Genomic DNA, 144,179 nt, shown 5'->3' with positions numbered 1-144,179 from the left:
ACTATTGACAAGATGGTCCTGTCAATAACGGAAAATTTTGCACTATTGACGGGATGTCCTGTCAATAACAGAAAAAATATACTGTTGACAGGACCATCCCGCCAATGGTGCATTTATTTCTCTGTCAATGGTGCATTTTTTTCTGTTATTGACAGGATGGTCCTGTCGATAGAGTACAATTCTGCACTATTGACAGGAAAAATCATGTCAATAGTGTAAAGAAAAATTCTGGTATTGACAGCAGGATTATTCAAATTTGAAACCAGCCAAATTCTAGGGTTATTACAAACTAACTAACCTCTTCCTAACACCGCATTCGCCCCTAAAATTTTGCAATAATGCTGACCATCTATCTTCAGATTTCGACGCCTGTGTTTTGGACCCCTGTCATCCCCGGGCCACCTGTACAGACAACCCCGCCCCTGCACTGGACGCTAGCTGTACCTGTAAGGCTGGTTATGGAGGAGATGGTCTCCCGACAGGAGCCGGGTGTTGTCCAATGACTACCAGTGGCGCTGGGTCCTCGGACATCACTTGTTTACCTACACTTGCATCGGTGATCATTGTGCTGTTTGCATCTAAACTGCCAATTTTTAAATGATGCACGACGATCAAGGTTTTTTTTTACACAATTAGTACTGTCTTTTACCTAAACGATTCGATCGATGAGTATGGCCCTTTCTCTATTAGGATAGAATTACTCGGATCAATAGATTTCCTTCGATTCAGATTGAAGCCAGATAAAGAAAAACAATCTATTTGGCTAGATCTGGATCATTCTATCCTAGTGGGGAAGGGCTTATTGGACACCTTCCTCAGAGCTTCTGGCTGGAGTTCTGCTTCTCGCCGCTATACATATGCAGCCGGTATGGTGGCGCTTTTGTGTCGAGAACACAATACAAAACGTGGCATAGCTTCAAACTGTAGGGTTAGACACTCAATACTGGTCATGTAAAAGAAAAGCCGAAATATCCCAAGTTCTACAAACCCGATAACATTTTTGTCGGGTGTACTGTTATCCTTCTTTCATTTTTTTGGTTACATCGGTACCAATAGTTTAACGGCATTAACCTTGGTGGCCTTAATACAACAGAAATTGCGAAATAAACTTTTTTTAATTCTAAAGATAGATACCAGCAATGTGATTGGATGTTAATCCTTTAGGAGATTTAAGGGTGTATTAAGCCATATATTTTAATAATCGGCTGGATGTATACGTAATTAATTATGAAAATGTAGGTTTTTTTCTTTGCCCTCACATGTATCTGCTTTCGACTTAAGACCTTTGAGAACAAAAAAAAAACAAACAAACAACAACAACAACAACAACTTGACATTGCTGTCCTAAAATAGGAATTCTTGACATTTTTTATGAACTCACTTTTTGAAGTAATGACATGATTTTCAGCAGTGGCGTCGTTAGGTCACCAACAAAGACGGATGCATTTATTTGCATTGATGTAAGCAAATCAAGCGATGTTGTAGTTTTAGACACATTTAGGACTATACCAAAACACATCTAGTCATGGTCAATAGATCGCTATATAGGATACATGTAAAGGCTTCCATACGGTATTTTAAAAACGACGCGTACGCTTCAGGCATAACGCATACGCTATTGATTATGTTATTATCATTATTATTGGCATTAATATCATTATTATTATTGTGGTTGCGGACGTTTTTTAACGTTACTGTTTACTTTGTATGACTTTATGGTGGATTTCACCATGTCTTGTTTTACCTAGGTCTAGAAAAAATATTGCGTTTCCTGTTACCCGACCGACCCCTGAAATAACTGCCGACCCTAGACTTTAACCCCTGCAAGGGACAAAATTTTTAAGAGCTGATCCGCTATCTAGCTCCACGATCTGACAACTGAATGAAGGAAACAATCAATAATCGTTTTTCATACATTTGCCTTGAAAATGGAAGTGTTATCATGGACGTTTTAATCTGTAGTTTGATCACTAGAGATATCCTACGTTTATTAAAAATAGTAAGAAAAAAGATAATCAATACTTACCGACCAAATTTTCTCAGGACTGAAAAAAGGAAACACAATATTTTTTTCATAGGCCCTACTGCGAGGATATACAAAATATATATAAGATATAATCTTCCCCCTTTCTTTCTACATGTATCTAACTGCAAAATGGAAATCAGAATCCAAAGGAAAATGTGTTTTACTGATGCGTCCTTTCTCGCCTAATTAAAAAGGAGATTGTTAAAATGCTCTACTGGTTAGTGGATGTTTTATCCAGCAACCATACCCTGTATCCAGACCAAAAGAAACACCGTTATCTCTAATACGCAAAGTTTATATTATAGGTGAAGTATTAAAAGGACAAAACTAACATTGTGGTTTTGAGTTTTGAAATTTGGTAATAAAAAATTAACATCATCTGCTTGTCTGTGATTATTTTGCAGGGGGGGGGGGGGTGGTGTGGCTCCAAGAGCCATTTATTCGCAGGTCTAGATATTATAACATTCAAGATGAGAGGTTGTATCAGTATTGTATTGTGATCTGATCTTTTTTTTTTAAAGAGGAAATTAGGTGTGCACACATTTATAACAAAACCAATAGTATCCAATATTCTCCAACACTCAGAATAAACAGCCTGTAACAACAAAACAGGCTAACGGTCAGCATAGCTTTAATTAGTGAGATGTTCAAATTTGCAGCTTTATTATGAAAATCATTATAATCTGGGTCTATTAAGTGCGACATATTAAGCGTTCTTTCATATCGTTACCTCCATGAAATGTCATGGAGGTTATATTTTAAGTTGCGTCTGTCCGTCCGTTTGTCAACAAAATAACTCAAGAACGGCTAGATGGGTTGGTGTCATACTTAGTGCGTTAGTAGGGTGTGACTAAAACTGAAAATGATGGGATTTCGGTCCCCCAGTGGTTTCCCTTGGTACTGCAGACAAATACTAAGAAAAAGAGTATTTGTGGCTTTACCTCACGACAATAATAGTGATGTAGAATGGTAACATTATGCCACGCCTTCTATCACTAAAAGCCATAATCAACTTCCAATGATAGTTTATATCTACAAATAGTGGCTTTTATATCACATTCTACTTGTTGGAGGTGTGCACCAGTCAAACTATATAAAACATTGCGTTTTAAAAGTAAATTTGAGCGAGTAGTAAATGTAACGCTTGTCTCAGCGAATCTGACCTAAGGAAGATCAGAAATTCACTTAGAGATTCAGATAGACATGTTTCTTGTTTTCGACAAAACATAGTTTGAGTTTAGCAAAATTGCGAAACTGATTTAGTGAATGTATAAATAAAATCTTTTTATTCAAATTTGATCATGATAGTTTTCTTATTAGTGTTTATTATATTATGGATATTGTATTGTTAACATAAAGGTAGCCGGGATCTCTAGCCGTAATTCGCCATTTCGACCTCTAATTTCTGATGCCCCTGGTCGAATTTTATGAACAGAATGCACAGCACGCTGATGACAGAAAGTCTGCCAAGTACGAAGGCCTGATTAATTAAATAAACGTACATGGTGGGTACAGAGCTACACTCGTTACAGTTGAAGTTGGAAGTAGAGGATGGATTAACAGTGAGAACACTGCGAAACTGAAGTCACTCTGCCTAGTCAGTCATAAGGACCGTGAAGTCAGACATCTTAAAAGTAGACTGGGGAAGTGCGCACTTTGTGCATCTTATACCATATACTGCGCTAGAAACACACAGGAAAGTACCTCAGGGCTATTCTCTTGTAAAAGATAAAATTGATGCAACAGGCTTGATTCTTTTCTTTTAATCTTTAAGATCTATAAATCATTTTTGTAAGTATACGTATAAATGAAATGTATGTGTAGAAAACAATTTTAATCGAAATTTTAATGTCCGATGCACACAGTTAATTGTTACATTTTACTTACCTTGCGCCCTCCTCTTAATTATAATGAGATAAAGGGTTGGCCTAGGTGTACTTCAACGAGTCATCTTGTATGCTAATGTTATTATTTGTATGTGATTGTTGTACTGTGCTGTGTCATACAGGGCCCCGTTGAAAAGCAGTGCCATCACTGAATTGGGTTACCCTGTATAAAAATGACGGAAATAAATAAATCTTGTATATATTTGTATATTGAAATAAAGATGATTTTAACCCCCCATCTTTGACCGGTATTATTATTCTACCTATCAGTCTTTTATCACCCACGTGTCTGGACAGATGCACAAACCCGGAGCTCAGTGTTTGGAAAAAAATCAATTTACTCATTATATATTCCATCGAAACAAATTCCATTTATTATATGAAAGTTCATCTGAGTTGGTGAAATGCATAATGTAAATTAAACTGTTCATCAGCTTTATGACCCAGCTGACGTCACATGTGGCCAACAGCTTTATGACCCAGGTGACGTCACATGTGGCCAAAAGTCACGTGTCCACAGCATTTGAGTCATATAGCTGATGAAGACTGAGCGATTCTGTCGAAAATTTCCTGGTGAGTTATTTTCGTGTTTTGTGTTGGAGAACAGTTTATTTCCATTATAAATTCCATAATTCAATTTATTCCATCCAAAATAATTTCATTTTTTCTTTAAAATATATATTTCAAATACACTATAACGTGTCGATTTTGTTAAATTATTGCTGTTAACAGTACGGCCTTTTACGAAAGGCGACAGTGGTTGTCTAGCACCATCCTGGAGTCCAAGCCCCATCCCAGTTCTTGGGATTCGACTTGGGGTCGTTCTTGGGCCAGATTGCCGGTACCATGGTCTTCCTGTAGTCCTGTAGTTTAGCCTGCATCTCCCTCAGCTTGTCCGGCATGGTGTCCGCAAGGTTGTTGTGCTCTGTAGGGTCGTCTGAAACAGACACGATTGCTACACCGTTATTGGCTGTTTACAACCACGTGACTGTGACGCTATGTATGGTCCGCCATGTTGGATGGTTAATAAGCCTGCAAGATTCTTGGAAAATCTGTTTTTTTTAGTAATTTGAGTCACATAATTACCATACACGGCGGTCTGTCACTACGGCATTCTTTCCCATTGCTATGCGCGTTCTAAAAGGTATCGGGTTACAACACGCTATTTTGGCCTGTTTTGGACTACCCGTAAAATATTTGAAAATACACAAATAATATTCAGGGGTAAATTTCGTCAAATTAAAATGAAATTATCGTCTTAACATCCTTTAAATGTTAGCTTTTTATGTTAAATCAATGATTTTTTAAAATTTCGCTCAGAAAGACGATTATTTTCGGGTTTCCGAGCACAGGTCATGTCACGTTTTTAGGCAAACATCGTTCAAACCTGGCTACGTATATAACCCCAGATCCCCGATTTTTATATTTTTCGCAGACTAGGAATAAGACAAAAAATCGTCTTTTAGGGATTTTTTAATTTCTGATTTTAAGTCTAGTTTTTGTCGACATATTGGTGAAAAAATGGCATTTTTTTACATTTTTCTCACTAAATTACCCATAATTTAAAATTGAGGCCATTTTTCAAAAATCCCTAAAACACGATTTTCGGGACAACCGTTACAGTCATTTTGAGCCGTAAATGGGGTATGTTTGACTCTCCATGTTTCCAGGTTTGAACGAGTTTTGGAGACATGTCATATCGCCAGAAAGTGTGCATTGTGTTATTCATACTAGCGTAAAGAATCATTACAGTATTCAAGGTCACTCAAGGATACGACAGTAGCTTCGCTACATCTTACATGTCCACCAAAAATAATAGCGGACATGTACTGTCCAGGAAACAGTTTGTATCTATAGAAAAGTGTTGTTTTTTATCTGTTGCAATGCACGGAGGTAGAAAGGCTTGTTTTGCCGCTTTATAGTAAATGACCGCAGGTGACCCCGAAATAGAACGCGGGTTCGATTCGAATTCCCCAGATCGAACACGATCGAACACAGTTCGGGTTCTATGACATGTGGGAACTTTTCAGCCCAGATTTTACCACCGTGATAATGATTATATAGATAAAGTGTCTTTATTGTTATCTATAAAAGCTTTTAGAACTATAAGCTTTTTAGAACTCTTAGAACTGTCACCTCCGTAGAACTGTTACATGTAGTTAAATGCAAATTCCTTTCGCATTAACTTATTTATGTTGGTTGGATTCTTTATGTTACCTTATGATTAATTGCACACTTGTATATAGTGTTTATTTTCTTCTTATTTATTATTGTATTTTATCCTCAGTTACTTTGTATTTTACTATGTTGGGGTTTACCCCCCAGGTATCATTGAAAAACGCCGACAAGGCGATATGTATCATAAATGAAATGAAATGAAATTTAGCAATACCATATATATATACTACCAATATGCTGTATATGCTACCAATTGTTGTTCAATAAAGTTTTATAATCATGAAAATTGCGTCTTTCAAGTACAAGCAACCATACTGGCGACTGTACCATCATATGCAAATGCTCTGTTGAATATCTACTAGAAAACAATTGACGCCGTACCTTTCAGGTTGAAGAGCCATGTTCCCGTGATCGGGTCACCGCTGTTCTGGTGACCGTTAGTCAGGTTATCGGGACGGATCCACCCGTCAGGTTTACCGGCATATCCCTCAATCAACTTATAGTCCCCAACTCTGGGAGACAAGAAAATAAAACTTACTGATGATCCGGTAATGTTAGTCTTATTATTCACCGAATATTCGGTATTGATGTTGAATCCATTGTTAGCAGTAGATTATGCTACTCATAAATTACGCTTCGTATTACCCATACAATGGCTAACCAAATAGGCCACTTCTTTATTAATTTCTTCTACGCCCGGTCCATTTTTTATTATACACCAACCATTAATTGTTTGATAAACCAATTGATTGATTGATATCAATGGCGAAGTGTCAATCTGGGAATGTTATATCAATTTGTAATGTTTCTTAGAACATTCAGGCAAACAGCTCAAGATAGCAGGGCGTCCACCAAATCTGATATTGAGATCTGATCTACAAGTGCAGACTATGTAAGACTATCATAAAGCAGATTAGTCCAACCTGATGGCTCCCTGTTTTGTAGGGAAGGTGTCGTCAATGTTGTAGACGAACTCCGTACGTGGGGAGGGCTTTCCTGACACAAGGGTGTCCAGCTGACTCACGCCATCTATACCGGAGTCTCCAAACAAATAAAACGCAACATAGTCTGGTATTTTCAAAATCAAAATACAGTTCTGTCTTCTGTCATCATTTGCAGCAAGAGGAGAAAATGCAATACGTTCCTGACACAATATTATACATGTACATTTTATTACTAATAATGGAGTTAGATTACTTTAATTAGTACACGTTCATTGTTGTACATTGTATATGAAAGTAGATCCGATTCTTAGAACGGTTAGAAATACCATCTATTAAACGTACATGTATTAAGTACTGTTAGCATCACCTACTATGTATGTATGTATGTATGTGTTTTGCTATACGTTGTACCTGCTACAACTGTTACGCAATAGAGTTCTGTGTAATGAAATACTGCATACTTTTATACAGAATATTAATATACAAGTTTTATATAAGTTTTTATTTAAAGTATGTAAATATTAATTTATCTTCATCATCTTTATGTCATAAAGTATCAGATCTAGAATAGTCAAGTAGAAAGGTAGGGAAAGAGAATGATCTAGAATAAAATATTCAGGTTAAACGCCGTGCAGTCAACCAAAAAGCCATACCTGCAGTTCCGCCGGCGGCCGCCAGGATCGTTGGAAACCAGTCCACTGCATGGATCATCCTGTAATTTAGTGAAACAAATACCTATATTGCTGGGAACTATTGACCACGTTCCCCTGAGAAGTATACTAAAATTCAGACAGAAAAAAAATGTTTTTTTTTATTATCATGAATTACAGCAAAAGTTGTCCTTGGATAGTCTTCTCTCCAGAATTAGGCCATGCTAATTTGATTATATGGATGACATCCGCGCGCGCATGGATTTTCGGCCGTTTCCAAAAAAAACAAGAAGCCATAGGTGACAATTCTCCGTGAAGTATTATATATTGCAACAAAAAGAAGTAGCCATTGGCGACAATTCTCTGTGAAGTGTGATAAATCAAACAAAGAAAAATTGTTTAAACGCGCGTCGGCTCAGTCATCTTAAGACGCAACAACCAATCAGAGATGCGACACGTGACGCGGGATTTGCATATAGTCTAAACAACGGGGAAGGGCGCGCGATGCCCGAAATATTTTTGCGTCAATATTCAGCGCCGTGTTTCAAGAGATTAATACCGGGAAATAACTTCTTTTCTTGTTTTGAACGCATAAACATTCATTTACGCTATTTAAATCTAGTATGATTCAGGGTTACTTCTTTTTTTTTACCTACCATGGCCAGATTATCTAAAGATGTGTGTATTGTGTGTACAATCTACAGAAAGAGAAATGTACATCAGGTCCGATCATCCGATTTTCACGTTTCGGTTTTTTGGACTCGGTTCATGAACGTATTTTGGTTTGGCTCCTGGAATGTGCGAAAAAAATGACTCCCGGGACTGTCTACAGGGAACACTCGCACATTCGCGGTGTATCAGGACAGCGCGACTGGTCGGCATTAGCGTAGTCCCTGCAATTAGTAACAGTTGCACATCAATCCGGCCAAAAGCATGATTGTGTAACACAGGCTACTTCTTCATATACCGGCTCATACTACAAGACGCCTTTACAACTAGCAAATCATAAAATTACCCGATCTACTAGTATGTGCGGTTTACCAGCCCCAGACCACATCCGACCACGAGGCAGAACACATTGAATGGTTGCTCAAAAATATTGTCCATGTTTACAAAGAGCTGCTCCACTAGCACTATGGAGCGGCCCAACCCAAAAATATTGGCCATGTGTACAGAGAAGCGGCCAGCATGCTCGTTGCTAGGACGACAGGCCAGTTGCTACGTGACTAAATATACGCCGCCACTAGGTCGCCAAAGCCGACCAGTTTGAAATCGATAGGATTACGTCATTGGTATTTACATTTCGTAATGTTGACCACTGACCACCCCACATTTCCGTCCCCATCAGCCTGACCGCGACTTACAACTACCGGTCACATAAACGGACGAAAACATTTTGAACGACATGGGGATGTTTCGAAAATAAGCATTTACTCCAATATCAAAACAGCTACGGTAAAAATAAAAAGACGTGCATCATCCCGGACATAATGCCACACCACATGCGAAATTAGACAGAAATGCGACGTACGGAAGAATGCGTTTTGGCTGCGAACATCTTCCAAAAAACTGGCCATCTCTTAACCACGGGCTAAAACATCTGGAACCACTTATCAAAACCACCCCGTATCTGCATGAAGTTCCACCCCCCCCACTGCTATTCCAAACAACGCGTTTTTCTGGACCATTCCAATTCGCCTAGTAATTGTAGGGGTGCGTCTGCAATATTACATTGACCGCGAAAGCAGCAACGGCAAAAATACACATTCGTGCATCAACACGGGCATTCCCGCAGACGGCGTATTAAATTGCGTGCCGATTACACAAAGAGAACCCAGTGTTTTGACTGCGAACATGAAAAATCAGCCGTTCACAACACTCCGTCCGGAGGTCCTGACCTCCTTCACGGAGTAATAAAAGTTTTCAACCATACTGTAAATCGTACAAAACAGTTGCAAAATGAGCAAAAATATACCGAAAGTTACAAAAAATAATAAATAAAAACTATACCAATGTCGTAGAATGCCAAAATCAAACGAAAAAAGACGAAATTGTAAAGAAATGAACTTGAAGACTATATTATTCGCCAAACCATATTCTGTCCCATTTGTTCAACCCTTATGACCGCGTACATTTTAAAATAAAAACAACTTTTTTTTTTGCTTTTCTTTTTTTTATTCGCACGCGCCCATCAATTTTTGGGCTCCCGGAGGATGTCATCCATATCATCAAATCAACATGGCCTAACAGCCCAAATAGCCCAAATAGACGAAACCTTTAGGTTGACATATCCATCCCCCCAACCCACCCACCTTCTCTCTTGCTCTTACAGATCTATGAATATGAACTCACTCGTTGCTGGTGTAGCCTGTTTTCTGCAGCATGTTGCCATGTACGAATGCTGCCGCTCTGGTGCCCCCCTCCCACAGGGTGATTTTCCCACCGCGAAGAGGGAAGTTATTTCCACTGAAAAGTGGCCAACCACCATTCTGTTGGAAAAAAAAAAGTTTAAAACAAAACTTATCTTAAAAAGAAGCAAAGTTGAAAAATAAATGTTATCAAAATGTATTGCTTGTTTGGGTTGAAATATGTCACGAATACACTACCAAAAATGCTTTTTCTTGTTTTTCTTTCTTCTTTCTTGTACAAAGAAAATGTATCCTATAGCAAGAAAATTATTCTTTGAACAAGAAATTTAAGAATCCCCGTAGAAAGAAAATTCTTCTGTAGCAAGAAAACGATTCTGTCCACAAGAAAATATTTCGTGAACTAAGGGCTAACTGTTCTTGAAGCAAGAAAACCATTCTGTACACAAGGAAAGATTTCTTGTAGCAGAAAAAAAGACAGTAAATTTTCTTAAAATTCAAAAAAATTCTTAAGATTCTTGTTGGTGAGCATGATAGTAGAATATTTTCTTTCCTTGAGAAAAACGGAGAATAACATTCTTTGTGTAAGAATCAACATACCAAATCTTTCAAGAATGTTTCTTGAATTTTCTTGAAAATCTCCCTGGCAAGAAAATATTTCTCAACATAAGAAAATAAGAAAAATAAGAAAAAAAAAGAAATTGGTAGTGTATTTCATTTCATAGGCCATTTCAGAGGCGGTCGCACCAATGACATTGCATGACTACACAACCGCCGGCCATTTTGAATATGAAGAAGAAGAACTTTATTGCATGACAATTGCACATGGTACAATGTATGGCAAACTACATAAAGAAAATAAACAATAAAATAAATGTGTTGAATAAGAGATCATATCTCTTATTAATAATAATTGACTGATAAAGATTGTCGAATAAAACCTAACATATCTATATATGTGATGAAACCGTCTTACGTCAGCTGTGAAGATGAGAAGGGTGTTGTCCCATAGCCCCGCCCTTTTCATCGCCATGGTAACGTTACCGATGGCTTCATCCATGGCGCTGACCATACCTGTGGACAAATTACAAAACGAAAGGGCAATTAACTAGCCCTGCGTCGCCCAACAAACATTGTGATGCACATGGTGTTGTGTTACGCCGAAGGGCGGTTATACCAGCTATACCGATACAGATACATGCAGTAGCATCCATATATAGCACCCGTTATTGGTACGATTTGGGGGCTATTTCTAGTGCAACGCATCACACCGCAGCAAAACGCAACGAATGCGGAAGTAAGTATGCCACTGGAGGGAAAAAAGTCAGGGGTCTGTGACCTGATTAAGACATGAAATAATTGGAAAATATTGTGTAAAAATGCCAGAAGGACAAGAGTTAAGACACCCCTATATATTCTACGTCTTTTCGAGTATTTTTCAACTGGGATGACTTTTTAGCTATATATGTATTTATCGTCACTAAGATAAATATATGGTAACATGTGCATGTTCCTAATGTAAATAGGGATTTGTAAATACAGACATACCAAGAAAAATTCTCCTGTTTTCATTTTGAATGTTAGAGTACATGTCTTCAAACCGTTTCGGAACCTGCAAAAGAAGGTGTAAAAAGATTTTAAGTGGATTAAAGTTGTTAAGCAAACACCAAGGGCCACTGAGACATATAGATGTCACACATAAACATGTTGACGAAAATGGCTGTTATTAACCCTCAAACACCCGAACGGGGTCCATTTGGACCCCAGGCGTATATTTTTATGTGCTATTTGACTTTTTTTCATTCGAAAACATCTTCTACAAGTTGTCCTAAATTTTTTTTTGAGATCGGCACAAATTTGTAAAAATAACAACCGAAGTCTGATGTAAGACCGTCCGGGGTCCAAACGGACCCCAGCCATGTATTTGCACTTTCCTACACGCAAAATTGTTCGGATGTCCTTAATATGTCTTCAGGGAAGCATTATTGCTTTAATATTATGCAGTTTGCCAAGTAACCTCAACCTCAGGAATTAGGTCATCAGGTTTTCTTGAGGTTTGACAATTTTACAATCATATGAGGTCAGAGGTCAACTCCATGTTCATGCCTGCAGGCATCATCCTATTTTTGAATAAATGATGATAATGAGCTACAATTTTTAAACACTTAATCATGCCAAAATATACCTCTTACTATGTTTAAGCAATATATGTACAAAGATCATTGAAAGAAAGCAAAAAGGAATATAAATGTGAAAGAAACCAAATGGGGTCCATTTGGACCCCGTTCGGGCATTAGCGTCACAAAAAAAGTTCGGGTGTTTGAGGGTTAACAATGGTGCTTACCTGTAAAGGCTCGTGCACGTTTTGAAAGGGCAGGTACAGGAAAAGTGGCAAGTTCAGGGGATTCTTCTCGATAATGTCAACAATACGTTCTGTAAAGAAATACTGTAAAATAGACAACACATTTCAGTGAGAAACTAAGATTCAAATCATTGAGCAAAACATCAAGTAAGACAGGATAAGAAATATCCAAGTGGTTATTTAATCACATTAATCATCCGCTTTCATCACTGAGGTGCTGGTGCATGCATGTAGACATCTCTCTATACAGCTGTTGCCCATGAACTTGAATCATGTCTATTCACATTCGTTGCAACAACTAAATATAATACGCGGCATCGGGTCCTTCTTACACTGCTTAAGTGAAAATAAAGAGGAAAGTTTTGAGCATTTTCAACTAAAAAATCTTTTTTGCAATATCTATACAATTGATTACGAGAAGCAAGCTGAAGTTATACTACGTGTTCATCATATCATCAGGATCACCATTACATGATCGAAATGAATTATTTCCTAATCTCCCACTAGTACATTGTAGGCCTCCTTCTAAAAAAAACAAGCAATACTATTTAGGAAAGATGACGATGGTGACAAACAGACGTTACTTACGGTGCTGTATTCTCCGTCCTTTGTTTTCACAACTTCTTTGTCGTCCCTGAGGTCCAGACCGCCCTCTATGATGAAATAAAAAGACATACCCAATATTAGTGCTCTACCTCTTCAGTCTTCTGATTCTTCTTCCTAAAAAGTTGGTTGGTCGGTTGGTCACTGAATAAAGACACCCTTCTCCTTTTACACATCCCATTACAGCGATAAATCTGCTATTAAAGATTTACAGGAATCGGCAGAGTTCGCAAATAAAGTACGTAAAACTATGTGCAATGTGGTGTATTTATTGCCTTTAGAGCATCATACTGTGACTTGGCTCATTAGCTAAGTTTGTCATTGATATTTACTTTTTTCCATCCTATCTTGTAAATTATGAAGTTTGCAATATTAGATTTCAAAAAAATTTGGTAATCGTTACGTAGGTATTTAGTAAGTGTAGCCTAGAAAATTGATATTGCGTTGCCGGTTTCATGCTTTCCTAAAGAGAAAATAGGGGGTCTTTATGTACGGGATTTTCTTTTTATAAGTATTTTAAATTTCGCCAAAGATGATCCAACAAATAGAGAACAATGTGTCATGACAATATTTCACAATTCTTTTTACTTTTTTTAAGAAAAAAATGCCTCTGAGAATGCGTTAAATGTGGTCTGAAAGTCAGACATCAAATCGAAAACCTTATAGCGTAACCATCGGTCGATAAAAAAACGTCTAGGATCGGCGCTGTTTTTGTTAGTGTCGGTCGGGGAAACCGGAAGAACAACATTTTTTTTAGGTCGTAGTGGCACTTACGAACAGTATGCTTGTAGTAGTCATCCTGTCCATTGTAAAAGCCATAGAAAGAGTCAAACCCGCGATAGGTTGGAGTGTAGTTCCAGTTGCAGAAACCAAGATGCCACCTGCATTGGAAATAATATATTTACTTTGCTGTGGATTAGTTTTGACAGGGTTGAAAAAAAGTGTAGCTAGAACAACGGGAAGAAAATAAGAATGCCAAGAATTGTGGCAATTGTGTCTACTGACGTCCTTGGGTTTTTTTTTTTCGTCCTGCCATACAATTATTAAACCTTGTGGCGTACTTCTAAGGGCTTGCAAACACTAGATTATGCAAGTCTTCAAAAAGAAGCGTTTAAAATATGAGCACAACTGATGTATTTTTTTTTCTTACCATTTTCACTACATGTCGCTAGATGTCACTATTGACATGTCAACCTGCTGTATACTACGTTTATGTACTTTCTATTGCGGTGCTATACTTCAAGATCATAGTTACATTGGATTACTAGTGAATTCTTTCATCAGTGACAACTTGGAAGGATAAGAATACGAACCTCCAAATTTTCGATGGTTATCAGTCCATCTTGTTCACGGAGTGGCCTAATCTCGCGAGAGCGCGAGACTAGGCCCGAGACTTGCATCGGTTGCGAGACTTGCGAGATTAGGCCACTCCGTGAACAAGATGGACTGATAGCCATCGAAAATTTGGAGGTTAGTATTCTTATCCTTCCAAGTTGTCACTGATGAAAGAATTCACTAGTAACTGTATCAATACGTGACAAATGAATCTGTTACATTATCGTTATATAGCAAATCTGCCAACAAAAGTCTCAAATTGTCTTAACCAAACAATAACTTTATTCAATTACACGCATATATTATGTTGATTTAACATAGCTATATGCTATTTACTCAAAGATCGCAAGATGTAGCTTTTAACACGGCGGTATTCAGCATATAGTTAATGTCCCGGGTGTAGAACGTAATACTGCCAGATAATTATATTCACGCGATACAAAATATCAACAATTAGAGTTCCCCGATCTCATACCTTCGCCAAATGATGTTAGCCTTTATGACTAAGACATTAGAGATTAATCCCCCTGATTGTGCAAATAGGATCCTACATTGCATCAATTATATCTGTTGATCATATTCTACACCAAAATACAGTCTTGTCTTATCAAAGAATGTCATTATAGCATTTCCTCATAAATTATGCAAATGAGTTCCTTGTTTGAATAAGTCATGTTTAATTATGTTCACCTTCACATAACTTTCAAATATCTCAAGTATGAAATACCAGGCAGTTACCACTATGTATTTATAACATTTTCTCATTAATTATGCAAATAAAGTCTTCATTTGCATAGTTGATACATCCCTGTATTTCTGCTATTCTTAATTACATATGTCACAAACTTGAATAGTCCTATCATGGAATGCAGCTGATTTATAGAATTTTCTCATTAATTATGCAAATTACATTATTATTTGCATAATTGTAATATTATTATGTCAAGCATCACTTCAGCTACCTACATGCCAAAAATCACGACGATCCATCAATCGGTTCTTGAGTTATCCGCCTTTAATCATTTTTCAATTAACGCCCCTGCAGTTCCTGAGCAAGCAGCTAGGGGGCCCAAACTCACGTCACTTCTTCCCCAGCACAAGAGCTACCTACCATCCAAATTTCATCACCCTAGCATGTCTAGATCACGAGATATCAAAACCGGAAGTTCAGCTGCAGTACCATAACAAGCCGCTAGGGGGTCCAAAGTCTAATCAGTTCCACGTCTCATGAAGACCTATCCACCTACCAAATATCAAGACAATCCATCTCAGCCTTCTTGAGTTATCGTGCTGACACACACACACACACAGGCACACGAACGCCTACGAAAACATAACCTTCTTGGCGAAGGTAATTAGAAGGGTATTAGACATACAGTCACAGGAAAGCAGTATACCTTAAAAACACTACGGGAAAGGCAATCAATGGATAATTGTGGTTCGGCCGGCTGTTAAACAGATAATCAGACTGAGTAAAAAAAGCGAGAAGAAGTTGACCACTCTGTATTAGCTCAATAACTAGAACACTTTGTATTAAAAGCCTAGTATAGTACCTTTGTATGTTCCTTATGTATGTATGGCTAATTCAAGTAGTGTATCTTCTGTCTTTTCTACATGCGTTTGTTATGTGTCTGTTAAGTCTTGACCTGTAACTAGCCCGTCGTGGCATGAATGTACAATAAAGGTATTTCATTTTATTTCATTTCATTATCTAACAAGCCCACTACATGCAGACCACCGTAGGCTCCAGGTATCCCCACGGTGCTGGGAGCACTGTCCGCCCGCCCAGGTACATACGGACGCGCCGGGGCCTGGGTATTTTACGGATCGGTTTCAATTAGTTCAACTCTGCATTACTGCAAACATCATTAGAGAGGAAATATGAAATGTGTCAGGAAAGGTTTTCCTTTGAAAAACTTAAATTGCCATTTCGGGAGATTCAAATTTTCCCGAACCTCATAGGAATCTCGCAACTTTTGCGCTCGACTCGCGTCTACGGCGCTCGCTGGTCTCTCAGACAGTGGGAATACCCCCCCCTCCTTCAAAACCCGGGCTACGGGCACGAGGATGTAATCTATAGTTTGTTTTTTTAATTTTTTTTTTATTGTCCAAACAGTACCCGTGCAGTCGCAGCCTTTATACGGCCTTTATAATTATATATATTTATTTATAATTACGGTAACATAAAAGTTTGTATACATACTGTGTTTATTGACTTCGTTCCTTTTACATCAAAACAAATGACAGCTTCTTTTCCTAATATGCAAAGAGGCTGAATTGCGAATTTTAAGCATTATCTCTATTGGTCAAATACGTCAGCATGATCTATATTACATGATCTACATAGCAACATAACAAACTTATCGTGGGGTCGTGTGGCGTAGCGGTAGAGTGCGCGACTCGGAACTAAGAGTCCCGGGTTCGAGTCCTGACATGCCACCGATCTTGTGCCCTTGGGAAAGGCACTTTACACGACTTTCCTTACTTAGCTCAGGTGTAAATGAGTATTGTCCTGTAATGTATTTGTCCCCTGTGTTGGTGGCGGCATTAATATAAGTTGAAAAAGCTTGAGTGTGTCGTCACCGCGTGTGGTGATTACATGTTGGAATAGAAAAAAAAACATAACAAACTTACTTGCCCACCACATGAGTAGCATACCCCAACTCCTTCAGCTTCTCCGGTAGGAAGGGGAAATGTGACGGGACGCCAGACGGCTGCGCCGGAAGCATGGCCATGTGCTAACAAACACAACACATAAACCTCACATATTTTCTGCTAGAGTCTAATATGTTTGACAAGAAACTGGGTGGAACATAGAAAAGAATGTTAAGAACAGTGTATAATGTTTAACCCTATCTGGACCGGGGGGGGGGGGGCTAAAAGTACCCGCGCCAACTTTGATGTCAAGTAGCGTCTGAACGGCTAGGGCTTAAACGACCAAACTTGTTGACTTTTCCTAAAATATTGCTGAAAACAATTCTGTATCATTTGAATAATATAATAAATTTTTGTGTTGCCATGACAGCGGGTTTCTGACAGGCATTTTTTGCTAAATTTAGTAATTTTAGTTTCAACAATAGAATTTCATGGGTTTCATGTCAAGTTACACATAATTTCTAATATCAATAACATCCCAGATAATTTTATGTAAATTTTATGATTAACATGCATAATGTATGCTAATTTGATGATGTCATTGTCCAAAATCCAAGATGGCGGACCATATCATAAAACAGGTATATTTTTCTTGAAATTTCATCGATACTTCCATTTCTTTGTACAAAAAAGATTCATATGAACGTCTTTAGTCTGCATTTTAGGCTTTATCCTGAAAAAAAAAAACTATTTTTGAAAATTCAAAATTGATGATCCAAAATGGCGGATAGCTTAAATATGCATGGCGTCATTTTATGACGTCACTGTTGTTGCTATGGGCACGTAGTACACCCCAATATTCTGTCATAAACACTTTTGGTAAAGTTATGTTGTATACCATTTAGTTTCCAGTGAATAACCTATCTAGTCGGTTTTGGCCAATAAAATCACAATAATGACGTCATAATGACGTCATATTACGTCATAATGACATACAAATTGAAGTTATGAAAATTTTGAACTAGTACACCATCCTCTAAAATTTGGTGGTCATACGACATACAGTTCTCGAGTTCTGAGGGGGGATCAAATGATCCCCCCCCCCGGTCCCACCAAGCCAAAAAAAAGCCCGGTCTAGATAGGGTTAATGGAGACAACATCTAACAAACAAACAATTCTATGGCTCACACCCGCCCATCTCATCTGCAGTCCGACGACGTAGACTCGCCCTGGCAGGGCATGTTGTTCGTAGTAACGAACCAGCTGGTAGACTAGTACAGTGGCTTCCTACTGGGAGACGTAGAGTGGGACGGCCTTATACATGTACCACACTTTTGTTAATGTTATAGAGAGAGACACTGGTCTTGCGGGAACTGCATTAGTGTCTGCTATGAGGGACAGGACATACTGGAGTAACTTTATCAGGTGTACCTCACCGGATTAGATAATCCGGAGGCTTGATGATGAATATATTTTACACTTTTTCGTTCGCTATAGCCCCGGTTTATAGCCAAACACACTGGGACAACCATATTCTTCACGATAAGGCCATGTTGATTTGATTATATGGATTATATGACACCCACGCGCGCATTAATTTTCGGCCGTTTCAAATAATGTTTTCAACCGTACTGTACATCGTACGAACCAGTTGCAAAATGAGCAAATATATACCGCAAGGTGCAAAAAATATATCGGAAAATGATACCAATGTCGTAGAATGCCAAAATCAAACGAAAAAGACGAAAATGTACAGAAAAAAAATTAAACAGTAGATTATTCGCCGTACCATACTCTGTGTCATTTGTTCAACCTTCATGACCACGTAGATTTCATGATAAAGGCAATTTTTTGGCCAAACTTTTTTTTTATTATTCGCACTCTCGCATCAGTTTTGTGTCATCCATATAATCAAATCAACATGGTCTAAGTGTGTTGGAATATTTTACGTGCAGTGATTTGACGCACTGAATAAGCTCCTTCTTACAATGGCCACTGGCATAACGTCCTCATCCAAAATAAAGATGCGGCTGTTTCCAGACCATAACCTGAGCGCTGGTCCAACAGAATTTCAGGTTAAAGCATCCAAAATATAGCACCCTCTCGGTCAGACTCGTCGGGCACCCTGGGGGTCAGACTCGTCGGGCGGAGAGTTTACGCGCGCGCTCGGGCCTGGGTTAGCTCCCCCCCCGACACACGCCCTCCCCACGATCCGCCATGCCCCATATGATATTCGGCAACGCCCTAGGCTACTCTGTACCTAGGGAGCTTGTGCAACCACTTACTCTCCAAGGAGAGGTTGATGGCGGAAGATCTTTTGCTTTTTATATAATCTTTATTTGCAAAATCATGCAGCTAATTGCTTTCACGGTCAAAGTCACTATTCGGCACAATAAAATAAGAGTAGACAGACAACTACTAGTCAGAAAAAAAACTTCTACTTCTACTACTACGCTAGCTATTATGGGGGTTGACTTCTTCTTTGAAGGCAGTGGATATATGGCCATTTTTTGTCGCTTTTTATATATCGCCCGTTTTTTGTCGCTACCCCTACCGTGCGTTGGTGGGGGTAGCGACCAAAAAAAGAAAGAAAAAACGGGCCATATATAAAAAGAAAACGATCTTCCCCCATCAACCTCTGCTTGGAGAGTATAACCACTATCACTATCTGGATAATAACCTGGGTGCCAGACGCTGGCGTTCATAAGCGATAGATTTTTTTTTTTTTGGTGGGAAGAAGCCCTAATGTCCGCTACTGTATCCGCCTCCCAAACACAGGCTGCCCCAAAAGATGATTTGAGCCAGGGTGCCAAATCGGGGTTGTCCGACGGGGGCGTATGGCTTCCCTGGCCTAAGGGGTTATCACTCATTCGCGGTAGGGGCGGGTACCCAAGCTATCTGAGTAATAGTGGTTACGCATCTAGGCACGAGACCCAATCCCCCACATCATGGGGCACAGCGGAGCGCGTGTGTCGGGACGACCTAACCAAGACCCGAGCGCGCGTAGCCTCCATAGCATGCCGAAAACTGGGAGTTGGGGGGTCTTCAGGGTCTTTTGGAGCTTTATGTGCTATTTATTTATTGCATATAGACAACATAGCCGACCTGGTTGAATTACCCCGGTAGAACTGGGCTAATCAGAAAACAGCCGAAGACCACCAAACCACAAGTTCTATAAGCCTGCTACGGAGGCTAATCAGAGAATAGCCGAAGACCACCAAACCCCCAGTTCTATAAGCCTGCTAGGGGGCTAATCAGAGAACAGCCGAAGACCACCAAACCACAAGTTCTATAAGCCTGCTACGGAGGCTAATCAGAAAACATCTGAAGACCACCAAACCCCTAGTTCTATAAGCCTGCTACGGAGGCTAATCAGAAAACAGCCGAAGACCACCAAACCCCCAGTTCTATAAGCCTGCTAGGGGGCTATTCAGAGAACAGCCGAAGACCACCAAACCCCCAGTTCTATAAGCCTGCTACGGAGGCTAGACCGCGCGCGTAAACTCTCCTCCCGCCGCCTAACGAGTCTGGCCCCCAGGGTACCAAAATAGCAGAGAATACATACGCAATAAAAATAGTCACTCACGTAAGCGCAAATACTTCCTCACAATATTGTTCGGACTGGTTCTGTCTACGAAACAAATATGATACGATAATGCTTTAATGCTACCCGTATACGAAAATATTACACGACTCACCTGCATACCAACATGGTAAGGAAAGTATCCAGTCATAAAGGCTGTTCTGGACCTGTTAAATACAAAATGATAGTGTGATTATGAAACACACAAAGAGGGGCCCATACCTCCCAGAACCTAACATGAACCGCAAACTAATATAAAACAACACATGCTAAACGAAGGTACCCCAATCACGGAGGTATAACAAATACATTATAATGTATTGACAACATTATAATGTATGTACAACAGAACCTAGAAAACTGCTGTAGCGAAATCTGCTGTGCGCCACCTACCGGCGTGTACAGGTACGGCATTACTGGTCAGATCTAAACTATGTGCGCCACTTACCGGCCGATACAGGTACTACACACTTATCAGACCTTAACTATTACGTTCAACTTGTTACAATTTTGCGTATAGATTTTACCTAATCGTCTTTTTTTAAGTCATATCAGGCTGGTCAAAAAGTGAAATTTGGCTTCCTAACCCTTTCGTAATAAAGAAACGAATGTTGCAAAATCATTAAAATGCTACTGCTATACCAAGGGTTTGTTAAGTATTGTCTCTCGGAAATAAAAACATAAATAATCTGTTTTCTGCTTTATCATTTTCTATAGAACGTATTGTAGGTAAATTCACTTCAGCTTGTATTGTGATAAATAAGGTTAATTTTCACGGCGGTCGGTTGCTAGGCTAAAAGTCGCATTACTAGGGAGGTATCGGGTTACAGAACGCGTTCGAACGTGGCCGCGCGGGAGTCCCAGGCCGGCCCGGGGGCAACGGGTAAAATTTGAAAATAAACAAAAGTAATTGGATAGTAAATACTCGTCAAAATAAAATGTAATAAGTGATTTTGTTTACCTCAAATGTTATTCTTGCACGGCCTTTGCTCCACTTTGTGTACATTTGCTTCCAAATGAGATCAATTTCGGATTTCAAAAAGGGTTCACGAGAACAAAACAACTGATTTCAAGAGGCCCCGAAAATTAAAAATAAGGTTAGATTTTTGGATTTTTAGAAATATTACAGTAAATTTAAACTTTCTGTCTTAGGATTTTTTATTTTTTAACTAAAACTCGACTTACAGTCAGAAGAACAGCTAAAAACGCAGTGTTTTAACTTTAAATACCGATAATTCATAATCGCGGCCATATTTAAAAAATCCCTAAGACAGAAATCTGCGGAAATCGTTGCTCTTCCAAACAAGCCCTCAATGAGGTAATTTGAGCGATTTTTGGGAATGGTTAAAATACCATGTTTGCACGCGTGCTATGACACTTGGATATGGGGACCTGGATTTTATAACAGCGTATACAAGAATTCTGACCTTTAAGGTCACCCACGATGACGGCAGTAGCTTCGTTACATGTTACATATCCACAATAAAATCACGGCATAGATGTAATGTTTTGAAAACGGTTCATATTTGTGGAAAGGTGGATTTTTCCTGTTCCGTGGTTCCCAAGTAAAAAAGGGCTTGAAGTAGCCGGTTGTAGCGGCTTTACTGTAAATGACCGCGGGTAACCCCGGATCGAACGCCCGCTCTATTCGAATGACGTCATATCGAACAAGATTCGCGGGTTCGGGGGATTCGATCTCCATAGTAGCGGATTGGGACTTTTGGGCCCAAATCTGACCATCGTGTTTGTTGTGGTTTAGCTACGAATATGATTCTGTTATTTTTTCCACGGAAAGAAATGACGAAAGGTAAGGTGTTTGGGGTCGGATGGCGTAGCGGTAGCGTATTCGGCTCAGGACCAAGAGGTCCCGGGTTCGAATCTTGACATGCCACCGATCTTGTGCCCTTGGGAAAGGCACTTTACACGACTTTCCTCACTTCGCTCAAGTACAAAATTAGTATTGTACTGCCCCCTGTGTTGGTGGCGGCATTAATATAAGTTGATAAAACTTGAGTGCCGTCACCACGTCTTGTGATTACATGTTGAAATATAAAAAGAACGTACGGTGTGCAGACGTAATTGACGTAAGTCTGGTTGAGGATGACGCCATCATGCGCCAGCTGGTCCAGAACAGGTGTTTTGACGTCAGGGTTGTGCCAGCCTACGTCATTCCAGCCTGAAAGTTTGAAAAAAAAAAAGATTTCTGCAAACAAAATAACGAGATTACATCCTGTTTAAACTGTTTAAAAAAGGGAAATGAAGACGAAATTGTTTACATATAAGCCGAGAGTTTAGCATGATATGAGATTCTATAGATTATTACCCTCACACGCATCCTCATACCAAATTTGAGGTAACTATGTTAGAAAACGAGGGCATAGAGGCCCAAAATGTACATGATTTGGTCAGAAAATCTCCTTAGCAACGGCCTTAGCAACCGCTTTTCAGGCAACATGTGTGTGAGGGTAATAATCTATAGAATCTCATATCTCCTGTTAGAGTGGACGGATTTTCTCCATTTAAAGAACATCATGTTGCCCATACTGTGTCTAATCAGATTTGCATATTAACAAAGGTCCCATACGTACCAGAAAAATTTGCCTGGTGATGAAAAGTAAACCATCCATTTTTTAGGCAAAAATTACTAAAAAAATGGGATTTAAAGGCTCATAATTTTTTCCAGAAGAGCAATATTGAAACAAAATTAACAGATTTGTGTACCTTGTAGTAATTTATGTTGGCATATAAATTTTCAGAAAGAAATATTGATGTTTAATTTTTTGCCCCTCCCCCTTAATTAAGGCACTAGAACGCTTCGCCTATTTTGGGGGTTCTAAATTCAAGATGACGTCACGGCGCTCCTGGGCAGAAATGGAAATGCCTCCATATCCAAATTTGCTTACAATACATTTAGCTACATTTGTGCCAAATTTGGTGCTTTTAGACAAAAGTGCACAATTCAGCTGATTTTGCCAGCTATGCCGCTGGATTATATTGTTTTCTACGTAGGTTAATTTCGTTGTACCCATGTATTTGTCTGTATATCTACATGCAGTTTTAGACCTTACGAAAGTTGCTGTACTTTTCTTGTGTCAATAAAGTTCTGTATAATGGCAGTGGTGGGATCAAATGTAGTTTACACACAATCCAGTCCAATTCAATCATTATTTGCGTTACCTGACCGTTAGGTCATTATAAGCATGGCATGACCGTTAGGTCATTACGTTCACGACACGACCGTAAGGTCATTATTTGCGTTACCTGACCGTTAGGTCATTATAAGCATGGCATGACCGTTAGGTCATTACTTTCACGAGACGACCGAAAGGTCATTATTTGCGTTACATGCCTGCTTAAAATCCAAACACCTCACGGAATTATCCAAAACATACAATTGCACGCAGACTTTGACTGTTTGTTACATGTATACTGTACTATTATGTGAAAGCTCTCAAACCTATACCGAATGTTCGTCCTATACGCTAAACCCAACCGTACGTACTGTTTACGTAGTATTTTAGAATTAACCTTTGTTCAGTATAATACCATACTAGACGAGTACTAAAATGTATTCAGTGCAACATGGACATACTACTACTGGAATCGCTAGAAATTCTCAAAAACAGAGGAGGTATCTTACTGTTTCCAGTATCTACCTTACCTAAGTCGTCCGCCACGATGAAGACGATGTGTGGCTGGGTTGTGTTCTTACTTCCGGGTATGGCAGAGAAAAAAGCCGAGACCACGGACGCAGCAACAAAGAGCAATAAAAAATATTGCATTTTGACAAATACTTTTAAACAACAGAAAGTACACACAACAGAATGTTAGCTTTTGAGACGCTGAATCTCTTCTTCAACCCGGTAAAGATCTCGTCTCGGAGTTCTCTTGTCACGTGAAGTGATAGCCTGACTAAATCTGCGCTCCTAGCGGCCGGCCCGGAATTACACCAGCCGCCCCCAGAAGGTAGCAGGTCACAGTATTAATGGGCGACCCCGGGGACGATGACGCGGGTATAGAAAGTAGTGCAGCGAATATTCTTGAAGGCTGGGTAGAAAGCCTGATAAGAGCGTCAGCCAGATGTAAATTGTGCTGTGTGGTGTAGAAATGTATCGGGTTTGAGACTGTATGATTTGATTTGTGAAGGTTTTGCAGTTCGTGTATAAATGCGCCGTATTGTGCAACTGGCTTTCCGGGTGAGTCGGCTGCAGTTCAGGTCACGTCCGTAGGAGGCGATTTCAAAGTGTACGTTACGAGCAGATACGCCGACAGGATTTTTTGGTTTCTAGAGTAGTTTGTACCTTCTTCTCAAACATGTTCGATTTCCGTATTAGTGAAGTGCACCCTGCTATAATTTTTACCGCGTCGAAGTGAGTCATCTTGGGGTCCTTAACTATAGAAATCCCCATAGGGCGAAAACTGTGTTCTGCTACCTTCAACTTCGGGGGGGGGGGGGGGGGCGCTGGTGTAATTCCGGGCCGGCCGCTAGGAGCGCAGATTTAGTCAGGCTAGTGAAGTGAGTGCAGTGACTTGATGTTGATTATCACGTGACAAGAGATAGTCATAATAAAGGTCGCATAATACAGTATTTCAAAAGTAGTTCGGGCACAAAGTAGTGCAGCACAGTACTTGCGAAAGCTGCAGAGATTCTTTTGTACAGGGCAGCGAGGTGAAAACTGTTCTGAATTTTTAGAGAAATGGATAAGGTTTGAGAATTTGAATTAGGAAGTCATGTTTGTTTGGCCGAGGTCGATTAGTGGATCCTGGTACGGCCTGTACTGTGCGTCGGCTGCAGTTCACATGACACACGCAAAGCGACACATATAAGAGTTTTTATAGGAAAACGAGTATGAAATTCGGGGTGCAGCAGTTACAACTATGGAAATACAGTGCTCACCAACTATTTGCATCACTGACATTGGCATAAACCTGGGATCTGCATAAAATTCTGAAAACCCAAACCATTTCCCATTCACTACATTATAAATTGCATGGCATAAATGCATGAGCTGTTATGACTTTAACCTGATATTGGACTAAAATATTTCCAAGTCAATGGCACACTGACCCAGAAGTACGTGAAAGAAATACATGTAATTTGTTGCGCATCAGCAAATCCGCATGAAGTCCATTGTTATTCATTCATTATCACCCCTGCACCCTCCATTGTCATACACTTTCTCTGTTGTCACTTCCTTCTGGACAGGTGAGAACCCCCAATCACTCAATGATGATTGTGTGAAGAAGTCCTTTGTTCCTTTTTGGTGTCCTTGATTGGGCTGTTGTTTTAGGTTTGGTAAGCTTTTGCCAAACACAGGGGTAGACAGTATGAAGGTGGAATGTGTCTGATCTTCTATCTCCATGTTAGCCCTGTTCATTATGAGTTTCTGAATGCGACTTGAAGATTAGAATATGGTACATGTATGTAGTTGTGGGTGAAAGTGAGTATATAAATACCAATATGCAATAACATCATGTTTGTGGTTGCTTCAATTGGCCCCAGCCCAGTATCATCCATAACCAACTGACCTCCCCTCCCTGTCAGTCGTGTGGACTCTCCTAAGGTTATTGGACTAAACCAGTTATAGGAATAAAATTCCCTGACAAATCGTCCATGCAAATAACAGGAGAGCACTGTATAAGAATTTGCCATAGATTATGCAAATTAGGTCTTCATTTACATAATCTATATCCCCAGATGTTTTTCTCGTTCTCAAGTAGATGTCACAAGTGTTTCATAGTTCTATAATCGAACAAAGCAGATTTATAGAATTTCCTCATTAATTATGCAAATTAGCTCCTGATTTGCATAATTGCCATCCGATCACTTCAACTACCTACATACCAAAAATACGACAATAGGTCAACCGGTTCTTAAGTTATCGTCCTTTCAATTTTTTTCAACAAATGCTCCTGCAGTTCCAGAACAAGGCGCTAGGGGACCCGAACTCATGTCACTTCTTTCCTACCCCAAGAGCTATCTACCAATAAAAATTCGTGACCCTAGCATGTCCAAAACATGAGATATCAAAACCGGAATAAGGTAGGCTTTACATTTCAAAATGTAATTTTATTAATTATATACTGTTAGTGTTTGAAAACACAAACAAAAAAGGAAAATTTATGTTTGAATTTGGAATCAGTGAAAATTACGCACCTTAAAGTAGATGTTGGTGTAGCTTTTAAATGTATAAGTGGAAACGTCTAAAATTTAGGACTTCAGAGATTTTTTTTGTTCTTCATATACTATTAACCAATTTCTATATTTTTGTCTTTAATATATTCTACACCATGATAGTAGTACAATCAGTGTTGTCTATTGACCAGATCTTTAGACGTTAGGAGCATCGGGATCACCTTAATCATATTAATGGAGAAGTATTACGAACTGTGCTAATTAGTATTTATACTACAGAAAATCTAGATCTCTTTCTTTAGGTTGTGTCTGGATTGATACACTCGCTTATGCTTATGTCGAGTCCTGGTGTCCCTTGCCTCGAGACAAAATGGCTGCCCAACACTCTCTGTCTTCCATCACTTGACCCAAGCAGTCCACCTCCAGGCCAGTGTCTCTCCTGAGGCAGTCTATGTAGGTTACAGCCGGTCTGCCGGCCTTCCTCCTCCCATGCTTGGGAGTCCACAGTACCAGCTCGGCCACAATCTCCTCTCTGCTCCTGTGACAGTGTCCTGCAAACCTAAGCCTTCTTGATCTAATTTTGCTAGAGAGTCTTGGTAGGTCGGCGTAAAGATCCCTTTTTGTAACATGTTGTGACCAGTGGATGTTGAGTGCAGTTCTCAGCAACCTCGTATAGCATCCATCCAACTGCTTTTCTATTTGTACACGTATGTACTGGAATTTTAGAAAAAAAACTTCAATTGAATTTATTTCAAATTTAATTTATCTATTAATAACGGTAATTTATCTTTTAATTTTGTAGTATTTGGCAGAGCCTAAGATAAATCCCGAGGTTTTTCGGCCCTTACATGTATGCCAATATATATTTCAATTGTTAGGTTGATCATTTATTTGGTCACGCAGTTAAAACGGACAGTGTTTTCCTTGGGCGTTTTCGTGTATTGATGTATGTATGTTTGTATGTATGTATGTATGTATGTATGTATGTATGTATGTAATGTCTGTACTGTATGCATTGTATGTAATGTATGTATGTATGTAATATATGTATGTATATATGTTTTTATGTATGTATGTATGTATGTATGTATGTATGTATGCATGTGTGTATGTATGTATGTATATGTATGTATGTATGTATGTATGTATGTATGTATGTATGAATGTATGTATGTATGTATGTATGTATGTATGCATGTAATAAATTTAAAATTAAAAAAGAGAAGTATGGCGTTACCCCTGATCTCCTCATCAGAACTGACCTTGTCGTTCCGGTAAGTAAATTGTGGAAAGACGATTGTATTGAGTATGCCAAATCATGAAATAAATCGACAAGTTGCCATAAATTTCCGTATATGTTTGACAATGTGTCTATGCCTTTGTACAAATTTTTTTTTCGTGCATGTATGTTTTATTGTTTTAAGTGAAGAGATACGGTAGACATTTATCATGTATAATAAATAACAGTGAACTTTTCAGGTACAACGCACCAGTTTGGTGAGTTACGTGTATTTCTTGCTCTCATATCATTAAATAAACTGACAATCATCTCCTTGGTCACATTTTTTTTTATTTTTCACACTTCTCGCAACAACAGTTTTCTCTTATTGGTTCCTCATTCAAGACCTTTTCTTATATTTCCATCTAGTCGCGCCCCTCTGGGCGTTACAATTCTCTACTCATGTATGTGAAGTCCGTTATTTAAGTACCATCTACATTTTGTGAAGTGTATACCACTAGCCCGTGGATTCATGATAAAACAGCATTGAAATACAATTATTTACAAATACGTGTTGATTTATGTTCATAAGAATGTGGTCTGTTGGAAAATAATACATCCTTCTGTGTTTCATGTCCTACTTAAGTAGTATTTAAACCATCATCTTTTGTCTACCTTAGGCCACACCGACTTAATTTTATGGATGGCATCCGCGCGCGCATTGATCTTCGCCTGTTCTGAAAAAAAGATCACGTCCTCCGAGGCTCTGCTAGGCCTGGGTAGTCCATGGTAGTTAGGCCATGTTGATTTGATTATATGGATGACATCCTCCGGGAACCCCAAAACTGATGCGCGCGTGCGAATAAAAAAAAGTTTTGCAAAAAAAAAAGGTGTCTTCATTATGAAATCTTCTTTGTCATGAGGGTTGAACAAATGGGACAGAATATGGTTTGACGAATAATCTAGTCTTCAAGTTCATTTCTTCAATTTCGTCTTTTTTCGTTTGATTTTGGCATTCTACGACATTGGTATGGTTTTTATTTATTTATTTTTTGTAACTTACGGTATATTTGTGCTCATTTTGCAACTGTTTTGTACGATTTACAGTATGGTTGAAAACTTTTTTTTTGGAAACGGCCGAAAATTCATGCGCGCGCGGATGTCATCCATATAATCAAATCAACATGGCCTTAGCGACAATACGGAGCCGGTGGTAACTCTGGATGACGGCATCCAGGCTGCCGAAGGTCCACGAGACAAGAACTCAGTACACACGTACAGTGCCGATTCATACATTCCGCAAAAAGCCAGCATGTGCCGGGTTGTCGAATACGCCGGCATGTACTGCCGCAAATTCATAATACCAGCGTTGCATTCCTGTGGTTTAGTAGCATTTCTATTTTTGGCCGGAATTTTTTTTTTATTCCCCCGAGCGCACTAATTTGTGGGTCTTCAGAGGATGTCATCCATAAAATTAAGGTGGCGTGGCCTTATACACTGCAACGTAATCAAAAGCCTCCAGTTTAACTCCGGTCTGTTAATCCTCTAGGGGTCCTTAATGTTTGCATAAATATTTCGTATATTTTAGATTTAGATTCAGATTGGCTTTTTGTTTGTTTGTTTGTTTGTTTATTGGGAATCTCCATTAGTTATACAAGCTGTGTATACTAATCTTCCTGGAGTCCTTTCACATAATAGATTACATACAATTATCAACTTAATAGTTACAAAAGATTCAACAACATTATACATAACAATTGCTTAACAAGAACAATAAAAATTACTAAGTAACAGTAACTACTTATTAAATTTACTTATACTTCTAACAACAGCAAATATACAAGTCGTGGAGAGGTCAGAGGTACACCTGTGCTCCATGTGTCTTACCACCATGTGTCAAGACGCATGTGCTCGTATTTTTTACATAGTTGACTGATATTTACTTTAAATGTGCGTGCGTTTTCGGTGAGCATGTGAGGAGGCAGCGTGTTGTACGTTTTTATACTTCTGTAGACAAATGTTCTTGTTTGAGCTTTGGTCTTAGGTTTGCCTTGAACAAACGCCCCTCTCTGAGACAGTCTTGTGTTGTGATCATGTGTAGATTCAATTCGCTGCAGTTCTTTGAAAATACATTTTGGTTGCTTTGTAGTGACTATTTTGTGAAATGTACACAATGTATTACAGATGTCGCAGTGGAGTACACTGAATTAAGATCAATATTACATAAAGGTACAGTATAATGGTTGGCGATATAGGGTTAAAAGGTAGTGCAATAGCACAATACAGTGTATGATAAAAATGTAGTACAATAATCAATAAAAGAGGAGCGTCATATATACAAAGAGTTGGTCGTGACAGTAAGAGAACATTCGCTTATTGACAATGCATTAAAATAAATTACAGATTAAAAGTCATGCTGGTTCAACAATCGAGTCAGGTAGGGTATTGGTGAGTTTCTGTATCTCTGTGTTTTAGCCTTTGGGATATCAAGTTTTTGACCATTTCTGGTACTTCTGCCTGAGCCACTTGATCTGCGTCTGTATCTGCGTTATATCATTGTTACCTGTGGTTTACGACATTGGACCAGTAGAGGCATGGGAATTAGTCCGGAATTAAATTGGAGGCTGTTAATCTAAACTACCAGTAGTTACAACGCCCCCTGCTGGGACAAAAATGACTTTACTCATAGTTGAATGTCGGATAACTCGGACCATTACTAACCTAAAACTTCGGTCACAACCCGCCGTACGTGCTTCTGCGTGCTGTATATGTGCAAAAACGTTAACGTGAGCAAACGTAGGGCATCCGTGCGTGGTGAGTACCACCTCCGTACGAAATCCTTTTTTGCGTACGGATTTGGGAGCATGCAGACACGCCGTAGAACTTTTAAGTGCATTATTGACATATAAAACCACCCTGACTTAATTTTATGGAAGAAATCCTCAGAAGACCCCAAAACAGACAAGTGAATAAAAAAAAAATGCTGCTAAGCCACAAGAATGGAAAGCTGGCGTTGCGAATTTGTGTTTATACATAGCGACATTTACAACAAGCCGGCATATGCTGGCCTTTTGTGGCATGTATCAGTCTGCATAGTTCTGTGAAGCCTCGGCAGCCAGGTTGTCATCCTAGGTAGTTACCATGAACTACCGTAACGGAAGATGGCACCGAGGCTTTAGCGACAGATTTTCAAAATTAATACCGCGCGGATTTTATCCATAACATTGAATCATGTGCATAACCCCTGATACAGGCTGGCAGAGATCATTATTAGAAATGATAAACCATCTGCATCATCCATAATAAAAGTCACAAGAATAAGAATGTCGGCCAGTTCATATTTGTAATAGTTTTCTAGACAACATAAGTAAACTGACATATTTCAAGTAATATAAATATAGACGTCTGACAAGGTGACCTCGCGGGATAAAACTGATAATTCAGATTATTACCATGACTAGTTGCAAAAGTGGATATATATTATATTGCTAAAATTGTTGATTTCGATTTAGCGACAAAAAATTGAAATTTGAACAAAAGTTTTGAAAATCATGTCCAGAAAACGTTTCCCTCATCCACGTCGCAGTGAAAGAATCTTTAGTTAAGGCAGTACCTAAAAAACAAGGCAAAATCAGACAGAATACTAAGTCTTCTAGATTTCGTTATTCAGCTGTACGTATGCTGTAAAACGTTCTTCTACAGAACATTAACAAAAATCTGCTTCCATCACAACACGACCTCCGTCCAGACGGTCAATGGACCTATACCATTATTACGTCACAGTTTGTTTACCTATTCTAAATAACATTCTAGAACGGTCAGTTAAAGAATAAAGATCATTTCAAAGTTTTCAAAGTAAGGTATGTCTGATTTTTGCTGCGTCTAGTTGTGTTGACAGAGCATTACATGCCGCATGGGTGATTTAGTTGTGACATTAGACGAAAGTAGTACTGTATTAAGAGTCATTGCATGAGAAAACCAGGCAGTGGCCGGAAGATGGGGGTCGGCCAAATCCGCTCATATTTTGTATATAGGATAGGTATGGGGAACTATCACCAGCCATATGATTAAAACCCTCCAGCTCTTTTTTGTTATGGAGTTATGGACCCCCCCATGGAGACCCTCAATAATTGGGGAATTTTTGCCTGGAAATTCCCGATATTCGGAGCGCTCTCTCCGTAGTTCTACAAAAGATATTGACATATGCTTTTAATTTATAGATTTCCTCATCTTTCTAGTCTCAGGAGACGAAATGTAAAGATCTGGCATTGAACTTCAAAGGGTATGCATGGGGGTTATCAGAACCATAGAAAGCACAATTTGAATTTCTTTAAATATTGGGGATTTTCAAAGGGTCATTTGTCACACTATCTGCATTTGTTTGGATCGGTTTGCTTTTTCTAAACAGAGGAACATCTATATATCAAGAAACAATTGTCGTTTATTTGGGATCTAAATATTGGAAGTCATGAGAAGGGGCTAATTATGGGGTATTTTCATTTCTGAAAAAACACTGAATCAAGCATTTTTGCTACCCTAATGCAAAAACCATTGACTACATCGGTGTCTTTCCGAATCAGAATTATGACGGGACATGACGACTGCTAAAAAGATTGTCAAAAAGGTCATATGGGCTCTGTATGGGGGTTCTGGGTATACTTGAAATTGAATTTACTGACTAATACCACGTGAATGATGCATATTGTCCCACTTTACATTAGCGGATTATTACTAACTTACAGTTTGTGTATAGACAAAATAGATAACGATAATCTGGGGTCTGTATGGGGGTTCTGTGAATACTTGAAATTGAATTTACTGACTAATACCACGTGAATGATGCCTATTGCCCCACTTTACATTCGCGGATTATTACTAACTTAAAGTTTGAGCATAGACAAAATATATACCGATAATCTGGGGTCTGTATGGGGGTTAATAGGACACCGTGCACATATTTTGTTTCCTTTTAAGTGTATAATTACATTATATACACATTATGACAGACATAAATGCGGCAAGTGGAACACCATAACAAGTTGCCAACGCCATCTTTAGCCATTGCAATAAATGTTCTCCATTATAAATGTCCTGCGTGTGCTATAATAGTGGAAACAGAATTACTTTGTAAAGGCAGCTATAAAAACATGGATTTTTACCGTAGCAACTTACATGAGTCACGTTCCATCTCCATAAAATGCATTTTTCTCGACCATTATACACAGTTTTGCGCTGATCTCTTTTGAGCCCACAGTCATAGCTAGATATTTTCTTCAACAGATACATGTACTTGTACATTAATCATGCAGTCTTTTAGATTAAAATACATGTGTTTGGGCTCTCTTATATAATGGCATTAAGTTGGTACCTTACTCTAATTATACATGTAACAGTTACTATGTCACGTAGTATATCCTATTACTGGTATCATTGTTGTACACAATAAAAGGTTCTGCATTGGTGTTATCATTCAAGACGTCACAAATGTTATACCATTTGATACACAGGCCACATGCATGCAGAGCTTTACCATACATATTTACAATCGTCTAAAAACAGTCATGGTATCATACAATCTACAAAATACAAATGCAATACTATGCCAAACACAAGAGAGATTTACATGTATCTAAAACCAAGAAGTTTTTTAAAAACTGTTGAAACACATAATGCTTAAAAAACAGGTTTAGTTTTGTTGTACTGGTGATACCAAGTAAAATGTTAGTACAATCATAGTAGGAGATTCTGGTCTTGCCTACAGCTTGACAAATTGGGTAAAAAATGCCTCGTACTTTTTGGTACACATTATGCTACAAAACTACAAAATAAGAAATCAGTTTGCACATGGGCATGTGCCTATGATGGGCTTCAATGCCTGGATGAAAGTGTCTTTTCTTGCTGTGGATCCTGTAACGTGTAGATGGAAGTGGTCGGTTATGCACTTTAGTTCTTTCAGCTTTAATGACTTGAGGCCTTTGGTATTTGCAAGTTCACACAGGTTTATGTCTTCAAACATAACCGGGTGGCTGTAGTCGATACTAGTGTACACGGTCTTTCGCAGTGCCTGCCACTCGCCCTCCTCTTCTATGGCCTCCATGTCAGTGGTCACAGATTCTGTGCTCTCCTGTTGTCTCTGCGCTGCTGACAGTCTAGCGAAAAAGCTTGTGATCTGCTTTGCTGTGCGCCACTCGCTAGGCTGAAACAACAGCTTCCCGTCAGATCCCCTGACATGCTGCATTTCCTGTGCCACTTGTACAGCATCGGCTTTCTGGCCCGTCCTAGCACCCTTGTTGAAAATGTCAGTGAGATATGCCTTCACGTTGTCTGACATCCGTTGGCCACCTTTGACTGCCCGGATTGCCCAGCCTTCACTAACAACCCGAGAGAATCCCACGATGTCAACTCCTGATTCTTCCCCTGGTGCACGTGACTGTGGGGCTAAGTCAGGGCCATGAGCTATACCAGTCACGGCTTGAGCCCAGTTCTTGCGTATTTTGTCGTAAGTGGACTCCCGCTCCAGTTCTTTAAGGTGCTGTCCAACATCCATGTGGTCTTCTAGCTTGTTGGTTGAGCTGAAAGCTGCTACACATCCTGGCTCAGGGCAGTAGAACAATAGTGATGCTGCACCGCCTGTTGGTGCTGTGATGTGGCTCGTGTGTGACTGGGGGGGTCCAAACGGCGCTGTGATGGTCAGGGATGGAAGGTCGTGCGTCTGTGGTACTGTGGCAAAGGTCATCACTTCACCAACACCAACATTAAAGGCCCGCCAGACTCGTATGCCTTCATCGATTTCAAACAAGAAATTGTTCCATGATTTCACACCTTCCCACTTCTGTCTTGGATGTTCTTTGTTTGTTTCGTCTGTTTGTGCTACAGCTACCCTACAGCCCTTGATACCACCATGTGACTCCAACGCTTCTTTCATGTCGTCGGCAGTTAAGACGTCATGCTTTTCATTCACATACCGTCGTATGTGAGTTTTCATTGATGCTATTTTGCGATCGCAAATGTCCTTGCCTGCCTGTGGGTCTGAGAAGTCAAAGCGTTGCACTGAGATGCCAGTTTTCCGACTGATAGCTGGGAGAGACAAAATCAGCGGAGCACAGTGATAGCATCCTGCATTGTCCGACCTCAGAAACACTCTTGACAGTGCAGGATTCTCCGACTTGATGGTTTGAAGTACACTTTGGACAATTGCACAAACAGCTGCCCAGTCCTGTCGGCAGTTGTTGAAGATGTGGACAAAACTCTCCACATTGTACTTTTCATCGTCCCCCTTTGTGATTACTGCAGCGACGTGCCAGCTTCTTCCCCGTTTTCCAAAGAAGTCGGTCATTTGTTCCCTGTACTTCAAAGGGAGGAATTTCATGGCCCAATCCATGACTATTAGAGCTGATTGTGGATCCAGTTGCTGCAAAGAAGAATATTTAGCAAGATCCTGATTGACTGATCGTAGTGAATGGGCCTTCCAATTGTGAACGGCGAGACGTGCTTGTTTAAATGTAAAACACAGTCGACTCTTCTGCTCCTCTGTGAGGAGGCCCTCATTCTCCAACATCTTTTGCACTTCAGACAGAGTGTTGTCTATCTCAGCGCATCGATCGCACACGATATCATGGCTATGATTGCATTTCACCGCCAATGTTTCTTTCCCCTTTTCACTGAGTGCAAAAGCAATACAGTGATCACCACATCTGTCTTCCACGTTTACATGGGTCTTGTAGTCAGTCTTTAAGTAGCGTTTTCCTTCCCGAAGTTTGTGCTTGACAGTCTTTCCCCAGTCTACAGAAGCACCATTCTGGACAAGGGACTCTACAATGCTGCACAGTGCATCAAACGCATCGGCGCCCTCTGTAGAAATGTAGTCAAGTCCCTGCAATGATTTCTGTTGTCTTGCCGCGCATACTTCTATTACTTTGAAGAGGGTTCTATCCTGCAAAGGTATGAAACCAGTATCGGAGCAGTGTCGTTTGTACTGCTGGATGATGCGTGAGGGAATGAGTGTTCTAATGGCAGCAGGAATTGTTATCCTTTCCCCCGAATCAAGCTTCATGGTTTTCGTTCCATATGCAACGTCCTGCAGGAGGTGTGGTTGAGTGAGAAAAGCCAGAAAATGATCAGTCTTCACTGGGCTTAGCCTGGTCCGGTATATGGGTTGTTGTTCCACAGGGTTTCCTGGCCCTGCCTCAGCTGCATGCTGTCGGGCTTGGTCGATTCGCCACTTTGAAAGTCCAGGGATGAGGTCCTGTAACTCATCTTTGGTATAGTCATTGACGAACAGGGACAGGATTTGTTGTTTTGTCTGCCACGCACCAGCTTCTTTGTAGGCCTTTATCAGTGTCTGAACAGTTTGGTTGTCCCACATTTTCTTTTTTGCAGGTGGTTCATCATAGAAGGGCGGTGCTTGTATCAAGCCACTCCACAGGTCTGATTCTTGGCCAGGTGCAATGACACCCATCGTAGCTGAAACTACTTCCCTGGTTTTCTTGAGGTAGTAATTCCGTTGTCTGTCAGTCACATCCAGCCAGGGGGTGTTCAGGCTGGAGCGGATAGGGCTGACCCTCCCCTCAGATATTCGATCAATAGCTGCATTGAGGGCTTCTCGGTTCTGTTGCTGCTGGTACTGTTCGTCTATCCAAATACTTGTATCGGCCTCTCCGTTACTTGTTACACTGCTACTTTGTGACTCAAATGTCATTTCAGCTGCTTGAACTTCTGATAATGTTGATGATGACTCGCTGGATGAGGCAGATGTAGAACATACTTCTGGTTGTACGGCGCCTTGTGGATAACGACTGGGACCAGGTTGCACTGGTGGTCCCATGGTGCCTTGGGGCTCCTGGCTTGGACCAGGTTGCACCTGTTCTCCCATGGTGCCTTGGGGCTCCTGGCTCGGACCAGGTTGCACTGGTGGTCCCATGGTGCCTTGGGGCTCCTGGCTTGGACCAGACTGCACCTGTTCTCCCATGGTGCCTTGGGGCTCCTGGCTCGGACCAGGTTGCACCTGTAGCTGTTCTCCCATGGTGCCTTGGGGCTCCTGGCTCGGATCAGGTTGCGCTGGGGGTCCCATGGTGCCTTGGGGCTCCTGGCTCGGACCAGGTTGCACATGTAGCTGTTCTCCCATGGTGCCTTGGGGCTGCTGGCTCGGACCAGGTTGTGCTGGGGGTCCCATGGTGCCTTGGGGCTGCTGGCTCGGACCAGGTTGTGCTGGGGGTCCCATGGTGCCTTTGGGCTCCTGGCTCGGACCAGGCTGATCATGATCAGACGATGTGGCTTGAGCGCTGACACTTTTCCTACAAAGGTCACATATAGCTGACCCAACGGGTACTATCCTGTTTAAGAGTTCGTATAGCTTAATGGACAGTGCTAATGATACTCGTCTGGGACGCTTTAGGCGTGCCCTCTTTCCTTTGTGATCTGGATGTGTGCAGGCGTTTTTTTTGCCCCCAGCCCACTGTGTCGTGAGAGCGCACCGGTGTTTCGGACAAACTGTCAAATGTCGTTTTTCATCCTCTGTTACACCAAATCTTCCCGCCCTATTCAAGATGAGATCCTGTTCCGTCACATCTACAGGGCCCCTGCCAAATGCACTGACCCCTAGCCTTTTCAGGTATTCTTTTACCTCCTTGTTACATGCGGACAATGGTACTGCAGACTGATTCGAAGGTAGGTATGGTGCGGGACCACACTCTGATTCCGGGGTTCGGAATGAGCAGCTCATGTCATTTATACTGCAAGAACAACAGCACAAAACATATATTTAGGATAAAGAAAGCCCAGCTATATATTCAGCAATCCTACTATATATACAACATAACATTGCGGAGGGAACTTGCAAGAATTCTGACCCATACGTACCCCCTGTGACCCACTTTGCAACTGTTACAGTTGATAAAACTTTTGTCATATTTTGAAGAATGTTCATCGGGTTCAAGTTTTTGTTTGAGAAGTCTGGTGTAAAATGGAACTTACCTTTTGTACACAGCACAGCTGAAACACTACGCATCTCTGTATCAGCACAGAGTCTCCTTTGGAGGATCAATTGTGGTATTTGTAAATGGGAGTAACCCAAATTTCCTTGAGTTGGTACCATATTCCAACAATTGTAACACCCAAAATGTATCGGTCACAGCAAACGACCACAATATGCACGGGAATCGCACAGTATCTTGCTTGTTTACAAATGTACTTTGGGAAGAATCAAAATATAGTATATCCGAATCCCTTTTTATATCCTTTACAACCAAGACGGAAAACTGATCCTTATCTTTAAGGTGACCCCAAGTGTCTGGGTCAGAAGAAAGAATAACACTGCCAGACCCAGTCCCAGACAGGCAAAATTGGGGAGGTTTTATGTTTCACTTTGAGCTGTTCTTGCTATTTGTCACATTCTGATACCTTGAAGAAAATTAGGCCACAGCAAATAAATTTTATGGATGACATCCACGCGCGCATTAATTTTCGCCTGATTTTGGAAAAAAAAACAAGAAATTTTGTTGCCCTCTGACAGTGGTCAACATGCCGGAGATGGACAAAGATGTCTGTTGCCATGCTGGAAGGTGGATGGCAGATAACTATAAAGAAAGGGGACAAGAAAAGACCCTGATTTAATGTTTGTTTCTACTTTGATGCAGTGATATGTGATGCTGACTGTGTATATGTGGTTTTCCCATGAATCAAAACCATTTGTACACTGATTGAGTCAAAATTTTAAACTGTAGGAACCTTGTTTTTTTCGGCCCGCCTTGTTTTTTTTTCGCCCGCTAGCATTAGATTTGGGGTCTGGGGAGGATGTCATCCATAAAATTTACTTGCTGTGGCCTTATCACATTTTAAGTGGTCCTTTTGAATCCTAGGTCAGATGTACCTGGAACGATAATTAGAATGGTAATCTATGTTTGATATGGTTTCGGTGTTTTAAAAATGTTACTTTGAGAATACACCCATTTGTATACTTATAATATCTATATATGTACAAACCCCATACAGAGCCTAAGGACATCCTGATCCCTTTTGTCCACACACAGACTACAAGTTAGTAATGTTTGTAGATAGAGCATTACTAACAGCTAATAGAAGGTGTGCAAATTAGCATCATTCACATGCCCAGGCATTTAATTAAATTTCAAGTATTCTGATAACCCCCATACAGACCCCCAGATTATCGTTATATATTTTGTCTATACACAAACTGTAAGTTAGTAATAATCCGCTAATGTAAAGTGGGGCAATATGCATCATTCACATGGTATTAGTCAGTAAATTCAATTTCAAGTATACCCAGAACCCCCATACAGAGCCCATATGACTTTTTTGACAATCTTTTTAGCAGTCGTCATGTCCCGTCATAATTCTGATTCGGAAAGACACCGATGTAGTCAATGGTTTTTGCATTAGGGTAGCAAAAATGCTTGATTCAGTGTTTTTTCAGAAATGAAAATACCCCATAATTAGCCCCTTCCCATGACTTCCAATATTTAGATCCCAAATAAACGACAATTGTTTCTTGATATATAGATGTTCCTCTGTTTAGAAAAAGCAAAACCAATCCAAACAAATGCAGATAGTGTGACAAATGACCCTTTGAAAATCCCCAATATTTACAGAAATTCAAATTGTGCTTTCTATGGTTCTGATAACCCCCATGCATACCCTTTGAAGTTCAATGCCAGATCTTTACATTTCGTCTCCTGAGACTAGAAAGATGAGGAAATCTATAAATTAAAAGCATATGTCAATATCTTTTGTAGAACTACGGAGAGAGCGCTCCGAAAATCGGGAATTTCCAGGCAAAAATTCCCCAATTATTGAGGGTCTCCATGGGGGGGTCCATAACTCCATAACAAAAAAGAGCTGGAGGGTTTTAATCATATGGCTGGTGATAGTTCCCCATACCTATCCTATATACAAAATATGAGCGGATTTGGCCGACCCCCATCTTCCGGCCTTCCACTGATTTTGCCTGGTTTTCTCATGCAATGACTCTTAAAAGCCTTATATTAGGCTAACGCTACACAAACACACACTGAGCTATGCACCCCTGTATAATATAAACGTCGATTGACCGGCATTCATTGCGGTAAACAAACTGTCAGGTAATAATGGTATAGGTCCATTGTGCCTACACTGATCTACATTCTCCATATCTGGTACTAAATATTAATAAATAACTCAAAGCTGCATGAATATTCAAACTGTCTTTGTTAACATGACCAAGCCTTTGACACTCATTGCCATGGTCAACTGCTACAAATTTTTGCAAAAGCCGGCCTTTGTCAATGTATGCAAAATCAGCTACCTCGAAGGCAGGACGCAGAAAGTCAGTAGGGGCCCGTGTATTCTACTATGTAATTATGTTTCCAAATGTTTCAAAAAGAGAGAATGAAGGGCAACTAATAGTAGAGTAGTTTATAGTATTATTGTAATGTATAGATTCCTAGCACTTTGCATTGGAATATAGCGTACCAGTATGAAATACTCATCTTTTACATCATGGATATCCTTTTGTGCATTTAGCCCATCTGGGCAAGAACATGCAATAAAGATTCATAGTCTAAAAAACACGCATATCCGAGCAGGAGTTTTGCAGAGCGGGTTGTTGTACCCAACATTGTTTTTATTTTCCTATAGGACCATCGTTAAGCGACGGTCACAACCCGCCGTACGTGCTTTTTGTCCGTAGGTTTTTTTGGAGGCTACGTCTGCTACGTTTTTTCTGAAAACGTAGGGAAGGAGTGGCGTCGACGCACGTCACTCGCACGGTTTCGCAAGGTGTAAGAGTGTGGTCTGCACGTTACGTCTGGCCGTGAGTTGCGTGCATTGCACGTTGCGCAAGTGGTAAGTGAGTTGTACGTGCTTACAACGTACGATCTCTGTGCGATTGCAACTTTACCGTAAGGAGGCCGTACTCACATGTGCTTCTTCCGCACGGCACGTACGGGGCACGCACGTCGCTCGTACTCGCACGCACGGGTGGTGAATCCGCAGACCGCACGTAGAAAAAATTTTACATGCACTTAAAGTTCTACGGCGTGTCTGCGTGCTCCCAAATCCGTAGGATTCCGTACGGAGGTGGTACTCACCACGCACGGATGCCCTACGTTTGTCTACGTTTTTGCACCTAGACAGCACGCAGAAGCACGTACGGCGGGTTGTGACCGTCGCTTTAAGTACGCGGACCACCTTACAACATCTAAACTGGTTATGGTTTCTCTTCCTGAGCTACCTTAGAAATCATTCTGATATTCCATTGTGAAGTAAGTAAAAGTCCTACTCTCTAAGAGTGAACGACCGAAAAAAGACAATGGGCTTAGTTAATAGCAGAGGCCCAAAACATCCAAATATATCGAGATGTGAGATACGAAGGGCTGCTTCCTTTAACTCGTAGGTGCACATATATCACCTGCGACATATGCGTTCACGACAAGCTTCTGCTAAACTACAGATTTGCCAGACATCGTTTGTTTGTTTGTTTAGTTTTTTTTTTTATTCCAACATGTAATCACCAGACGTGGTGGGGACACAATCAAGTTTTTTTTCAACTTATATTAATGCCGCCACCAACACAAGGGACAAATACATGACAGGACAATACTCATTTTCACCTGAGCTAAGTGAGGAAAGTCGTGTAAAGTGCCTTTCCCAAGGGCACAAGATCGGTGGCATGTCAGGACTCGAACCCGGGACTCTTAGTTCCGAGTCGCGCACTCTGCCGCTACGCCACACGACCCCAGTTTATTTTTTAGGAGCTACAATAGTGTGAAATTCACATTATTCGTCCTGCCTGGTGCCCGTAGTGAATCATCAGATAAAACTATTTTAACCATAGCATGCCAAGGCATGACGCTACTCTTTTTCGAAAGATGTTGTTGGTTCTAAAACGTACGTGGGGTGTGGCTCTCCCCAAACACAGGACTTTCATTTAACGTCCTATCCGAGGGGCGTCCCTAAACAACGCTAGGTACTACTTTCCACCTGAGTGAAGGTAGGAAAGTCGTGTAAAATGTCCCAGGGGCAAAAGATTCTTGACAAGGTAGGATTCGAACCCAGAACCTCTTGGTTCTGAGCTGAACACGCCAAAGCTACGCCACACGACCCCACATCCAAGACCTCTCGTTGAGTATGCCATCCCTATGGGACTTGGGGGTGGCTAAAACACCTTTTCAACATGTTGTAATTTTTCAAACATCGCTGTCAGAGAATCATAGAAATACACTATAGCTTATTGCATTCACTGTCCAGCAGACGTGACAGAGGCAGAATGAAAACATTGCAGAACATTCTTCATGACAGCCGCTCAGCAGGTCTTCTTCGCTGAATGGGTTTCTCATACTGACAATCTCTAGTGGGTCTCTAGTGTCTGCGGCGCTAAAAGATACTCACTTTTATTCCTAGATCGCTAAATGTGTACTACGACAGCTGATATTTTGTCTTCGTTTGTATTCTCGAGCGTCATCTGCAGCCCTTTCTGTCCATTAGCCTGGAGTATTTCTAACTTTAAAGCAATGTGATCATTAGTACATGATCACTTTTCAGTGAGTTTCTTTAAAACTAAGAATAAAATCGCATTTCACACGTTGTTGTGTTGTTGCACATTCCGTATTACTGTAACTCTCAATGTAGATATTGGCGCACTTTCTGGGCAATTAAATGCGTTACCAAAGCGTCTTTAGCTTAATTTAACTTCCATTACACTATTTTAAATGTTGGATTCAGATTGAGTGCACATGTTGTTAATTTTTTTTATTGGGGCAGGCACCACGACTGAAGTGCCTAGTTAATACCTTTGAAAATCCTTTTTTTCTCTTGAAAGTTTTCGTCCATTTTGGAGATTTTGGGGCTGGAAGGCACAGGTAGGGTCCAAACTTTCCTACATTGGTCAAGTTTTGTTTATTTCACCAGTTTAGTGGGTGTAGTGAGAGATGTGAGTGGTTAGGTCTTGTCTGGCCAAGCGGATAGATACCATGGAAAATGTAGGTCAAAGTTGAGGTTTTGTTACTATCATCAGCTTTGGCGGGAATTTGAGATGGTCGACCCCCTGTTTCCTTTCTATATTTGGGAATCAGACCCTTGGTGCAGAAAAAAAAAAGTGAGATTGAAGTATGGGCAAGTACTTTCATGAGTACTTCTAATTGTGTATTTAAGCATGTGTTCCTATGGACAAATCTAATAGTACTGTCTGTCCTATTGATGACTTTGAATCATGGACCTGTCAGCTGGGTAAGTGTCTGACAAGTTATTGTCGAAAGTTGGCAGGACGAACCATCATTTTGGTCTTTTTCAGATGGTACGTATCGGGGCCTCCAAACGGTCCCCAGGCGATGCCCCAGCCGCTGTGATTGGTACGGTCAGAGGGGCGGATGTACGGGCCGTTCAGAACAGACCGACCACAGCCATTGTACCGCCACCCTCCCGCGGTGTAAGGGCGACCAGCTGCACAGGATCCTTTGTCCCATCTATCACGGTCTACATCCCTAGCACTGAAGGGCTGACGATTTTGACCGGCGTAAGAATATGGGCTCCGTGCTAAGTAAAAACCATCCCCAGCGGTCCCACTGTACCCACCGACAGAAAGACGATAGTTAGAACCCCTCAACGAGAATGACGAGTACTTTGCGTACTTGACCGTACCGACCCAATCTTCCAATACAATGTACAACTCATACCCTTTCTGCTTGGTCAAGCGGTACACATTCCCTAACCCAAGCCACTGCTCCCCATTGGCTGACCCAAACCCGTACTTAAAATCGTTATAAGGTCGGTTAAAGTCGATAGACCCGTTAAACCTCCTCTGTATGACCGTCCACCCTCCCCCATCTGTGATCTGGTCACAGTATACAGAGATCGGGCAAGTCAGACCTTTAGGCATGATTTTGTGAACTCCATTAGATACAGCACCGTACTCTTTTAGGGCTGTGTGGATCTCAGAACAGTCAACAAAGCGCTTGCTGAAGGCCGGGGGAGTCGGGTCGGTCTGAAGTGGCTGGCCGTCCAGATTGTCTGGCTTCCCGGGCTTGTCGCTGTCGGTCTGGTTCTCGGTCTTACGAGACAGCGATTCTGTAAAGAAACAAAAAAAAAAAAAAAACTACATCAAGAGGCAGAAGTAACTTTGCACAGTTAACATGTAAGTTACGTTTTCATAACAGAAAATTAGAAATAAAACTCTTGCCTCGAGGGTACTTACATGGACGTTTGTGTGTATAGTATTAGAGACAATTAAAGAAGTCAGAAAAGTCTGTTTATACTAATGTGTTATAAAAAAATGTGTTAAGAACAGCCTCAAGTATTGCTTTTAACGACCTTTACTTTAAGGGGGCGTCCACTCGAAAACACAGATGAAAAAAAACGCATCATCTGGGCTCCAATAGTTCATTATATACTTAAAACAAAAACAAACTTAAATCCCATTGTGAGTTACAGCTGCGAACACTGAAACAGAACCCACCGCGGAAGGATATCTTCTTCTCGGAGATAAAAACAGCAAACAGTTAAGGAACTGTTTCTCTTAAACCAATATTGATCAAAACAAGTCGAGATGTACCAGTTTATTTAAAAACTGAAGGTAAACTATGATAGCTTTAATCCCGTCATCGATTCAACAGCATTCGATAGAGTATTCAAAAGTTGTGACGCTAAAAATTCAGACGAATCTATGCATATTATTTGTTGTCACAGTAAGAGGAAATATTCCATATAAGGTCCACTAAGGACTATTGGGGGAAAACTACTTCATACCGCTTGGCAGACAAATTTGACTGTTAAAAAATCGCGTGGGTAGAATTCTGAATTTCAATATGCATCTGGCTGAATGTATGTTCCTGCCTTTTATCCCCGCTTTTGAATTTCAAGCTACACTAAGAGCTTATTTCATGGTATGGACTGAAATAATGTTTGAATATATATGTTTGTTTTTTTCTCCTTTCCCATCTGCAATTTCTTTAAACTGATTCAATTTCTTCATTTTAGGGCCAAGAGCAATTAGGCATGAAGGCACAGTGGACTGATGCCCCAATCTTGCTTTAATTTTTTTATACGTCAGGCTTTTAGAAGTAATTTATTGTCTTCCTCAAAAAGACTATAAAAATATCTCGCCGCATTGTAGGTGGCATGCGAATTTAGCAGAATAACTTTTGAAGGCATGATTCGACGTCCATGATTTTTGGGAAGGAAGATTACTGTTTTTGAGGCCGTAGTCAAGTTTAAGTTTCGGCTTCGTTGGGGAGGGAGTCTGTACGTCATGTTAGTGTACCTTTTGTGTTCGTGGCTTGTGAGCAAAATTAAAGTATATCTAAATAGATGTCTTTGATTTTTGGTATGCAAGCTACCATTGTAGCGGTCAAGGTCAAGTTCGAAAACGGGCTTCATGAGGGGTCCCAATGTTGCTGCAGTGGACCTTTTCTGTTAGATATATAATGATCTTCCCCCACTAACCTCTGCTTTAATTCAGATTGGGACAGCTGGTCTCCCCATCTGGAATCAATTGCTTACAATTGAGGGGCTGTCCTATAATTACTGTGGGGAGAGGGGGGAGTTGGACATCCGTCAGGTTATTCCCAAAATCGTAAGGTCAGACCAAGTAATTCTCATGAATGACATCCACTGGAGCCCTTAAATTTAATGCAAATGCGCGATAAAATACATGATGGGCCGAGAAAAAACTGATTTGGAATATACTAACTGTGGAAAGACAAAGGTTAGGACGCAAATCGAATAAAAGAACATAATTTAACAACAAACGAAAACAGCAATAAATCTCCCCCTGTTCTGATTCTTTCCTTTCATCGGTGACAGTGCATCTGTACATCAGTGGCAAACCCTTTCGGGCTGTTGAAAAAAAAGGGAAAAAGAGTACAGAGATGCTTTTGTACTCTAGACCAAATTGATTTCTAGAGTTAATTAAAAAAGGTCGTTTATCAAGAACAACGTCCCTCTTACGAAGGCATGAGATCTCCGACCTCTAGTTTGTTGTTGTTTTTGCCATTTTCTGACAAAATCTGTGAATTACACCTAAATCACCTGAAATTTGGTTTGTGTGCGCTTTATATATCTAATATCAACATTATTTCATTACAATGTGAAGTAAACGGTTCTTTACTAAATTAACATGCCTTAAAGCATAAATCAAAGATTACCAAGAAAATAAAACGGTCCTGCCTGTTGTTAATGAACTTGTGGGGGCTACAGGTAAAAACTCACCTGTCGCAGTGACGTTTTCATTTAGAGCAGTCGACTTCCATCCCGACGATGGAGTCAGTGTGGTGACATTGTCGATAAATGAGAGTCCAGTCTGCCAGGTAGTTCCAGGCTTACTTTCTGTGTCTGAGTCCTAAAAGCACAATTAAAAAAAGTATATAGTAGAGGGGATTCATTCCACAAGGTAACCGACATCTTACACACGCAGTCGTCCCTTGGTAAGACACCTGGAGCCGCATAGTTCCTTTTTAGAATTTTTATTTAGCCTTTCACACAATTAAAAAAAAAACAAGTAAATTTTATAGTCGCTTCTCTTAAATTGCAAAGTAAGCAAAATCGATTCCAAAGGGAAATCAACATAATTTTCTTTTAGAAAGTGAAATTATACCACCTTACGATTGTGTTTAAAAGGTTGATACACAAATCAGCAATTTTGGTTGATATTTTTATAGTTTTTAGGGTGGTACCACTTATAATTAGTGCGTCTCGTGTTGGCTGTTAGCGCCAACCATAAATGTCAAAAATGTGACGTAGATATTGCAAGAGGAAGTAAACATTTTTGTTGATACAATTTTGCAATTTCTGGTGCAAATATGTTACATAATGCCCCTTAAAATCTTAGTTTTTGCAACATCATCCGTTGGTTTAGACATCTAAATGACAATATACGGCATCTCTATCAAAACATTACAACTGGGAAATATTTTGTTAATTGTCATTTACCGAATTAAATATAGTCCCAACGCTTTTCCATAGAAAAAAACAACAACTCGGATTTGGACAATTTGAAATTGAAAAAAAAATTGGGTTGCTTACATTGTAGACTGTTGAATTCAACATGGTGGCAGACAATTTCTCTACATCAAACATATACAACAAATAGACGGGTTGCTTTTGTACATGTTTCAAGTTAGAAGCAGACTTGCAACATGAATCGGAGGTTAAATAAAATGTCACAAGAGTGGGCAAACTGTAGTACGAAAAAATTGTACCTGAAGACACCCCGTATAGCTCGTGTAAAAGATGGCCAGGAAGATGATGGTCGATGACACCAGGTTAGCAGCTGTCACTGCAGCAAACTTAATCCACTGTTTCTGTCGAGCTATTTCCCCTGAAAAATACTCATTACAGCATTATCAAAGCAACATAAGCCCAGCTAGTCTTAACCACAGCTTATTCTTAAGAAATTTAGCCCCTAGTGCTGCTTGTATCTGCGGGTCTCGTTGTGAGAGTGTCATACATTTTCTTTTACACTGCCCTTTATATAATCAACAAAGAGTTACCCTACTCAGCAATCTCCAGAATGTGGTAGGCTTTGATTTTGATGTTTTCAATATGTCTGAACAATTGTTATGTGACATTTTACTTAGAGGATTACCTGATTTATACTATGATACAAACTGTAATATCTTGCTAACCACTCAAACTTATATTGTTGACACCAAACGGTTTGTACTTGATTGATTTATTATAAAGCCTACTGAACATTTCTTTGTACTACTTAACGACCCATCCCACCCACTTGCTGTTCTTTGTTTTTTGTTATGTACTGTAATTGTATTCTATGTTTGGTGGTGAGGCTAAAATTAGCTATAGCTAGAGTACCTCATCACCATGTCTTGTATTGTCCATGTCGAATTTGGACAAAAAAAAAAAAAAAAAAAAAAAAAAAAAAACCATAAGCCAAGCACGTCGACAGAACGCATAGCGCTTTAACAGGCCGTCCGTCTTGTTTAACCCTCAAACACCCGAACTTTTTTGTGACGTTAATGCCCGAACGGGGTCCAAATGGACCCCATTTGGTTTCTTTAAAATGTATAATCCTTTTTGCATTCTATCAGTGATCTTTGCAAATATGTTGATTAAACATCATGAGAGTAAGAGGTATATTTTGGCATGATTAAGTGTTAAAACCTGATGAAATAATTACTGAGGTGGAGGTTATTCTTGGCTCAACCTTTCACTATACGGTCGTGACGGTGAGCTCACTATAGCTACCCTAATTGTGTTTGTCTGTGAAATAGACGGGAAACATAGTTCTCTTCGGAGCTTGCGAAGTGCAAATACATGGCTGGGGTCCGTTTGGACACCAAACGGTCTTTCATAATATAAGACGTTGTTATTCTTACAAATTTGTGCCGATCTCCAAAAAAAATGTAGGAGATCTTGTAGAAGAGGTTTATCGACAAAGTCATGGGAGAATTTTTTTTTTCGAATGAAAAAATTTCAAATAGCACGTATACGTAAATGGACCCCGTTCGGGTGTTTGAGGTTTAAGGCCGTAATACGGTAGTTGCACATCCGGTCAATGGCTTTTAAACGTTGTTTTCGTATAGTAAAGATACCGTCCTCATCTGGGTAAATTCTGAGGGAACGTTGGCTAAACAATAGACGACAACTGAGGGAAACTCGGGTTTCGCGCGACAACAATATGTTCTGTCTACGTGCCTCTCCCTATATCCATACGTATTTATTGCAGTGGTATATTTTGTAATATTTTGGGTACTAGTACATTTGATCAATGGTTTCTTTTTTATTTCAGGTATTCTTTACCAAAGACAAGGCAGAGCGTCCATGTTAGAATTTCCGTCCAAATCAGCGTGGCGGCATACTACTTGTTAGGGAAGCGAGTGTGGGAGAACCGGCATACAAGTAGGATGGTACCCAGGCTACATGGCGAGTGGTTCCACCGTATCTTGCGTGAACATGTTTGCTTCACTATAATACGCCCCCCCCTCCTTTATAAGTTAGGGTCACATTTTGTGACATTTCAGTGTCGGCGGCAGGCGTGGCCTTTCCTGCGCTAATTTGACACATACGTTTAAAACAGAACAAGGCTCAGAGCTGTGCATGTATGAAGTGTTCATAATGGGGTTATGCTGGGGTTGAGCAAATGACGAAAAATATATAGTAGCCAACGCTGTAGGTTTGTTTACTAAATGAAACTGCCCCTACTGGACGGATTTTAGAAACGTGTCCCAGTAATATGCATAGAAACTAAAAATTTCTTTCAGTGTTTTTCTTCTATTATTTTTTGTCCTTTTTTTATTAGCTAAGAATGAATGAGTTTTGTTAAATGGAAGCAAAATGACCTGGATTTAGGTATGGGAGAGCCATGCACATATGTGCATTTTTTTTCCTTTGTTAAAAAAAAAAAATCTACTCGGTTGGGTTAAGGCGGCCTAGGCTTGTATTCTTGTTTGAGTTCGAGTGTGTGTCTGCGCGATGGCCACATACTTGTTTCGAACCGAAATCATGTTTCACCGTGATCGATATGACGTTTTTCGAATAGAACGCGTGTTCGAATTCGGGGTTACCGGCGGTCATTTGTATGTTTCCCCTGTAAACCCGCGTTGTTACGCATTTTATTCACGGACTATGACTTAAACGGCTTTACGCGCAGCTGAAAACAACAAAATTGATCTTTAGACTAATCCATATTTACGTATTATCACTTTCTTATTGAATTTGTCCGAGGCTGTTTTGCATATATTTGGATGTTTTCTTACTGGGGCGATTTTTCAAACCAAACATGGCCACAAATAGCTGCTTCTTGTGATCTTGACCCAAAACTAAAACTAAAACAAAACACCCATTTTAAACCAAAAAGCCTCGGACGGAAATAACTTGTATGGGCTTGGCCCTCATCTTGTAAAATATAAAGATGAAAGGTGCGTAAATTCATGAAACGGCTATTTTTTTAGCAAAAATGTGTATTTCTAACCCCAAATCCAGGTGAAGAAAAACTGAAGTACGCTCCATACAATGCGTTTTAAGTACAACTAAAACTGTGTGAAGTTTGGTGCGACCAAGATATCAAAAGTTACAGTCACATGTATAGAATACTACATTTCCATAAGCCTAGGCCGCCTTAGCCCAACTGAGAAGGCGCCATATATTTTTGTTAAAGAGCCCCTTGCACTGAGTCGTCCGAATTTTTAAAAAAAATGGCTTTTTCTTCGGGCTAGCGAATGCAAAAAGCAACCCTTCAAGTAGGCTGACACCCAGGCGATAGGGATTTGGCCTTCAATCTGATTTTCCTTTTTTTTAAATTTCTGGTCCATTTTTTGTCTAGATATCTTGTTTTTTCTTACCGTTTTGGCTTATTTTTAATAAATTTTTTCAGCCTATTTCACTTGTTGCATTCACTTCATTAGGCCACACCGATTTAATTTTATGGATGACATCCTCTGAATACCCCCAAACTAGTGCGCGCGGGCGAATAAAAAAAATTCGGCCAAAAAAAAAATTCCAACAAAACCACAGGAATACAAAGCTGGTACATGTATTGTGAATTCGCGACAGTACTTAGCGATGTATACGCCAAGCTGGCACATGCTGGTTTTTTGCCTCATTTATGAATCGATACTGTACGTATGTACTGAGTTCTTGAGTCGCGGAGCTTCGAATTCGATAGCCTGGGTGCTCGGCTCCGTATTGTCTCTAACTACCATGGACTATTCAGGCCTAGAGCCAGGCCAGAGCCTCGGTGGAAGTGATTTTTTTTTTGTTTTTGATGGCGAGAGGCAAAAATCAATGCGAACGCGGATGTCATCCTTAAAATTAAGTCGGTGTGGCCTTAGGTGGATATTAAAAATTTCAAATATCGTTAAAAGGTTTCTTATAATATTCAAACACAAAACAACAAACCCTACATATTCAACATTAAAACCAAAATAACACGTAAGGATCATATGCAATTAAAGGTAGGTAGAAGGTTTTTCTTACCGCACACTTCTTTTCTTGTCTTCTGCTTCTTAACGTTGTTGCCTTTCTCATGAGATGTCGGCGCGTTCCTTTTCGTGTTTTTCGTGCTGTCATCCTGACATTTGGCGTAAGGTTCGATGTTTTCACCATCGACGTCTTCATAAACATCAGTTGTTTGCTCCCTGTCAGCTGCAGCTGCACGTGCATAATTGTCCTCATCATCGTCTCCTTGAATGTCATTACAGTTATTAGCCTGAAGCTCATCTGGTGGATCGGGTTCAATGTTGTCATCACCTACGGTAACAGTGACTGTGCGCCTGGTCTCAGCTGCAGCTGCACGTGGGTTAATGTCATTATCATGTTCCCCCTGAATGACATCACAGGTATCAGCCTGAAGCTCATCTGGTGGATCGGGTTCAATGTTGTCATCACCCACGGTTACAGCGACTGTGCGCCTGGTCTCAGCTGCAGCTGCACGTGCGCTACTGTTACCACAACCGTCTCCCTTACTGCGGAGAATGCTATCACAGCTACCAGTCTGAAAAGCGTAAACCGGATTCTGAAATTCAGCTGCAGAGGAAACAGCTGGTGCGTACATCGAATTCTGAAATTCTGCTGCGGGGGAAACAGGATTCTGTTTGGCCGTATCAATTGTGCTGCGAGAAGGCATTTCAATTTTTTGCAAGTTTTCCTCCCGTTTCGACGCCTCTGATTGTGCTTTATGATGTGCCATATCGCCCAATTGCTCATGCATGCAGCTGAAGAGAGGTCACTGTCAAAATCACCACATGTTTGACCCGATCCAGTATCTAAATTTGAACTTACTTGGGTCTTGCACTCTCTCCCTGGTGCGATGTAGGAGTTGTTTTCTTCAGCTTTGCCTGCAAATGTTGTGGACCACACGCCAGCTACACGTATATCTGAGGTGACTCCAGTAGAGCCTACCGAGGTACAGATTGGTCTATGCCCGCTATACATCAGTCAGGATACAACTAATTTTTGTCCAGTATGATTTTAGGCTGTGTTTGTACTTTGAATTGCCTCTTTTACATGTCGGTCTTCAGAGCACCGGGGGGCAATGCTGGATAAATATGGCTCCATGATTCCCTTTGTTTTTTGCTTTTGGGATGAAGCCGCTTTACACATAAATGAAATGTATTTGTGTTGTTCTCAACTGTTCTCAACGCTGCCTGAGAACATAGAAATGTCAACAATGCATGTCTAAAGTTCTGATTGTCTGTTTGGGCTAAACAAAAGAGCACGATGTACGAGGGATCTTTTTCCGCGACAAAATTGCAGTCACTTTTTTGGTGATGCCTCAGGGGGAAGCCTAATAATACAGTGCTGAGTGAATTCTGCAGGAATTCTGGAATTTTAACGGGAATTTTATCCACAGAAATTTTCGTCCTCAGGAATGCCTCACAGCTCTCGAAATTCACTGACTCTTACATATGCCCACATTCTTATTGGAATTCTTTGAAACCCTTGGGACATTGTGGACATAAGCAGTCACATGCTGATTCACATCCCTGTCCACTAAGATTGAAGCATTATAACTAGCTCTGTTTCCCATGATGTTCATTAAGTTAGCTGTAAGCTTTTGGGTTCTCTGAATTAGCATTGAATATTTTCTCCGACGTAGTGATTTATTTATTTAGCAGACATGGATGATAATAACCTTATTATTGACAGCATCAATTTAGTGGGGCAGATAACTGAAATAATCTTTCAAATTGTGATACAAGAACCAAACTTGGTACAAATACTCATGAGACATTAAACTTTTGAAAAAGTACGCGGGCCACTTGATTTCACTTTTGGCGCTTTTTGGTACTGCAGTCGAGCTTCCGGGCTTTGTATCTTCTATTGTAAACATGCTACAGTCATGTTTTTAATGTGGTACAAAGCTGTTATAGTAAGGAATAGGTGACGTAAATTTGGTGTCTCTAGATTTCTGCGTTCGAATTGCAGAGGCGTTTTTTGCCGGTGCAAAAATTTGCTCCAGGGGCGCTTTTTGGTACTGCAGCCGACCATCCGAAGCAAAAAAAGGCGCCCTTGGAGCAAATTGTGCACCGGCAAAAAACGCCTGTGTAGTTCCAACGCAAGCAGATAGAGACACCAAATTTACATCACTTGTTCCTTACTTTAAAACCTTTTTACCACATAAAAATCACGACTGTAGGCGGTTTAGAACAGAACATGCAAAGCCCGGAAGGTCGGCTGCAGTACCAAAAAGCGCCGCTAAGGGGCGCCAAAAGTCAAATCAAGTGGCCCGCGTACTTTTTCAAAAGAGTAATGTCTCATGAGTATTTGTACCAAGTTTGGTGCTTGTATCACAATTTGAAAGATTCCTCCCAAATTTGATGTTAACTGCTCCACTACTTCATTTGAACGTACTTGTATCTCAAAGCCCTTTATAAGTTGCGCCCTTCCTCGTCCCTTCCTCGTGACCACCCAAGCTGTTTCTTTCTCATTTTTTTTGCTGGCTTGTATGTAGCTCCGATGCATGCAGCAAATGCCGTGGAAAACCAGTCACAGATAAATGTACTCTGAGCAACACATGCATCGGCTGTTTGTCAGCAACTGGGTACTCTTGTCAGCCTAGCTACCTTTTGATGTTATGCGTTGCATCCCGCGTCCGCATTTAGCTCAAACATTTTGCTCTCGTTAAATAAACACTGTCCCCTCCTCAAATAAGTTTTACTTTGTGGGTGTGTACTTCAACAAAGAAAGCATAATTCCTTTTGGAGGCTTCTGAGAGTTTTTCGCTGCCGTTAACTCGACCCTAAAGTTGAGCGGCAAAACCGACATTCTGACGGCGACGGCCTGCGCGGTCCTTCCCGCGCTGTTTTTGACCGAGATGTTCGAAATAGAACAGGGGGCGGGGCTTACGCTGTTCGACCGGAAAGGTCCATTGGGGCTACAGGGAAATGTAAGTTGCACTAGGGGTAAAGAGCCGTGGAGGGCCTTGCAGTTTGCTTCTGGCTCGTTTGGTAACCAGCGTAGTGTCCGTCTGATAGTGTTGGAGGTTTTCAGATGAGACTCGAGGGCAAGTTGACATGAGGCACTGACGCCACGCAATTCTTCCATCTATTGGTTTGTAGGCCTTCTTGGCGATGTTTTTCACCTAGCAAGGAACAAGAAAACAACAATGTCTTTCTTTACAATACATTGTGTAATCGAACGTTTAACCTAGCAAAGTTGAAGTAAATATTTATTTCTTGTTGTAGTCTCTTCTTTTCCTTATTAGTACTTAGTATCATGTAAGGATTTGACCATTACACCGGAAAAAGGGGGCTTGTGACTGGATTCTTCTTGATAGGTTTCTTGCCGTCGGGGTTGGGCCTCTTTTCACCGGACCCGATAGCGGAAGGGACACAGGGAGTCGCCCCATCTGTCGAGGTTGCAGCTTCCTCCCATCGCCCTCTACCTCCTCTTCGTCTACTTCCTCCCCCCTCGTCAGGATTTGGAACCTAATGCATATTAGGCCACAGCAAGTACATTTAATTAAATTAAGATTAGAGCCTTTACTTGTCTCCTATCTTCATAGCTATCTGCCATCCACCTTCCGCCATGGCAACAGACATTTTTGCCCATTTTTGGCATGTTGACCACTGTCATGACGTCAGAAGGCAACAAAATTTCTTGTTTTTTTTTTCAAAATCAGGCGAAAATTAATGCGCGCGCCGATGTCATCCATAAAAATTACTTGCTGTGGCCCATTTGTTTATGAAACAAATGGATTTTAGAATTCGCATAAAAACACACAGAGAGAAGATAAACTTTTTTAGACTCACTGAACCAAAACGCGAATACTTACGGATCCCGGGTCGTGCCAAAGTTTAGTTCCAAAAAATGATGGTGAAACTGATGCCGCTTCAGTTTCTAGAGTTGCAGACTGGTGAGATACACTTTACAAACCTTTTCCCCTTTTTAACCTCCTCGGTCGTACTTTTTCCGACCTGTGCGACTTGAATGTCCTGGCGATGTCTTCAGCTTCACATAGGTAAAATGACAAACACATCAATGTGAAGACCGAATCACTTAAAAGATTGCTTTCTGAAAGCAAAAATGTTCACATATTTAAATAAGAATAACAAAAGAGACAAAAAATACGACAGTTTAAGAATAATGTCATTTTAATGAATATTGACAAGGTCGCAACTTGCTGGTACATGTAATTGTATAGTAAAAGCATTAACAAGGACATATTTGCATATATAATTGCATAAATATTGCATATTTGGTAATTATTCTGTAAGTTTTACTCTGTAGCTCATGTATAAACATGTAGTTTTAGTTAATCAGCCATTTCTCTTTTGTAAGTATTTAAAAGCTTGAGAGTTTAGGACTTCTCTTGTTGTTTGCAGGAAGAAAAAAAGCGAGGGCATGGGGTACAAGTCAGTTGTACTTTGTGTTGTCTCCAACAGCCTCACTAGCTATTTAGACACCAAGATTGACACAGTTACCGATGACTGTATCTGTAAAGGAGGCATAACAGCCCTTCAGCGTAACACACTAGCTTCTTTATTTGTATCTAAATATCAGGAATAACTGCCCTTTCGCGTACATTGTAACACACCAGCTTCTGTATCTGTACAGCCGGTATAACCTCCTTCGGCGTAACACACCAGCTTCTGTATCCGTGTAGCCGGTATAACCGCCCTTCGGCGTAACACACCAGCTTCTGTATCCGTATATATGGCAAGTATAACCGCCCTTCGGTGTAAAGCACCGGCTTCTGTATCGGTATAGCCGGTATAACGTCCTTTGGCGTAACACACTAGATTCTGTATAATATATAGCAAGCATAACCGCCCTTCAGCATAACACGCCAGCTTCTATATCTATCTGCATAGCAGGTTTAATCGTCCTTATAATTCGGCGTATAAAACACGCACCAGATTCTATATCTGTATTTACAACACAGGTATAATCGCCCTTTGGCGTAGCACGCAAGCTTCTATATCTAAAACCCTAACCTATGTGGTGTATATTTTAGCCCTCTACGCCAAGAAACAGTAAGGTGTGCTCATACTAGCCACCCACTTTTGTATTAGATTAGCCTTATGAAAATGTAGTTGACATGTACTTACTTAAGTTAGTAGATGCCATACTTTGTACACTGTACAATTGTTGCGCAATAAAGTTATTATTATTTAACGTTAGCCGTTCTGCGATATGGCATTTACGACCTTTTACGAGAAGGAAATTAGCGCCGCCGTATGAGTATGATGTAATAGTTTACGAATGCTACACGGTGCATGAAGCTTTCTCGGAAAGGGTCGTCCTGCGGTCAAACAGGTTTTCCACCTGCCGCCCAGTAGCCACACAGACACGTACAGACTACAGAGTACACACTGTGCTCTAGACGATCCCTTTTGTTTTAGGCAGTTTCCTGGCCAGTTCATCTTACATCGGTACGTAAACTTTCTTTGCACAATAGTTGATAAAGCACACTAGTGACCACATCATAATCATCTACTTTGTAATTATGTATAACCTCTGTGCATTATTATGTAATCCAAATTCCTTGTTGGAAAGGGCCCTAGTGTGGCCAGAATGCTTTTTGCCATACAACTTATGTTTGCTTGGGGGTTCATAAGTGGCTGCCTTTCTTTAATATACGTTGGACATATAAATATAAAGTGGAATTCATCTGCAACAGTCTGTTTTTAGGGCAGCGTCTCTGAGTGGCTGTTGCATTGTTATAACGATCCTTGTTTATTTCTAAACATGCTGATTAGCATGATTAGCTGTACGCTGATGAGCAATTTTTTCTTCTTACATTCAGTGGTGCTTGCTTCACAAACGTCACATTTCCAAGCCAGGGCCTTTCCATTTCTTTTTAAATGACCAAAAATTTAAAAAAAGGGCGTTTTCTTCTTTATATCACACTTTTCGTTCTTTTAAACTGTCCTACTGAACCCTTTTTTGAGAACATGGGACCCTAGCATTGATACCATGATCGGTTGATGTGATATTAACTTTAACACCGCAATTCGTAGACCGCAACACGTAAAATAAGAAAAAAAAACGGTGTTATTGAGGCGTTTTTAGTTTTCTGAACAAAAAAAATGGTACAGTCTTTAGACAACTGGAATTTGCCCCTAGGCCTGTATCACTGGAATGGCCCGCCCGATGATCCGGACAGGTTGGCATGTTAACACCTGTGCACAGCCGAACGAAACGTTTTGGTCTCTTACCTAACTCAAGTAAAAATGATACTACAAGGCAGTGCCCTAGCTAGTGGCCGCCCATTGGCGAGGTGGTAAGGCCAAGTTTTTCCCACAATTCAGGGGCAATATGGGGTCAGTGACCGATCTTGCATGGTCTGCACAGTAAACAGAACGACCTGGCGGGACCTGTCTGTAGCAGCATCGGCTCCTGAAGTACTATTTTCTTTGGCCAGAGAAACATATGGTTCAATACACTACTAACACAAGTACTAATGGAAGCACTTTCTCACAATACAATCTAAAAAAAAACAAGTTTCTGCACCAAAGAGCCACAGATTTTTGCTTCCTAAACATAGACGAAAAACACGGGGTTAACCAGCTCAAACTCTGAAAAACAGCTGACAAAGGTAAACAAACCCTATTTTTCTCATGTATCCATCCGCCCTGAGCAGGCCAGACCTCATCACCCAGGTCTGTCATTATGACCACTTAACTGGTGAAATGAAGACAATTTGATGAGGGTAGGGGAGTTTAGTCTGTTCCTTCCAGCCCAAAAATCTACAAACTGGACAAAAGCGTTTGAGAGAAAAGGATTTTTGAAGATACTAGCTAGGGACTACAATCTACTACGCAACGTAAAGTGAAATCTGCCCTGATGCCATTCGACAATTGATTCAAAAACTGTTCTAGCGGATGTAAGATTAATACTGGTAGCACAGTATTGTATTAGATTTGTAACAAAATAACAACGTCAGAAGGCAGTCTATTGCCATGGTTGAGTGTAAGATTTCCTTTTCATCAAAACGTAGACTACTATTTACGAATCGCATACCCTTCGGCGAAGTACTAAAAGACAAAGCCCTGCTGTCTGACTTATCCAGTCACTTTGAATAGATCGGTAATAACAGTTTTGTCACAGACAAAAGACAGTGAGACAGTTACACCACAATACGTCCAATCAACCTCCTTAAAACTCATAATCGTATTTAAACGAGCCCGGAAATGTGTTTCCTTTTTCACGTAAGGCCGCGCTGGTTTTATTTTATGGATGAGCCAGGCTGCCGACTCTCCACGGAACTCAATAACTCATTACGGTGCCGACTCATAAATGCAGCAAAAGGCTACCATGTACAGACTTGTCGTAAAAGTCACTATGTACTACCGTAGCTTCACAATAACAACTTTGTATCCCTGTAGTTTTGTAGCATTTTTTTTTGTCTTGGGTTTTCTATACTCTCGCGCGCCCTAGTTCGAGGGTCTCAGATGTCATCCGTTAAATTTGTGAATATGCCTAAAGAAATCTTTTCAAAGCAGACCCTCCCATTCAAGAAAGGGGTTGTAAGCTTCTTTTAAGGTGATTTTTTTTCATAAGAAAAACTTTGCAGTTGGACAATAAAATGATCCATTAAACCAGTAAACACAGGTGATGGTCTTTTGACGAGTTGCACGGATCATTTCCTTTATGGTGACGCCTGATTAAACCGCAGCAAAGTAGAAAATTAGCCCCTGGCAGTGCGGAATTGTCTAACGCAGGTGACAGAAAATCCGGTTTGCTCGCTTTAATGGGCATGATAAAACACAGCATGCATGGTAATGTTGGAGAAAATTTTAAGATAAACAATTGTGTCATAAATTGTTGTATTTGTGTCTTTTTGTCAACATTATTAGCGAATGTTTGTAAATTACGAAAACAGTTATTGTCCTGTACACAACTTGTATAGAGTGACCCTTCTCAGCAACCTACAGAGCCTAGTTGGCTCTACTTTTGACTTGCACAACTTGTCTGACCAAGGCAGCATTAATCTTTTACTGAGGGGTTCGCCCCTTCTACGTCTTGACGTTAACAAAAAAATTCTGATCCTTACTCAAACCTTTATACTTAATACCCAACGTTTTACAGTTGCCTAATGATTTATATTGCCGTTAGTCTTGTATATACGAACGCTCACTTGTTGTATTGTCATTGTTATACCTGTAATTTGTATTCTATGTCAGGGGTGTGATTAATATTAGCTTCGGCTAGAGATTCCACCTCTGTGTCTTGTACGATGTCTTGTACTTTGTTGTTTCAATAAATTATAGTTATTGTCGTATTTGTTACCGTTGAAATCATTTAGAACTTTACACTCTTTTAAATTAAATGACACTCATCGTAGTTACGCCGGTGACGCAACGGCTAGAGCGATGGACTCGGGACTAATAGGTCCCCAGGTTCAATACTTAGCAGAAATACCGACGTTGTGCCCTTGGAAAATACCCTTAAAACTTACTTCCTTTCCCCGATGGTGGAGTGGCTAATATTTCCTAATGGGTGCCAAAACATATAAGTGGCGTCGGGTGGCGTAGTGGTAGAGCGTTCGACTATGAAGCGGGGAGACCCGGGTTCGATTCCGAGTCGTACCCGGGACATGTCTGGACATGCGCCCCGACGTTGTGCCCTTGGGAAAGACACTTTACACGACTTTCCTCACTCCACCCAGGTGTGAATGCGTACCTGACTTCGGTTGGGAAAAGTTGTGCCGAAATGAAGCAACCCAGACCCTTGTCCAGACCCTTGAAATATTCGACAAAAATCTGTGGAGCAAATATGTGTTTCGTGTATTATTTGATTGTTGTAATCTGTATTGATTATTATGTGATACCCTGCATCAATTTAGCCGTATAAAGGCTGCGACTGCACAGGTACTGTGTGGACAATAAAACCACAAATTGCATGCGACTATGTGTCAACACCTGCATATTTGCCACCAAGAGCCGTAAAATATTTTTCATCGTATTTTTTTTTTACTTAATAGTGCGTACCACCACCCATAGACACTGAAGTCACAGTCAACTCAACATCACAGCGAATCAAGAAGATGTGGCAACTTCTTCTGTCTGTGTGTCTGATTGGTTCTCTGACGGTGACTTCAGCTCAAGTAGGTTTACAAGCATTTTTCCTTACCCTGCTTAACATCTTATTATGTTGTGTGGTTTTAAAGTCTAAATAATTGATATGATTTTAATCATTGTTATGATTATTAGGATTTTTATGATTATTGCTAGGCTGCAGATCGTCTGGCAAGACGACAACGGCCCAATTCAAGTTATGTTAATATTGAGTTGAATTCTGTACATTTCTGTTGTTATAATTTTGAATTTTATGTGGACTCCAAGAAGAATAGTGGTCAGTTGGACACTAATGGAGATCTAATAAAAACAAACAAAAACAAACAAGAGAGATTGCTATGATCAAGGATGTGTTATTATTTAAATTATTGCTGCTTTGATCAATGATTTGTTATAATTTGAATTAATTGTTATGATTATTGTTATGATCGAGGATTTTTTATGATTTGAATTATTGTTATGATCAAGGATTTGTTATGACTTGAACTATTGTTACGACAGTTGCTTTTATCAATGATTTGTTATGATTTGAATTAATTGTTATGATTATTGTTATGGTCAAGGACTTGTTATGATTTGAATTATTCGGTACTGGGTGGTTCAGTGTATGTACGTATTGCTTGGATATATGAATTGAAAAAAAACTCTTAAGGAATCCACACAAATCGCACCTGAAATTTGGGGTAGGAGAACAAAGTACATTTGCCTTTGGGGTATTACATTCCCACTATTTACATCTTCCCGGCACAATAGCAACGTACAATGAAAAATCGTGACCCTAACATGTTTGCATCTTGAGTTTTAAAAACTGGAAGTTCTACAGCTGTACCATAAAAAACCTTCGGGGGGGGGTCAAATCAAAGAAGAACTTTATTGCACGGCAATTGTACAGGGTACATTGTATGGCAAATACTAGTAGGTAAACCATTCTTTTAGGCGTCATCAGCATCTACTTATCCACCATAACCAAGACAATTAATTCAATCCTTCTAAGGTTATCGTATTTGGAGAAACACACAAACAGAACGGACACAAACACGAAGGTCTCTGAAAACATGACCTTCTTTTAAATACTTCCCTGTGTGACGCCGATGTTTTGGCCCACCCATTTCTCTTTGTCAGGACAGTGCGTGCGCTGGCTTGAAATTTAGCGCTCGTCTTAGAATTACGATTAATATTTGAGTTTTAGTCACTTTTCTTCATAGGGTAAGACTTTAGAGTAGGATTAGGTTGTATCCACATCACGACCAGGAATATTGGAAACCCACATTAAGTAGTATTAGGGACAGGTATTTTGTATGGGGGTATTTGTTTTCAGAGGTGATTGAACTGTCCTACATTTGGATAATTGCTGATCCTCAAAGTACAGTTGTAGCCCAAGGAAGGCTACATTTACACAGGCGTTGCAAACGTGTTTATTTTTTCATCCTGGTACCAGCCGACTGTGTCCTCTCCCCCCGATCTACTTGGAAATGGGGGGGGTATCTTTTTTTGCAATCCGCATTTTTGTACGCGGTTCAATACTTGCATACCTACGATAAAAGGAAAAACATGTAAGATTGGTTTGTTTATAATGACAGGCAGTAAAAAAAAAGAGGTGCCGTTAGGTCAGACCTTATTGAGCGGTTTTAAAAACGTCTGCAACATTATTCCTAGTCCGCCATCTTGAATTTCCCGCTCAGGTCATGTTACCCAGACGGTAGTATGTGTCGTCAGTACTGAAAAGTGTGAATTCCGAATCAGTAGTATAGATCGATACTGTGGCACTCCTTAAGTTTTTGAGCCTGTTTCATATTCTCATACCAATAAAATATTTATACATAGAATAGAGACACAGAATCTGAATATTTAATTCTAAGTATTTTAACTAATCCTTATTTGAATGTACGGAATCTCATTGGCTGCCATATATATTTTAGCATTAGAAAATACTTTCATTCTGTTGCAGCCGTTTTGTAGATTTTTATCAACATTGACTCATTGAGTCATTGCTGTAATAAATGAGGTTGCATAATCAACTTTCATATCATTTTTTTAAATATATACAGTACATTTTTTCATTTTAGTTTATTGGCATATACATGTAGAGTCCATTCCGCGTCACCGGGTTTTTTTTCTCCATGTTTCTAATACGTTTGAATTATTTAGAAGAAAAGAATACCCCAGTAACAAAAGTTCTAAATTTTTCAAAAATTAGAAAATAAAAATTTGAATAAATTTGAATTCATTTATATATTTCTGAAAAATTTTGAAAGTGACTGTACAAAGATCTCCTTATTCAGAATAAATTTGAACTATCCATGTGTTTCTTTCACTATTCGAAATATTTAGAAATATTTCAAACAAATAACCAAATGGTAGATGTGGGTAATTGCCCCCTTAAAACTAGGTGCTAATCCTACTGTTCTGTATTCTTCTGTATATTTTTAAGATTTCACTGCTGGACACTGGTGGCTCTTTTGTTGTAAGGCATCAGTGCCTGATGCCCATGCAGTTTACCCTGTACTTCACAGGGATGTGTGAATTACTTCCTTCCCATCCCACTGACCTATTTACAAAATGTTAGACATAATTCGAAATAATGGTAAAAAAAATGGTAGAGTGCTGTTAGAAATATTTAGAAATTATTGGAAATGTCATAATCCACATCAGGAATATTTCAAGCAAGTTTATAACAAGTGAATATTGACAAGATGTTCAAAATATTTCCAAATTATGAAATTTCTAAGACAATTACAAAGAATTCAAAACATTTCTACATAATGCTAATAACAACCCCTCGGTGACGCGGAATTGACTCTACTTTATCAATTTTTTTTTTAAATTTTCTAACTATTTATATTTTATTATATGAAAATGTCCCTCTTGAAATTGATATGTTCAGATGAATGACTAAATACATTTGTACCTTAACCAAAAAGGACCAGTTCCCATCCCATAAGCGAAACCCATTAAAAAATGTTTCATTCATAATCAAACCTTTGAGATATTCCTCGAAATTGTAAATAGCGGATGGCGAGACACTTATTTAAATACACGTAGTCCATATCTTTCTATCTCTAATTTTTTAAGCTCCAACTGGTAGTCCAACATGTACAAATGTATTACAAGACATGGATATGCCAACAGACGCAGAGGCCAAATGCATAAAAATACATACTCATTTCACCAGAGTTAATTAAGTGGTAGAAAGTCATGTAAAGGGCACAGTATCGGTTGCATGGCAGGAATCGAACTCGGGACCTCTTGGCTCTGAGCCGTACACTCTGTCGTTACGCCACCTTACCCCACAAACCTATCTCAATTGCCTTTTAGATAACCCCAGTGAGCAGTGCTGCCTTCTACCCGTACGGACCCGGTACTGGAGACATTCTGGACCCTCCCATTGATGACGGCACATCGGGAGCACAGAGCCTCAGCACTCCGTTTCCATTCTTTGGAAATACCTACAGTTCACTTTACGTAAGTGCGCCGTACCCTGTGGCAAGGGCAATATGCTAATACAACAAAAGATTTAAGAAAATTGCCTCCGGCGAAGATTCAGTCTGGTATCTAGATCTAGTCTATCGTGGTTAGGGAAGGCTTGCGCTCTCTTCAGGGCTCTAATAGTTTCCCCCGTTCAGTAACAGTCAGCCCGGAGTGTAGACGTTTTGCACGCCGGCAGTTGCTAATTGAAATCCCTACGGGAAACCTAGCTGAGTCTGTCGGAGAAGAGCTTTTGCAGCACCGAAGGGAATCCACCCCACCTCGATAGACTGACAAATGTGCTGTTTTCTCTTATTTGCATAAGTGCTCTTTAGCCCTATGCACATTAAGCCCAGGTAATGCTTAGGTCACATTTCCGGGGCCCGGAATTTACAGAAATTGTGCCCATTATTGTTATTAACAACTTTTCTGTGTTTTGTTGTTTTTTTTGTCGTACTTTTCGTTCCCAAAAGCTGCCCGGCCGGGCCCCGTGTGGGAATTGTGACCCCAGCAAAACAATAGAGAATTGGGGCCCGCGCGGCGCGTCGGCGGGCTGTTTATTGGACCCATCGTACGGAGACTGGCGGGGTCCCCTACAGCTGTATATGCCTATTTTTGACCCGCGCGGGCTCCGAATTGACCTAAATTCTAGCCTGGAAAAATCAACGAGGCCAGGCGAAAATCCGGATGGTACCTAGGCTACTTAAAATCACCATTAAAATTTAAAATAACTCCGGGCCCAGGTCAGAAAAATGCGCCGGGGTGAAGCCGTAAACGTATCGCCCTGGTCCCACGAGACGTCCGGGCGAGACCTGTCAGATTGTGATCGATGTCACGTGTAGTGACCAGTGAATCAGGTGTTTAGAAGAATGTGGTCATATCGGACATTCGCAGGAAGGACTAAAAAAAGTCGCAATGATGTTCTCGACGTAGCTCTATCACGAGTGAGCTCTATCACGAGTATAAAGTCCACACACGGGTCTTCGCATCAACCAGGGGAAAACCCAATATCGTTTTTTTGCGACGCGCCAGTTCTGACTGCTTCTCTTCTTCAGGTACTAAGGCCACAACAACAAAATTGTATGGATAACATCGACCCAAAAACTCCAAATCTAATGCGAGCGGGTGAAAAAAAACAAGGCGGACCGAAAAAAACAAGGTTCCTACATTTTAATAATTTGACTCGATCATTGTACAAATGATTCTGAATCAATGGGAACATCCCATATACACAGCTAGCACCACATATCACTGCATCGAAGTACGAAACAAAACATTAAATCAGAGGCTGACAGTCTGAAGCGGACGCCCTCTCATGTCAACTACAACTAGAGACTAGTGGCATAAATGCTGGGCGTCCGGTATCCGTACAACTTTGGAGGAATGCGGTTTTGCTTACGTATGGAGTCCTGATATATCTCTTAGCACAAATCTATCACCAATAATTAACTCCATCAGCCAACGATTGAAAGATATTTACACCCAAACATTTATCAATGAAATCCACAATGACCATAACAGAGGCAACATCTTCTAGTAACAAGTTACGAACGTACCGTTTGTTTAAAAGTATATATAAAGAAGAAGAGTACCTATCGGTCAACAACATACAACACAGGGTAACTGCAACTAAACTCCGAATAAATTGCCACAAATTACTCATTGAAACGGGAAAGCACAACCGCATCCTCTCCAGAATAGACTCTGTCGATACTGTAACATGAATAGAATAGAAGATGAACAACACTTTATTTTAGACTGTACTTTATATTCTAATGAAAGATCTGTCCTTTTTAATTATATCAAAGAGAAGTTCCCATACTTTGAACACCTAAGCGCAAATGATAAATCTATATTTATGATGCGTCTAGACAAACCCTGTATCACAAACATGATCTGCTCCCACATTTTCCACTGTACAAAAAAGCGAGAAGAAGTTGACCTCTCTATATTAGCTCAGTGACTAGTATAGTACCCTTGTATGTTCCTTTTTTATGTGTGTCTAAGTCAAGTAGTGCATCTTTTGTCTATGTTTGTTATGTGTCTGTTATATCTTCACCTGTACCTAGCCCGTCGTGGCATGGATGTACAATAAAGGTATTTCATTTCATAATCCATAAAGGCGTTATAGAGTTATGCTGACTACAAATTTGCGGAAACACAGACACACACACACACACACACTGACAGACAGACGCGCCAAAAACAATACCTCCATTTTTCATGGAGGTAAGAAAATACTTGCTGTGGTCTAATGCCACAAAACCTAGGTTGTAACGGTGACCCGCTCATCACAAACCTCAAACTCAGACGTACTGGCAGGTTGTCTGCAGGTTGCACTAATAACGGCTTCCATCCAATGGCAATGTCTACAGCATAGTCCTGGACTGTGGCATAGAATGTCCGCTTTGTATTTTTGCATCCAGGTCAATACCAATGGTGACATCTCTTTCGGAAGCGAGTACAGAGGATTCTCACCAGTGGCGTTTCCAACGACTGGTAAGAGACTCCTCGCCGTTTACTTCACCGACCTCATTACAAGCTACCAAGCCCGGAGTGGTTACATTTACCACCGGGAAACGACTGATGCTGGTCTATTGGCGAGGGCAACCACGGACATCAGGACAGCCTTCCCCGCCGAACATGGAAGCTTCGTGGCGACCTGGGTCTACATTGCCACCTGGCACGACATTGCATTCTTTAGTTATAGTAGTATAGTAAGTCAAATAATTGATAACGTCTATTGTTAATTCCTGCGAAAATACTAACTACAAATAACAAGAAGAAATTTGAAGCAGAGTACAAAATAACTATAAAATCTACATAAGAAAAGGTAGTGGTCTGGAACTACTACAGTGCTATATCTGAGTCTAGATTTAACTTTTATAATGTCCCACCTTTTCCAAAACTTGTCATATTCTTTGTAGTTTACAGAAAAATCGTGTTTTTTCCCTTGTGTGTAGTATGAGAAAATTAATTTCCAGCTTTGTTATGAAACAATAAGTTTGAGATAACGTTTTTGTTGTCTCCACAGGTTATATATATATATATAGCACTAAAAACAATTTCTTCCACATACATGTGATATTTTATAACACTAGCTCTCTATCTACAGAAGATGGAGACCAACAATTTTTTTTAATTGGATGAGCGTCGTTTAAAATGTGCAAGAGAAAGAAATGAATCAATTTTACATGTTTCTATTTTGCGAAAAATCGGGACTCACCGATGTCAGGCGTAAATTGTTAAGTGTGAAACGCCGACCGTCAACAAGACTGCGAAAGAGGCTAACAGTAACACAAATAAGTTTGTGCTTCAAACATTTATTATAATATGTATATATTTGTTACTCCTCTTTAGCGCAACACGTTTCAGCTGGTGCTGATTACAGATGGCCAAAAGTCGTTCGCCCTGTTTAACTACTACCTGACTCGTACCACCAGGCTCGCACAGGTACGCACATTTAAACTTTTATTTTGTTCCTCTCTTTCTTGCCTAGTTTACCCGTTTGCTTTTCTTCTTGCTGAGTTTATTATGTGTATGTGCCAATTGTGCTACCCACTACCTTTGCAAAGCATACTTTCAATGCTGTTAACATTGCTGTAGAGTCAACTTTGTACTGTGCGCATTAATTAGTACCCCATCTATGTCTGTACAGCTACCCCCAATGTTACATTTTGTAGTAAAATATTGAACTTTATTTCAACACAAAGTTACACAAAAATTAAATTTTCAGCGACCCTTGTCACCTTCAAGGTAATTAATGACCAATCACATCAAAACGTAATCTCGCGAGAGTGACGGTTACAGAAACGTGATCTTATTCACGCGAGACTTGGAGTGCCCTGATATATATGGCCTCCTTAATGCCTATTCAAAAGTAGCCAGGTGCAGTGTTGAGTACTTTGTCCAAGGAGACGGTATGGCCGGGTGATTCCATGTGGATGTGTTGGCGCGTTCGTAATAAAAAAAAAAGAATCTTGTAGTCTGTGAGTGTTCTGTCTCAAAAAAAAAGGATCTTTCGCAGGTCCCTTGCCTTGTCGTTCTCTGACACGGTAAATTTTATCTCTGTGGAACTTTGTGCTAGAATAAAGTTCAACCTTTTACAACAATTACTACTGAATACAGATGACCTTTCATAATCTTACATTTTGATTTGATTTGAATCTGAACTGTTTTAATTCTGATGCTTTTTTTTAAATTTGTTGGTGTAAGCCCATTTTCCTGGGCGTCGTGTAGTGGCAAGACACAATGATAAACTTTGTATGCAAAGCGGCAAAGCTGATCGTTTCTAAAAAAAACTCGACTTACCCTGGGTGTCATCCGATTTGAATCGGGGCTCATCAATGCGCATTCATTCACCTTTTCGGGTTGGCCATTGCATTCGCAAGGCAGCCCTTCCATGTGAGCTGACAATGTAACGGGCGACTAGCTATCTGAAATAAATATGATGTCATTTTGCAAAGTAAAACTCTTTATTTGGTGTCTTTCGAAACTTAAAAATCAGAAAAGACTCTCACCTTCCCTTGTCCTGCTGGACTTTTTTTACACATTATTTTCAAGTAATTTGAAGTCGTAATCAGGTCACAGACCCTTGCCATTTTTTGCCCTGCGGTGGCGTAGTAACTTCTGCATTCGTTGCGTTTCGCTGCGGTGTGATGTGTTGCACGAGAAACACCCCCAAATCGTACATACACAGGACACTATATAGATGGTACTGTATGTGCAACCCATATATATATATGGGTCCCGCATGAAGTTTCTGTGCCTGTCGGACACCTTCCTCAGAGCTTCTGAATAGAGTTTTGCTTCTTGCTGTATCGGCTACATATAGCGGCAAGAAACAGAACCCCTGTCAGAAGCTCTCAGAAAGGTGTCTGTACCGGACCGTAAGCAAGGTTAGAGTCACTTCTGGCAGCAAAAAGAAAATTCTAACATCCTGGCTTCTCTCTTGTTTAAAGGTCGGGATAAACGGAGGGAATGGCATCCACTTTTCATTCCATCCGTACTCGAGGACCACAAATCTGGCCAGTCTACCGACTTGGACGGATCCGGCAGTGCCAGGGCCTCCTGGGCGTTGGTACCAGAGAACTGACCTGGCTACGGTCGGAGGCATAGTAGGTACGGTATGTCCTGCACGCATTGTTGGAAATATAAGTTTGTGTGTGTGTGTGTGTGTGTGTGTGTGTGTGTGTGTGTGTGTGTGTGTGTGAGTGTGCGTGTGTGTGCGTGCGTGAATGTGCATTTGTGTGTGAGTGTATGTGTGTGTATGAATGTGCGTGTCTGTGTGTTAGTGTGTGCCTGTGTGCCTGTGTGTATGAGTGTGTTTGTGTTTGTGTGTGAGTTTCTGTTTGCGAGTGTGTATGGGTCTGTGCGTGTGTGTGTGTGTGTGTGTGTGTGTTTGTGAATGTGCATTTGTGTGTGAGTGTGCGTGTGTGTGCGTGCGTGAATGTGCATTTGTGTTCGAGTGTATGTGTGCCTGTGTGCCTGTGTGTATGAGTATGTTTGTGTTTGTGTGTGAGTTTCTGTTTGCGAGTGTGTATGGGTCTCTGTGTGTGTGTGTTTGTGTGTGTGTGTGTATGAGTGTGTGTGTTGTGTGTGTGCGTCTATGTTATTGTGTGTGTGTGTGTGTGCGTGTACACGTATGTGTGTGTGTGTGTGTATGAGTGTGTGTCTGTGTGTGTGTGTGTTTATGTGTGTTCAAGGCGCCGCATTGATACGAAAGCCATAGTATAATTTAAAAACACACATGCTGAAGCAGATACCTTTTCCCCTTTTTTGCAACAGTTTGTTTATTCTCTTTCGCATCTAGATATTGATGCTTGCCTGTCCAATGTGTGCCATGTGAACGCCACGTGTACTGACCTCCTACCACCTTCACCTGACGCCAACTGTTCCTGTACCACTGGATATACCGGGGACGGTCGGGTTAACGGAACCGGATGTACAGGTACGCCGGTGTGCAAGGTTGAATAGATTCACTTCGAAATATCCGGCTTTGATCCGGATCAAACGAATGGATTCCGCTAGATCTGGACAATTCTATCCTAGTTAGAACAAGACTGGCAAGGAAAACATACATCGCCATGGCGACGGTGATTGCTGTTAGGGTTACTGTTTGCATGGCACTGCCATCATTTCATGATTTTGAGGACGACCTGGTACCTGTTAAGTCTAGACAGATACAGTGCACTACTCCCATGGTAAACGAGTCCCGGGGTCACAGAAAGTAGGGCCATCCTGGGCAGACAGGTCTTCCCAAGGGTTTCTAGAAATGTGGGCATAAATGAGGGTCAGAGACATGCCTGTGGACATTCCATACATGTGGCCAAAATGCCTGTACTATTCCTAGAATTCTTGCAAACTACACACGATACTGTACCATTAGGCTCCTCCCTGAGACGTCGCCAAAAAGGCCTAAATAATTGATAGCACACATTGAGACTCTTTTACTAGTGTAACATTACCTGACATTGTACCTGTGGATGTAACCCAGGCAATCAGGTCAATTGTATGAATCTTCTGTAACCATGTACTGATATTTTTCAATATTCATAGATGAAATAATAACGTGTATTTTATTGTAATCGCTATTGTAATATTGTCTTCAAGCAACATTTGCTTATTAAAGGTAGTTCTGACGTGTACACTGTGACGTTTTTGCAGACATTTCTTGAAATAAAAAAAATGTCATCTCTTGAAATCAATAAGCTTATTATTTCTTGAAATCAATTATTATTATTTTCATTGTCTGTATGTAGACATCAACGCGTGCTCGAACTCGTCCAATCCGTGCCACGCCCAGGCCACCTGTACAGACAACCCCGCCCCTGCACTGGACGCCAGCTGTACCTGCAACGTTGGATATACAGGAGACGGTTTTGCCAACAGAGCCGGATGTACAGGTCAGATGCATTGTGTTTTTCTTAAAGCTTTAGATGGTTGTTCGTACACCTTATGTAAAGGTTTCTAATATACCTGAACTGAAAAAAAAATACTTTTGCGATTTTAGGTCAAAAATACTACTACTTCTTAACAGGGACAGGTATCAGCCGTAAACAGCGATCTGGGTCATATATTACCCCAAAATTGTGCACAACTGGTAGAAACAAAGTGAATCACCTTTTGCCAATAGGATTTGGGGTTAAAAGACCCCAAATCTAATGAAATTATTTAAATTGTTCTTTACGATATCAATGATTACCATTCCCACTCAATTTACTCAATAATTCAGGCTAATATCATAAGATTACATTTAAATCGGTTAAGGGATCCTTTGTATCTTTTACTTAAGTTCAAGATGGATTTATGACTTTAATAAGAAATATTTGAATTGATTATACAAGCTTAAAAGAACGGGGATCGTAATCTAAAATAAAAATGATATTTTCCTTATTTGATTTTAACTACCTTTATACTTTGTTCTTATGCATAATAACTTGCAAAAAAACTTATGAAATTGTTTCACGTTTTTCTATGTTAAATTTAATATTTTAATTGCTTGTATTGTTTCATTAATTAGTTAGGCAGTTACTACGTCGATAACTTAATATTCTTGTGTAATGATTTTGACTTCGTGGATTTTCCGTCTTTGTTTTTTTGTGTTGATTATTTGCAATGCATGTGAGATAAAGATGTCTAACTGACCAAAAATAATTATGAAACTTATCGTATTCTAGGGGGCCCCTTAAAAATGTTTTTAGTTTGCACATTCTTTCTACACAATTTTCTACAAACTTCTTCGTTTCCAACTGCAAGACAAGACAAGAAACAAAACGAAAACCAATTAACCCCATATTGCAATATATGTAATATATAATGTAATTTATATTTTCTTTGTTCAGATGTTGATGAATGTGCAAGGGGGACCGACAACTGTGGGACCAACGCCACCTGTACCAACACACCCGGCAGTTTTACCTGTACCTGTGACACAGGCTACTCAGGCAACGGTGTCAACTGTACTGGTATGGAGCTCGAAAATCTTTTGTGACTTTTAGGAGACTTATGAAGGAATCTGCGCTAAAATACTTAACTTTTATGTCAAACACTAAGTAATTTGGGACAATTTTTTTTCAACTTGAAGTCATGGAATGAACCCGTGTAACGGAAGCTGTAGAGGATGGGTACGTTTCGTGAACAAAATAGACAGAGATAGCCGGAAATTTGGGCAGGTCTAGCTTCGTTTACATAGTGTTGGACATAATGTTTTAGCCATTTGGTCATAATTTAATATATTAAAACAATAAACTTTACGATTAGAGAGCACCAGTAAAAAAAAAAGATTACAAGCTTTGAACGACGCCAAAAATAAGGGAAAGCCTAAACCTCTACTTAGAAAGTAGGTAATAAAACACTTTAATTTGCTTCTCAAAAAGTTGAGATGACTTTTGTGTTTACTGTGACGTTACAACAGAAAATTAAGGACTCCTATCTTGAATTCAATAATGTTCATTTTGTCCATCGTCTGCATGTAGACCTCGACGCCTGCTCGAACTCGTCCAACCCGTGCCACGCCCAGGCCACCTGTACAGACCAGCCAGCCCCTTCAATGGACGCCACCTGCACCTGTAAGGATGGTTTTATGGGAGACGGACGCGTAAACGGAACCGGGTGTTTAGGTAGGATATCTCCGTAAATTTACTCTTTAGGCCACACCAATTACATTTCTTGCTTCTCGGATATTGTCTTCCCTGTCTATTTGTTTCTGATTTGCAAAAAAAGTGTTCGAAATTAACTGCAAAGTGCTTAATGAAAGACATTTTTTGACCCCAACACTCGAAGAAAGTTCTTTTTTTTTCCCAGATGTTCAAGTTTTTCAATGTAACAATGCAATTTTGTTTCATTAAAAGTTCAAAATCTATTGTTTCAATTATAAGCCGGCCCGGTATGTTCACTTTATTGCTCATATTGTAACATTTCCGGCTTTCATGAGGTGCCTTGGTTTATTTTTTTCGCCCTGTCGCTTCATTTTTTCTGAAAAAATCCGAGAAACAACAAATAAAATTTTGTGTGGCCTTAGGTGTTTTGTGGCTTATACCATCCCAGTTGGCCCAGTGGGTTAGTCAGCACGTTTAAAGAAATGTCATGTATGCAAATTCTATTATTCACTTACCGGCAAAATGTTGCAATGCAAATGAAATAGATCATATAAAGATTCTTGACTTAATTTTGGTAGATAGCCATCGTTAGAATTTGGACAACGTCAGTGTGGTTAATGTTTTCTTTCTAAAAAAAATAATGTAACTAAATGTGGTTTTATTTTGTTTTTCAGACATCAATGCCTGCTTGTCTAATCCGTGTCATGCCAACGCCACCTGTACAGACAACCCCGCCCCTTCACTGGACGCCTCTTGTGCGTGCAACGTTGGATATACAGGAGACGGGCGCGTGAACGGCTCTGGATGTTCAGGTAGGACGTTTTCTTATAGCCTAATGAATTAAGACAGACTGGCCCTTCTTCCCAAGGCTATGGGACTGACCTAACTGACTAAAGCCCCCGGCACAAACTAAGACCTTTTTTTTTAAAAAACAACAGCCGACCGAGGTTGGCTGAAGTTCAAGAGCAGACAGGCCAGATTTAAGCCAGGCCTAATTTTGTATATCAATTAAATCGAATGTGAGCCAACCATTCCGTGACCTATTTCCGCTTATCAGTCTACTTCCAACCAAACAAGACCAAAAATCCGGCCCGCACCCGAATGTTTAAACATTTTGAAACAACAGCCGAATATCAGTTATCCCAGCCGACGTTGCTCTCTTTGCACCTAGCTACTCCTAACCAAAATATAAGGTCAGGTAGTGTTCGAGACGCCATATCTGGCTTTTAGTCGGAAAGAAGATTAAGTAAAGGTAAGCTGTATTCGTTGTCAGTTGTACCACACCTTATAACTCTTTTGATAAAAGAATGCAATAATACAAATAAATAGATAAGTTTATTGCAAATTCATGCCCGAAGGCTAATTGCAGAGACCAAAAGATGAAGAACATTTACACAAAGTACAAAATAACTTCAAAATCTGCATAATAAAAAGTAATAGTCAAAAGCTATAGCTATGTATAAAACTATGTCTGAAGGGTTTGATTTCTCCTATGTAAGCTATGGAAGAGGTAATGTCCAACTTGTTGTCAAATTTGTGGGTTTTGGGTAGTTCACAACACTGTCCTAGCATAGTGTCTACTTCATAATAACTGATGACCCTACCACACGTCAGTTACACGTTACTTTCCGAACGTGTGACGAGAGCACGGATCTTGCAGGTGCATGCCGACCCCCTTGTTTTTGTTATCTCGTTGCAAATAATGGGGTTCCATCTACATCGTTCCAGCTAAAACTTTTTGTCTTATGTCACCATCTGTAGACATCAATGTCTGCCTGTCCAACCCGTGCCATGCGAACGCCACCTGTGCAGACAACCCCGCCCCTGCACTGGACGCCAGCTGCACCTGTAACGTCGGATATACAGGAGACGGTCGCGTGAACGGAACAGGATGCTCAGGTATAATTTTGTAACTTAACAGTATGCATAACAGTCAGAGTCCATAAGACAGGTGATTTAGGTAATTCAATCTAAAATTTAAGTCTTTGTCAAATGGGTGAAGTTGTCAATCATTAGTTGATCTTATCATCTCCAGACATCGACACTTGCTCCAACTCGTCCAATCCGTGCCACGTCCAGGCCACATGTACAGACAACCCCGCCCCTGCAATAGACGCCACATGTACGTGTAACGTTGGATATACAGGGGACGGTTTTGCCAACAGAACTGGATGTGCAGGTACAGCGTTTTCTAAGTTTAATCCTTATACTGTTAGTATTGCGTACAAAGAGACATACTTTAAGCGACGGTCACAACCCGCCGTACGTGCTTCTGCGTGTTGTCTACGTGCAAAAACGTGGGCAAACGTAGGGCATCCGTGCGTGGTGAGTACCGCCTCCGTACGGAATACTACGGATTTGGGAGCACGCAGACACGCCGTAGAACTTTAAGTGCATGTAAAACTTTTTCTACGTGCGGTCTGCGGATTCACCGACCGTGCGTGCGAGTACTAGCGACGCGCGTGCCCCGTACGTGCCGTGCGGAAGAAGCACATGTGAGTACGGCCTCCTTACGGTAAAGTTGCAATCGCACAGAGATCGTACGTTGTAAGCACGTACAACTCACTAACAACTTGCGCAACGTACGATGCACGTAACCGCTCACGGTCAGACTTTTCGTTCAGGCCACACTCTTACACTTTGTGCAACCATGCGAGTGACGTGCGAGTGACGTGCGTAGACGCCACTCCTTCCCCACGTTTTCAGAAAAAAACGTAGCAGACGTAGCCTCCCAAAAAACGTACGAAGAAAAAGCACGTACGGCGGGTTGTGACCGTCGCTTTAGACAGATTAGCCGGAATATATGGCCCGGGGGATGTCACTCCACCCACCGCTCAAACTCAAACCCAGACAATGAAGACCACGTGAAGGTCTCCTTAGTAGCCTTGTCGACGACTGTAAACTCTATCTCAATCATAACATCAGACTCGAGTCTCACGTACTGAAATACCCTAGAGACTTAGCAAGAGACAAACGCAGATGGATTGAACTGTACAGAGACATACACTGATTTGGCCTGTCAATTGTAGTTTGCTAATTGTAGTCTGCTAATTTACAGCCAAGAACAGTTATTTATTATTATATTAGTATTGCGTGCATTCTTAGCCTGATAAAAACGGCTGAACTAAATTACAAGAGGAAGCACAGTCCTTCTGCTTACTTTAGATCTAGTAAACGAGGACACATTACTTTCTGAAAGTGTTACGCGAGCACTGGGTCAAAGGTTATTAGAAGTCTATACCGCCCCCTGTCTGCGTTGAAGATTTTAAGGACTTAGTTTAAGTAATTAGATTCTTATTTCACCTGCATTGAAATGAGGATAAATACTGAATGATTGTTATTTTTTGTCACTATCTTTAGATACCAACGCCTGCTTGGCCAACCCGTGTCATGCAAACGCCACGTGTACAGACAACCCCGCCCCTGCACTGGACGCCAACTGTACATGTAATGTTGGATATACAGGAGACGGTCGCCTTAACGGAACTGGATGTTTAGGTATTATTCTCACTAAATAGTGCACGGATGGTATTCAATCAATCAATCAATCAATCAATCAATCAATCAACCAATCAATCAATCAATACCCTTTATTTATACAGGAAATGCCCTGTCGGCCTTAGCCGCTCTTCCCAGAGGTCCAGTTGAGGGGGGTGATCACGGGAACAGAATAAATAAGTAAATAAAATTCAAATTAATACAAAAATAAATTACTAAACACCTTACATAATAATCACATCATGTCCAAAATCACAGTCCGCAAAATCAGTCCGCAAATCAAATTTCTTGACTACCGTATTCTCTGTCTGAAAGTTCTCACTGATGGAGCACACTGTGCATCCTCTGGTATGCTGTTCCAGATGATGGCCCCAGACACAGGCTACAGCCAGAAATCTCTGCATACAGTTCCTGTTCATTCTAGGCATCATCAGCTTGTGGAAGGGAGCTTGCCTGGTGTTTCTAATGGCACTCTCACGCCAAGTTACAAAGAGTGTTAAACAAGGAATGTCTACCTACGCAGTATCTAATATGGACAGTCTATAAAATATGCGAATGAGAGATTCAATTTCGTCATTTGTGAAATCATTGATGTTGTCAAATCAGTATTTGATCTTTCCATCTTTAGACATCGACACTTGCTCCAACTCGTCCAATCCGTGTCACGCCCAGGCCACATGTACAGACAACCCCGCCCCTGCACTGGACGCCAGCTGTGCCTGCAACGTTGGATATACAGGAGACGGTTTTGCCAACAGAACCGGATGTACAGGTCAGATGCATAGCACACCTTATGTTAACTTTTTTTTAAGTAAATGAACTTAAAACTCAATATTGTTTTTTGGTCAAGTACACTAATTTCAGTTTGCTACAATGAAGATTTGAACTTAATGTTTGCTACGGCCCATTAGCCGAATTGGAATTTTTAGACATTTCACTTATTCTTATGCTGGCATGTACTCTTGTGGTTACCGAAAATCGGGTTTAAAATACTAGTATACTGCAAAGCAAACACATCCTTTTGGGGGGGAGGGTTAGTTTCTTCATAGCCTCTAGTAAAGTATCAACCGCATGTTACATTATGTAATATTTTTAATTGACAAATCGAAGATAAAGTGTACATTTTATTAAATGCATTCTTTTTACATTATGTCAATATCGTTCTTATGATTACCATTTAATTTCACTATTTCCAGATGTGAATTCTTGCTCGCCCAATCCGTGCCATGCGAACGCCACCTGTACAGACAACCCCGCCCCTGCACTGGACGCCAACTGTACTTGTCACGTCGGATATTCAGGAGACGGTCGCGTGAACGGCTCTGGGTGTTCAGGTACGGCTTTTTCCTAAATTCTAGTCAACACAACATTTTTATTAAACACGAGGGCCGTTATCGACTTTTACCTACCAGTGTTGGCCTCACACTGTCGGACACTGACGCATATCGATTGGTCGTGTATTCACTTAATCTAAGGAAGACAAGTGGACAGTGTTGTGTGTTTTATTTTTGCTTAGAGCACATGGTGCAACTGAAACTGAATGTGAGGTTGCAAGTTTGCACCATTAGAATTGGTCTAAGCATTAAAGGAAACAATAAACACCACTTCCCTATTGTCATCTTTAGAGTAACTAAATACCCACTGGGTTAAACTGTCACTTTCAGATCACTGAACCAAAGGCAAGTTGAAGTATATATATATAACGGCCCTCGTCTTTTTCAAAGATGTTGTTACAGTATCAAGTGATAAGAATCCACCTGTTTTGAGTTACGACCAGATGATGATGATGATAATGATGTTTTGAGTTCAGCATTATTTTATATTATCATATAGCCGGGTGACGTTGACCAATCAGAAGGCTCCATTCCACATTCCTTATGACGCCGTAATGTCACAAATAGAGTCAAAATCGGGTATTTACTCATCCCAATCCATACATTAAACAAACCCAATAATCACCCGCATATGACCTTAGGTAACCCAATAGAACACGGCTCTAGTTAAAAAAAATCCAAAAATAAACTAAGTTGTGTTCCAATGACCACGGATGACTTCCATAAGAACACCCGTTCCCTGCCTGTGACCCAGTTAACGTGAACTCTACCCAGTGACCTCAGGTGACTCCAGATGGAACTATGTTCTATGTTCTATTCAGCATGTGCATTGTGTCACTTACTGCATCAGTTTGGATAGACTATCGTGTAAGCTATATGATAATAACGTTAATGTCCCGCCCTTTCTCGGTGAATATGGTGTGATAAAGCCTTGTCAGTTGCTATAACCACCTCATAAAGCCACCTCGTTCGCTGCGCTCACTTGGTGGCTTTATTCTGTGGTTATAGCAACTGACAAGGCTTTATCACACCATATTCACCGAGAAAGGGCGGGACATTAACCCTTAACTAAATAATAGTCTATAGACTAACAAAATACCGAGTCACTAGGTCGACACGCTTTCTAGGTCTGAATGAGTTACGCGAGCACGGGGCCAAAGGTTATTGTCAGTCTATACTGTCGCCGTCCTAAAGTACAATGTAGGCAGCTTGCTGAGCGCTAAGATTTGAATTCCATCTGCGTTAAGTTCAAATTATATACTGATTAATTAATTTATGTCACCATCTATAGATATCAACGCCTGCTTGCTCAACCCTTGTCATGCAAACGCCACCTGTACAGACAACCCCGCCCCTGCACTGGACGCCATCTGTACCTGTAATGCTGCATATACAGGAGACGGTCTTCTTAACGGAACTGGATGTCTGTTACGGCCTGGACCTGGATTTGTAGGCATCCCACTTGCTCTTACACTGACTTGTACTGTTGTGATTGTTTTATCAATTGTGGCAAATGTGGCAATGACATTCAGTCAATTGACAACACTCAACCAATCACCTCAGGTTACGAGCCAGATCAAAACATTTGCTAAACAAGCCGAGTTGCCGAACAGCCCAACCGCTTTCCAGACCCCAGCGTCATTCGCGACTCTCCCAACAACAAAAATTGTCTGATTTCGGCAGCCGGCTGAGCAATGGCCATAAATGATGTCTGCAGGTGCTAGCATTAGCACTATTGGTCATTCATTCAATTTTACCACCAGGGTTATCACCTATATTTTGGATACACATTTTAAACAACCAATTTGTCTGGGACGGCCTTGTTTTCGGCAACCACGTTTCCGTGTAAAATAATCTTTTGTATTGCGTTATTTTATTGGTCGATTTGAATTCAGAATCATTTTGCTTCCTTTACTTAGTTGATTTAAACGCACCGATAGAAATTATTCATTATATGTCTTTAACTTTACACAAATACAAATACACAAATTGGCACAAGGCTGCAGTGGCATCTGATTTTATAGACTTTGGTCTCTATCGCTTTGAATATACAATTTAAATTATCATCAATTCAAAACATGTTGAAGTTTTAAGTCTTGTGGCATAATAATGTAAATGGTTGTTTTTGGTTTTGTTTGAAAAGGAGATACGATATAAATTATAGCTATAGGCTTTTGGATATCATTTCATTATTTTTTACACTATTATATTGCGAAAAGCAAACTAATTACTTCTATGTACTAGCATGGTATTTATTTTTTTTTCAATCGGTGTCATCTATATAGTGCATGAAGACATTCTGACTACGTATTGATACAATTTTTACTTCCGATAGTCAGCGTTCTCACAAAAAGATAAAAAATAGGCACGTTATTTAAAGTTTCTATAACTGTCTTATCATCAACTTGTAGACCTAAGGGACCTTTTTCATATGCTGATAGCTCATATATAGTATATAAAAATACATTTACACAACACTTAAATAATGTTATTAGGGTGGAATTAAAAGTTTACATTTGAAGTGTTTAGTGTACAATTAAGATTTACGCAACGATGTATTTTTCTTACTTTCCAGTTTAACCTTAGGGGAGAATTGTATTAGTAACGTTTAAGATTATTACTTTATTAACAATAGTAGATTGTAATTTAAAAGTCATCAACCTAATATCATAGTATAAAAATATTATAAAAAGTTTTTTCATCAACACTTTTCAAGAGAAAATGTGCTCTAAAATGAAATTAAAATTATTTAATGGTTCGACCTCCCATCGGGTTAACTTTTTATGTTCCCCTTTCCGCTTTAATGATATAACCAAAGTAACAAGTCTCCACATGCAAGTCATAACTTACTATATCTGTATACATCTTTTAAAAAGTGATTGATATATAATCTATGTAACTGATGCCCCGATCGGATGTCTCTACACATTTTAAGACCCCAAGCTTAAAACCCACATATGACTTATAGCGTCGATTGTTGCTGGTTATCATAATGGATAATTAAAAAATATGTATGGGGTGGACTAATTATGGGGTCGGAAACGTGGGAATAAAAGAGGACTAACTATCATGCTTGTCTATGTGTGTTGTTTTACAATTGAACTGATGTTTACATTTGTATGTTGTAAGGTGTAATAGGTAGGTGATGTCAAAAACGAGCAAAAGTGAAGCTGTGTAATTATAGCATGCATAAAGTCTTAGTAAAATCTAACCTTTCCACAAAGAAAGGAGCCCACACAGGCATTTTCAAGGTGTTCTTTATTGTGTACTTTCTTGAGTATATGTTTTACCTCCTTGTGTAAAGGAGCCTACGTTGCTACGCATGTATTCTACCACAATGATTAGCCTTTAAGGTATGGAGTACCTAGATTGGTATTGCCTGTAGGCAAAGATTACAAAAGCTGATAGAAATCACGGGCTTCAAACGGGTTTCTGTAGTCCTGTTACGATAATATCCTCCAATTAGGTGGATGAAGAGCTACCTGCAAGAAGAAAGGAAACATACTAGATAAGCACGCAATATACCCTGCACCCACATTTAGTACACAATTACTGAGGACCATTAGTGCATATGATGAAAAATGCATAAAGAAAAAAAAGACATACAATAAAACAAAGCAAAGTTATATACCTTTTACAAGTTTTCTCAAGGAATATTTATTTTAGTTCGTTAAAAGGATTAAGTTAACCCTCAAACACCCGGACTTTTTTTGTAACTTTAAAACCCGAACGGGGTCCAAATGGACCCCGTTTGGTTTCTTTCAAATTTATATTCCTTTTTGCATTCTTTCAGTGATCTTTGCACATATATTGGATAAACATAGTAAGATGGATATTTTGGCATAATTAAGTGTTTAAAAATTCCAACTCATTATCATAATTTATGCAAAAATAGGATTAGGCCTGCAGGCATGAACATGGGGTTGACCTTTGACCTCATATGATTGTCAAATTGAAAAACCTGATGACCTAATTCCTGAGGTTGAGGTTACTTGGCAAACTGCATAATATTAAAGCAATAATGCTTAGATAAAGACATATTGAGGACATCCGAACAATATTGTGTGTAGGAAAGTGCAAATACATGGCTGGGGTTTGTTTGGACCCCAGACGGTCTTACATAAGACTTCCGTTGTTATTTTTTACAAATTTGTGCCGATTTCCAAAAAAATGTAGGAGGACTTGTAGAAGAGGTTTGTCGACAAAGTCACGGGAGGAATTTTTTTTCGAATGAACGCATAATAATATATGCCTGGGGTCGAAATAGACCCCGTTCGGGTGATTGAGGGTTAAACGTTCTATTTCCTGCATGCTTTTCTATCAGGCATGGAATGTTTCTTACCATCGCACTTGGTGACGAGATCAGACCAGATGACGTTCTCCTGGGAGTAACAGTACACCCCCAGGCGGCCTCCGCGGAGAGAGGCGTCCAGAACGTCACCGGAGTCCACCACAAGGAGACTGCCGGAGTACAGCCGGAACCTGCACGGACAGACATACGGCAATCTGACTTTATGCTTAGGTCACATTTCCAAACCGGGGCCCGACCGGGCTGTTTGTACGAATGAAAAATTGACTATTCTTATCAAGAAGATAGAGAAATAGAGCCCATGATTATTATCAAGAACTTTTCGATGTTTTTGTATTCTGAATCGTAGTTTTCGTTCCCAAAAGCTGCCCAGCCGGGCCCCGTATGGGATTTATGACCCCAGCATTAACCTGTGTCGAAGAGAATTTGTAAATATTGCTCCTCAAATGCAGTGGAATACGAAATTCATTTCATCTCTAACTGTCCATTTTATGACGACATTAGAAATCAATTATTTACCACCGTGTCCAAAATGCTGCCTTGCTTCCCCACCATTCCTTACCACAAAAAACAATTTAACTACTAAAATCAGAGAACCCACATATTATAGAAGGAGTGGGTAAATTCGTCTTGCATTGCCTAAAAAGAAGAAGTCAAATCCAGTAAAACTAGTGTCATGTCATGTTGTAGAATATAGTATAATGTTAGAAGTAGATATAGTCTCACATACCACTGCATTTTCTTTCTATGTTGTTTGTAACTGCAATCAGCCCTTGGGCAAGTATTTGCAATAAAACTTTTATTAACACAGGGAAGATGTGCATGTAAGTATTAGCGCCAGCAGTTATATTCTGGAAAAAAAAAGGACGGGGAAACACTTTTAAATATATGACAATTCAGAGGACCTAATGTAACAAGTTCAAGGAAAGACTTATGGTGATGATGACAACATTAGCAGGTTACCTGATAAGCCCGATGTCCACCCGGTGCTTCAGCTCCCAGCGGTAGGCGGTGTTGTAGCTCCAGCCCACTTTGCTGGGATCCTCCCACAGCAGTTTGGTCTGAGGTTCAAAAAGGAAAATGTTCTCAAAAAGCATAATGCGAAAATGAACTTGATACTGAAAAATAAACACTGCCTCCTTCTAGGTGTAGGGCAGTTAGTACTTGTTTCAAAATAAGTAATCTAATACAGCGTTAACAACAGCCACACTATTACCCGTATCCAGTGCTTTAAACGAATAACCACGCTTAATTGCATTGTATTATTGATCCAAGCATGAGCTTCAGGAATTTACTACATTTTGAATAGGTTGCACATCTTACTTTCCATTTTTTGGGTTCTTAAGCTCTTATTATGGGTCATGATTATATATAGCAGTAACAGCAGTAATTACCATTCAGGCCAAAACAATAACTTACCTGTCCCGGAACCTCCTCACCCTTCCAAAGAGCCAGGGACAGGTCGTCACCAGGTCCGGTAGTCGAATCCACAAACTAGTGACAAACAAGATCTTAGTTTGCGTCCCTCAATTCTGATATCTAGCAGGTACATTGGAATCGTTCATATTATGGCAAATCAGTATGGTAAGCATCTTAATTGATTATAATGGTAGAAACAAAATCGTTTACCCTAATTCCTTTGTAACAATCAGCGCGGCGATACAAACCATAATTAGTGTAGCGTCATAATAGATGCTCTTTAATATGTAAAAAGACGTCCTACCGTAAAACAGTTTTATATATGTCACAAGCCCAGGTTGCAATTAACAATTCACTTCAGACATTTGAAAAAGAAAGGTCTACCTTCAGCTGTACCCCCGCCTGTCCACCGCTGCTGTCCCCTGCCTGTTTCCAGGACATCAGGTAGAACCGAGAGTTGCTCTGATAGCTGAAGACGAAACCCACAAAGTCGTCATCAACCTGGGTGTTCACAAAGAAGGTTCCACGGTAGTCCAGGTTGCCGAAGTTGTCAGGACCTTAGACAAAAATGGTCTTCGTTATCATTGATAGGACATAGGACATTGTTACTCTTAGGCCCAAGGTCATTAACTCACAGTAAAGAAATTAAACTTATCACTGTGCATAATACATGGATGTTAAGTTAATCGGTATCCAATACTCTACTATTTGTTTTTAATATAATGTGATACTTACCCAGTACAAGGCCTGGGCCACTGTTTGCTTTCTGGACTACTTCAGTTCCCTGCGACATATACCAAATTTATTTCATTAAAGTTTCTAGCAAAAAATACAATGCGTAAAATCCATGGTATTTGCACTTACATAATAGCTATTATGGATTAATCAAATTATGTAATTTTTTTTTGTTCATACCGGTAGTAAGTGCAGATTGGTCTGATGATGTATTTCCAAAATCTCAATTCGTTGGTAAATATGCTATGTCTTTTCTTGTCTTATGTTTTGTTCATGCTATGTCTTGGTATGTTAGCTGCTTAAAGATGATACTGATCCTTTTTTGTTTAAAGCTGACCTCAACCGGTAGCAATAAGTTACATACTTTAAAAATACCTAAATGAAATACAGAATAGACTATAGATTTTTTTTAAATAAAGAATACCTCATTAAGGAACTCCCAAACCGGATCGGGTTGTTGGCTACCAGGACCGGCCAGGTTGACGGTTTGGTAGTTCCTGAAGTCCGAACGGGCGATGACCCCACTCTCAGGACACACGTCATCAGCGTCAGGCACGCCGTCCATGTCAAAATCACCGGTACAGACGTCACCTACTCCATCTCCTGAAACAACACATGGTGGGGTCTTGTGACGTAGCGGCAGAGTGCACGACTCGGAACCAAGAGGTCCCGGGTTCGAGTCCTAACATGCCACCGATTTTGTGCCCTTGGGAAAGGCACTTTACACGTCGACTTCCCTCAGTTATCCCAGGTGTAAATACTGAACTGAACTTTATTGCTCGACAGTTGTACTTGGTAAAATGTATGGCATCAATAACAATGTGATCAATACAATCAAGTCTATTTTAAGAGACTACTAGTATTACTACAGGAATATGAACGTAAATGGCGTATGACATGGTGTGAGTTAGGCGTTACTATCTGTTACAATACTTTCTCTCTTTTGTAATGCACTACATATATATTGGCCTAGGTACGTAGATATGGAGTCGGGGCACGACATAAGTAGATTGAAAATGTCTATGTTTGTCTTTGGGAGAAGTTTACCAGTTTCACATGTGATCATTTTCATTAATTATTGTCTATCTAAAGTATATGTAGGACAGGTCATTACGAAATGATATTCATCTTCAACACTTTCTTGGCATGAGGGACATGTGAAATGAGTATTGTCTTGTTCCGTATTTATCTTTTATCTGCGTTGATAAAGGCATAAAATAAGTTGATATAAATTGAGTTTGCCGTCACCATGTCTAGTCATGAAATGTTGGAATAAAAAAAAACCTGGTAGCATTGCTGTCAGTACTAAAACAGGTGAGGAGGCATTCATAGATGTTTATGGTATTAGACAACAATGCCATAATTTTCAAATTAATAGTAGAAATCCTCTCACCGTCAAAGTCTTCATTGTCCAGGTTGGGAACGAGACGACACGTGTCCACGTCATCCAATATGGTATCTCCATCGTCATCATCGTCACAAAGATCACCTGTAACCAACAGGCTGGTTAAATACAACCATAGACAATAATTTGCTGTACATATAGCAATGATGCATCTATTTTAGCATTGATTAATAGAGAAATTAGTTACATATTTCAATTGTTATATGTACAGCGCATTTTTTACAATAGGGTAACATTGCGTTGCTTTTTTTAACAGACACAGGAATCCTACAAGACTGTACAATTCGTCGATGGAATAAGCAAATCACCTATGCTGAAAAGAAAGGTAGTTTAGTAATACGACGCATGTTTGCTTAAGTGATAAAAAATGTTTTTACAGATGAATTCAGGTAACCTGTACCTGCTCCATCCTTGTCCGTATCCAGTTGTTGACTGTTGGGGATGTCAGGGCAGTTGTCAGAGGAGTTCGGGATCCCATCTGCATCGCTGTCAAATGGGGAGCATTTAAGTTTTTTTTGGTAAAATAACTATCGTCGAAGATTAAGATGGGTGGATCTTTTTTCTACATGACAGAACAAGTAACGTTTCAGCGTAATGATAACCCTACCTGTCGACATTGTCGGTGCAGGCGTCGCCGATGGAATTTTCATCCAGGTCAAACTGGACATGATGGAAGCAAATGTTAATGTTATCATTATAATAATGACAGCAAGAAAGATTTTAAATTCTCACGTTCTGATAACCATAGGCAGTTAAATCACAATTCTTCTAAACACCATGCCTATAATTTTTCTAATGTTTACCCACGCAATACGGGAGTTAGTAGGCCATTTTGACTAACCTGATCCACGTTTGCGACCACCGGACAGTTGTCACAGACATCTCCGACCCCGTCTCCGTCAGAATCTTCCTGTAGAGCATTAGCCACGAACGGACAGTTGTCCTGGTTGTCAAGAATCCCTAAAACACATACCATCTACATTTATTTGATTTCGTAAAAAGCTGGAATGTGATTTAACATTTGATAAAAAGCAAACTAATGAATAGCAATATATTTAGTAATCGAATCCTTTGTTCATAAAAGGAATGTTATACCTGTAATTAATCAGTGAAGTCCCCAATTTTAATTTAATATACTTAGCAATTGAGTCCTTTGTTCATATAAGGGATGTTATACCTATAATTAACCAATGAAGTCACTTGCCCAAGTTGCCAATGATTTATTTTTTGTGTCGTGTGTATACGTACGCGACTAGTTAACACAATGATTCATTTTTTTTTTGGAAACAAAGGATCGCAGAAACTAAGAGTAACGTTTGCAAAGCAAAACATCGTCTGGCCTGACAAATTACTATTATTTAATGTAAGACACTTATATAATCGTGACAAGGCCCTCCAGCTCTGACCCTCTACACAATGTCAGTTACAGCACCATATACCCTGGTGATAGACATCTGGTCCATGATATTGACGCCGTGTGTAGGAAAAAAGGGTAAAATGAAAAAGAAGAAACAAAACATAAACGATTTTTTTCTGTCTGTAAATGTGAACATATTAACGGGACTTGTGTTTTGCTGAAATCAAACTTACCGTCACTATCGGCATCACTGTCACACACATCCCCCACACCGTCCCCGTCAGTGTCCCGTTGGTCAGTGTTGATGTCCGTGGGACAGTTGTCACACACGTCACCCACTCCATCACCGTCACTGTCCGTCTGGTCACCGTTTACTAGCAGTGGGCAATTGTCCTTTAAGGATTAACGGAAAAAGCTTTAGTTTTTTTTTTCAGATTTGCCTTTACTGGGTTATCAAAACAAAATACAGGGAATATTTGTTCATAAGTTTGAGAACAGACCTTCTTACAATAAATGTTACGTGCTCCGAAGTAAAAAGCATTATATACATTTCTAGCAATTCCAAAAAAAATCCCTTTAGATTGGAACTTTATAAAAATGCCGCCAAGAGGGTTTCTATATTTTTAAACACAAAAAGTTTTTTTAAAGACAGCTAGATATGGTATTGATAACATGATTACAATCTGTAAAACGTTGATGAGTTTTTGGAAACAAACTTTTAAGCTTAATTAAAGTAGAAACACTCCATTTTGTAAACCGAACAAAGGGCATTATATATATATATATGTTATATAACAGTTAAGGTCGTGTTACAGGTATGGTGTTTAGGGTCAATTTTGAATAATATGTAAAAACGATTATAGATACATATACGCAGGTTAATATACAAATCACTCGCTCCCTGTTAGATTAAATCAAGCTACGTCCTAAAATAAGATTATTTATACCGTTGTCATGGGCACATAAGAATGCAGTTCAACGAAATTTCGATGGCAATGGTTAGCATTATGTTTTTATACTATACCACGGCATTAAGGAACCCATCGTTGTCCATGTCGTCATCACAGGCGTCTCCCATCTCATCCCCATCTGTGTTCTCTTGTCCACTGTTAGGGATACCCGGGCAGTTGTCCTAAAACAAGAAATAGAAAACATTATATCCATACCATGGGCAAGTACTCTATGACTGTTTCGTCAGATTAACATTGTTATTCGGTTCAGTCTATCCTAGGAGGAGGTGCCCCTCTGGATGTCCCTTTGACACTTCTCTTTGATTATTGTTATTAGCTCTATGCATACCTTGTTGCACTTGGTGTCATTACAAGGCAGGTGTACATCTGGATAACCATCTTGATCACCGTCAAGTCCACAGGTAAGTCCGTCTTGGGATCCGGCCCAGCCAACTTCACACTGAAGTAAAAATGGATGATGAACAAAATATTTTTTTTTCATTTGGTAAGAACAGTCTTTAAACATAAATGTTTTGTCTTTGAATCCATGCACCAAAACAATTGGCAGATGAAACTTAATTGAAATACTTTTTTAATAGAAAAGTCGTCTTTTGTGTCTAAGGAAATGTATGTCTCTGTGTCTGTATAGCCGGTATAACCGCCTTTCGGCGTAACACACCAGTCTCTTTGCTAATCGGTGTTAATTAAAAAAAAATATTATTAAAGACTTAGCAAGTGTTTTGTTTTTGTGCGTCAAGAGCGTCTTACCTTGCAGGTCAGTTGCCCCTTGACGTGAGCACAGCTGGAGCACAGGTCGTCTTTGCCGAGGCATACTAAATTATGTTGTGAACTTGTGTTAAAATAACGATGTTATCACCAATGAAAAAAAAAATAAACAAGAGGAAATCCTTATTAAAAGAATCATAGCATTTATAGTAAAGCTGAGGTGTTTGATATCCTCAAATGATATTTATTTCCAGGTGCAAATACCCAGACAAAAAATATAAAATTTAGTTTAAAGATTGGTAGTGAATTATGTAAATAATTTGCATAAGCTGAATAAAATAAAAAATACCATTTACTACCACAGAATAACAGTATTTTCTTATTTATTATGCATATTTATTCTTATTTATTATTTATTATTGCAGATTAAATATACAATTGATAGACAACGCTTTACCTGACATGCACTGGGCCTCCTCCTTTGCACCAGTGAACACGGACCAGGTGCCGTGAGGACATTGTTTACAGTCCGTCTGTACCGGCTGGTCCTGGTACTCACCAACAGGGCAGTACTCACAGGTGTCCGTAGTCAGGTCATGGAACGTGCCGGATGGACAGTCAACTGGAATACGGGTGGTTATTATTATCATGCAGTTTTATCATGCAATATTCTTTTTGTATTCTCTGTTGAAATACGTTACATAACAAATGCAATTAAAACATTTTAGCAAGAAAGTTACTTTTAATTAATTTTAATTTATAGCTTAAAACTCATATTGTTGAAAAGTCAATTTGTACTCTAGCTCGGATTATTGTAGATGACATTTCTACACCTCTCAAGAAATATCCATGTTTAGATTATTTTCAAACTCCTTTAATGATACTGTTTGCCCGGGAGCATCATAATAAATATGCCATGAAAATAAATCAACAGTTTTTAACGAACGTTCAATTTCAGAGTCCTATGTTGGTAAAATTTATTTTTCGTGTATCTAGTACATTTGTGCATCTTACTTCGTTCTTTTGAAACACTGGAATATTGACAGAGCTTATGTCACATCAGTAATGGCCTGGGAACAACGTCACAACGGCATAAAGTGACATATTCTTGGAAATTCTCTCGCGAAGATTGAGGGGACTGAGTGATAATACCAAAGCATTTGAGTCGAACATTTGGAGTTTAGAGAACAAATAAAAATGTTCCAAAACAAACAAAAAAAATACTTCATGTCTTATACCTGTTAAGTAAGTGTTAGTACAAACATAAACAGGAATACATTATTAAGATTTAACGGGATTAAAAAAGGTCGTCAAGATCAAATCGTTTAACTCACGACAATACGCCTCAAAAGTGTCTTGAAAACTCAGTTGCCCCTGGGTGCAGTTGAGGTTGAACTCCGCAAACCCGATGTTCACTGTGTCGACAGATGCTTGTTGTCCGTTGATTGTCAAGTCGAACTCCTGGTTTGCAACCTTGTCTTCGATATCAAAGTAGATATCGTCCAGGGCATATACGAGGGTATTTTGCTCATTCTGGGTGATATTTTCAGGTGCCAATGAGCTGCTGGCAACCACCTTGAACCTTACCGTGAAACCGTTTGCAGATCGTTTGGGTTTTGAGATAACGTTTCTCCATTTTGTTGTAGTAGTTTGCCTTATGTTTCCTCCACACTCCACTTCAACGTTCCCTACTGTGATTGTTACACCTGGTTGGGACGACTGCATACTACTATCAAAGAGTCGTTGGAATTCGGAGAGGATTTCAACCATGCTGCTGGGACAGTCGGCGCCTGAGATGTAGTGAACCTCTGCCAGCATGTGAGGTCGTCCTGGACGATGACTTCCTGTGAATGTGGCAAAGCAATTGCCAAATTTTTAATTTATTTGACCTCATTATTAATTCATTATATTCATCGCCAATTTTAATTATTTTGATTTATTTGATACATCAGTTTATTGTTTTGCTATTTCTTTTGTCATCAATTGTAATTTACTTCAGAATCCAAACTCAATTTGATACGTTTAATAATGTAAGAACATGATAAAGGGCTGGGGGTTATCAAATACGCCTCCATGAATTTTCCCTTACCCTGGACGTTAATCTTTTTTTCCTTTTTTTCGTGTTTTGTAATGTTTGCTTGTATTGCTCTTACGTATGTATGAATTAAAACAAATTCTAAAAAAGATATATATCTTAAAACAAATAAGCTTCATTTTCATGTCTTATTTCATGATGAAATAATTGTTGTAGATGTTCTTAGTCCACTTATATACTGCTTCCTATTACAGGTATTTCATAAAAATGGTAATTAACAGATTTTGATGGCCATTCAGCTTACATGATTTACCACTGTGTATAATGTATTCTCGGCTTTCACGTGACGTCACGGGGCTTGCGTAATACAGGCGGCCGCCATGTTGGTGTTCCTCGGTGTAGTGCTATGCAGTGTCAAGACGTTGGCACCGAAGCCATACAAGTAGTTAACAGCCACACGATAATTCTGCAGTCTTTGATGGTTGACAGATGACAAGGTTTTCAATGAAATTGGACATTTTTGAGAGGATAGGAAGTCAAAAGATACGATGACAAAGGATATAGGACGACAAAACTTGCGTATGTGTGAACGAACTTCAAAGACTAACGTTACTAGTATCTCCTACACAGTCCTACGTACAGTGGACAGGATCCGTATGTTGGTCACTCTAGTCTAATTTTTTCTCAATAAATGAATTAAGAGAGAGAGAGAGAGAGGTTCTGGGAAGTGTGTTTTGGACAGTTCTCTGTGCGCGGGTCACCCGTGTGTCTGATTCCTTCTCGCGACAACTTGTGACTCGCTCGCGTAGCGGAATGGTAAACAACAATTTCGAGTGGAGCGGACGGGTTATCCACAATCAAATTATGGTAAGCCTAAGTTTCACCTTTTCTTGGTAATGTAAATCCTTGTTTTACTATTGGTTGCTGTTTCAAAATTATGGGTTCTGTGTGTAATAATGAAAAATGTCAGTTTGATTCATGCCCGCGGGCGGCTTTGTTTGTTGTGTAATTTCATCTAGCCCCTTCGGTTTCGCCGCTGACAAACTGGAGTTCATGAATATTTTTTCAAGCACCAAAAGTACTCCTGTCTCTGTTGGAACCCCATTAGATAGAATTTCACATGACGGCTTGTCATCCCTGTGGACAGAAATTTTGTTGAATTTTGTTGGCAGCCTCGAGTTTGCGGGGGTAAATCATCGGCGTTGGGAGGGGAGCCTCCGGGCATAATTTTGTTTACGTACCCGTAGTTGTAGTTTTGCCGTGAAAAAAAGTTTTTGGGTAACCTCTCACAACCTATGCATGAATTAGCTTGTAAACATTCACATTAGAATATTAGGGTATCATGATAAGCAGAATCTTAACGGCATTTCAGGGCTAAGATTGGTAATTCTGTTGGGCTGTCAGGGTGAACTCGGAGTTTTAGCACTTACGCTCAAATTGAGTCAGTCACTGCCACGTGTATCAAAATAAATTCACTTGCACCGTGTAAACTATTGTTTAGTCGGTGTTTAATGGAAATTCCTGGGTGCCATTTCTGCATGTACAGGAACATTTCTGACCTCGGTGTAGGGAAGATCACGTACGCGATATCCAGCAGCATTGTGTGGCGTCGGGCGGCTTTTGGCGTCAGAAGCCCCGTCCGGTCAAGCCGCCAGACCGGGCTGTTCCGCGGCCCGCCGCTTTGTTGCGTTCTCTCGCCCTTTCGCCCCTTGCCCCTACTTCTGTTCTTTGCTTTCGTCCCAATCTCTGTACTTCTTTCTTCCAAGGTTAGGTTTTAGTAGGGACCCAGGCAACATTGTGTCGGACCAAGGCGGGTGAAGCTTGCCCAGAGTCTGTGGCGATAGTAACTCGCCACAATCTCGGGATATTTCTGTGGCCGTACCCCCGCGGCTGATCGCAAAAATCCACAATCTGCGATGTTTTTCGGTCAGTTTTTCCTGGTCCTTTCCTTGATTTGTAATCATCTTGGCACACATTGAAAAGATACACTGTGTTTACCACTTTTTTGACCCGCAACCAGCTACAAAACAATGAACCATGTATATAGCGCGTAGGCTACGCGAGGTTGTAGGAACACCAACATGACGGATAACACCCGTCGCTAAGGTCGGGCCAAGTGACTGACACCCAAGAATAAAGGTGACCATTACATTAGTCACATACTTGTGCAATCTGGCCAAGGTTTATCCTGGCTCTCCATCGGGAGACCATCAGCAAACCAGACTCCGTCGGCCCGACACGTGTACGCCTGGGCAGGTTGTATGGCGAAGTCTCTGTCGTTCCGACAGTAGACAGTACAGAACATGGCTCCTGTCGTGTCGTCCGTCACTGAACAGGCTTTGCCACCGTTCAGGGGAGGGTCGTAATCTTCGCTGCAGGGCGCTAGGGAAAAGTAGTTACGAAAAAAATCTGTAAATGTTTCGAGTCAGTTTTTCAAGAAACATCCAATTTTCATGGTGGTAAAATCTGGGCTGCAAAGTTCACACAATTCATAGAATCCGAACTGTGTTCGATCGTGTTCGATCTGGGCAATTCAAATCGAACCCGCGTTCTATTTCGGGGTCACCTGCGGTCATTGGCAATAGAGCGGCAAAACAAGCCCTTCTGCCTGAGTGCTTCGCAACAGATTAAAAAAAAAAACAACTCGTGTCTATATATACAAATAGTTTCCTGGACAGTACATGTCCGCTATCATTTTTGTGGATATGTAACATGTGCCGAAGCTACTGTCGTATCCTTGGGTGACCTTGAATACTGTAATGATTCTTTACGCCTGTATGAATAAGACGATGCACACTTTCGGGCGATAAGACATATCTCGTTCAAACCTGAAAGCATGGAGAGTCAAACATACCCTATTTACGGCTCAAAATGACTGTAACGGCTTTCCCGACAATCGTGCTTTAGGGATTTTTAAAAAATGTGCTCTATTTTGAATTATGGGTAATTGAGTGCGAAGAAAGCAAAAAAAATTATATTTTTCCACCTATCTGTCGACAAAACTAAACTAAAAATTAGAAATTAAAAAATCTTTAAAGCACGATTTTTCATCTAATTCCTAGTCGTCGAAAAATATAAAAATCAGTGATCTTGCGTAATATGTGTCGCCAGGTTTGCTTGGTGATTGGCGAAAATATGGCGCAGCGAAATCCCGAAAATTATCGGCTTTTTTAACGAAATTCGAAAAAAATAATTCATTTAGCGCAAAAATCACCATTGAATGTATGTAAAGACAATAATTTTATTGCAACTAAATTTTCCCTTCGATACAGATTTGTTTATTTTCAAATGTTTTACCCAAAATTGCGTCTTGTAACCCGATACTTTTTCGAACGCCCCCAGCAATGGGAAAGAATGCCGTAGGGGCAGACCGCCGTGTTTTGTTTTTGCTTTATAGACTCACTTTGTGGTTTTCAGAACGATTTTCCTGTCATTGGTCTAACTTAAGCATTGACACATTAAAATATGTCAAGAAATTTTATCTCTAAATGATGTCACTGTATGATATCATCACAAATCAACGGTAGTCTGAAATTTCATTACAATATATTAAATTGTGAAATAATGTTTTGCACCTGTTTGGCATCTTTCTCCCTTGAAACCAGGTACGCACACACAGGAGAAGGTATGATTCCCGTCAACACACGTTCCTCCGTTATCACAAGCTCCAGGGAAGCAGTCGTCATCATCTATTTTTGAAGGCACAAATAATATTTAAATATTTGTTAAATTAAGATGTTATAGAATTCTGAAGTTAATTAACAATTATCAGATATTCAGCTCAACACACCCAAAAAATAAAATTGACCGCAGACAGGCACAATGTATGCGATCCAAAAGACAACTATAAAATTAACAGCGCTCGTTAAATTCCTTTTACTAAACCCCAATTGGCTTGTTTCTATTTTGAATATCTGTTTATTATTTGTTTAATTATTTTGTGTAGATGGCGCCGTTAATATAAGTTCATTTAAACTTGAGTTCGACATTTTGTATGTTTTTACGTTTTTGCTGTCTTAATAAAAAGTAAAATTAACTTGAAATCCATAAAATGTTACCACAGCTTCCTTGTTATTCTGGTTGTAATCAGTATAACGTTTTGTAATCAAATGTTTTCTTGAATTTTATTAATCTCCAAGCAGATCCCTTTCGGGGGCAGTATCCATTAGCCAGAGAAGGTCGCCGGTAAAAAAAGACAAAAAAGGGCCATATATAAAAAGCTAGCCATCAGTCCCTCACAACCTCTGCTTGGAGAGTACATTTTTTTTAATATGGAACCCTTATGCTTTGAATCCATTTTACTATGCCATTGATAGATAGATTCGTTTCCATGTCACCGCGAGGGATTTAAGATTTTTGTTTGAACTATAGTAAGTATACATACGAATCATTTCGGAAGAAATTTGAAATTGTGATGATTAATCAAAAATTTTCATAAAAGAGATGATGATGTTATGAAAAATGTTTAAACATGTGAGTATCGGTGTAACATGTTTAAGAAATTGTTATGGTTTAGTCGCAATAAAAATATTTCATTTATGAATTAATAAATCTTCTCAGTAAGATTTCAAAATATTTCGAAAAAAAAGTGATTGTAATCAAGGTACTAATGATGGCTCCACTGGCGCCTTTAGTTTATATAATACGTTAAAAGCTCGCGCAGCGGGACGTCCGTGGCCAACCGGACAGAAGGCTTGGGTTTACCAGCCCGTTTGCTAATAAGAGAAATTATCATTCTTGACATCAGAAATACCTGAAAGGGTCACATAGCATGGGAAGATTGATAATGTTGAAAAAAATGTTTAAAATATTTCCAAGAGGTGGAATTTTAAAGATTAACATTTACAAAGAATTGTGCTAATTGTAAAGCCTGCATGTGTATCTAAATGTTTTATCCGACCACATCACTTTAGAAGTGTACATTTGCACCATATCTGATTAAATGAAAATTATTCTGTTTAAGTAAGAGCCACCGCTTGTATCATTACACAATGACCGTTTGCCAAACTAGCCATTATCCATGTTCGTTTTTGCAGCGATGAAAAAAGTAGTTAGCTAATAGATTACACAATTCTGTCTTTCACTTCAAAGGCAGATCTAAGGATGTAAACGTTTTTAGTTGGTTCCAACGTGGGCTGTCCCGAAATCCCGGTCATCGGTCAGCACAACGTCTACAACAACAAACCCACCCATCTCTGCAAAATGCTCAGTGCTCCATTAAGTAGATTATTAGAATGTCGAAATTTTACAAATGCTTTCATCAATACATGCATAAAATAAAATAAAAAATAAACCATACCTGAACAAGTCCTTCCATCGTCATTGAGGTAAAACCCGTCATTACATCCACATGAAAACCCGCCGTAAGTGTTGAAACACCTCTGGTCACAGTCATGAAGGCCTGTACTGCATTCGTTCACATCTGCATACATAAGATACAATTTGGTACCTAATTATAATGCTAAAACACATACACTGTATATACATATGGGTCTGCCTATTTTTGAAACAGTAACTCATGCTGCGCTATTGATATACACGTATGTAGAAAAAAGACGTATGGGACTGACAATCGTAAAAATGTCCACACTGTTCGTATTTCAACCCCGTGAAGATGGGAAATATGACGTCTCAAAGCCTATTAACGAAGCCAGTTAAGGGAGGAGCGTTATCACACAGCGGGTAACGACTTGATCCGGCTTGATTAAGCCGAATCAAACCGGACTGTCATAAATTTGACCGGATCAATTCGGTTACCTATCTTTTCGGCTCGATCCGGATTATTTTGTATAGCATCTAATACTAAACAATAAAAGCTGGTTTTTAGTTGATGAGCCTTTTTCCCCTTTTTTTACCTAATAGTCATTTAGCATTAGTTATAAAGCGTTCTTTTTTTTAAAGGTAAGATTGGAACAATCCATTTTGCATGAGCAAAATGGTGTGGAAAAGTAATACAATGTTCGCGGCAATTCTAGGCAATAATTGATTTAGTGAAATTAAAAGCAGAGGTCGATATTTGACAAGGAATACAGCATATGTTACTTCAACATTTAAACTGTACAAATGAATGTGTTTTAGTGAAAATAATTGTATTTTTGAAATGCTTGTGGTTTCAAGACGATATCTAAAAAGTACGGACAATAAACTAAAAGAATACCAGAGAGGGGGCTTTTAATGAGGTACATAGCAACATCCAATACTAACCAATACACGAGACGCCGTCCACATCGAGCTGGTATCCGACCCTGCAAGAACAGCGGTAACTGCCGGGCTCATTGGTACAGATCTGGTCACATTGTCCTCGTCCTCCGTTTGCCAAGCACTCATCCACATCTATAAGGCCATGTTGATTTGATTATATGGGTGACATCCTGCTGGAACCCCAAAACTGATGCGCGCGTGCGAATAAAAAAAAAGTTTTTCCAAAAAAAAAAGTTGTTTTCATTATGAAAGCTACGTGGTTTTGAAGGCTTAACAAATGACACAGAATATGGTTTGGTGAATAATCTAGTCTTATAGTTTATTTCTTTACAATTTCGTCTTTTTTTGTTTGATCTTGGCATTCTACGACATTGGTATAGTTTTTTATTTTTTGTAATTTACGGCATATTTTTGCTCATTTTGCAACCGTTTTGTACGATTCACAGTATGGTTTAAAACTTTTTTTTTGGAAACGGCCGAAAATTCATGCGCGCGCGGATGTCATCCATTAAATCAAATCAACATGGCCTAAATCAGTTTAAAAGTAGATTTGAAAATATTTTGACAAACATTTTTTGCGAAATCCAAAACATTATAATTTGAATTAAATTTTAAAATTTGATGTAACTGCAATAAATTAAGAGAAAATGAAAATTAAACATTTTGCAATTTTCAAACTACAAAAGGTTGGTTCTTTGCCCGTTGAAACAATAATATTAAAAATTATAAGAAAGCTCCCCTAAAAAGAATGTCTCCACTATGATACTTCTTTAAATAGTGAATTGACCCCGATAACTACATAAACCCATCAAACCGATTTTCTATATAATGACGCTTTAAGTATTGGTATCACTATTTAACAACGACGCAGATACTTTTACTAAGACAAGTCAATCTGCCACTTTCAGTTTGAAAAATCCACTCTATTCCAATTTAAATACCTGATTAGCCCTGTCAAAATATTTGTATATGAAGTCCTTGTTGTACTTAAGTACCTACTTGCATCTGTTTTTGCAACTTGAAATGTCTTTTTCCTACCTCTTATAGCTTTGGTAGTTTTGTGTCAGAAACTGCGCTCTTTTCAATGTAGTATTTACTTGACAAGTACAGACAAGAGTATTTAACTAGCAGCCAATGTTTAAGTCTTAGCCAGAGCATAGTAAACTAGTTTTGTGCGCCCTTATAAATATCATACATATACATTCATAGTGTACTTTTTTTTGTAAATCTACCGACCTAATTTCTCTGAAATGACAGAATAGCTTTAATTATTTTGAGAGACAGGACTGTCATTAACTGGGCAAGGAATTCGACCGACTAAACAGTCGTAAAGGTTATTAATGCCATTTAGTGAAGGCATAAGATCGTGGAATTAGTTAGGCTTGTTTTCACAGTTTCTTTTCTCCACACACTAGAATAAGATTTGAATTGCCTTCGTCCTATACATATGTAGCTAAATTTAATAAGTCTAAAAAAAGTAAATATTTATCATGCTGTTCTAATAACTGTAAAAGCACTCTTACAACATTTACTGCTTTATATCAAATCGTCTATTTGCATGTTATGATAAAGACATTGCGCGTACCTGTACAGTCGGTACCTTCGTATCCAGGGCAGCAGCGTTGGCACGTCCTATACCTCGTGCGATATGAGGTCCTAAAACATGATTTTTAAAAGGTTTTTATGAAACAGCATTCTACAAATATTACTTAACAAAATGTTCTATGTAAAATCTAAACAGTCCTTATATTTTGTCACACTGTCCTAATTTTATGGATGACATCCCTAAAGACACTCAAACTAGTACGACCGGGCAAAAAAAAATACAGCAAAGAGAATGCTGCCTAACCACAGGAATACGATGCTAGTATTGTGATTTTGTGGTAGTACATGGCGACTTTTATGTCAAGCTTTCGCAATCATAATAGATTAGCAATAAGAAACTTGCCTTTGAGGGCCAACATATTTTGACAAATAAAAATTGCAATTGTCAAAAAAGTCAACAACATCACCTGTAACGATGACACGAGGAAAATAATCCACAGGAAACATAGTACCCATGAGCATAGCTTTGCCGGTATGAACACCGGTACGGTTCAAAACACGTGGAACATCTGAAAAGGAAAACATCAGTGAAAGAAGTACTTTACATGGGAGCAAATGCGATGAAAACGAAAGTGCATTAGGAAATAAAGACTAAAGCTTCAACTTCCAACAAGTAGACTATGGAAATGGACTTACCCAAATTTTTATTTTATAATTCAAAATTCTTTATTTCATAATGACTTAGCTTGCACCAACACAGATGAACTTTCATGCTAAATGTGAATTAAATTTTAGAAGTAAAATTGAAACTATTAAATTTTACAAGTAAAATTATAACTACATTACAATTATATCATTTCTATTTGGACAACATGCTTCCAAATGAATCCCAGCACGTTTCGCGTGAGCTGCTTACACCGTTTTCTAGATTTACAATTCCGCATTTGGAAATTGGCATTGGTTAAGTTTTTGTTGGCAAGGGACACTGAATTTTGACACATTTTGCATTAAAAGACGAGTTTTCTCATATGTGCATGGCATACATTAAATACAACACGGTGTATTCCGTGCCACACTCTCACATTACTGCCCTAGCCCTCCCGCGGGTTTGAACCTTGGTACGAAATACACATTGTTGTAATCTATATTTACGGATATTTGTGTATGATAGACTCAAAGTCCAATTTTACACTTTACGATATGTGTGAGTTATGCAAGTGTTTGATGATAACTATGAGAGTACAAACCGTGTACTTGGTATCACAGCAAGAATGCCCAGGCAGACAAGCGTACTGAACAACATCTTGACAGGGAGTATCACTAAAAATGCAAGAAATTTTATCATCACAATATATGTTTTTGAAGAAGATGTTCCATGACTAAACAAAAGCAATAATAGTTGTAAAACATGACAGTATTGTCTATTTATTGACATATATTTATTGAGTATTGGGCAAAAAGCAGGTTGCGTATATTAAACAGTCTACTCAAAAACATAAAACGAGTGTAAAACACACTGACAAAATGTATGCATAATTACAAGGTGGGGAAAACCAGAATAATAAAAAAAGAATTCAAGTTGTTAATGTATCAGTTGCAAGAATCTACCCGTGCAGTAAGTAAAGTTCGAACTACACCAAAGGCACTACAGGTTTGTAGGTGTAAAAGTGCGGCTTCTTGCTAATGAACAGCGCAGTTTCTTTCGCTCTAATTATTAGCTCTGATGTCATATGACGTCATAATTACACCAAAGATGTTAGAATTTAATTCTGTTACTACAACATTCTATGAAAATTTGGTGGCCATGCGACAAGTGCATAAAAACGAATAAAAACGGAAATAAGGTAATGTATAAGAACGCCAGTGTATCCATTACGATCGAAGGCCAGCTTAGGTCCGCGCGGACCCCAAAGAAAATCAGATATGAAAATTTAAAAGAAATGGGGCAAACAGAGTTTTCTGCACTGTATTAAGGGGCAATTTTGTGGGTGACAGTTACCTGAAATTTCAGGAAATAATCTTTAGAAACAAAAACATATTACAGAATATATATCGCGGACCCCAGGTGCACTGTTTAGGGTTAAAGATATCAATCCTGAGAAAGGTTTGGATATCGGGGGAAGATTATTTCACAAATAAATAGTTAAGAGTAATAATGATTTCAAAAATACTTTTTACTTTTATAAGCAATAGGCGAAAAGTTCTAGTTGGCGCGAAATGTTGTATGTATGGGACACAATCACGAGTACGTGATGGAATAAGATCCTGTAAAAACTGTGGTGCAAGACCAGTTACAATTTTCCAAAATTGAATCGGTTTATTGACAGTATTTAGAAGTTTTTTTTTTTATAGACACAGTAAAACAAGAATAGATGTGCCGCATTCCGGTAAAGGATGTAATTAAGAAGAAATCGAACACCGCCAGCTATAACTAAGCAAATGAGACCATCAGTTTCATAACGTATTTGGAAATGCTTTAATAACAGGGATTTAGTACTTCAGGTGATTAGAAGCAACGTCACGATAACCACCCTAAGACTTAAATCATGCAGTTCAGGACATAAGTAAAAAAAAAATCATGAAAACTTCCAAGCTAGGCGGTACAATTTGTCTCATGGCTTTATCCTAGCACAACGATCGGGACGCCCCAATCTTTTAAACAGACTTGAACCCTCTGGAATGCTCTTAGCGATACTCGTACAGCCCGCTCCGTCGGCTCCTCCAAAAACAAACACCGAAGACTACTCAACAACAAATATTCGATGGCAGCTACTAACTGTACGAGTCCAACATAATTGTATGTCAACAATGTAAATATAGAACAAAATCTAATTAAAGTAAACGCACGACGACTAGACCAGATTCCATAGCTTGTTAACGTTAGACCGCAACATCTGTTATGCAATAATATGTTAACCTGACAATGTAAATATAGTACACAATGTAATTATAGTAAACGCACGACGACTAGCCCGGATCTCATAGCTTGTTAACGTAAGACCGTAACATCTGTTATGTAATAGTATGTTAACCTGACCATTTAAATATAGTACACAGTGTAATCATAGTAAACACATGAGGACTAGGCAAGATTGCATAGCTTGTCAACGTTAGACCGCCACATCTGTTATGTAATAGTATGTTTATCTGAAGTGTAACCGACACTGTTAACTGTTACCTGTTCCGAATTGTTTATGTTCTTTTTGTGAGGGCTAGCCCTTTATAATAGCCTCCGGCTAGTTGGACAGTCCTGGCTGTATATATCTGTTTATACAGTCTAATAAATCAAATCAAATTAAGTCAACCTCCTCGATCAGTGTGTACATCATGGGATAAGAAATATTCAAGCTAGTGTATAAAGTCCCATTGAACAATAATCAAGCTTGATATTAGATTCGGCCATTTATAATTCTTTGAAATGTTTATTTTGGAAATGATTACACTTTGAAAAAAAAACCAGACACGTTGGACCAATGCGTAAGAAATCGTTTAAAAACAGCTGATATTACGGTACCAGAGTAATAAGACGATTCCTCTGTTAAGAGTAGAAAATATACATATAGTTGACATAGTCAATGCTAAATAGTCATGTTAAGCTCGGACGTGAAACAATTAGGTTCGACTCAAGTACACAGAGCATTTGTAAGATCCTAGATCTCTTACAAATGTCGGAAGAAACAGAACAAAATGATATTTCAAGACCCTGACAAACATTAAAACACAAGAATCCACGGTTGGCTGAAGTTCGGGATCAGTCTGACCAGACATACGAATCGAATCAAATTTGAGTTAGATTTAACCCCCAACAACGCTTGACCTACTTTAAAAGTGCAGTCGACACTGGCTCAACCCCCCCCCCCGTCCACAACCAAATTTTTAACAGTTTGTAATATTAGGCTAGCGCAGCTGAATGGTAGCCGATCTGATCAAACACCAACTGAGTCGACTTTGCTCCCGACCGGCCTCTTCATTACGAGGGGGAGACGAAGGGAGTTCGGCTGGTAGTCAGGAATCCCCACGCCGTTATATTTACAAAAAAAAACATTCAATCGCTAACACCTGTCTAAACGTCGAAAAAAACTATTACTATGACTGTATCTCAAAAGTACAGATGTCCGTCATATGTAGATTTGAAAAAAACGATGGAGACTGACAGAATATCACACAATTAACATATATTTTAGGCCATAGAAATCAATATGTCATAGAAATCAACTGTCACAGTGCGACGTCGTCTAGAAAACTACATACAGCAAACTTGTATGTACTTACCGTCTCGCTGTCTTGCCGGGTGACCGTGGTTCGCTGTTCCTACCTGCCGTCTGACTGTTAGGGGAATATCGCCCTGTATATATAACAATCCCTTGTGTAAACCACATCGCCAATGTCAATAGAAATAAAATTTTGCTTTGTGGACTTAGCTCTTAAAAAGATTGATTAATACATATACCACGGAAGGGGAAAAATGACTACAGTACAAATATTTTGGGAAAAAATCAGCGTGTCTAAGCAACATATATAAAAGTACACCGGATCCAATAATACGAACTGTGTGTAATATTAAAATGTATTAATCAAATATTGGCAGATGGATTACATGACATATATTCTGCTTAAGGGTAAATATTCTAAAACGTCAGTATGCTGTTAGGTATAAGAACCCACTTTATTAAGTTTTTTTGCAGATAAGTGTTATTGTAACACACTGGGGCAAGCAAATAAAGACTTTCAGATTACAATGTATATATAACAATACTTGAATACTTCCTTTGATTAATAAAATGGTACTTATTGGTATTTAAAAAGATGTTGCCGAACATGTAGCGAAATTACAATCAAGTGTTTTCAATTTTTTAGGAGGTTTCGGTTACTATATAGTATTGGCAGCAAGGTTTAAATAAATCCGTCTTGCATGTTATGGCATGGATCGAAAACGCGTTCTATTCGGGGGTCACCTGCGGTCACTTACAATAAGCCGGCAAAAACAAGCCGTTCCGCCTATTTGCCTCGCAACAGCAAAAATAAAAAAAATTCTATAGATACAAACAGTTTCCTGGACAGTGCATGTCAGGTATCATTTTTGGTGGATATGTAACATGTAGCGAAGCTACTGTCGTATCCTTGGGTGACCTTGAATACAGTAATGATTCTTTACGCCTGTATGAATAACACAATGCACAGTTTTGGTCGACATGACATGTGAAAAAACTCGTTTAAACGTGAAAGCAAGAAGAATAAAAGAATCGATGGCTTAAAATAAATGTAACAGTTGTCCCTAAATCGTGCTTAAAATGAGAAATAAAAAAAAATCCATAGAACACAATGTATTCCTGGTCGTCGAAAAATATGAAAATCTGGGATTTTGGGGTAATATATGTAGCTATGCTTATAAGATTTTTTCCTAAAAAACATGACGTGACTTGTGCTCAGAAACCCGAATATAATCGTCTTTCTGAGCGTAGTTTTTTTTTTAATTAGTGATTTCTGCTAACTGCTAACATGAAAAGAAACACCCCGACAAGAATATTGTGCCATAAGGCCTTGTCATTTCTTATAACCACCGATTGAATCGTCAAGTGAGCGATACCGACCACAATAACATGCCCAATTGTTCATTTCCCTAAACCCCCAATAGCAGTTTTTTTTAACCATCCGTTTAAAAATGAAACTCCGGAAGCTTGGTTGGTAGCTAAATCATTTGAATAAAACGCTGAAGTGCTACCCAAATAGAAAACACATATGACCATCAAAGATACACTCTTGAGTTTGCACTTTCAGTATTAGGATTGTAATCAGTGTTGTTTGAAAAGCTGTCAAGTAATATTGAGTTCCATCCTTTGCCAATTAAAAAGATTAATCATCAATGGTGAGTCAAGTCTTAACGACATTTTGCCCCGATAGGAACTGTAGAAGCAACAAAATCAAACAAATCAACACTGTTTATAGTAGCGCAACCATTAAGTTTCAAATTGGTATTGTAGGCAATACTTTTCATTTTAAAGTCAATTATCGCTGTATTACTTAATAGTGATTTGAAATAAAACAAAACTCATACGGAGTTTAAGCCACTACGCTTCGTTCTCTCCTGGTATGGCGTTTCTGACGTATTCGTGTACTTTGTTTGGCACGCAAAACAGAGCCATAATATTATAATTGACTGAACTTGGAATAGGAGGCAAATTTTTAATGACTATCAAAGACATGTATTCCAAAACAATAAATTGTATCAAAACTAACCGCGGTCTTACCGAAACTTTCGTAACTAACTGTGGGGTTCGACAAGGCTGTAACCTGAGTCCAACACTATTTAATTTATACATTAGTGATTTAGCAAATGAGTTTAATGATCATTCTTGTAACCCCCCCATATTACATAATAAGAAAGTATCTTGCCTGTTATACGCAGATGACTTAGTTATATTTTCTGAATCTAAACGGGGTCTACAAACATCTTTAGATAGATTAGAAACTTATTGTAAAACATGGAAATTGAATGTTAACTTAAAGAAGACCAAAGTAGTGGTCTTTGCAAAGGGAGGCCGTCTGCCAAAAGACTGTAAGTTTTTGTACAACAGCAATGTAGTAGAGATAGTTACAAACTATTGTTACCTTGGTATTGTTGTTAATGCTGCCGGTACGTTCAAGGCAAACAACAAACACTTGTACAACAAAGGTCTAAAAGCACTGTTTGGAGTCAATCAATCTCTAAACAAAGCCAACGCGACAATATCTGTAAGAAACAAACTTTTTGACACATGTGTAAAGCCAATATTGTTGTATGGCTCCGAAATTTGGGGATCATTCAAAAGTCCAAAATCATCACCTATCGAAGCAGCTCATTTAAAATTCTGTAAACAATCTTTATACGTTCCCAGATCCGCCTGCAATCTTGCCGTAATGGCGGAATTGGGACGTTATCCCCTCAAACTAGAAGCATCTCTGAACGCCATTAAACACTATATCAGAATACGCCAGAACGTGCCGGTTGATAGTCTCTCAGCAGACGCTCTATTATGTCAACTTGAACTGGATGCATCCGGCGCTAAATGCTGGGCTTCGGGAGTCCGCAAGACGCTAGAGGAGTGTGGTTTTGCCTATGTATGGAATTCGCCGATGTCGTGTGTCTTAAATTCTTCACAAATTATTCCATCCCTTGATCAACGTTTAAAAGACATGTATTTCCAAACTTTTACAGCAGAAATTCGTAACAACAACAAATTACGAACATATAGATTACTAAAAAATACTTACCACGAGGAAAAATATCTGAGAATTACAAACATTCGACACAGAACAGCCATCACAAAACTCCGGATAAGTTCACACAAACTCCACATAGAAAAGGGAAGACACAACCACATTCCTCTACAGCAAAGGATCTGCCAATTTTGTAATCTAGATTATATTGAAGATGAATGCCATTTTGTAGCTGACTGCACATTATATAGAAATGAGAGGGATTTCCTCTATACTTATGTAATAGATAAGTTCCCAAGCTTTAGACATTTAGATAGAATAGAAAAATTCGAATTCCTCATGAAACTTGACAAACCATGTATAATTAGCTCAATATGTTCATACATCTTTAACTGCGTAAAGAAGCGAGAAGAAGCTGAACCTGTAAATAGTAGATCGCATTAGGTTATATAGTATGTAAGTGTCATTACTGTCTACCCATGACCTGTACTTAGCTCGTTAGAGCACAAGCGTACAATAAAGGTCTTTCATTCATTATACGTCTAATAGCTCTGTAAAGGTTACATTTCCAAGGGTACATTGCTTACGGCAGATCATTGCTGGGTATGTTGTTCGACCCAGAGACCTCATTACCCCGGCCCCATCGACAATATTGTTTTTTGGTTTGTTTTTTTTATTCAGAAACACGATGATTACAAATGAAAAGACATGGACTAAGTGACTGCGAACTCAAGTTAGGTACAACTTATATTCTCGCAGTCACTTTTACAATGAAGGAAAAATATTTCACAAGACATTTAAAAATACATAAGACCGCGTGAGTAACAAACCTCCCATCCCAGAAGACACATACAGTAAGAATCTTTTTGTTTCTAATATATAACCCGAGGATCGCCAGCGCAGCTACGGTGGCAATGAAGCCGGGCTCAGCGAGAGACGACAGCGGTGCCGGCGCGGACGCGTTGGTCGGGAAAGATTCGTTTGAGAAATTCATGTCTCTGATCGGCGCTTGACTCCTTGTTGTTGTTGATTCTGCTGGATTGAAAATTGTTTTATTCAGTCCGACCACGTGACACGAGGATAAGACCGCTCCGCACAACGAAAAAAGCTACGTTAGCTGAGAATGAGCTGAGTGGAAAATCTGTCCGTGAAGAGCGGACACGTCACTTCATGCAAACTTAAAATCACTTCGGGCCCCGTTCGGCAAGGTACACCGAAGCGACGCCGTAACCTCACTGCCCGGGACCCGTCGGGCGGCCGAACAGGCACCTGCCTAATATTATGACGTCACCTGTGCTGATCAGTGCATTAGGTGGTAAGGAAAATGGGTTATATGGGACATATGTAAACTTATAGTTCAGACTACGTTGCACAGTTCACCACGCGTGTGTTACACACAGTGTTACACCGTGCAGTTGTGTGTCGGAATGCCGAAGGACAAGGGAAAACAGCCGAGACGATGGCCCGGCATACATGTACTTCAGGAATGAATAGTGATAGTGTGTTGCATGTTGGTTACCCTGAAGGCAAACTCCAAGGATCGGTAGCTGTTCCCGGTCGCCAGAAATCGTAGTGTAATGGCGAGTTTTAGGCCTGCTGGCAAGGGCTGTCTGGCACTGGATAGAATTAAACAGAAGTGTTACATACTGACTGGACTGTAATATCATCTAAATTTGCTGTTATTATAAATCATTATGAATACATTGAAATGTGTCAAGAAGTAGAGGGCATTCACAAAAAAGCACTTGCTCTAGACTTTTCTCGATATATGGGCCTACACGTTGTTGGAGGTCGTGAAACTTCAGTGGTTCCATTCGCAGGAAGGAAGGACTTAAAGTCGCAATGATGTTCGCGACAAAATTAAAGCTCCGACATCAGTGTCCGTACACGACAGGAACCCGTCGGGATCCCCCCTGGACGCCGCCAGGGACTTGGTAGCTGCCCGGCCGAACTTAAGAGCCGGTCGACACCCTACCACACCCCGCACGGGTCAAGACGGGAGACTGGCCAGGCACCGGACGGGTCCCTGACAGAAACCGGCCGCCAAGGGGACCAAAAGTTTATGAATATTAATTAGAAGACGCCTCAACGCCGGCCGGAGCACAACCAGGCCCCGACAGGGAGCCGTAAAGGAATATTTAATTGTGACCCTGACAGTCGGCGCACGCTCGGCGTCATGACGCCGGCCGGCGTCTACGCCGAGGACATGCCGAACGGGCGCCGTTTCAAATGTGACCTAAGCATTAGCTGGGAAACGCCATTAAGAGTCATTCATATCAAACCAAGGCAGCGCATTCAATGGTATTCGATAGTGCATGCCACACCAACTATCCCTGGCACTGGAGTGAATGGTGGAGTGAATACCAGGCATGTTTATGTTAGTATCTGTCCGGGTTTGGAACGTTTCTGGATATGTATTCTTTGCAAAATTTACAAATGGCTCTTTTCGTTGTTGATAGCTGTGTAAAGTTTACAACAACATTAGTTTTATAAAGTGACGGTTGTGGATTTTGTTTAAAGATAAGACTGCAATATGACAATGTACTTTGTTTGGATATTTAATGATGGGTTTACATTAATTGGCGAATGTTTCATATTTTCTTTGTCTTGTGTACACGCAAACAGTAGAAAATGCCACCCAGCCAAATACGGGTAGAAACTCGTCATATCATCTACGCAGATTAGTCTAGTATTTGCAGAAAAACAAAATAACATCAAAAAGCGGCGCTTGCCTTAAAAACTAAATACATATTCATGAATATGCCACGTCGTCATACTAGACGGCCTTTAATATTGGAAGGAAAATATTGGAAGGTCGCACTGTTTTAGCCTGTGTAACTGCCTGATGTCCGTACAGTAAAGATGTACGAGCAGGCAGAGCCTGTCAGGACTCCGCAAGCAGGGTCCGGCAGGGAACACAATAACAGGCCTCGGGCGCCCTACCCAGATCCTCCCGCCCGCCGAGGTAACACTAGCGGGTATGTCGACCCTGGCGAACAGACATCTCACATGAATCAAGAAGAGGAGGGCACATCTTCAAACGTGTACGAAGAAGCTGAGGCGGTGAAACTGGAGAATATCTCAGGCGACGTGCCTCATGGAACCGACACGTCTACAGGTAGTGTACGGCTCTTCAGATTGTATTCTGCATTATTCTTACTACATATGTTATATCACATCTGCCAACATTGTACAATAGCGAAATGTAAGGCTTTTGATATTAATCAAGATAAGGAAGATGTACAGGTCGGTCTTTAGCTACGGTATTTTTCCCATTGCTCGGCGTGTTTGCAAAGTATCGGTTTACAAGACGCAATTTTAGGCTAACTGTTATACACTGGAAAATGATCAAATTATACGAAAGGAAAATTTCGTCAAAATAAAATGGAATTATTGTGTTTATTCGTTTTTTTTTTCGCCTAATGTTTCACATTCAACTTCTTTTTCTCCAAAAGACAATGGTTATTTTAGGGATTTGAAAATGCAAAATTCTAAACCAAAACGTCGTTTAACATCATATGTAACTGGAAATTCCTAGTTTTTAAAATATTTTCAAGTATCTAGGAATAAGTTTTAAAAATTGTGTTTCAGGAATTGTTAAATTTCGTAATTATGGGTTCACCACACCACGAAGTGGTGTGGTGAAACCATATTGCTTTTTCTGATGTTTCTTCTCCTTCTTCTCCTCCTCCTTCTCCTGCCATTTTTTAAATGGATTCAGCTTCTTCATTTTAGGGCCTAAGGTCCTGAAATTTGGTATGGAGGTACAGTGGGCAAATACCCCTAGGCGTTTTTTAAATTATTGTGATACAGGCTTTTAGAATGGTTTTATTTGAGTTTTTTGGCTGTGTTATAGCAAATGTATTACTGTGTTAGTTTGCCTTGTTTACCACGTTTGGGCATGAGTCATCACAATGGAATGCAGGGCATCAACCAATAGGCATGCAGCTTTCCTCTATACTTCTTGCTGATTGGCTGTTGGGATTTAACTTGATCAACACCTGCACAGAAGCATTTTCATACTGACAGTATGTCTGTATTCAAGTGTTTTGGTAGGTATTTCAAGCTTTCCTGCTCCAGCATTGGAATGCCGGGCATGGACGTTTTTTTTTTATTTTGAAAATCAACAGTTTGCATTATGCAATTAAAAATCCTAACCAATAAGGTAGGGAATAGCTATCCAACTGTTGTTTTAGTTGTATTTTACTTCATATTATAGTTATATCAATGTAAATCATTGTTTTCCCTTGTGTTTCTCATTCTTTCCCTGCCATGTGGTAAAATGTGGTGAACCCATCGCTGTATTTGCTCCAAAGCAAATATTGGCCTTTCTAGTCTAAGTATAGTTTATGTCAGCAAATATGTGGAAAATTATATTTTTTTACATTTTTCTAATTCAATCACCCATTATAAGAAATAGAAAACACACTTTTTTTAAATTTGCTAACACTCGATTCTCAGGTTGGGAAATTAATTACGGTTACTTTGAGCCGTCAATGATAAATTTTTAAAATTGTTGGTAGGTACTAAGGCCACATAGACTTAATTTTATGTATGACTACCACGCGCGCTTTGACCTTTACCTGTTCCAAAAAAATAATAAAACGTCCTCCGAGGCTCTAGGCCTGGGTAGTCGATAGTAGTTAGCGACATTATGGAGCAAGTGGTAACCCTGTAGGAGGGCACCCAGGCTGTCGAATCTCCACGGCAGCAAGAACTCAGTACATACGTACAGTGCTGATTTATAAATTCAGCGAAAAGCCAACATGTGCCGGCTTGTCGTATACGTCACTATGTACTGCCGCAAATTCACAATACCAGCGTTGTATTCCTGTGGTTTAGTAGCATTTTTATTTTTGGCCGGATTTTTTTATCCGCCCGCGCGCACTTGTTTGGGAGTCTTCAGAGGATGTCATCCATAAAATGAAGTCGGTGTGGCCTAATGCAAAATTTGGCCTGAACACCCCGTTTTACTGTAAATGACCGCGGTTGACCCCAGATCAAACGACGGTTCGGTTCGAATTACGTCAGATCGAACACGGTTCGGGTTCTAAAGCAGGCGTAGCCATAAGGGCTCAAATTTGACGATCGTGATGATATATTATATGCACTCATTCCGTATTTCAAATCCAGGCATTTAAATATCTCCTTCAATACACGCTAATATAGGCACACACACACACACACGCGCAAACACAAACACGCAAACGCACGCACACACACGAGCGCACACACACAAACACACGCACACACACACACACACACACACACACACACACACACACACACACACACACACACACATACACAAACACGAACACACAAACACACGCACGAGCGCGCGCGCACACGCATACCCAAACACGCACACACACGCACACAAACACACACGCGCACGCACACAGGCACACACATACGCATACACACACACACACACACACACACACGCAAGCAGGTGAAAATCTCTCTTGGCAGTTTGAAATATCACGGATTAACAACGATCAGCCTTCAAAGCTTGTTTTCATGTTTTCCCTGTTTAATTTTTGCGGCATATCTTAGTACTTGTTTACTTTTTATTACTTAACAAACATGTTATTATTAGTCTTTTTATCATTTATTTTATTTTGATATTTTATTATCTTTAACGATGAGTTTACTTAGAATATACACTCATTTTTTTACTAGACACTGAAACGACGCCCCAGGATGAAACAAAAAGCCGCTGTGTCTGCTACATGGCCGCCGTTTTGGGGACTCTGGTCATAGTTTGCGCCATCGTACTGATTTCCATCAACTACGGGACTTACAATCATGAAAAGGTGATCTTAAAATCTTATCTTGAGCGCGTCAAGAAATAGGTTCCTCCGTAGGAGCGACAATGCCCTGGATTGAAAGAGATGTAAACCCAACTCATTGATCTAGAATGCGATTTCTAAATAGCCCGGGGGATGTTTAAAATAATTTTATAACCTAGAAGTAATGATAGCATTTGTACGGGTTTGTGTGTGTGTTAGTGTGTGTTAGTGTGTGTGTGTTTGTGTGTGTGTGTGTTTGTGTCTGTGTGTGTCTGTGTGTGTTTGTGTGTCTGTGTGTTTGTGTGTGTGTGTGTGTTTGTATGTGTTTGTGTCTCTGTGTTTGCGTGTGTATGTGTGTGTGTGTGTGTGTGTGTGTGTGTGTGTGTGTGTGTGTGTGTGTGGGAAGTGGGTGAGTGGGTAGATCTGCTGTGGTTGGTGTGGTTTTGTACGATAACTCAAGACGCGGTAGAGGTATTTTCATTGAACGGTAGATTGGCCGGCCTTGAAATCGTTTGATACGGGGCTTTATTGTGGCCAGTTATAGTTCACAGCACGGCTTCGAAACCTCTCGTTTCGATAGCTCAAAAAGCTAAGCTTGGGCCCTCTTAGCTTGTGCCTAAAAATGCAGCAGTGTTTTGTAATCTGTAACGACTACTCAAGAACCAGTTGTCGAATCTCCATGAATTTTGTAAGTTATTAGTATATTTCCATATGATATCTGACTTTGAAGAGAATATAGTTATAAAAAATCTAAAAAGAACATTTTTGTGGAGTACTAGACAAAATAAATTTTGTTTAAATAAATTGAGTGGCTAATAAACAAGCTCGTTTTCCTTCTTACCTGTGAAAGGTAGTATACTATACGTATCAAAGATTAAGTGGTAGACTAATTTGACGACCCACCCTAAGGCTATTTATTTACAGTGATGTCATATGCACCCAAATGAATTTTCGTCCCTTTAAAAATGTTTTTTGCATTAAAATGTAAATTGTTTCGATCAGCTGCAAAATAAGCAAATATATACTACAAACATAGTATTGAAGAACGATATTTATGTTGTAGAATGCCGAAACTAATTCTAAAGAAAAAGAAGATAATAACAAGACACCAAACTGAAAAACATTTTATTCACTAAACCATACTATATTTGTTTGTTTATTCGACAAGTATAAATACGAAGATTTTGAAATGAAGGCTACTTAAAGTAGAATTCAAACACCAAGAACGAAGTACACCCTGGGCCTAATTATTTGAAACTTTATTTACACACCTTCTTGCAGACAATAAGTCTGAATTGACAGGTATTTACAATGAAATAGATTAAAAACGCTAAGGAGTTAAAATACATGTAGACAATCAAATTCGGTTTAAAGTCAATAAATATGATAAAACTTGTATAGTCTATTATATATAATACAATTCATGAGGTCACGTCGGTATTTACAGATTGTCAGTTGAAGTGTTTGTTCAGCAAGTTTGTCATGTAAGGTATCGCAGAGTTTTTGTGGCGAGCTGTTCTACAGATGGGAATGTCCAGTTTGTTCGCACTACGTGTGTTTCTGCCGGATATCTGTTTACGGGATGGGGGTAACCAGTCACTGAATTCAGAGTTGAGGAGTTTCTTGGCGAAGGTGAGGCATAGATGAGTACGTCGTTCTGCCAAGGAGTCAAGGTTTAGTGTAGACAGTGCTGAGGTGTAGTCTGTGTACTCTGTGCCCAGGATGATTCTGCATGCTCGTTTCTGTTGTCGTTCTAGTCTTGCAGACTGTGTACAGGTCAGGGCCGGGTGCCACACCGGTGCCGCGTATTCCATAGTGGGTCTGACGTACACGATGTAGACGGTTGTGAGGTCTTGTGTAGTAACTCCAAACCTCTTCAGTCGGCGTAACAGGAACAGTTTTCTGTTTGAGGCGCTGATCATGTAATCTACTTGTATGTCCCATTTGAGGTCACTCTGTATTGTCACTCCCAGGACTTTGATGTGAACAACTGTCTCAAGTGTCTGTCCGTCAATGAGGAGTGGTTCAGGAGTGGGTGGGGTCCTAGCAAAACAGATGTGGAGTGCTTTGCACTTTCGGGAGTTCATCTTCATTTTGTGTTCTCTGACCCAGGTACTGAGGTTGTCAAGGGAGGTTTGTAGTGAACACTGTTGGTGGAGGAATCTGACTTGGGTGAGGTTCATGCCATCTACATATTTCCACCTGTTGCTTAGCTCCCTGAGTGCACTGTTGATCAGTGCAAGGAAAATAATAGGACCCAAGATGGTTCCCTGTGCTCCACCACAAGACAGATGTTGCCAGTCCGAAATTTGGCCATGGTAGCGCACACGCTGTCGTCTGTTGGACATAAAACTACAGATCCATGGTAGGAGGGATGGTCGCACTCCTAAATCAATCAGGCACTTCACTGCAGTGGTATGGTCGACCAAGTCGAACGCTTTAGAGAAGTCATATGTAATGAGCGTACTGATGGTGTTAGGAACTGACGATGATTTGTAGAGAAAGTCAAGCATGCTGATCAGGGCATGAGTGGTCGATCTGTTCTTTCTGCATCCGAACTGTCTGGGGTCCAGTTTGGTGGATATGTCCTGCATAATCCAGTGTGCGGCGAAACGTTCACAGTGTTTAGCAAGCTGTGCAGTGAGAAAAATCGGTCTTAACTCGTTTATATCAGGTGGTGAGGTTTTGGGAAGAGGAATAACATTTGCTTCTTTCCATTGGTGAGGGACGATTCCTTCTCTGAAGGACGAGTTCATCAGTTCACAGAAAGGCCCGCTGATCTCGCATGCAAATTTCTTCAGAATCAGGGCCGGGACGCCGCCAGGTCCAGGACTCTTGTTACAGTTAGTGGACTTGAGTTTTGTGTATGCGTCCCACACTTGGATGGTAGGAATAGGATGTGCCGGTAGGAAGGCTGGAAGCGTAGACGTATCCAAAGGCGGGAGGGACTGTGATATACTGGCGATCTTGACATTGATCGCGTTTGCTATGGCACTGTAGTTGTTGTGGTCAATACCTGGTACTTGGATATGGCAGGCTTTCTTAGTCGTGTTGCACATGACCTTGATCTTGTGGTGCCAGGACTTGGGGTTGCTGTTAATGTTGTTGTCAACGTTGATGTTGTAGAACTGTTTTTTTTTTTTGCTTTCCTGATTTCCCGTGCTACTATGTTTCTGTAGAACTTCGTCAGTGTTGTCGAGCACCCGGATTGAAAGCTCCTCTGCCGCTGTGTAATGAGCTGTTTTATACGTGGAGATATCCAAGGTTTGTCGTTTGGGTGCAGCTTGACCGTTTTAGACGGGAAGAACTTATCCACTGCGGTGGTCAGGGTGTGATAGAAGGCATCTGCCTTATCAACTGTGGTTGGAGTACGGTACACTTCATCCCAGGAGTGGGAAGTAATCCATTTACCGAACGCGCTCAGGTTGGGTTCACGGATAGGCCGGGTGACGTGTTTCGTACACAGGTTGTTTTTCAGTTTACTTCTGGGTTGCCACAGAATGCAGAAGTGATCACTTAGTCCAATTGGTGGGAGGATCTCAGGTGTCTGGTAGAACGACTTCATGTTAGATATGATCAGGTCAAGGGTGGCATTAACTCTGGTATGGCTCTGAACTACTCGGGAAAGATCTCTGTCCAGCAGGACGTCCCGAATGTTCAGGTGGTTGAAGTCCCCTAGCAGTGCTAGTCCGATGTGTGGGTGCCTCGTGCGCAGGTGATCCGTGGTTGTCGTGAGGTGATCGATCAGCTCTTCGGCATACGGTGATTGTGGTGGTGAATAAAGACAACAAAGGGCGATGGATGAGTAGTTTCTGGGCAAGCGATAGGGTCTTACGCTGACCCATAGGCATTCCAGGTGATCCGGTACGTTAATGTCAGTGATGGATGATGAGGGGATGTTGTCTCGAATGTATATTGCCACGCCGCCTCCCATGCGTGAAGATCGGCACTTAGAATATACATTGTAACCGTCGACTGACTGGAGCTGACTGGGTGTTGACTGTGTAAACCAGGTCTCAGCTATTGCTGCTATGTCGATGTTGTTATTTAGAAGTACTGATTGGAATTCATCCAGCTTATTAACTAATGAACTGGGATTGTGTAGCAGGAATGTTGGCACGGAGTAGGTGCAGCTGGGGTTGTTGTTGTTTACTCGTTTAACAGCCTTTACATTTCCGCGGGAAACAGGCAACAGGTTGGCGCGAGATCTGATCAGGTTAGATGATGTACCGGTTACAGTTTCAATTTTTCGTATAAAGTTGGTACCTGCTTTCTTCCCTCTGGGTCTAGAGTGACCTCGCAGTAGTCCATAGTTGCACAGCAAGCTCTTCGCGTCAGGAATCGGCGGTGAGGGGTTGCTGTTCTTCAGGCTTCTCATGAAGTCCGCAGTGTACAACAGGAGTTTCCTGGTCGCCATTGTTCTCAGACGGGGGAGGGTTAGCAGTAGATCCAGTTTTCCGCACAATCCTTCTAGAAAGCCGGCTGTAGATCCATTCGGAGAGGCCCAGAGTGATCTATATACGATAATAGTTACATACAAAGTCAAACACAAATCAAGTATTCGTTAAAAACTGGGAACTTTAAAATATCGCCGAGAGCAGCTTTTTCCCGTGGCAGCCCTTAGAAGCGCCACCTACCAACCTAATGACCTTAAAAGCCAAAATATGTCTACTGAATGGACCCGCAGTGGCCTAATAAGTCAGATTTACTCCAGACTAGCGGGAGAACTGCCCTTACCTTACCTTAGACCTTAGTCTCCTGTGCAGCAAGCTTTTACTTCCTTTTGTCAGCCGCTACTCACTCTTCCTCCTCCAAGAGAATATTCGCCCTTCTCAAATCTTCTTGGACGGTTCTCCGCCGGTATTATTTGGTCGCCCTATTTTCCTTCTACAGTTTGGGGATTTTTTTTCTTTTTCTGGGTAATCAGAGCATGTGTCCTTAGAACTAACTGCGTTTATATGGAGGAACCCCAATGTCATCAAATGTTCATATTGTTTCACATGAGAGCAAATATTCTTATTGTTTGATATGAGAGCAAATATTCTTATTGTTTCGTATGAGAGCAAATATTCTTATTGTTTCATATGAGAGCGAAAATTCTTATTGTTTCACATGAGAGCAGTACCGAATTTGGATTTGTCATCTTTGTATTATATCAAAATTAGTGTTTTTTTAGGGTAAAGGTTATTTTTCCTAAACACTGAGTATTGCAAAACGTTAACAGCACCCCATCCGTTGTGTTGAATTTACACGTCTTGAAAGCAAACTACATTGTGGTGAAATTGTGTTGTCATGTCCCTCCTTAATTTTCGATATCTTATTGATCGCCCCCATGAAACTCCTTCCTCTTCGCCCCCGCCGTTCTGCTTCGCCCCCGCCCCGTTCTGCTTCGCCCCCGCCGTTCCTCTACGCCCCCGGCGCAATTCTGCTTTGCCCCCGTCCTTCTGCTTAGCCCCCAATGGCGGCACAGCTCACAGTCGACACGAAAATCGTCTGCAAAATAACAATAAAGGCTGTGCCGCCAAATTTAAAGTAGCCCATGCTCCGGCAAACATTCTGGACCACCTTTCTGCCAAGTGGCGTTGCACAAATCCTTCCCATTCAAAAGTTTACCCCTACCTCACGGCCCGTCAGTGGTCTCGTCTAGTTTTTACACAGCATTCTAAATCCATGTCACATCACACAGCAAGGTATTGCCTTATAAATTCTACTTAGTATTTGCAGCACAATTTTTAACTTAACGCTATTACTGATAGCTGTCATTTTTTCACTATTGTCTATTTGTATGAAAAGGAACAGGATTAGTTACTGTTCAATTGGCTGATACAAAATCCCGCCATTATCCAAGTTGGCTTTAATTAGTACCCACCTTCCATGGCGATCAGCCTAGCGTCTGTCCAGCCGTGAGTGAAATTTCCCGCCAGTACTTATAAACGTAAGAACCACTACGGGCCGTGAGGTAGGGGTAAACTTTTGAATGGGAAGGATTTGTGCAACGCCACTTGGCAGAAAGGTGGTCCAGAATGTTTGCCGGAGCATGGGCTACTTTAAATTTGGCGGCACAGCCTTTATTGTTATTTTGCAGACGATTTTCGTGTCGACTGTGAGCTGTGCCGCCATTGGGGGCTAAGCAGAAGGACGGGGGCAAAGCAGAATTGCGCCGGGGGCGTAGAGGAACGACGGGGGCGAAGCAGATTTTTTGCGGGGGCGAAGCAGAACGGCGGGGGCGAAGAGGAAGGAGTTTCATGGGGGTGTTGATTCTAATGATAAAAATTACTATGTAAACAATGGCAGGATAATTTACTTTATACATTGTCTTTATGTTACGTAATGTAACGTTAATGCATATGAGTTATTCTTTGTCAGTAAAATACTAATGTTATGATGCTATATTATTAAAGTTATCTTTCAGACTAGTTTCATATCAGTTTTTCCGGTTCAATTTCAGTTGTTCTTGTCCAATATCAGTTTCAATGCAGCATTTGTCTTTGAGAAAGCTGGTCTGTTTGTGTTAAATCCTCTTAACCCTTGGGTGATTAGCTTGTACGGTGGGGGACTTGGTTTCCATTAAAACCCAAAAAGTCTGGTACTAACCAAAAACTATAGTACTAACCAATAAATTGTGGTACTAATTTTATGCAAATGAGTTTTAGTTTTTTTAAGTGACTCCCATGAGCCTTGTTTTGTGGTGACGGATGAAGTAAATAAAAAGTTCACAAATAAAAAAATAAAAAAGTACCACAGGGCTTTCCTGGTAGGGTTAGGGGCCATGTTCGAGGTTATGCTAACAGAACCAAACTTTCTTCACTATAGAGATATAAACACTGTAAATAAAGGGATAACATTGGCCATGTTCTACATCCGCAGAAAATCAAAACGTACTACGATATCATGATGCTAAATGCATGTCACAATATGACATCTTTAAACCATTTAATGAACTAAGTCAATAGTAGCAAACAGAATTCCACGGAGATACTTGATCTAACTTTATGTCACTTCTGTAGGAGAAACCCAACATTCCGACTGCAGTGGATACCATGAACCTCGGACGCAAGGAAAACCAGACTGCCGCTATTGAACGCCTTAAGGAGAAAACCAACATGACAGGTAGATTGGTTCTGCTATGAGCTGTCCATTTATGTGAAAAAAAATGAAAAATCCATTTAGACTGGTGATAGTACATAATAAATTACATTTGCATTGGTTTCAAATGTAAATACGATTAAATAAATTTATCTCTAGAATTAAGAATAGGCTCAATAAGATTAAAAAAAAGTTAAGGAACCTGAGGTTTAACACCTCCGGGAAGCAATATAGCAATTGGTATGGGGTTAAGATTGTTGATTCAGAACCAGAAGTTTCAAATACGAGTCGCTGGCAGGCTTCATCGTAGTGTCCTTGGAAAATGCAACTATTTCTGGGAGAAGGGGACTTTGCAGCCCTAATTTAACCCCAGCGTAAGGGCATTAAGTAGGTTGCGGATTCGGAAAAGGATGTTTAATAGATGTATCAAAATATATTGAATTGGTAGGCTTTGGTTGGAACATCAAATATCAAGCTAATTGTTGAGTGAATTATAGTACACTAGTGGCTTTTTATTATACTATAGAGAAACGCATGGTTAAATATCTCGTGTTCTAGACTTACTGAATTTTGCTTTTGAGTGCGTAATTAATTGTGGCTGTATCACAATCGCTCCAAAAACAGTTAATGAAGCAACTAGATACAATTTTGGACATAATCTAATATTTCAGGGGCATCCATTTCTTTCCAGACCTCTTAAATTGAGAAAGTTAATAATGAAGTTTATCAGTCAACTTAGTATTAATTGATGCGTAAAAAAAGTTAAGATAAACTTGATTGCTCAATAGAAAACAAAAGTTAGACAAAATCAAGAAAAGGTTCTCAGCAAATGGTACAAAGGCTTCTAGATATATCCAGTGTCACTGACGAAAGGTAGGTAGTGATTGCTACGTGAAACTTCTGACCGTTTCTAAAAGTATATCCAGTTGCTTGAGTAACTGCTTTTTGGTGTATAATTATTACCTAGATGTCTTCATCCATGTAGTAAAAACGTGCATGAGAGTATTGAAGATGAATTTCATCTTGTTATGACTTGTCCCACCTATAGAAAAGAAAGAGATACATTGTTACAGACTATTACTACTAAGACAAAATTCACCCAATCTGGTACACAGTTTATACGATACATTCCATGAATTATTGTCATGTCCAACTACCATATATTCTTATTAGGGCCAATTTTTGTACACTTTATTTCATTATCGAGAACATATCATCAATGCATGACCATTGTAACTCAAACATTGTTTAGATAGTAGTTTGTAGTAAGTAAAGTTTTGTAGTATTGTTGTATTACTGCCATACATTGTACCATGTACGATTGTTGAGCAATAAAATTCATTCATTCATGTATTGCTGCCCATGTCATCATGACAATCAAATCACGACGTTTTAAATACAGCCGCCAGGTGTCCTCCGCTATCGCACCCCAAAAATGGTTTCATGGGCGGAAACAACTCCTACGGAGACGTGGTCAACTTCACGTGTGAGCCAGGATACAAACTTGTTGGTACATCTTTACTGACTTGTCTGTCTGATGGATCTTGGGATGGAACCTCACCAACATGCACAGGTAATAGTAAAGGTAGTAATATTTGTGTTTTTGCCTTAAATTTGATTTACGTAAATCAAAAATATATAAAACAAAAAGAAATGTTACCTGCTTGGTAGACTTGACATTGTTAATGTTGTACTGCTAACCTCGTTAAATAAATTAGTTTATTTTATTCACATTTATTTTCCGAGGATGAGGCAAAAAGTTATAAAACTTATCTCAGCCCTCTCCTCACACATAAAAGGATACAATAAAACAAAGTAATAATAATAAGAAGAAATGACAAGGGTACATAGTAGGCTGGTGTACAAATCAAAATGAATCAACTAAATCAAACAAAACGTCCTGTCTGCAAAATAAAGTTGAAAACCACATCAAATATGTTACAGTTGTTGACAAACGACAATGAGGGGTTACCCCTGAGAATGGTTGAACATAAAGTGTTGTCGGTGACGTTGTTTGTGTCAAATGGCAGAATGTTAGTTAGAGATGATAACATGTCAATGCGTTCGTCAGTGTACAGTGGGCAGTGTAGGAAGTAGTGTACAGCTGTTTCGTTGAAGTGACCACATTTGCACGCAGGACTGGGCACACATTGATGTTGGAACAGGTGAAAGTTTAACTGACTGCGGTTGAGTCTGAGTCTGGTAAGGTGGATAGCTGGGTTTCTCGGACCGTGGGAGAAGTGAGGTTGAGTGTGAGGGCTGTGATAAAACGTCTCCAACTCTTTTTTAAAGATGGCAATTGATGTTGATGCTCGTGTAGTTAATGGCAAGTTATTCCAGGAAACAATGGAAGTAGGCAGAAAAGATCTTTTGAATTTCTCAGTTCTAGCAGGAATTAAGACGTAATTCTGATCAGTACGGAGACTGTAGGGGGTGGAGTCACGGGTTTGTAGTGGTACCAATTCCTGTAAGTATTTTGGTGCTAATTCTTTGATAATTTTATAAAAGTTTACAAGTTTATGCTTTTGACGCCTACATGACATGGTTTCCCAGCCAACCTCAGACAAGATGCTATTACTATTTGTTCCTCTCATTGCGCCAGTACATATCCGAGCTGCATTGAGTTGAATAGATTCAATTAAGTCAGAGTCTTTACCAGTTAATCCGTCCCAAACAACGTCGGCATACTCCAGTAATGGCCTTATCATTACTTTATATAAGGTTTCAAGAGTTTTTCGTGGAACAAAGGATACTATTCTTTTTAAAAGGTTAATCCGTTTCATCGCGGTAGCAGTTATAATTGAAACATGTAATGACCATGATAGATTAGGGGTAAGATGTAGGCCGAGGTGTTTATGGGAAGGGACTTCCATTAACTGAACTCCTTTAAAATACAATGGTGGGTGGGCAATTTTTATACGTTTGGATGGAAATGTAATAAGTTCAGTTTTGAGTGGGTTAAAGGTCACCAGCCATTGGTCTGCCCAGTTTTCCACTATTTTGAGGTCATGATTTAGTCTATCAGCTGAAATAACAGGATCTCTAACAACTTCGGTCAGTGAAGTATCGTCGGCGAATAGACGGCCGTCTGTTACCAAGTACATCCACTAAATACGTTAATAAAAACGAGAAAAAGCAACGGGCCTAAGAGCGAGCCCTGTGGCACGCCCGCATCAACAGGCACCCAATCAGAACAGGTGCCGTTAATCACGACACGCTGTTGTCGGTCGTTTAAGTAAGAAGAGATCCAAGCTAGAAGAGATCCGGTTATTCCTAGTTGCTCTAATTTGAAAATTAACCCCGCGTGCCAGACTTTGTCAAACGCTTTGGATATATCTAGGAAGACAGCGCGTGTATCAAGTCCTTTGTCAAGTGCAAGATGCACATTGTGAGTTAGATATGTCAATGAATTTATTGTGGAGTCCACAGGGGGAAACCCAGAGTTCCGATCAGTAAGCAGTTTGTTTTCCAGGAGGTAAGAAGACACTGGCATGTAAACAATTCTTTCAAAGACTTTCGATATACAACATAGAAGAGAAATAGGCCTGTAATTTATCTTGTCTTGTTTGTCGCCTTTCTTGTGAATTGGAACTACGTGTACAAATCGGGGAAGAGAGGCACCCATTGTATTTAGGTATGTTTGTGACGCAAAGTACTGATTGAAAGTATCAGCTTTGGCCTTATCGTCGGATATAACACATCCATTGTCAATCAAAGATGGTATTGTATGATCAATTTTGCCGAGAAAAATTTCTTTGGAGACTGACCACCACTTCTTAGGATTCGTAGACGGGTTTGCGAGATCGAGACACCGGCTGAGTCGATAGTTTAACTTGGCTTTCCTGATCAAATTTGTGCAGGAATTGCGGATGTGTTTAAATGTAGTAAACAGAGTTGGACTTTTCGTCCTTTTGTACTTCCGATAGATTCGCTTCTTTTTCCTCAGCATGTGTCTAATTTCACAGGTCATCCAGGGTTGATCTTTCGGGCGGACAGTGATTTCTTTACAGGGAACAAACAGTTTAATAGCACTAGAAAGAGTTGCCATAAATGCTACAGTTGTGTCGTTTATATCAAGACTATTCGCTGATAATATGGCATTCCAGTCCGTAGCAAGGAGTTTAGAGTTTAGTCCCTCGTAATCAGCCTTTCCAAAGTCGTAGACAGTGCGTTTAAGTGCTTTAACATGAGGGATCTTGAGGGACATTTTTCCATAAATAAGAGAGTGGTCGCAATTTGACAAAGGGGGGCTCGTACCACACTCAGTAAAAAGACATGGAGAGTCAGTTATAAGCAGATCAACCATGGATGATGTCCGATCAGTAATGCGGGTGGGTTCACTTATGAGTTGGACAGAATTGTTATCGGCCACAAACCTATCAATTTCGACAGAGGCGTTATCAGATGCACTGTTCAAGTCTCCAACAATGATTACAGCTGTTTTATCAGTGGGGCGACTGGTCATGATAGACCCTGTCTATACGGAACCACCCAAGGCGGTTTACATGTGGTTTACCCCGAAGCCGGTTTCAAGTGGCTCCATCTGAACGCTCCGAAATCACATTGAAAGCGCCTCGATCCCAAGCCACTTCTAGAGGTGGTTTCGAATCGCTTTCCCCGCATCGCGATTTGCGTCTGAACGCAATGTGATTTCAATGTGACTTCGCCTGGTCATGGATTACGGAGTGAAATTTTTGTTTTATATGCAATACCAACTTTTACGTGGCAGCAACTTAAAGAGCAGTAATGGTCAAATAATGTGTCCGTTCTAGGGCGAGCTTCACCGCCTCTGGCGGGACCACGTCGGCATTCTGCCGAGATACGCTGGGAGGGGGGCAACAGCAAGCAGGTCGTTGACCTCTGACATTAATAACACGCCGCCTTGCGTGTTATCATCAAACAGCAATAAATGTTGCTCAAGCGTATTGTGTTCGGACACGGTTTCACAGATGTGTGTGGCACGTGGACCAGATGTGAGGAATGTGAGTTACCCGAATCGCGTCTTGGGTGGTTCCGTATAGACACGGCCATAATGTCTGCGGATTGCTGCAGGTGTTCTATAAATGCATTGCGTTCTTCCGCACTCTGACCAGGTGGCCTATAACAAGCACATATAAACACATGTCAATCGTTGGCTTCTACCTCGCACCAAATTGTTTCAAACGAGTTGCATTCTAAATCATTCCTTCTTTTCGAAGGTACAGAGTTCAATACATATAGTGCGACTCCACCACCATGCCGATTTCGATCACGTCTCATGGGGGCTTGGTAGGAAGCGAGAGAAATGTCCGAATCGGGAATGGTAAAATCGCACCATGTTTCAGACAAAGCAATAATATCATATTTCTCTTCAATGGCGATTGTCTCAAGCTCGTGAAGTTTAATATAATCGTTAGCAGACAGGCTCCTCACGTTTGAGTGGCATATGGACAAACATCTCTGTAAACTACCCATAATCAAATTGGATTACTTGCAATGCCAACAAAACGAGAGGACTTAGATAATAACAAGGACACCAGCTACAAAACTTATAGGTAAGACACACAAAGAAATACATAATCCTACTTCTAACACAGCAAAAACATGAGAACATAATCAAGTCAAGGGCCTCTAAAACAGAGGCCATCAAAAAGAAACTTAGCTAGAGAGCGCTGGAAAGTCCTTCGGTGCTGTGTCAATCAAAGTCATTACTCGGGGACCCGATAAGCGTCCAAGTCGATCGCTGTGTACAATACCCGCCTTTCGTCTTGAGGAGTCTTGACGAATATTTTTCCATCATATGTCCAGGCTTGGTTGAGTAGTTTCATCTTCACGAGAGACCGGGCGTCCTTCAACAGATCCATGTTGGCTTTCGTCAAGTTTTCGTTTACAAAGATTCCGTTCTCCTTCAAGGCGGCCATGCCGCTGGTCTTGGCCCGCATGAGAGCTGCCTTAGACCGATACGAGCAAAATTTGACGATGATCGGACGAGGCTTTCCATCTCCTCTGGGCCTCCCCAGGCGGTGGGATCGGTCAATGTCGTTGATGTGTAATGGAGGATCACATTTGAGCGTATCATTCGCAACAGACAAAACTGGGTTATCCGTGCTCCGCTCACCAGGTGTTTCAGGTATTCCAGAAATGTTTGCGTAATTCCTCCTGGAATACTGCTCAAGGTTGTTTACTTTGGTCTGGAGCGTGTTGAATTCAGACTTGAGGTTTGTATACTTCGTTTTCAGGTCCTCAAGCTCTACCCGTTGCTGGTGTGCCTCCTCGTAGTGTTTCGCCAGCTCAGCTTGAATGGAGTCGACAACAGCTTCGCGTACAGCGGACACAATGGAGGGCACTATGGCGGCCAGTACCCCCCCCCCCCATGTTGGAAGGCGTTAACAATAGAATCCTCAATAATGGCCTTTATCCTGGTATCGACTATACCTGGAATAACGTCTTCTTTTTCCCTTGCTGTAAGGCCCATGTTGGAGTAACCAGGAAGTAGCAAACGGGACGCAAAAGTCAAATTATTAGCACCTCAAGGACAGCGCTAATTAATCGTGCCTGCAGACGGCAGCCAGTTAAATAAATTGGCATGTTTTATCTTCAGCTGTCCAGTGTTCTCCGCTGACAAATCCCATCAAAGGCTTTGTGACTGGGCCCAACTCCTACGGAGACGTGGTTAACTTCACGTGTGAGCCAGGATACAAACTTGTTGGCACATCTTCACTGACTTGTCTGTCTGATGGAACTTGGGATGGAAAATCCCCAACATGTACAGGTAATGCATTGCAAAAAATCACAAATGTATTTGTTTAATTGAAATTATATGATAATAAGATACCAAATGTATTATTTGTTAAAAGTTAGGAAAGCACTCGTGAAACTACTAGGGCATCGTATATATTTTACCGATCTTGTCCAATTGAATATGGATGTTTTAACTACAGCTGTCGAGTGCCCCTTACTGTCGCCTCACCTCAACGGCAAAGTGACTGGCACCAACTCCTACGGAGACGTGGTTAACTTCACGTGTGAGCCAGGATACAAACTTGTTGGTACATCTTCACTAACTTGTCTGGCTGATGGAACTTGGAACGGAAACCCAGCAACATGCACAGGTAAAATTTTTAAGACATGTATTTGGTTTCTGTTTTTTTTAAATATCTATATACATGTAGTATGATGTAATTTAAAGTGGGCTTCTTATATCATCAGAAGACCAACATCCACAGGTAATTTTTTCCTGTGTGTTCGGTCAATCATAATCCAATTCTATGTAATCATATAACATTTGTAAAGAACAAAAAAGAACGCTTTGGTTTAACACCAAGACATTGCTGCTAATGTAATCTTTTCTATTTTATAATGTGTCATTGAAAAATAAATTACAATTCACAAAACATTCACAGGTGTTTCATTTGAAAAAAAAGTTATATATGTGTGCATTTGCTCTTATTTTTAAATCTATAATTGGATAAAATTTGTTAAGTAAGAAAATAATGACACTCCGGTATATAATTACAATTACATCTCACATATTTTTGCTGCTAATGTCATCTTATCTATTAAAATTGAGATATCTTTCGTATCATCTTGTCAAATAATTCAGGATGCTTTTAATACAGCTGTCAAGTGTCATCCGCTGTCAAACCCCTTTAACGGCTTCGTGACTGGCTCCAACTCCTACGGAGACGTGGTCCACTTCACATGTAACCCAGGATACAAACTTGTTGGCACATCTTCACTAACTTGTCTGGCTGATGGAGCTTGGAACGGAAACCCAGCAACATGCACAGGTAAAATGTTTAAGACTTGAGTAATTGAGTAACTGCTTTTTGGCGTGCCATGTTTAAGACATGTATTTGGTTTCTTTTTTTTAACATCTATATACATTTACTATATATAATTTAAAGGGGGTTTCTTATGTTATCAGAAGACAAACATCCACAGGTAATTTCTTCGTGTAATCGTGTAATCATGTAACATTTGTAAAGAAACAAAAGAAGAACGCTTTGGCTTAACACCAAGACATTGCTGCTAATGCAATATTTTCTATTTGATAATGTATTTCGTGTCATTTGAAAAAAAATTACAATTCACAGAACATTCACATGTGTTTCATTTGAAAAAAAAAGTTATATATGTGTGCATTTGCTCTTATTTTTAATTGTATAATTGGATAAAATTTGTTAAGTAAGAAAATAATGACACTCCGGTATATAATTATAATGACATCTTTTTGCTGCTAATGTCATCTTATCTATTAAAATTGAGATATATTTCGTATCATTTTGCCTAATAATTCAGGATGCTTTTAATACAGCTGTCAAGTGTCATCCGCTGTCAAACCCCTTCAACGGCTTTGTGAGTGGCTCCAACTCCTACAGAGACGTGGCGAACTTCACGTGTAAGCCAGGATACAAACTTGTTGGCACATCTTCACTGACTTGTCTGTCTGATGGAACTTGGGATGGAACCTCACCAACATGCACAGGTATTGCTTGCTTTTATTTTGAGAAAAATTATTATATTTGCGGAGGAATAAAAAAAACTAGGCAGCTGAGTAGCTTTTTAACACCTTTCTGGTCGCTTAATAATTAAGTTCTGGCTTTTCGTATATTTTATTGCCAGTATGTTGAACCGCCATCGACGTTACAAAGGCTGTGGTTAATGCGCAGGTGAAGCTACTGTGACAAAGAGAAGACTTCTACATCTGTTATTTTGTCAATTGATTCCAATGTTTCAAATGCAGCTGTCCAGTGCCCGTTAGTGTCGCCCCCAACCAACGGCATCCTGACTGGCACCAACTCCTACGGAGACGTGGTCAACTTCACGTGTGAGTCAGGATACAAACTTGTTGGCACATCTTCACTGACTTGTCTGTCTGATGAAAATTGGGACGGAAACCCAGCAACATGCAAAGGTTAATTAGTTCCAGTTTTTTTTACATCTATATACTTATTTATAAAGTAAAGAAGGCCCTGGTGACGCAATGTTGATGTCTTCATTTCAACAACATTCACGGGAAATTTATTAAAAAAAATAAGTTATATGTGTGTGCCTTTCTCCTAATTTGAATTATGTAATGAAGTAACTTTTGAAAAAAAAGGAAATAAGGATGACCTTGTAGGAATTAATTTTAGCTTTGTTTCTCGTTGTCTTGTAGTCCCATTACCCAACCCTTTTTGGAAACATGCTTAAATCAAAGTCTTTGTACCCGAGGTCTTATAGCTACAGACCCAGCATGTAGCTGTCCATACAAAACGATTGCTCACTATCTGTTACACTACCCTTTATTTATTTACGTCTTCGGCAAGCCTTGTAGCATTCTTGGACACATACGTGTAGTGACTTCAACACCCCCTCAGACAAAGCTAAAGAAATTTTAGTTCTTCGTGGAAATTTGTTCTGTTCATACGACATCAACTGTAGAATTATGTTTGCCACAGAAAACTACATTACAGAAAAAAAGTTTGTATTTGCCTCTGGAAAGGGAGATTTGATTTACGCTTTAACTATTTCTCTAATGAAACCGCCCTTTTAAACGTCTTGTAAAAAAACTTTATTTTTCATTAAAAGAGTAGCTTTAAGATTATAAGTTATGCCTTACTTGAATTCACAGTCATTTTTTCTGCTTCATTTTTAGTTGTATTGATTACTGTTTTCCTGATTATTAAAAAAGCTTCGTAGGTGTTTTGCTGCACGTGTAATTATTTTTTTGGGATGTATTTAAACAGCTGTACAGTGTTCTCCACTATTAAATCCCATCAATGGCTTGATGAGTGGGTCCAACTCCTACGGAGACGTGGTCAACTTCACGTGTGAGCCAGGATACAAACTTGTTGGTACATCTTCACTGACTTGTCTGTCTGATGGAAATTGGGACGGAAACCCAGCAACATGCACAGGTTATTTAGTTCCTGTTTTTTTTACATCTATATACTTATTTATAAAGTAAAGAAGGCCCTGGTGACGCAATGTTGATGTCTCCATTTCAACAACATTCACGGGAAATTTATTTGAAAAATGTTATATATGTGTGCCTTTGCTCCTAATTTGAATTATGTAATCAAGTAACCTTTGAAAAAAGGAAATATGGATGACATTGTAGGACTTTTAGCTTTGTTTCTCGTTGTCTTGTAGTCCCATTACCCAACCTTCTGGAAACATGCTTAAATCAAAGTCTTTGTACCCGAGGTCTTATAGCTACAGACCCAGCATGTAGCTGTCCATACAAAACGATTGCTCACTATCTGTTACACTACCCTTTATTTATTTACGTCTTCGGCAAGCCTTGTAGCATTCTTGGACACATACGTGTAGTCAACTTCAACACCCCCTCAGACAAAGCTAAACAAAATTTAGTTCTTCACGAAAATTTAGTCTGTTCAAACGACATCAACTGTAGAATTATGTTTGCTACAGAAAACTACATTACAAGAAAAAAAACTTTTTTTTTCATCTACATGTGTTCTGTTTTGCTTATTTTGCTTCTGGAAAGGGGGGGTTTACTTTACTTCTAACTATTTCTTTAATGAAACTACCCTTTTTAAATGTTTGTAAAAAAAACTTTCATTCTTATTGAAAAATTGGCTTTAAGAATATAAGTTGGACCTTATTTGAGTTCACAGTCAATTTGTCTGCGTTCTTTTATTTTTATTTATTTCTATTTTATACGATTATTAGAAAAACACCTTCTTTGGTGTCTTGCTACTCGTGTCATTTTGCTTTGCTTTGGGATGTATTTAATTCAGCTGCCCAGTGTTCTCCACTATTAAATCCCATCAACGGCTTTGTGAGTGGTTCCAACTCCTACGGAGACGTGGTCAACTTCACGTGTGAGCCAGGATACAAACTTGTTGGTACATCTTCACTGACCTGTTTGTCTGATGGAACTTGGGATGGAAAATCACCAACATGTAAAGGTAGTATATTTCCAAAAACGATTTACATGTTATTGTGTGCCTTTTCAAAATTATTTGAATTATATAATAAGGTATATAACCTAACAAATAAAGCCGTTGCTTTTAACAAGGTAAGAAGAGAATGAGTAAGTACGTAAGGAGGTAATTACGTAATATTTTTATGTAAAATATCAAAAAAGGCTGTAGTAAAACCACTGGGACGTCGTGAAGTTCTTTTTTTTCTACTCAGACAATTAATTTTGAGCACTAAATTAGACTGTTGTGTAAAGTGTTTAGTTGTATGTGTTATACGTACATATTTTTACTTTCATGTCATTGATTGCTTGAAAAAATCTGGAATGTGTTTGATTATATAGGTTTTCTATGTTTATTTGTCATAAGCTATTATTTTGTTGGCTTCATGATTAATATTTGATGTTTGTTTTGTTATGATTCATGTATTATTAGTTATCGTTTGGTAGCCTCATTATTAATATTTGGTAAGATTTAAGTCAGAGGACATTTTACAAGCCTTACTGGCTTCTTTCCTCCTACTGCACATTTTTTTTTGCATTTGTTGATTGATGTTTTTATTTGTTCAAATAAATAAATGAAATAAAATATATAAATGTTTTAAATACAGCTGTCCAGTGCCCAACTCTGTCACAACCACCCAATGGATTCATGACTGGCTTTAACTCCTACGGTGACGTGGTCCACTTCACATGTGACGAAGGATACAGGCTGGTCGGCAAATCTTCACTCACCTGTTTGTCTGATGGAACGTGGAGCGATCTGTCACCAACATGCGCTGGTAAGGATTATGAAAATATTTTCCTTAAGTTAAACTCTGGAAAAAACTTAACTTCAAACGTGAGTATCAATTCACTTTATTCCACTCTACAATTCAGCCATTTAGGCTGCCACCGACTTTTAAACCTGTATGTCTATGTATTTGTTTATGTGAATAATAAACCAGTCATCCTCATCATATTTATTTAAACTGTTAATACAACACTCTATGTAACTTTCCTAAAAAAAGGTTGTGATCAAAGAATTTTGCTATTTATAAGGCATAAATCTAAAAAATCCCAACAAATAAAAACATCTCCACGCATTTTATATATTTCCTAAAGTCTAAATTAAAGTCATAGCTGTTTCCGTTTCTTTTACTACAGTGAAAGGTTTCACCGTGTGGGCACAATCGTTTGCAATTGAAGATCCCAGTTACCACCATGACAACTTTAAGAAAACGTACATCAAAATCAACGGACAAGAAAGCAGGATCGGGAAACGTAAGTATGGAATTAATTTTGATCAACATTCATGGCGGTTGGTTGCTAGGCTAAAAGTCGCATTGCTAAGGAGGTATCAGGTTATATTACAGACGCGTTCAAACCTGGCCGCGCGGGAGTCCCGGTGTCAAGCCAAATACATGATCCTGCCAAATATACGACTCCGACACTACTTGGGGGTTTCCAATATACCCAAGACAAGGGGTGGGAGGGGTTAAGTCGTGATGTGGGAGACTAAACCTAACCTAAACCCCAATCGTAACCCCAACCCTAACCCTGACCCTAGCCCAAGCCCAAGCCCTAGCCCTAGCCCTAGCCCTAGCCCTAGCCCTAGCCCTAGCCCTAGCCCTAGCCCTAGCCCTAGCCCTAAACACCTGACCTCTCACGTATGTGGCAGCTCAAGGATTTGGCTCAACACCGGGCCGGCCCAGGGGTAACGGATAAAATTTAAAAATAAACAAGTGTCCATAGGCAACAATTCTCCGTAAAGTTTTAGATTTTGCAGATTGAGAACAGTAATAGTGTATGTAAACAGTGTGTGATCACTTAACAACTGGTAACAACGTATAGTAAAATTGGCTAAATCCCTGGTCTAATAATCTAGCCAGACTAAAAAATCGCGCTCCTGGTGGCCACCTGCCCAGAGGTTTGCCGCCCCCTTAGGGAAACAGTTGCAGACTGACTAGTGTAAACACAGGCTACATAAAATCCACACGGAGTAAGAATAGTCATTAGGGAGTAAATAGAACTTTCTGTCTTAGTTTTTTTTATTTTTTTACTAAAACTCGAATCACAGTTAGAAAAAGAGCTAAGAATACCCATAGTTCATTAGCGTGGCCATATTCAACAAGGGTGGTGTTAAAAAAAAACACACCGGCGACGTATTTTAATAATAAAATTATTACCTTCGCCAAGAAGGTTATGTTTTCAGAGGCGTTCATGTATGTGTGTGTGTGTCTGTGTGTCTGTAAACAAGATAACTTGAGAAGGCCTTGATGGATTGTCTTGATATTTGGTAGGTGGGTAGGTCTTGATGAGACCTCATAATGATTAGATTTGGGGCCCCCTAGCGGCTTGTTATGGTACTGCAGCTAAACTTCCGGTTTTCATATCTCATGATCTAAACATGTTAGGGTGACGAAATTTAGATGGTAGGTAGCTCTTGTGCTGGGGAAGAAGTGACGTGAGTTTAGACCCCCTAGCGGCTTGCTCTGGAACTGCAGGGCTATATGCTTGAAAGTATTCAAAAGAGGATAACTCAAGAGCCGGTTGATAGATAGTCGTTATTGTTGGTATGTAGGTAGCTTACGTGATGCTTGCTATAATTATGTGATTTGCATAATTTATGGGGAAATTCTATAAATCAGCTGCATTCCATGATAGGACTATTGAAGCTCGTGAAATTTTTAATTGAGAACGAGAGAAACACAGGCAGATATTGATTATGTAAATGAAGACCTAATTTGCATAATTAATTTTATAATTATGTTATGATAAGTGCCTGGAATTTCATACTTGTGGTATTTGAAAGATAAGTGAAGGTGAACACTTATCTTTATCTTATGAAAACATAATGTATTCAAATTAGGACCTCATTTGCATAATTTATTAGGAAATGCTAGAATGGCATTGTTTGTTAATATAAGACTGTACATTGCGAATATGATAAATTGATATCCATGAAAATGAGAATGGAAATGAGCACCCTATTTGTTAAATCAGGGGGAATAATCTATAATTTGTCAGTCATAAAGATTAACATCATTTGGCGAAGGTATGAGATCGGGGACCTCTAGTTATATTATAGTATAAATTTGTAACCCTTTTGATATGCCTTGTTTAAAAGGAATTTTTCTTATAACGGATTGTTGTTTTAGTACTACTAGTATGTCAAAATGTGTGTGCTTTTAACACCGTATTGTATGTAGGAAGTTGTATTGTTTGTTTTTGAGGATGCTAATATGATGCATGCATCAACGACTGATGAAATGTGTACCCTGAGCTGTAACTCACATTCGTATGGATTTATGTTTGATTATTTAGGAAGTACGTGAGTAAGGTATAGTTATTAGAAAACAGTGGTATCTGACGCAAGTATTACCAAATAAGGATGAGCTTTATAATAGGTATTGCCATATATAATAGACACGCTACGTGTACACCCAGTGGGTCTACACCAGAAAGCAGACCGGGCGCTCGTCCAAGGTTCCCCAGATATCTGGTGTCTCCATATTCCACCTAACATGTCTGACTTTCCTCAGCGCCTTCACAAATTCACGGAGGCGCTGAAGGGACTTGTGCAGAACTACCCCAAGGTCACAGTATGGGACCACAGACGTCTGTGGAAACGCAACCCAAATTGCAAACTACTTTGCGCCTGACGGCCTACACTTGTCCGATCTGGGAAACATCCAGTATTACAAAAGTGTCCGCGGGGCTTTAGACCGCCACATGCTCCCACACAGCGTCCTATTAAAGAACCCTATTGAATATGCGTGTGTGAGTCTTTTGTGCAATACATTATACAGCCGCATGATGGCTTCTGGCGCCTGGGTTCGTCACACAGACGATCCTGGGAAGGAGATCATGCTGGGCGAGGCAGACTGTCCGGGGAACGAGTTAATTATTGACGGGCCAATGCCCAAACTCCCTCCGTGGCTAAGTTCCTATTCGTGACTAACTCCCTTCTGAGGTAACGGTAACGAACAAGCGTCGAATTTAAACAGATTTTTCACTCGTCTGTTGTCGAAGTGTACGAGCTAAAACAAACTTTGTGAGATTACGGACATCATCACAAAAACTTTGTCCATTCTTGTGGTTATTTTTAGGCACGTGCTCCCATGCATAACGCCGCAACCAGGATTTTTCAAACTAGTACGGAATTAGGGGTAGGTCGGAATTAAGGCACCCCCTCAGGATCTAAGTATTTATCTCTGTTTATCGAGAGATGCTGTTTTCCCTAGCGTCGCCAAAGAAAGGTACTTCGTATAGGTCCGTTTCAAATAGTGTATTACCACTGTGACAACATTTTATACTCCAAAATAGGAATCTTGCGTCTTGTTTAGACTCGCTACGGTAGAAATAACGCAGTGCCAGATCGCCGCCGTGTATATACGTTACGTACTAGCGAGCGCGCACGAAAATACCACCCGAGTAGAGTAGGTTATCACAACCCTTTAGAAAGACACAAAGAAAACAAAAACGACAGATTTGCATTAAGAAAGGGAAATTTATGCCGGACTTGGCCGGACACGAAAGCCGATCCTCGCCCGCTAGGTTTACGTTGACCAGTGCACTACGTGCACGGGGAATTCCCGGTTTGTACCACACGGGGTCTCCTTGTTTGTATCGCACGGGCCACGCTCAAACTTTTCTGGAATTGACCAATCAGAGCTCGTTAAAACCATTTGCTCTCTTCACGCGTCCTTTCCACAAGCAGGACGCTCATTTACATGCTCATTTAGCCAATGACTGGTGAGAGCAGTCAGCGTCAGGATTCAGTCGACCACAGGACCCCAGGTTAGTAACACACACTCTGTATTAGCTCTCTGTAGTTCATATCCCTTGTGGGTTCCACTCCTGTAACTTAGATCCGAAACTAGACCACTGTAACTCTAAGACTAGACCATTGACTTTGTATATATACAGCAGATCACAATACAGCAACCCGTACAATCGAAATCGACCCGGCTCTGTGTTTTACTTGGTTAACTAGCAAATCCGTGACGTAAGTAAAGTTAGACCAAGAACTAAAACGAGATCCCCGAAATACTACACTGATTCCTCCTAAATTCTACACTGGTTCCCATACCGGATTGTACGTCAAGTTGTTGTCCTGTGAACGCTGCTGTAATTGCTAGAATTTTCGTTAAAAGTTGCCACACACTTCGTATAGTTCGTAGCTTTGACCATCTGATAAGCGTCCCCACGTGTTCCGCATTTTCGGCTAGCTTTCTCGGCCTGTTTTCCAAACTTTGCTTAGTTTATAGTTCACTTTGTCCGGCTGATTTTGTGGCGCTTTTGGCGTTATTGCTTTTCCCGTACCCCAACTTTTTCGGATAGAACGTTTTTCTCCGGTTAGAAAAGCCGAGTTTCAGTTTCTGAGAATCCCTATCTAAGCGTCACTTCACGGGTGGTCCTTTGTTTGTGTCGCATCTTGCATTCCTGTGCCATCTTGTCCTAGTTACCCCTGTGGTGTAACGGTCGCCCCTCACTGGTCATTTCCTGCCCTTCTGTGGCTGTATTGTTTCTGAAAGCTGGTTTTCCCTTTCCCATGCTTTCTTGTGTTTTTATTGCCTCGTCTAGCCCCGTTCTTTTGTGCCCTAGTATTTTTTCTCTCCGCTAAATTTGCTCTTTCCTGTTCGGCTATTTTTTTCCTAATCCTCCTGCCTGGCCTTTTTGTTAGTCTGTCCTTTACTATGGCCCCAAAAGTTGACTTTGCCTTTGGTTTTGGAACTTCATATCCCGTCTCGATTCGTTTGTGGAAAGTCGAGCCAGTACGGCCAGGGGGCGAGTTGTTAGCAGACATTCCCGCGATGATAATGAAGACCTTTATTGTACATTTGTGTTCTACAGAACTAAGTACAGGTCGCATGGGTACAGAACATGAACATAAACATATACATTACATACAAATGAACATATAAGAGCGTAAATAAATGTCTAATTTCTATTCTTTTCGGCTTCATCTCGCTTAGTAGTGATTGTATGGATATATGCGGCTGTGAGATCACTTAGAGTAGGTTTATCGAAAGTTAAAAGGAATACAAATTTCTCTTTACTAGTCAAATATCTGAAGTGTACTTAATACATGGCTAGAAAATATGACTCTATCTCTACTGTACAAGGGGCAATCTATGGTGAAATGTATTTCATCTTCTATTTGGCCTAAACTACAGAATTGACAGGTTCTTTGTTCTAGAGGAGTGCGGTAATGTCTTCCTGATTCAATTCGTAATTTGTGACAACTGATTCTTAGTTTTGTAATGGAGGACCTGTGACGTATGTTCGCTAAGTTGAGATATTTTTTCTTATCTTTTCTTATTTATATTTTTCTTTTCTATAATGACAGTTGACACGAGGCTAATCACCGCTGTTTCCCTACAGTTGCCCAGGCCGGCGGGCGTGGAGATACGTAGCCCCTTTGCCTTCTCTCAACCAGGGATACAGACATAAAAAGGTGAGTTCATACGTACTTTTATCCATAATTTTACAGGGTGTGGATGTTTGGTAACGTCGGCCAGTTTTGGCTAAGTTAATTTATAAGGCGCAGAAGGACTGCTACTTATGCAGTTCACAGCTGCCATGTCAAGTGTACTTTTGACGCACATTCTATATCAGTCTTGTCTTCAACTGTTTTCTACGTTTCGATGACTTGTTTAGGAAATGTACACCTTGTTTTGAAGAAATACATTTCAAACCGCTACCATTTGCTCACGGTGACGTTCGCACCACGATATGTTTTGGCCGAGATCTTTATGAGGCGCGGTGAGAGGCATATTACTGTTGACTTACTTGCTGTGGATAGAGGGTAGCCATTTAAACGGGAGATTTGTCAGGTATCATATACAATAATGGTAGGAGTGTATTTCATGTATAGATACCTTCAATGTGTGAAGTCCTGTCTATTGTTTTGTCCTGACACTAGCAACAAGCCTCACACCTTATCGGACCAATGACAGCCTTTCTTCTCTCCATACAGTTGCAATACCATGTGCCTTAGCTAGTGCGCAAGCTCTAGCCGGCAGTTGCCGTGCTATAGCCGGGACAATCACATATGCCAGAAGCCGTGGTCACAGCTGACTCAAGCCTCCCGGTCACAGAGCTGATCATGACAACTGACTCCAGTCTCCTTTGTGTAAAATTTTGTTTCGATATTGTTGATGATGATAGAAGGAGCATGTTGATATCATATGTGTATTAAGTAGTAGCATCGTCGACAGAAAGAAGGCAACATGGGAGGGAACCAGATCAGTAGCAGAGCCATCACGTGCAGGCTATGTAATGCATTGCTAGCCACAGTAAACCTTACACCAGTTAGAGATTACTGGGGTGACTTACATACGTCTGTACTACGATGATACACTGCCTGTGTTTTACGGTATCTTAGTGTATATATTGTAATGACCTATTTTATATGTATTTAGAAAACCTCGCCAATGACGGTTCAAATCGAATCGAGGAGAATGTACACATTTTAAAAACCATGAAGATGCTGAACAACCGGTGTATATGGGAGCAGTGGTACGATTGCACTCTCTAACTAACTTGTAAGAACATGATAGTGCAAGACCTGATGAAACTCCGAACAGTTCCCTTGTAATTACTTAGACAGTTCTCTGTTATTGTAGTCCCTGTTATTGCTCCGGTTACAAATATGTTTGTTTCTTTGAACAAATGTATTATTCTTTGCTGAAGTGATGTACCACTGTTATGCGGTAATACAGAATACCATGGAGGTATGAGAATACTAAGTATAAAGACACAGGATTTCTACAACAAGGGATGCCAGTTCAAGAAGCAAAAGATAACTCAGTTAAGACTGAAAGGGTTAACGTATCAAGTATCATATAGTCATATATATAGCCAGTCCGTCTTAAAAGTATCCCGTGCCCAGTGTGCGGAAAGCCTTGTCTCTGCGTCTTTCCTTTATCCTCACATAGTTGCATTGAAAAGAACTTTATAATTCATCCGTTGGGTTTATGTCCAAACACATACTTTTTCATAAAGAGAAGGAAATCTACTAGAAAAAGCAACAACCAAACGCGGTGACATATTGGTTTATATTCAGACAGTCACGACATCTCCTTTAAAACATTGAAAAGAACTTTATAATTCATCCGTTGGGTATATGTCCAAACACATACTTTTCATAAAGAGAAGGAAAACTACTAGAAAAAAACAACAACCAAACGCGGTGACATATTGGTTTATATTCAGACAATCACGACATCTCATTTGAAACATCTGACTTCAAATGCTGACCATGTTCAATTCCAAACAATGATCCTGACCAAGCTGTCGAAAAAGCTCCAAAGTCATTGAAAAACGGCTAAACAGCTGGGAGGGAAGACCTCACCCGCAAGGTGTTGCCAAAAATGAATTCCCTGGGAGGGAAGACCTCACCCGCAAGGTGTTGCCAAAAATGAATTCCCTAGGGAATGCGTGCGTGGAATATTTAGAATTCCTGGCAATTCAATCGCACTACTATACTAAGGGCTCCGCCCCTGAGGCGTCGCCAAAAAATCTGAAAAATTTGAACGATTTTTAGGAATGGATAAAATACCATATTTGCACGAGAGTGCTGTGATACTTGGATATGGGGAAGTAGATTTTATAACAGTATAAACAAGAATTCTGACTTCCAAGGTCACCCACGATGACGGCGGTAGCTTCGTTACATGTTAAATATCCACACTAAAGTCACGGCATAGATGTTATGTTTTGAAGACGGTTCATATTTGTAGAAATATAATTTTTTTCAGTGATTCCCAAGTAAAAAGGGCTTGAAGCAGCGAGTTGTAGCAGATTTACTGTAAATGTTTTACAGGGACTTTGGGAAACAAGCCATACCGAGGGCACTATGTATTCATCCTGAACGAGCGGACTGGGGCAGTGCTTGAGAAGGCTACATTTGACACCCATTGGGGAGGAGATGGTACTGCAGCAGCGCGCAGCCTTACAACCTATCTGCAGGAGGTCAAAGAGGTATGTGTAACAACACAGTGGTGATGTATGGCGAGATGGCTAAAGTAATCGCCAAGGAACCAAGGGATTTGAGGTTTAAATCTTCCAAATTGTCTTGTGAAAAGGACAGGAATGAAAAATAAATATTTATTTAGATGCAAATATGTACCTGTAGTTGACTTCCTTCAGGGCTGTCCTTGAAAAGAATTAAAAGAACCAGCAAGGTCAAGGTGAAATTATCTGTCGTATAGCATGGGTCTTACATTGGTTTTTACCCGTTGTCAAAAAAAAAAGGAATAAAGATTATAAAGCGCAATGCTGACGTGACAAAGCTGGCAATGCTGACGTGACAAAGCTGGCAATGCTGACGTGACAAAGCTGGCAATGCTGACGTGACAAAGCTGGCAATGCTGACGTGACAAAGCTGGCAATGCTGACGTGACAAAGCTGGCAATGCTGACGTGACAAAGCTGGCAATGCTGACATGACAAAGCCGGCAAAGATGACGTGACAAGGCTGGCAATGATGCCGTAATGATCTTGGTTGTCCGTCGTTGTCGACGAAGACTTCTACATGCATCCTCTCCTCATCTGATGCGCCCGTAATAATGCCGATATATCAATGCTATGTATATTGAAAATGGTGACTGGCCAGATCAGATGGTTTGCGTGATAACTACGTGGAACTATGAACCTCAATATAATGAACTTTCCAGCTATTCAATTTTTTTTTTTAAAACTTCACAAAATGTAATGGCTAACATGACAAGTTCTAATAGAGACAAAAATATGGATCTTATTTAGTAATAGCACAGTTTCTGCCAGACAAAGGTTGAAGATGGAATATCAACACTAGGACCACCATCTTCCGACTTCTGTATGGTTTTCTCATGCAATGGCTCTTAACTCACAAAATGACCTCTCTTTTAAGTTCATCAATTTACGACTGCTCTACATTCTAAGATACCATAGTAGACATAGTATAATAAACATATATATAATTTTAGGTAGTTATAACATATTTATGGGGTTTTGGAATTTTCCTACACCCAACCAGGGATTCTTTCTACCAGGACCACGTTTCGGTATCTATTAGGCACCTTCCTCAGAGCTTATGACTGGATGACCGGATTTCTGCTTCTCGTCGATATATGTAGCCGGTGAATGTGTCGCTTTGGCGGCGAGAACAAAATTCTAAACGTGGCTAAGTTTGAATGGATAGAACGGGGATACAAATTTAGTCCATAGTAAACATCTTTTGATAATTTTGTTTTCTGTTGCAGGGGCGGATCATGGTTATCGCTGTCGAAGATAGCGGTTATACCGGCGTTAACAACAAACCCAACCTGGCACCTTATGGATCCAACATTCAACTAGGTAATAACTTTCTCTGTAAAATCCATTTTTACTCCATGGAGGAGCATTGTGGTCGTTTTTTTTTTTTGCGTTTGCAGCTAAAAGGCACCGTTCAGTTTTTTCTAATCGGCATGTAATTTTATACGTCGTCTGCAGCCATGTCCGTGATGATGCCCGTGTTTTTTTTTTTCCATAGCCGCTTTCGCCGTCAATGTAATATTTTAGAAGCAACCCTACATTTAAAGTGCACTTGGGACTGGCCGCAAACGAACCGTTGTTTTAGATAAGAGGGGGTTATTCTTTCAGTCAGATAAAAAAGTTGGGTCTTTAATAAGAAACAGCTGTTTCGTCGCCTGTTATAAGGTATAAGGACTGTTTTAGGTGTTTTTGCAGCTAAAAGTCATGGTTCTTTCCTTTGTATTACTGTGTAAGTCAAGGGTTGTAATTCGGGAGTTTCAGACATTGGATGCCTGGCTGGTGAGGGGAAACCCGTGGAAACCCATTTATACGGCAAGAACACGTCATGTTTCACCAACGTGTCCAATCTTGGAATATTGTGGAAATCTGGCTTTTCCTGTAATAATAATGTATTAAAATGTCTCATGGTAGGACATAGAGAATCTTGGGCCATGATCACTCAAAAAGGAATGATCCCATCTTGGTTTGTGGAGAAGAAGAGCGCAAAAGGTGCAGGACCTACAGTTGTACAGGCTTACATACAAGTGAATGACGAGGGCGAACCAGCAGGTAAAAAAAAATATATTTAAGCCCCATGTCAAACAATCACGAACTTTTTTTCAAATCCTTTCCCGAACACAAGGTAATCAGGTTCGGTTCACATTCGGGAGCGTTTTGACCACATTCAGGCCACGTCATGAATTTACGTTAGAGTTGAGAAAAATTTTATCCCTAATTCAGTCCATCCTTTAATCCCGTGTCATAGATTGACTAATATGACCTCCCGAACACTAGCAAAACCCCCCGCCCCAAATAAGGTTAGAAATAGCACCAGCTGGGACAATTGATGTTCGAACAGGTTGTCTACTGACTACATACCAACCAAATGTTGTTCAAATCTTAAAAACATACTTAATAAAATTCGATACGCATAGAAAAAGAAGGTGTAAAATTTGGTCCAACTGCTCCCGAACTTTAGCCCACCTTGGTCCGCTGGTGTTTGAACGAATTGAAGAACGCTGTCGTGGCGTCATTGTAAACGACACCCTTTATAATTCTGTTTAGAGTACACTTGTGATACGGTATTTGATATGGCTATGGAAATCGTAATGCAGTTTATAATGAAAAGTATTGTCCATCTAAATAAAGTTTAAAAATTTGATAGAAATATAGTATTACCCTAATACACAAAATAATTCACTAAAATTATGCGACACAGAATCTGACGGTACTAGTATATTTTCTGTGTACGTGTGTTGACTTCAGGTGCATGGTTGGCTCAGGATCCGTCATGGTTTGTGATGTCTGTCGGCAAACCTCATGTCAAGGACGGAGTGACATACGATGCAGCCAAAGTCTTGGATGGAGACACTAAAACCTACTGGAACGTCTACGGTACCTGTCTAAACTACAACAACTGGTTTATCATACTGGACCTCAAATCCCACCGCACTTTGATCCGCATAGCTGTCAACAACTACGGAGACACCACCCATGACATTGCAGCCTTTAAGTTGCAAACATCGCAGGGTAGAGGCTTGTGGAACTGGAAGGACATCGTGACCATCACTAACGTTTTGGCAGGGACGAGGCAGCGTCAGGAGTTCGGCGGTTTTCAGGAAACAGGGCGGTACTGGAGGTTCGTGATCACGCGGACACACTCAGGCTATCAGCCATATCTAACAGAACTGAACCTCTACGGAATCACAACAGGTAAGAGGGAATATCTCTTTTATTTGGTAATCTTAACTGATGAAATTACATGTCATGCATTGAAAGCTAAAGCATCCATTAGGTGGTTGGTAGAACCTTTCATATTTTATAAAACGTTGAGCATGAATTGAAGAAAATTTTGCGTCTGCCATTTTTATTGTATTTATTTATTCATGTCTTTTTGACACCATAATGTTATTTGATGCTAATTTATTAATGAATAGATTAATCAATTAGAAACCAACAGCATTATTATATAAATGAACGGATATAAGAATTAATGAATAGATGAATTGAATGAATGAATGAATGAATGAATGAATGAATGAATGAATGAATGAATGAATGAATGAATGAATGAATGAATGAATGAATGAATGAATGAATGAATGAATGGATGAATTGAATGAATGAATAAATTAATGATTGAATGTATGAATGAATGAATAAATGAATGAATGTGTCTTGCGCTTCACGCGCTCAGCACTTATGGAAATATACCAGACCATTTGATAATACAAAATATATGATACATAAAACAATAGAAAATTAGGAGGGTGCAGAGATAACTCTTTCTTTGTATGTTTATTTTTTATTTAGCTGGCGGCTGTAAAGCCGGCTACAGACTGGTCTCCCGGACGTGCATCCGGCTGTCCGCTGGAACAATGTCTTATGATGACGCCAGGAAAGCCTGCATTGACGACGGAGGGACACTAGCCATGCCTAAGACTAGAAAACTGGACGTCGCTCTGAGAAACCTGGTCAAAGCAACTGGACAAAACCAAGATTATTGGATCGGCATGAAGGACGTACGGTCCAGAGTTGTCGATGCGAGACGCTGGGAATGGGAGGACGGGTCTGATTTGGGGAACTACCTGGTGAGTTATACTCTCTCTTTTGGATTCCGATAATATCAAACGCCCGGCAAATAAGATACTGATTAGAAAGATAATGTGCTGATTACTTTTTTGCTAGTCGTTTACTATATTCACCATGTTTGATATGGTTTTTCGCATGTATTCACTACTGATAGATTTACGTACTGCTCGCCTTATGTAACGTAGTATCACTATTTTTTTAAATCTTGATAGTTTCTCACAAAAAACATAGCTATCACAAGTTATAGTTACTACATGTAGTATTCCTGGTTACTACATAGTACACCAGTGAATGTAATATTTGTTTTCTTATATGTTTATATAATAACAATTGCTGGGTTGCACATGCAGTACAATACATATAGCACCCTGTATATGTACGATTTGGGGGTATTTCTCGTGCAACGCATCACACCGCACCAAAATGCAACGGATGCGGCAGTAAATATGCCTCCGAAGAGCAAAAAAGTAAGGGGTGTGGAAGACATGAAATTAGTGAAAAATAGCGTTTAAAATACAAGCAGGTCATGGGTTAAAAAGCAAAAAAACAACACTTGTTTGGGGTTGAAAAAAAGGACTTGAACTGGTAATCACGACCAAAACATTTAGATCAGAGAAGCTTTCAGGTGGCATCCGCCATATTTCTTCAGCTCATAAGAGGGGTCACGTGACCTAGGTGTCAAAGGTCACCCAGGTCACGTGACTGGACGAGGGAGTTGTAGATCGTGGGGAGCCTGTGGCGTCCTTGGTCACGGCTGAGGGACGGGGAGCCGGACCTGAAGTGCTACAGACATTGTTCTTCTGTTTCCATACATTAGGCATGGTGCCCAGGAGAGCCAAGTAACCACAAATGGCAGCCTCTGTCGAAACTCTGCGTACAGTACTGGTCAGGTAATGATGGGTATCCTATGTGGGACGATGTTCATTGCCAGTTTAAGATCCGATACATCTGTCAAACTCCCATAACCTAATTATAAAAGGAAAACGAGGTTATGACAACAAATGTATATCCTATGAAATAAAGACTGAACTTTAACTTCCAACACTAGATATAGAATTGGGACTTACCACAAATTTTCGGTTGACTCCATCAACCTTGTACACGGAATGGACCCGTGTACTCTTGGAACGTGACGTCAGAGACACGTGACCGTAGTAGCGGGTCATACGTGCCAGATAACTTGTGTCGCCCCCCGTCTCTGTTCAGGGTAGGTCTGTGAGTTCTTATGTAGACTGCCTCCTGAACTCCTCTTGCAAAGAAGTCCGATTCAGAATCAAGGATTTTAACCCCTTCTAGAGATACTGAATGCCCCTGAGATTCCTGGAACACAAACGTCCGAGTTCTGTAAACTCAGAAGTCTCACAACATATTCACATTGAGTCCCCGGGACATTCAGTATCTCTAGAAGTGGTTAAAATCCTTGATTCTGAATCGGACTTCGGAGTTAAGGAGGCAGCCTACATAAGAGCTCACAGACCTACCCTGAACGGAGACGGGGATCGACACAAGTTATCTGGCACGTATGACCCGCTACTACGGTCACGTGTCTCTGACGTCACGTTCCAAGAGTACACGGGTGCATTCCGTGAACAAGGTTGATGGAGTCAACCGAAAAAAATTGTGGTAAGTCCTAGTTCTATATCTAGTGTTGGAAGTTAAAGTTCAGTCTTTAACTGATGAACTTTCATGCTAAATGTATATCCTGAACATCTACTAGCATATTAAAAAGGAACGACCTGCCATTCGGTATAGGAGTGGCTAGAACATATCAAAATTTTTGGATTGTCTTCATATTGTTGGTTCTTTAAAACTCAAAATCTATATTAACTTTTGAGCTCATTTGGCCTTTTATAGAAAAAAAACGGACCTCGAAGTAGGTGTTGAGGTAGCGTAAGAATGTGTGAGTAGAAACAAGTCTGAAATTTATTACTTGAGATTTTTAAAAATGTTTATTCTTGAATTTTCTTTATATACCATTTACGTAATTAATAACTATCCATAGTTTTGTCATGTCCTAATAAAGTCTACCCCATGATAGTAGAATTAATGTTGTCAGTCATTCTATCAGCTCTTGTATTGTCCGGCCTTTGGAGAATTTAAACTTTCCGAAGCAAAAACAAAACAAACAAAAAAACAACAAATTAGAGGTAACTTTATTCTTGTAAAGGTAAAAGAAATGGGAACATCTGAATCCTTTTAATCTATAAATATCTGTTAGCATAGACAAAGTATTGTGAAACTAATAACTCTGCGGATTAGAAATTTTACTACAGAAAATAAGGATCTATTCGTTGAACTTCCGTGTGGGTTTGTATACATTATATGTTTTGAAATTTTAGAAAACAACGTAAAATGGATATTAAGTTGAAGTAAGAAGCATCGGGCGTTGTCTATCTGATGTCATTGTTTTAAGTGATTAATTGTGTACGATAGGGGCAGTTACTTCATAATGGCCATCTAATGCGTAGCATGAAAGTCCATCTGTGCTCGTATACAACATTTTGACAAAAAGGCCAAACTGCATGTCCAACACTTATTAAATTGGGCCCATTTTACTTAGTGCTGGACAAAAAGTTTTTACTTTTCGTTCTATTGCCTTATGGGTCAAACACTTGATTGCAACAGAGGGTCATACGTCCCAGATAACTTGTGTCGCCCCCCGCCTCTGTTCAGTGTTAGCTCAACAATTG

General features: G+C 40.0%; 6 protein-coding genes, 1 long non-coding RNA gene and 1 pseudogene across 8 annotated transcripts in view; 4 read left to right on the top strand and 4 right to left on the bottom strand.

Annotated features, from left to right (window-relative positions):
- LOC109474144 (uromodulin-like) overlaps positions 1-601 on the top strand; it is a gene marked incomplete at its 5' end in the record, with an annotated part of 4,293 nt that extends 3,692 nt beyond the window's left edge. The window contains one exon of the mRNA XM_019774354.1: positions 360-601. Coding sequence (XP_019629913.1) covers positions 360-601 — 242 coding nt within the window. The remainder of the gene's footprint in view (positions 1-359) is intronic.
- A 3,629-nt stretch (positions 602-4,230) lies between these two features.
- On the bottom strand, positions 4,231-24,453 carry LOC109474268 (arylsulfatase B-like). Its single transcript, XM_019774545.1, has 14 exons — positions 24,190-24,453; positions 22,593-22,704; positions 20,644-20,695; positions 16,985-17,088; positions 13,790-13,896; positions 13,001-13,065; positions 12,395-12,496; positions 11,599-11,662; positions 11,027-11,124; positions 10,037-10,173; positions 7,688-7,746; positions 7,014-7,131; positions 6,472-6,602; positions 4,231-4,849 (listed from the first exon to the last, which is right to left on the bottom strand). Exons 1-14 carry the CDS (start codon positions 24,308-24,310, stop codon positions 4,677-4,679), a joined length of 1,443 nt encoding a protein of 480 aa, XP_019630104.1. The 5' UTR covers positions 24,311-24,453; the 3' UTR covers positions 4,231-4,676.
- Positions 24,454-43,118: 18,665 nt separating this feature from the next.
- Positions 43,119-43,811, bottom strand: LOC109474134 (annotated as a pseudogene).
- Positions 43,812-56,108: 12,297 nt separating this feature from the next.
- Positions 56,109-79,802, top strand: LOC109474179 (stabilin-2-like). Of its 2 annotated transcripts, XM_019774432.1 has the most exons (17): positions 56,109-56,202; positions 59,757-59,879; positions 63,166-63,312; positions 65,742-66,032; positions 66,676-66,768; positions 68,277-68,436; positions 69,128-69,265; positions 70,077-70,220; positions 71,160-71,282; positions 71,793-71,936; positions 72,590-72,727; positions 73,677-73,814; positions 73,951-74,094; positions 75,276-75,413; positions 76,042-76,185; positions 76,610-76,747; positions 78,039-79,802. In XM_019774432.1, exons 2-17 carry the CDS (start codon positions 59,820-59,822, stop codon positions 78,419-78,421), a joined length of 2,523 nt encoding a protein of 840 aa, XP_019629991.1. In that variant the 5' UTR covers positions 56,109-56,202; positions 59,757-59,819; the 3' UTR covers positions 78,422-79,802. The 2 variants fall into 2 exon arrangements, with proteins under 2 accessions (XP_019629991.1, XP_019629999.1); XM_019774440.1 differs by lacking the exons at positions 65,742-66,032; positions 66,676-66,768.
- Positions 79,803-80,058: 256 nt separating this feature from the next.
- On the bottom strand, positions 80,059-101,744 carry LOC109474168 (cartilage oligomeric matrix protein-like). The gene is made up of 25 exons (XM_019774421.1): positions 101,702-101,744; positions 98,677-98,749; positions 97,897-97,998; positions 97,470-97,540; positions 95,888-96,016; positions 94,983-95,105; positions 93,259-93,372; positions 91,847-92,065; positions 88,983-89,492; positions 88,106-88,270; positions 87,691-87,755; positions 87,272-87,382; positions 86,997-87,104; positions 86,206-86,365; positions 85,457-85,575; positions 85,223-85,275; positions 85,016-85,101; positions 84,604-84,699; positions 83,635-83,813; positions 83,211-83,259; positions 82,860-83,032; positions 82,476-82,550; positions 82,020-82,117; positions 81,090-81,229; positions 80,059-80,229 (listed from the first exon to the last, which is right to left on the bottom strand). The coding sequence occupies exons 2-25, from the start codon at positions 98,730-98,732 to the stop codon at positions 80,210-80,212; spliced, it is 3,021 nt and encodes a 1,006-aa protein (XP_019629980.1). The 5' UTR covers positions 98,733-98,749; positions 101,702-101,744; the 3' UTR covers positions 80,059-80,209.
- A 10,128-nt stretch (positions 101,745-111,872) lies between these two features.
- Positions 111,873-114,838, bottom strand: LOC109474123. Its single transcript, XM_019774334.1, has 2 exons — positions 113,833-114,838; positions 111,873-113,659 (listed from the first exon to the last, which is right to left on the bottom strand). Exons 1-2 carry the CDS (start codon positions 114,836-114,838, stop codon positions 111,873-111,875), a joined length of 2,793 nt encoding a protein of 930 aa, XP_019629893.1.
- Positions 114,839-117,461: 2,623 nt separating this feature from the next.
- Positions 117,462-126,681, top strand: LOC109474113 (E-selectin-like). The gene is made up of 7 exons (XM_019774324.1): positions 117,462-117,531; positions 124,088-124,258; positions 124,428-124,598; positions 125,106-125,276; positions 125,804-125,974; positions 126,233-126,316; positions 126,647-126,681. The coding sequence occupies exons 1-7, from the start codon at positions 117,462-117,464 to the stop codon at positions 126,679-126,681; spliced, it is 873 nt and encodes a 290-aa protein (XP_019629883.1).
- A 6,073-nt stretch (positions 126,682-132,754) lies between these two features.
- Positions 132,755-135,565, top strand: LOC109474232. Its single transcript, XR_002140466.1, has 3 exons — positions 132,755-133,198; positions 134,786-134,858; positions 135,381-135,565. It is a non-coding gene; the product is annotated as an uncharacterized LOC109474232 (long non-coding RNA).
- Positions 135,566-144,179: the final 8,614 nt, after the last annotated feature.

This window comes from Branchiostoma belcheri, unplaced genomic scaffold, assembly GCF_001625305.1.
Source record: "Branchiostoma belcheri isolate BF01 breed outbred unplaced genomic scaffold, Haploidv18h27 scaffold101, whole genome shotgun sequence".
Classification (NCBI taxonomy): domain Eukaryota; kingdom Metazoa; phylum Chordata; class Leptocardii; order Amphioxiformes; family Branchiostomatidae; genus Branchiostoma; species Branchiostoma belcheri.
This window is presented reverse-complemented; position numbering and strand designations above follow the sequence as displayed.

What these genes read in the sequence shown, in the direction of transcription:
- LOC109474268 (XM_019774545.1), bottom strand. Translation starts at nt 24,310, where the DNA reads ATGCAATATTTTTTATTGCTCTTTGTTGCTGCGTCCGTGGTCTCGGCT. An exon ending in ACGTGCACGAGCCTTTACAG is followed by an intron (nt 11,663 to 12,394) that starts GTAAGCACCATT and finishes CTTCTTTTGCAG; the next exon opens with GTTCCGAAACGGTTTGAAGA. An exon ending in TTCTCATCTTCACAGCTGAC is followed by an intron (nt 10,174 to 11,026) that starts GTAAGACGGTTT and finishes TTTTTCCAACAG; the next exon opens with AATGGTGGTTGGCCACTTTT.
- LOC109474113 (XM_019774324.1), top strand. Translation starts at nt 117,462, where the DNA reads ATGAACCTCGGACGCAAGGAAAACCAGACTGCCGCTATTGAACGCCTT. An exon ending in AACCTCACCAACATGCACAG is followed by an intron (nt 125,975 to 126,232) that starts GTATTGCTTGCT and finishes TTTCAAATGCAG; the next exon opens with CTGTCCAGTGCCCGTTAGTG. An exon ending in AGACGTGGTCAACTTCACGT is followed by an intron (nt 126,317 to 126,646) that starts GTGAGTCAGGAT and finishes GTTGTCTTGTAG; the next exon opens with TCCCATTACCCAACCCTTTT.
- LOC109474179 (XM_019774432.1), top strand. Translation starts at nt 59,820, where the DNA reads ATGTGGCAACTTCTTCTGTCTGTGTGTCTGATTGGTTCTCTGACGGTG. An exon ending in TAACGGAACCGGATGTACAG is followed by an intron (nt 69,266 to 70,076) that starts GTACGCCGGTGT and finishes GTCTGTATGTAG; the next exon opens with ACATCAACGCGTGCTCGAAC. An exon ending in CAACAGAACTGGATGTGCAG is followed by an intron (nt 74,095 to 75,275) that starts GTACAGCGTTTT and finishes CACTATCTTTAG; the next exon opens with ATACCAACGCCTGCTTGGCC.
- LOC109474168 (XM_019774421.1), bottom strand. Translation starts at nt 98,732, where the DNA reads ATGTTGTTCAGTACGCTTGTCTGCCTGGGCATTCTTGCTGTGATACCA. An exon ending in ATGACACCAAGTGCAACAAG is followed by an intron (nt 87,105 to 87,271) that starts GTATGCATAGAG and finishes TTCTTGTTTTAG; the next exon opens with GACAACTGCCCGGGTATCCC. An exon ending in TGCACCGACAATGTCGACAG is followed by an intron (nt 85,102 to 85,222) that starts GTAGGGTTATCA and finishes CCCATTTGACAG; the next exon opens with CGATGCAGATGGGATCCCGA.
- LOC109474123 (XM_019774334.1), bottom strand. Translation starts at nt 114,838, where the DNA reads ATGGCGACCAGGAAACTCCTGTTGTACACTGCGGACTTCATGAGAAGC. An exon ending in ACCCAACCTGAGCGCGTTCG is followed by an intron (nt 113,660 to 113,832) that starts GTAAATGGATTA and finishes CGTATAAAACAG; the next exon opens with CTCATTACACAGCGGCAGAG.